A 135,169-nucleotide genomic window follows, 5' to 3' on the forward strand; every position below is an offset into this window, starting at 1 on the left:
TTCTCCTCCCCATTACCCAATCTAATTGTTTTTCGGATATGCCAATGTTAATTTGTATGTGGGTTTTCATGAAATTTGTTATAATTGTAGATATTTTTTTATTATTTAAAAATTATAAATATTTTTTTATATTTTTTGAATTAGATGGTTGTATGATAGATATCCCATCGAGCTAGTCCATTATTGAGGGTATTTATTAATTAGACATTCATTAATTCTAGAAAGACATTTGTGATTTTTCAAACAACGAGAGGTATTTGTAATTATGACTCAACAGCATGTGACTAATTACATTATTCAATATATTGAAATGCAAGAAAAATAATTTAGTACAACAATAATTCAAATCAATAAATACGTTTGAACGAGAAAAGAAAATAACAAACTACTGTAAAAATATATATACTTATATTTGTAGAATTCGAACTCACGTGGTTTTGACTGTGATGCCTCAACTTTAATTATTTCACTTAAGGATGTTTAGGACATTAGAATTTGACATGTTCTGAAAGAAAATTTTAACTCAATCCAATAAGTAGAGGTTGTTGGGGATCATATGGTTGTATTCAGGCAGAGGAACTCAAAGGAACTAAGCTGGAGATTTGCACAAGACACGAAAGTCTTGGCATTTGATGTAATAAATATAAGGGATAATTACATTTCAATTTCCTGAATTATGATGTAATTATATGTAAACACTCTGTGATTTAAAAAATTATATCTAATACCTTTGAGATTTATTTTTGTTTAACAACTAAGTTTCTCCATTAGTAAAAATTACTGAATTTATTGATATTAATAAAAAAATTAAATAAAAATTGGTATTTGCCCCAAATTGCCTTATTACTAATTTATTGCAGATCAAACAATTTTTTCTCAACTAAACTCATTATATCGACAAAGACATACCTTCATAACGTGCGAATATATATGAGGGTAATTCCATCATAAAAAGATTTATTTGACTTGTAATTAATCAGTAATAAGTCAATTGGGGGTAGATATAATTGTTTATTAATATCTGCAAATTCAGTGAATTTTAACTAGTAGAGGAATGTATTTGTTAGATGTTTATCCCAAACCATAAGAGGTCTATCTGTAATTAATCAAATCTTATGAAAAGGGAGTGTAATTATTCATAAATATAATAACAATAAAAAGTTAAAATAAACTAATCTTAATTAAAATTAAATTAACAATTTAAAAAAATAAAAAGTTGGAAAAGAAAGTTTGTATCATCAAGCGAAATCAAGTTTGTGGAGATTTTCACAACTTGGAATTGACAGTTCATTCCCAATACCCCATACTGAAAATCTTATCCGAGATCAAAAGAAAAAGAGAAAAGGAAACCTTATCGATTTCCGGTGTACCTAGACGCAATTCTTCACAAAATACCTCATCGCCTTCTGTCGTAAGTCAGAATCCCCTGTTTCTTGACTTCCAATTCTAGTGAGCAGTCTGTCATCATTCGATTTCGACCATTTTAACGATCCGCCAATAACACCTCGAGATTGCTTTAGATTCATCGGTTGATCCTCCACGCCACGTGTGCAGTTGGTAATTCCCCCACGCTTTGACTGTCACCGCCGCAACTCTTTTCACTCTTCATTCTTCACTATATAAGTAGGAAGGTACTGTACTCGGATTTTCACTGTAGTTAGAAATACAGAATAGGAAAATTCGTAGGAGCCCGGATGAGAAAAATGGGTTTCAAGAGGAACAATAACTCGAGAGATCTTGTTGGGTTTCTTACGTTATTGTGTTTGCTTTCTCTGATTTCGTGTCAGTCCCCAATCCCGCCGAAGCAGGACGGGTTCTGGTACCGACGGAAAACAGGCAAGGAAGAGCCCGTGTTGATCGAGGCGTTCTTTGACCCGGTTTGCCCCGACAGCCGGGATTCTTGGCCCCCTCTCAAGAAAGCAATTCAGCAATATGGCTCTCGTGTTTCAGTTGTCGTGCACACCTTTCCTTTGCCGTAAGTCTCTCAATCGCTGCTTTTCTTATTTCCTTGTGTTTGTTTGTCTTGTCTGTTCTCACTTGTCATCCAAATTTTGTGGATTTAAAATGGAACTTGAAGTTTATTTATGGCTCAAATTTGTCATCTTGGTACACTATGAAATTGTAGTACGTACAGAAAATTCTATCATCATATCTAGGAAACTTTCGAAATCTGGATATGGAAACTGTGGTAATCTTGACATGCGCATGAGGTTTCTTTTTTCCCTTAATCTTGTCCTCATTGTAGAGAACAAGGTTTTGATAATCAAAGGTTTAGATAAGACTGTAAGATGTTTGTTTGACTTTTGTTGTTTTGTGTTGTCTGCTTGAACATTGCAGGTACCATGATAATGCTTTCGCCACTTCGCGGGCTTTGCATATAATTAATAAGGTGAACAGTTCAATCACGTACCATCTGTTGGAGGCGTTTTTCGAGTACCAGGTGACGTGAGATTGAATTTCATACGTCTACATTGGTTTATGTCTCCCTTCAGTTTCGCTTGAATTCCTATTTATGCAGTTTCAGAAGCCGATCCAAGTGATTTTTCCGTCTATTGATGTCTTTTATTTTGATCATAAAATGTCATATTACCTGATTGTTTATTGATGTTGAGTTACTGTCAAGAATGTGGAAATACTAACCCCAATTCAGGTTTGGTTGGACCTGAACACTGCACTTACTTGCGGTATGATTGGGGCATAATTTAAGAAAAGTGGCTTGTACACACTTGTTTTGCGATTACTCGTTTTGTCAAATCTAATTTGAGCAAGAATTTTTCCTCGATACTGGATCATAAGACTCAGAAATTGGCATATTGTCGAACAGGAAAACTTCTATGGCAAAGCAACATTCAACTTGTCAAGAGCAGCCGTTCTAGACCAAATAGCAAAGTTCGTCACAAAGACACTTGGAAAATCGTACCGCGCTGCAATCAAATCCGGCTTCACAGACTCCAAAACAGATCGTGCAACAAGAGTTTCTTTCAAGGTAAGATAGCAATTCTTTTGAATCATTTGCGACTTGATCTCACGAGTTTCTAATGTTTGCAGTTGGGTTGCTTACGGGGCGTTTATGGGACGCCTTTCTTCTTCGTCAATGGGTTTCCCTTACCGGACGCAGGGTCGGCCTTGGACGTTAAAGGATGGAGGAAAGTTTTAGATCCTTTAGTCAGCGGAAAGGGCAAAAGGGTGGAGGAGTTTAGGCATATCTACTGATGATGATGAGTAGATGCACAGTGTAATATCTGCTTCTCTTTCTCATGTAATATGTATTGGTTCAAGTTATGAAGTCAATAATGAGTTGTTGATAGTTAAGTTGTGTAAGAGAGCAATGCTTCCAGAAATTACTGCAGTTAAAATCCTGTTATGGCTGGTGACTGTGCGTTGGTCTTTAGATCGTATACTATCAGCAGCTGCCTGTGGATGAATCTGCAGTCTTTAGAGGTTAATTATAATCCAACCTAAAGAGGTTACATTAATAATATGGTGGAACCTACTTGAGGCATTTATGATTTTTTATGCCTATTAGACTCCGAGGGATTGGGTTGGCTCAACTTAACCCACCCCTTGAGATGGGTTAGATGATCCTAGTATCTAAGGATTCGTTCGGTTAGAGTGAAAAGTAAAGTTTCTAAGAAAAGATTAAGTAAAAATGGTCGTATAAGAAAAAGTTTGGTATTTGGTTACGGAGAATAATTAGAGGAAAAATAAAACAGGTCGTATATAAAGCCCCATACAATTTTATTTTCGTTCAAGTTTGGGCGGAAAAATAAGAAGTATAAGACTAAAAGAATAAACAAGTACATAATTTTTTTTTTATTTTATTACCTATGTATATAATGTTCCTCCAATTTTTCTTTTTTCTTTCCGCTGATAGTTTTTGAGAAAAGATAATCGAATCGCTAGAAAAACCACTATGCCGTCGATGATTGATAGTAACTTTTATTTTATTTAGGCTGAATAGTTTAGATTAAATGCATGAATATTTTTGTTAATAAAAAAATATTTTATTTCTGTTTGATGAATATATTTTACTAATTAAGATTTTTACATTTTTATATCTAAAATTATTTTAGTATAATATTAATTTATTTATTTTTTAAACCAAACGAAAGTAAATATTCATTTAGTTGCAATGTGTTTTGCTTTGATGAGCGATTATGTTATATATCATTACATTATACAAAAATAGCTATGAAAATATAATAATTATTAATAGTGATTTATACTTAACCAATCATCATAATTGAAGTAGAGCAAAATAGAACTCATAATATTACAGTAATCATGGACTTAACTAGATACAGTAAAACCTTTATAAATTAATACTCTATAAATTAATAAACTCTCTAAAATAATAAAATCTTCCGGTCCCGACTTGGGCCTTTGTAAAAAATCATCAAATTCGATAAGATAATAAGATAATAATTTTTCAGAAAATTCCTTTATAAATACTAGGTCCCATTAAAACTCTAAATTAATAATTCATAAATATTACAATTATAAATATTATGGTAATTTGCTAAAATATGAAGTTTGTAATGATTTATGCATTTGATCATTCATGAATGATTTTACGATGCCTTTTAGATGATAAGACATGGTGGGTTGTTATGAATTATTTTATTTTCATATTGAGATTTATATAGTATATGTTTCATTCATCATGTATGAATATATTTAATTGGCTATAATAATTATTTAAGTGCAACGATTTATATAGTATATTTAAGTAATATCAATGAATTGATATATGCGTCTATAAATATAATAGTTAATTGTATACAATGAATTGATATTATACATAAATATATCTAATTAGTTACAAAGAATTGATTGATGCATGAATATAATCAATGAAACATATATGAATTCAATTATTTTTAGTACATATGTACTAAATTTGCTGAATTTAAAAAGTCTCTCTTTTAATTAATAAAATATTAATTTATCGATAAATTAATATCTCTCTAAATTAATAAAATTTCATGGTCCCAAAGTTATTAATTTATAGAGGTTTTACTGTAGTAAACAGACATTTTATTCAAAAAATAAATAAATAAATAGAAACGATACTTACATAATTACATAAATATTTCAGTAAATGAACGTAATTGAAAAAATGCATCAATAATAATAAATATGAATAAATAATTACAATAAACTTACATAAAGTCTGATATAATTTGAAATTATGACATCAAACTAATTCATGATTGGTTTGGCCTGATTAAACAAATCACAGATGATTGGTTATTACACATTGGTTGAGGTTGGACAGAAGCGGATGTTCTTTTAAAATTATCCAATTTTGACAGTTGATTACTCCTATTTACGACTTCCGGATGGGGTAAAAATAGGAATTACCGTGGGATGAATTTCCAAATTATTAGGGCAACACAAGTCACAAGTGGAATCTGAGATCTTCCTAAGAACCAAACAAAGATGTTGTAGCACGTTAAGATTTGGTAATATCTAAAACCCATTTTGTCGAAACGTGTGGCCAACCCAAACTAGTTGTTCGATCAGTTCGGTATCCAAATATTGGGCGCAGTCTTATCCCAACTCCAAATATTTATTTATTTTTTAGAAAAAGGAAAATATCAACTGATAGCCGGTTGGACCGGTGGATAGTAACTAGGGCACACACCCTGGACCGGCACAATAAATAGCTGAGGAGCACGCAGCAAAGCGGTCAGGGCTCTAACGAACAAACGAAGCCGGAGAAGAGGGCTGGAGCGTACTATCCTATCCTTTCTTACCACACACACAGCACCAAGGTTTAGTGAATTTTTTTATTTAATTAAGCTAATTTCTTTGGAACAATTCATTATTTGTAGATCTATGCCGTTCTTACCATCAGTAAAACCCTAGATTTTTTTTTTTTTATTTTAAATTTTTGTGGTATCTTTGTATTTATGTGTTAGATGTTTATCTTGTTGTTTTTAGGTTCCTTGTTGGATGATTTTCTTTTGTTTTGTTTTTGGGGTTTTGTAGAGCATGGATCGGTACCAGAAGGTGGAGAAGCCAAAGGTGGAAACACCGATAGATGAGAACGAGATCCGGATTACAAGCCAAGGCAGGATGCGGAGTTATATAACTTACGCCATGAGTCTGCTTCAGGTATATTTACACATTTGCTGATTTTGTATCTGTGTGCATGTGTTTGCAAATATAGTTTGTGCGGAGCTGAATTTGTCAGTTTGATGTGTTGTGCGTATTTTTAATTTGGTCAGTGCTTGTATGACAACTGCGGAGCGGTGGCTCTAAGACCTTGCTATTGTTCATATTTAGATGTTGAAATATGAGATGTTTGCTCGGGTTCTTGTGGCTGCTTCAATGAGCTTTATAGACATATCCTTGAAATAAGGTTTGTGTAATTAGACATAATTTCAAGGTTTCCCTAGTTTCAGTAGATTATAGAGTCAGCTTTGCCATTCTATGGCTCGGCAAGTTCTTGTTGTGATGTCTTTGAAATTTTGAATTTTTGATACTTTCTACATTTCTAGTGTTTATCTCATGGTTATGGCATGGATGATGTAGCAGACACTTATGTGATGCTTTGTGTAGTTTTAAGAAATCATTATTGGAGTCTGTACTTGGTGAGTCACGTGAGTGAATTCATTTACCAGAGCTGCAATACTTGTTTTCAATCTGTGGAGATTGTGCAAGTCCTACCTAATGTTTTTCAAGTTTTATCTATGCTTGATTATTCAAGTGCTTGGTCAGAGCATTTGACTTCAACAATTTTCCATGCAACTTGTTGTAGGAAAAGGGATCCGATGATATAGTATTTAAGGCAATGGGCAGAGCCATCAACAAGACTGTAACAATCGTGGAGTTAATCAAGGTTTTTTATTTTGATCTGGAGTCTGTTTTTTTCTTTTCGATTAATTGTTGATTTCAGGAGATCTCAAGACATCATGCTTTTCTGTAATTCAGAGGAGGATTGTTGGACTTCACCAAATTACTGCAATTCAATCCACCGACATAACGGACACATGGGAACCCCTGGAGGAAGGACTTCAAACGTAAGGACAAACGTATTAGGGAAAAGAAACAGTTTAAACTTCTGAGTTAAACAAGTTTTGGCTGCAGCAGGATCAAGTGATATGACTGCCTTTTGTGACATCTTTCTTCGTTTGTTTTCACAGTCTGGAAACCACAAGGAAAGTTTCAATGGTCACGATTACTCTCTCAAAAAAGGAGTTAGATAAGACAAATGTTGGGTAAGTTATTTTAGGTTTCTTCTGTTTGCTAAGCTTTCATGTTCGGATCTATTTGCAGTGTAGTGTAGATCAGGTGAAAGTTACAAATCTTCAAGCAATAATATAAATTCTGGCATGACTTTTCATGGTGTTTGTTGTAAAGGAAAAAGACCTTTTCCCTCTTCTTATCATGAACCACATTTGAAAACTGTTCGTAAACTGTAAATAATTCTTTTCTACTCCTAATGATTTATTTTAATGTGGGGTTATTGACATATGTGCTGTAGGTACCAACCTCCCATACCAGCTGACCAGGTCAAGGTGCCCACAGACCTTGACTTTGAGGGAGGTAGTGTCGTGTTTTCTGATTCCAGTACCTTTTTGTGATTCTGCAAGTCATATTTTGACATGTTTATTTTGTAGAGGGATCACCTCCTGCCCGAGGAAGAGGTCGATTTGGTAGAGGAAGGGGGAGGCCTAGAGCTCCATCTGGTATGAATTTGATTCATCATTTCATTAGATACAGGCTATCTTAACTCCCGCCTTTTGGAATTTCATTTCTCTTCAATTATTTGTCTCGCAGTACTTAGTGTATTCACGGAGTTTGAACTATTGTCTTTCGGTAGGGAATGGTTTTGCATCTTCAGAGTTTGAGGATGGAGGCTATGATAGGAATCGTGGGTATGCCAGAGGTAGGGCACGAGGTAGAGGTCGCAGTTTCCGTGGCCGTGGGAGGGGAGGGTACAATGGTCCTCAGGTGGATGCTCAGTATGATGCTGGAGGCTATAATCAAGAAGCACCACGAGGTACTGTTTCCCTTATTGTGGTGATTGTTTCCTTAGATAGTGTGAAATTTGCAGCTTGTTGTAAGGATTGCGCAGTACTTGTTTGCTTTGTGAGCTTAAAGTCAGAAAATACAACTCAGATATAGTTCTGTCATGCCTGACCTTATCATATCATGTATTTTGTTTGGGTATAGTAATTAGCATGTAGGCATTGATTGGCAACTCTCTTAAATACAATAAACAAGGTATCTGATGCTATTAATGTTCAAGAGTTAGAAGGCCTGCCCCCTGTGTGCATCTCTGTACTTGATAATCAAAGATCTGTACTTGATAATCCTTTGATTTCAGATGGGTTCCAACAAGGTGTTGGAGACATTAATTTATTTATATTCATTATCTTGCAAAGATCATCAGTCCTTTATACACTTGTTGCATTTTGCTGCTATATATCCATATGAACGTCGCTACTCTGTTGATATAGGTATGCTTAATTTATCTAACGTGGTGGATTCTTCAATTGCAGGTCGTGGCCGTGGGAGGGGGATTCGTGGGAGGGGTCGTGGATTCAGATCTAATGGGCTGATCCAAGCTGCTGCTTGAGTTGCTTAGGTGTTCAAACGTTGGGGGTTATTTTATGAGGACAGTATGTTGTCCTATGAGGTTGATGGATATCTTCCCAATTTCTATGTTTTTTTTCTGCAGCTGTTGCTAGTATTAACTTTAGGACGTCATCTGTAATCATTGTAGACTAACATGGGCCGCGCATGCGTGGTGAGCCTTTTTGTTTTCTTTGTCACCTTTAGCGTTTCGGCTTCCATAGTTGTTTAGTTGCTTTAATCAAGTGTAATCTGATTGTTGAGCAGCACATTCTTTTATTTGTATGTCTGGATAAGCTCTGTTGGTTGATATTTGATACTCTGCAGATGACTTCCTTTACACCCTTCCCATCCTTCAATGATTTCATCTGATTTCTAGTTTCATTTTGCAAAAGTTAACCTATCCTATCTTAGTATCGGCAAAGATATTTATAATTTGAGACTAAATGACACTATTCTGATTTTGATACGATTAGACGCAATACTGAGGTATTGGTTGAATCGTTGAACCATCTTAGTCTGGATATTTTGAGGGGAAAAGTGTTGTTACTCTTATCACTTGGAAGATGTCTGCCTTATGCTAGCTCTGGCTTTGTTATCGACTACAACTCTATGCCTTGTTTTGTTTTATTTTTCTTTATAACTGAAGCTATGTGAAGCTTTATTTAGTTAAAAGTTTCATTGATCGTCGGTCGGGTTAGATTTTCTTGTTTCGGCAGGCGAAATAGATACTTCCACTTATGTAAAGAATAAATATGGTTTGAGGGATACGAAAAGGGGAAAATTTCAAGTATCATTTGATCGTGTAAAACTCGAGAACAGAGACAACTGAGGAAGCAGGAGCGCAAGGTTAATCTTAATCGCCTCCTCTCTTTATCTATGATTCATATCCAATAAAACAAATAATCTCAACGTGTGTTGGATGCCGGCATGGTGTGACATAGGTTCGACACGGCCCTCCCCGTGCCCCCCCCCCCCCCCCCAATTGGGCCAGAGATTAATTAACACTTGTAGTTCGTGACTGTGCTGGCCATGTTGCACACAATAAGATTTGAATTCAAAATTTTATGCTAAATAGATCTACTTCACATACGTGTGTTTACGTTTTTTGACTCTTTTCCGCTAATTTACTTGAGCTCGATCATTCCAACTCCCGGGTAATCACGTTTTAAGTGTCAACCATACGGTTAGATGTCAAAAACTCTCTACGATTATTCTTTGAACAGCAACTATTGTACGATTTATCACTGTAGAATTTTCACAAAATAGGTCTGCGAAGCTACGATCAGCTACAATTCCCTTTTATAAGCTGATGATCTTTTCACTTAACTGAATCTTGATGATATTCCAATCATTGGTGTTATTACTCTGACAGATCAGGTGATGGTCGCTACCTTATCATGATTGACTTATAGCCCACTTGTTCTTAGTTTTCCCCAGTGAAGAATTCTTGATTACATGTGATAATAATGATGAAGACTTAGCTCATGGCCTTCGCTTGATTTCTGGCATCATCACATGGCTAAGATCATCAAACTGGGAGTACATGCACCGTACGCGTCGGTTGGTCCTATTTCCTCTTTGTCTACACGCCTCAAGAACTGATTGTCAACTTGGAAATCAATAAGAAATTCTCGGTTCAAATTTACCCTTAAAGTTGGTCAATCAAGCAATCGTATGTGTACGTAAGTGTACCTATATGTATCCGGTCGAGGTCAAAGGGTCGCTCTCGTTTCTCATTAATCCTCAAATTGGGAAGCAGGGTTGATTCGAAACTAGAACACACATTAGGAGCAGCTAACGGTCATAAAATCAATAAAGCGATCTTGATGTCGGATATAAAATATGAGTGATTATTGATCGATCTTAAAATAATATATGCCAGATACTAGGTAGAAGTTTGGATCAATGGTAAAACCTACATGGAGCTTGTCTAAATTATGGCATGTGTCCTGCTTTCAAGGGCCATGTTTCGGGTTGTTGGGGCTGGATGGTTGGATTGACTCGAACGGCATAAAAATATACTGAATCCTGTAAAGGTATTTCTCAATTTTGGAGGGGTGTCTCAAAAAATACTCCTAGAATTATGATCCATGTGGATTCTCTATAAAATTAAACTTACGTTAAAGACAAGGCCGCCTTCCGTGAGTGTTGATTGATGTCTTTCAATCAATTTGATACTAAAATAACAACAATAAAATGATTTCTAAAAATAAAACTTATATGAAGAGCGTGTTGGGGGTTGATCTATAGAACAACATATATCGCATTTATTGCAACTAGAAGGGGTTGTTACTTGTTAGGCAAAGAAAAGAACAGCAGCTCATGAATGAATGTCAAAGGCATGTGCATCACACATGAGAAATAATGGTGCCGTACCACTTATGGTCAAACCCAGCCACATGCATCCACACCTCTCAATCCCATATCCAAAACTCTTTTCATGTCTTTCTTCACATACATGTAAACATTTAAAAATGTGACCAATTGTCATTGCATGATTTCTTAGCCATTTACTTTGGCGTACGAGAGGATAACTCGTTATTAAATTTGTGAAAAATGGTCTTTTTCCTCCCTTATTTGATTGCTCTTTTTACTCCAAACATCTTATATTTAGGATTTTATAAGCTCTATTAGAAAAATAATTTATTAAGTAATTTATTATATTTTGAAAAGCTTATAAGCTCAACCAAAATGAGCTAATGGAGTTGTAACGATCAAGTCGGGTAATACCCTGATATATTTTGCAAAAGAAAATATGCTATTAATTTTAGATAATTGTAATGAAAATTTAATCTATCTAACTCTTTTATCATTTGAAAAAAAAAAATAGAGAGAGAGAGAGAAAGAAAGAATGTGAGAAATGAAAAATTTTGGTGTGCTAATTTGATTGATCCATTCACGCCTGGTCTATTGGGAGATCCATGTGGGGGTAGTGAGAGAACGTGGGAATAATTCTGCATTCTTCATACCCCAAAATATTATAATTGTTCAGATTTTCAGCTTCTTGCTGCTCTCTCACATCTCACCACTCTCCACCTGCTTCTTTACCTTAAATTCTCCCACCTATATAAACTCCTCCCACATCTTCTTTTAGTTCATCCACACTCATCTCTTCCCGCAATTTTCTCCTTTATCAAACATCTCAAATATGGCGATAAACGGCTTTTCCTTATTGGCACTTATGGTCGGAATCTACTACTTCGTCACCAATACCGATGCCTTCACAGCTTCCGGCTGGAGTCGGGCGTTCGCCACCTTCTATGGAGGCAGCGATGCTTCCGGAACCATGGGTACGTAATTTTTATTCGCAAAAAGGATAATTTACTCATTTATAATATTATAAGGGGAAAGTGTATTAAACCCCAATTAAAAACGATCAAGAGTTGAAGTTTAAATTATTGTGACATGCAGGGGGTGCTTGTGGGTACGGCAACTTGTATTCATCTGGCTACGGGACTAGAACTGCAGCATTGAGCACGGCACTGTTCAATAACGGGGCGTCGTGCGGGCAATGCTACAAGATCATATGCGACTTCAAAGCTAATCCGCAGTGGTGCAAGAGAGGCGTGTCAGTGACCGTCACTGCCACAAACTTCTGCCCACCAAATTATGATCTTCCTAGCAACAATGGTGGGTGGTGCAACCCTCCCCGCCAGCACTTCGACATGGCTCAGCCCGCTTGGGAAAAGATTGGCATCTATAGAGGCGGCATAGTGCCCGTTCTCTACCAAAGGTCCTTTCCCTTTTTACTCCCTTCTGTACTCTTTACTATCGTGTTACCTAATCAGTACCGAAAAGGATTATTTGTCCATTTAAATCATCCGGGCATTACGGGTTCATACTGGAATCAGTCGTCTACGATGAACTCAAACTGATCAAACCTAAGTTAATCTACTTGCGATATGATCGATTCAATCCAGATACACTATGTGAACACATACGCATTTAGCGAAAATAAAAAAAAAAAATCAAAATGTGGATGATCAATCTAAATTTGTAATGCAGGGTACCTTGCAAGAAGCATGGTGGAGTGAGATTCACCATGAACGGTAGAGACTACTTCGAGCTGGTGTTGATCAGCAACGTGGGCAACGCTGGATCCATTCGATCAGTCAGAATCAAGGGCTCAAAAACAGGGTGGATGAGCATGTCTAGGAACTGGGGTGCTAACTGGCAATCCTACTCTTACCTCAACGGCCAATCCTTGTCGTTCATGGTCACCACCACCGACGGCATTACCAAAACTTTCTCAAACGTTGTCCCCTCCAACTGGGCTTTCGGACAGACGTACTCTAGCCCAATCCAATTCTGAGCTCTAAATGGGCTGGCATCCCAGTTCTGGGCCGCGGCATGCTTTTTTATTTTTCTGAAAGCAGCCCGCCAAAAAGAAAAATTATAATTGTGAAATGTGTCGGGAGTGAGTCCATGGACTCGGGGGCTGTAAGAATTGGTTCAGACTGTATTTAGCGATTAGTTTCTTTGGTTTCAAATGTACACATCCATGGAAAGATACAAAAAGCATAATAAGAAGCGGGATGTAATGTCGCTTCACAATTTCTATTTTTCAGTTGTAATTGCAAACTTTTGTAATTATTATTACGAGAGAGAGAGAGAGAGAGAGGATGGTGTGTGATTGTTTAAGATTTTTGCATTTGGATTTCTAATTACAAATTGTTTTTGATCTTGTGTCTGGTGTTTCTGATTTTGTCAAAAGTAAGTTTCCAATATAATTTATGAGAGAAAAATAAAAAAAAAATTATGATGTCGTTTGATTTTTTTTACTTAATTAAAATATATTTATTTTTGTTTTTTAATTTAAATACAAAAAATACTTGATACTATTCGATATCAATAGGTTTGAATGATGGTGTGGGTATCCAAAAAAACAGTAAATTGCAAAAGAAAAAACGATTTATTTTGTAATGTTACCATCTAACTTTCTCATCATGTCATATTAAAAAAAATAAAAATTAAACTTGAAAACCTAATAACAAAAATATCATCCATATAGTAAGTAAAATAAAATTTCTACATTCTGAATGAACACAAAATTGAATTTCAATAAAATTTTATATATATCCAATTATACTTTCTTTCTATTTTATTCAAATATAAAACCTTTTTATACATTTTTTTTCACCCAACCAAACAAGATCTTAAAACTTGAGTGAACTGAAACACTAGGATAATAATATAGAGGCACTTGACTTTATTAGTTCAACCCAATCCACCAACTACATACTTTTCCTTTTTCTCTCAGAATAGGGTCCCTTGACTTCTCATAATTATCTTTTTAGTCCCCTTTCTTCCCCCCTCAGCTTCTTATGCTATACATTTGCTACCTAATCCACATATTCCACACTATCCATTCCCAAACAACTCTTAACGAACTCAAAGTGGTTCTAGCTCAACAAACTTACCAAAAATGTCCTCTCCACCCCCACCCCCACCCCCCTACAAATACCATATACAATACACCTCATGACTCAACAAGTCAAGCCACAGAAAATTTACAAGGTGTTGAACACATAATATTACTATGGCAGCAACACTACTTTCTCTACTTACTCTTACTATCTTTTCTTCTATTTTGCATTCTTCAAAAGCACTAAGTGTAAACTACTATCAACAAACATGCCCCAAGGCCGAATCGACCATCACGAACGTCGTTAAGAAGGGCATGATGAACGACAGAACTGTGCCAGCAGCTCTACTTAGGATGCACTTCCATGACTGCTTCATCAGAGTAATGATCAACCAACAATGCATGCACATTCTTTAATTTCAATATTACAACAGTTTCGGACTTTGATTCATCGATTGGTTTTATGGTTTCGTTATGTCTTGTAATGTATGGATGTTATTATTTTGGTTTTCTTCAAGGGCTGTGATGCTTCTGTGCTGCTGAATTCCAAGGGCAGCAACAAAGCAGAAAAAGACGGGCCTCCCAATATTTCACTGCACGCGTTTTACGTTATCGACAATGCTAAGAAGGAAGTGGAGAAAATGTGCCCTGGTGTAGTCTCTTGTGCTGACATTCTGGCTCTTGCTGCTAGGGATGCAGTTGTGCTTGTAAGTAGAGTCATTAACATTGGAGAGTTTGATTTCTTTTATGTTGTAATAAGTGGACATGCATGTATGTAATTTTATTATGAGTAATTGGGGTAAGACTTGATGCATATGTTAGTCTGGAGGTCCGAGGTGGGATGTGCCTAAAGGGAGGAAAGATGGAAGAATTTCAAGGGCTAATGATACGTTGCAATTGCCATTTCCTACCTTCAACATATCTCAATTGCAGCAAAGCTTCTCCCAAAGAGGCCTTTCTATAGAGGATTTAGTGGCACTCTCAGGTAACTAATTATAAGCCAATCTTGATTCAACACAAGCTATTTTGGATAATTACACTCACATTCTTGATATTTAAGTATAATTTTTTGAAATTTGAGAGAATTTTACAGAGTTAATTAAACTTAAATTCCATCTGTAAATACAAAATTACACTTTTCTCTCAAAAAAATTTAAAATTACACTTACACCCCTTCCAAAAATTCACTATTTATTTCTGACCTCTTTTTCTTATGGTTTGGATGCAAAAAAATGCCGATGTTTTACCCCTTTAATATTTCTATGCAATAATTTTGTACTTATAAAGTAAAAAAAATGTAATAACATTAATCTCTTTTCATATACATATTATATTTATCCTCTTATAAGTACAAAAATATATATATGAATGTCAAATAAGGGGCAAAATTAAAATTTTATGCATTTTTTTTATTGACGTCAACATACAAAGAATTTTTGAAGAGGTTGCAAGTGTATTTTGAAACTTTTTTAAATGAAGTATAATTTTGCACTTCTATAAGGAATCCAAGTGCAATTAATCCTTTTTCATAATATATTTTGAGTCAGGTGGTGTCGATGCAATTTTCCTAAAGGATTTATCAAGCATATATATCAATCTCGCACACAAAAACACTTGAAGAAAACACACAAACACCTTATAATTAGGCAAAAACTGCCCATCTAAACATCCGAAACACACACATACGAATGCAGGAGGACACACACTAGGCTTCTCCCATTGCTCATCCTTCCAGAACAGAATCCACAACTTCAACAACGCAACCGATGTCGACCCGTCGATGAACCCATCCTTGGCAGCCAGGCTGAGGCAGCTCTGCCCCATGCACAACAAGGTCAAAAACGCGGGAGCCAACTTAGACTCTTCCCCAACTGTCTTCGACAATGCATACTACAAGGCACTTCTTCAGGGGAAGAGCATTTTCTCCTCCGACCAGGCTTTGCTCACCACTTCCAGAACTAAGGCATTGGTGTCCAAATTTGCAGCCTCGCAGGAGGAGTTCTATGAGGCGTTTGTAAAGTCTATGATCAAAATGAGCAGTATTAGTGGGGGTGGAACTGAGATTAGGCGAAATTGTGGGGCTGTTAATTAATTTTTTTCTTAGTTGATGTTTGTGTATGCATATGCATATGCATGGCCAACCCAATCGGTTGCTTTATTCTGTGTTTTTCTTCTCTTCCTATGGGATTTGAGGAACAAAAGAGTGGAAAGAGGTTTGTCTAGGAATTAAAAGAGGTATTAAAGCTTACATATTATGTAGTGCAAATAATATTGTATTTGTAATTTTAATTTTAATTGTGATTATTGTTCTTGAAAACATGCTGCCCATTGTAATTAATGCAAGTTTGTGGTTTCATATTATAATATATGATTATCAATACCCCAAATGGAAACCCTCATGCATTCTCAGGGCAAATTGCACTTTTAGTCCTCCCACTACCTTTAATTTGGAAATTAACAAAAAAAAAATTACATACAAGTTATGTGATTGTTATCTTTTTATAATAAAGGTAATGGTCACGTGATTTGCACATAATTTTTTTCCCCTCAATTTTGTAATGAAAATATGGTAGGAGGACTAAGTGAGAATTTTTTAAAATTATAGGACTATTTTCAGAAATTTCATTGATAGTGGTACTAAAAATATATAGAACCTTATTAGTTATGAGACAAAAAAAATAATTTTTCTATTCTTCGATGACTTTCCAAAGTCAAATTTTTATCTTTAAAATAAATTTATTTTAAAATTATAATCTCAATTAAAATAATAGTTTTCGACTACTATTTTTAGGAAAGTGATATAAAGTACACAATACTTTTAACTTTTAATTCTCGTCTAAAACTCCAATTTGGACCAAATAATATTCTTGATATGGGATAATTTGATAAATTTATTTTTAAAATAAGAGCTAAAATTTTATATATAATTTTTTTTAAATAAAATTAACGAAGTACCGTCTTAAATCACCAATGGGCCATTAGACCTATTCTATATTTTGTCAAAAATGGGCCATATGGACCTGAATTCATTAATTTGCAACAAAAACATGAGTCCAATCCAATGCCCTTATGTGCACTGTTCTTATGTAAGGGAAATCTCAAACCTACGGTACGATTTTGGTACAAACCGAAGAAAAATTCCGCAGGAGAACTGCAAAGTGCAAACTACAAAGCCTGAGAGAGAAGAGCGATTGAACAACCAATGAAAGAGCTAAACCCCAACATCAACACCCAACAAAACCCTGAAATCCTGCATGAAAACTGCGACCCACTTCGTCAATCTTGTGCTTCAGCCCAAGATTTCAAGATTGAACATAAACAGCTGAAAGATGAAGAACCAGAACACGAGGAAGAAGAATTGAGAAGGCTTTTGTTGCCAAATGTGGAGGAATTGCCCGACATTCCTCCCTCTGCTGTGGAAGCCAATTTTTCAACTTCTTTTGCTCTTGGTAAAGTTTAAAAGTTTCTCATATATGGTTCTTCTTGCCGCAATACATGGAAAACTTGTTTCTTGATGATATCAAGAGTTCAAATGTATTTGTGGGGTTTATATGATTTTTGGATTTTGTTTTATTTTCAGATTTTATGAAGCCTGGTCATGATCAGTATGTTCATCGCCATGCCAATGGGTGTGTTAAGAACTCTGTTTAAACAAGGGTAGTTTGGATTATGAATGTTCTTTTCTTTTGTAGTATGTTTTGTGATTTTGTGATTGGTAGGTTGTGTGTGATTGGGTTGGCTCCGACTCATGTGGCATTTAAGGACAAAGGGGGAATAACTGCAGTTGATTTCAATGTTGGCAAGTCTGATCGCAGCGGAATTAAAGTGACTGGAAAGCGAAAAAAGGTCAATTTTTCTTTCTTTCTTTTTTTTTTTTTAAATTTTTGGTGATTTACTTTTGCAAATATTTTATGTACAGTAGAATAATTTGGAGTACTGCTTAAGTCCTTGCTCTGGTCTTAGGTTGTAAACAACACTAGGTAGACCTTTGTTATAGCCTTCCGATACTTAAGTTAACGCGGTGGGAGAATATATACATCTGGGGGGCTTTGTATTTGTAGAAATGACAAGTTGTGTAATTCTTCATGGATTGTTGATCAAGGCCTAATGGAACGGTCATGAAGATCGAGTGCAGTATTGTGTTTGGTCGCATTGGGGTCAGGTATGGTGGGACAGATCAACCCAGGGAAAACATGTGTGGATCCTGAGGTATTTGGTCATTCTGATGATGCCAGGGTAGTTTTATCATTTTGGGCAGCCTAAGCGTGGTCTCCATACAACATCTTTCAGTGATTATCATTTGTGTTATTAGAATTGATGATATTGCAAGATTTTGAAATGTGAATAGTTATTGGTAAAGGAGTTCATCTCAAATGTATAAGTTGAAGAGTTTGAGAATTGGTTGAATGGAAGTTCCAGTTTGAGCTCTTGTGACCTTTTTATGTTTTTAGTCGAATTTAGGACTATGTTAACAGTTTTTTTTTATTGTTCTTATGCATTTAACCCACCGTATAAGATACTGGAACTCTTTCCTGTTGCTGTCAAGTTCAATGCAATGGCTTAGTTCATCTGATTATACTGATGTTCTTATTAGCTTTATTTGGAAATTCTACATTCTCTAATTACAATGGACGCTAAAAAGTCAAAAGCAAATATGCTGTACTTGTTTCAGCGCTCTTCTATTATATTGTACCCGTACTAGTAAACATGCTGAAGTAACGAGAGAGGAACAAAGACTGTACATTGGTTTGAGAGTCCTGATGTACATCTTTTTACAAATTTTGGTATCTGCCTTCATCATTTGTTATTAGTTTCTTGATTCATGCTCTGAAGCTAGTTCCAGAGGGTACGGATCATACCTTTTTACCATTTCAAAATTGTTAGTTTGCAGTATTTGACGAGTTACAGAAAGTATTTTGCTATACTGTTAGTAAAAATGTGAAAGCTTACAATTGGAGTTGGTAATTCAGCTAAACGAGTCTGTCTCCTAATATTTTCTTATGCAGAATGCGCAACTTTTTGAGTCCAACACAGCATTGTGTAAAGTGTGCACCAGTGATTCTTCCTACATAGTGAGGTCAAGAACTTCTTGTTTTCCGTCTTTTCATACATGTGTCATTATTTCTTCAAAACTTATGAGGTGTTAATCGGCTCTTTCAGGTGCTGTGTGAAGGGCTCTCTATTGGAAGTCAATGATAGGCTAATAAAGCAGCCAGAATTGCTTAACACTATGGTAAGCGAATGACTTCATCTTCAATGTTCTTTAGCAGATTTCAGACCGTTGCTTAGTGGTTCCATGTTTGTCCTATTATTGAAGTTTGATGGTGGGATTCATTTGATCTAGGCCATAAGTCCGACACAAGTTCAAAGAGAATTTTGTACTCCTACTGTCTGAAATTTAGTTATATTGACCACCTTATGCAAATTCGACCTATTCTTTCAAAATCTTGACTGAACTTGTATCATCTATCGTTGTAGCCAGAGCGGGAGGGATACATTGCGATTATGATGCCAAAACCCGCGGACTGGCTAAAGGCAAAGGCTTCGTTGCTGAGCTTAGAAGAGTATAAAAAGTTGAGAGCGGAGCTCTGACTCGTTTCAGCTGGTGCCCGACGGATGCTTGCTGCTCTTCACAAGAACACATACATTATCCGATTAGCAGTAAGTCTTGAGCCTTGAGGGCTCTGTTGCCATAGTTTTGCATTTTAGTAGAATTTTTGAAAATCATGTGATGATTTTTACTTTGTCTGATGATTTAATAAAAGAGAAATAGATCAGTTTGGAGAAATTTCCTGTCATATATATACGTGTATATGCACCATGCAATATTTCGTTTTCCTTAATCATAAAAAGATCATTTTATATTTCCACTCTACCCAAAGTTGTTCACCAGTCAATTGTTATTCCTTTAATCATTATTATTATAAATAAGGATAAATTACAAAGGGCACCTTTAAAGTTTAACATTATTACAAATATTTCCTCATTATTTGAAAAATTATCAAGTCACCCTGATTTTATCGGTCGTCCAACAATTAGTTCAATCCATTAGTCTCTACTCTCTCCGTTAGACTTCCATTCATTTTTTTTATGGTAAATTGATCAAATTAAATGTCTTTGTGAGCTATGAACTTTAATTTACTTATTTTTATTTATTTTTTATATCTTTTACGAACTAAGTGGAATTTTTATCATCTTATAATTTTTTTATCACTTTTTATTATTTTTTTATTAAAAAGAGTACAATAATGTCAAAAGTTGACAATTACAAGCTCCCATTCAAAAATTATATAATTTCATAAAACATTTGGGATATTAATAATTTTCAAAGAATAAGGTGGTATTCGTAATTAACTAAACTTCAGGAGAGTTAATTGTGATTTAGTCGATAAATAATTTGATTAACTTTTTTATTTAATTTAGTTAAAGGATGCTACTTATTAAAAATTTAAAAATCATTTTCATTACAAGAAAAATTAATTTTAATCCCTTAGTTAAAAAAATCAATTAGTTAGGCTTGATCACAATAACTTTTCACTACAATTTCTTTCCATAGATATCAAAAGTACATGTAATGAAAACTGAAGAATACACGCCCTGATCGAAATCTCTGTCTTAATATACATTGATCAAAATTCAGGAATTTTATATTTACAAGGTGAATTAATTAAATTCCCTACAAAAACTTGCATGTTTCTATACTTAAATTTGATTTAATTACCATTAAAAATAATGTGGACTTAATCAACACTTAACCATTTGTTCCACAACCAGCCTTCTCGATCGATTTATGTCGAGAAAACACAAGTATATCTGCTTCTCCAGCTCCTCCAACTGTTCCATGAACCAACCCTCATGCATCTCGAATTCCTTCACCACTTCCTTCAACATCTCATTCTTCCCTTTCCTCACGCAGATATCCGCTACGAACTTCCTGTGCTCCATCTCGTCGTGCAGCCTCTGCACGAGCCGGCTTATCGTGTCAAAATCGTTCACTAGAATATACACCCCTCTTGCTGCAAGATCGAGCTGTGCTCCCACCCCGTCCAGCCAGGTTCTGCTTGACTGATCATGATCGGCTTGTTTCCTCAGTTTCTTGATCACGAACATGCCTAAAATTAGACACGGTGCAGCCAACAGGCCAACGATGCTGTGGATTGCTAGGACTAACACAGCAATGGCTAATCCACCACAACCCAAGAATACAAAAGTTGCCAATGCCCTTTTCATGTACCTAATGAACTTTGTTCTCCTCTTTGTTTTCCTGCATTTTGATGTCAATTGATGCAGCAAATCCACATGGCAATCGTGCAACTCGTGGAATTTCTCTGGAGTCATCGATGAAAAGGGGTTCCTGCTGGAGGCAAACGAAGCAAGATTTCTGTACACCGTGTGGTGCTGATTGTTTGTCCAGTTCTCACAGTCGGGTACTCGTTTAATCAACTTCAGCAAGTACTTTATCGCACGATGATTGGTGCGTACTTGGTGCACGTTCTGGAGGAGGAACTCGCAGATTCTGCCTGCTTCTAGGCTGATCTCAAAGTAGTTTTCAAGAAAGTGATCATGGAGAGTCTTCGTGGTTTCAAAGATGGCTGTTAGGGTTTCTTGGCGCGGCTCAAGCAAGTTGTCCGAGAGACGGACAGGATGCACCAAAGGAGAGGAAGACGAGGATGATGATGATGAAGATTGTCCTAATTGAACATCAAGACTTGTTCTTGTTTCCAGTTGGCCTTGAACTTTGTTGCATATGTCTATGTAAGACTTTGTCCTGAAGGCTTCTCTATACTCATCATTCACGTTTGGTTTACCCCTTGAGCTATCCACAATCTCTTCTTTTCCATGCCCACCTGAAACCATGATCAATTCATAACAATAATCAGGAACTCAACATCATCATCACATGCCAAACATTAAACCTAGAACAAACCAAATAATGATCACATGATGAACCAAAACCAAACCAACATATCAGATTCAACGTTCCATTCCAAATCATGTTGCATCTTCTATTCCAATCAACATATATACACAGACAAAAACTAAATAACTAGCTCGTCCGAAACAAACCTTCATTTAAACACAAGCCGAGCTTGGACAACAAATCTTTTCTCATCCGGGACATCGATCCAATCATGGTAAGCCAAGAATCTGGCAAAGAAAAACCTAGTATTCCCCAAACAACACCCCTATATATTGATTTCCATTAGGTTAATTTCACATGTACAATGACTTAAGCAGAAGGAAGAAGAGACACAAAATTAAAGTTAATTAGGTAGCTGCTATTAATGTATCTACATACACACCGCCTCATCAACCAATATACTTATATAATTGGCTTTTAATTCTCTCATTTCATCATCATCATCACACACAGATCAGTACGTTCCTTACACGTTAAAATTACTACTCATCTGTCTGTACGTACGTGTAAACCTGAGAGCAAAAAATGTTAAAACTTTTGTGCATGAAATTAGAGAGGTAATTAATACATGGAGATAAGGGTTTTAATTTCTGTGAGAGCATTAATTAAGCAATTGAAGAAACCTTAGCTAAATTCTCTGATCTTATCCGCCATCAGTTTCTTTCAACCATGTTTTTAGGTTTGTTTCTCTCTGCTGATTTCATTGCAAAAATTTAAAGGCTGGGAGTGGCTCTTCTTTCTTAGACTCTACGTTTGTTTTCGTAATTTCTCACGTTTTTCTGTTTTTGTTTAATTCTTGTATATCTGCCGCGTGCCTTGTTAATTTTGTGTAGCTGTGTTTCTTTTTCTTTTCTTCCTTTTGTTTGTATATAAATTAATGGAAAATTCTAATCCGAACCGACTTCGATTAAATCTAAATCAATTACATAATAAGTATAATTCATTTATTTTATGATTGGTATGTAATTTAAAAAAAGTGACTAATTATATGATTAGTTGGTTCGATTCGGCCAAACCAGATTTAGATAAGAACTTTTCATAAATTAATATATTTGGGATTTGTATTTAACTTGCATTACAAGAAATTTTAAAAAATTCGTGGCGAAGACTAATTATGCACAATCACAATTAATGTTATTTCTGCAAACAAAACTAAAATATTAGATACAGTTGAAAACTAGGACAAATATTGATTATTAATCATATGTAGTCAAAATATTTAAAAAAAAATAATATTAATTTATCATAATTTTTAAGCTGCATTAGTTATTTTGGCTTGTGTTGATCATTTTCTATTTTGGTTGGAAAGTATATTTATGTTTGTTTTCCAATTTTTAGTGTGATGAGGTGGAAATAAATAGTGCGGCGGAATTAGGTGGAAATAAAAGGCAGATGTAATGAGGCTGCTCTGTATTCCACCCACAGATTAATTATGGTCTCATTCAATATTCCAAACTTGTACACAACAATTATGAGGAAGAGAAAATTACGTGACAGTGCCCAAAATAAGCAAAAAATAATAATACGCCACTTAAATAGTTGGATGGCCTTCTCCTGAAAATCTTGTGTGTTGACTTTATTGTAAATCATAATGTGATCTTGGATTTTTTTGTTTTTATAAAAATATTAATTCTTTACGTTATTCATCCGTCTGTACTATGTATTAAGTCCGAGTAAGGTTTCCTGTTCGTAGGTATGACAAATGGATATTTTTCTATCATATGTTTATATGACACGGAAGTCACATCCACACGTGTATTGAATACTGCCCCACTTTAAATTATAATCTAATTATATTAACTTTTTTTAATTGAAAAAAGAACATACGTGTGAATTACTCATTAATATTACACGAATATGTCACATGAACGTGTGATAGAAGGTCCGCACCGACTTAGATTTAGGTTTAAAGAAAAAAGCTGATGATGCGAAATTTCTTATAGGTTTCCTATATATGGGAGATTTGATGAAACTGTGATTCATGCATGGTTGCAAATGGACGTACAAGATGATACAACAATTCATGTGTGCCAAACTTAAAAAATTCTTATCCAAATTAGACTTGGTCAAATCAAATCAATTATACAGTAAGCATAATATACTTGTTATGTGATTGATTATTTTTCTTGAATTGTACATCAATCACACGATAAGTGTATTATACTTGTCATAAAATTGATTCAAATTTGACCATACTCGATCTGAGTTACAACTTTGCCAGAAATTATGTCCAAGAATTCTAAAGGTTGGATGATTTGCCGGCAATGTCGATGACGAAGCGGTACTTAACGTCGTTCTTGGCTAGCCGATGGAGGGCTTCGTTGATTTCACTGGTGCTTACAACCTCAATGTCACAACTTATGTTGTGCTTCCCACACAGATCCATCATCTCCTGCGTCTCCTTTATGCTTCCTATCATGCTCCCCTTCACCACTCTCTTCCCTGTTCATTTTCATCATAAGTTGTTTTCTCAAAATAAATTTATGGATCAGTGATAGGGGAGGCTTACCAAAGATGAGTGGGAAAGATGGGAGGTCCACGGGCTTATCTGGTGCACCCACAACTACTAGAGTGCCATTCACCTTCAATAGTTCTAGAGTAGGTCCAAGAGAGTGGTGGGCTGCCACTGTGTCTAAGATAAAATCCAATGTCCTCTTCTTTGCCTGTTGCCACCATAGAAAGAAGTTAGGAACCAATCAGTTTCAAGAGATTATTTTCTTCTTTTTTTTTTTCTTTATAAAAAGAGTCAGAAAGATTTTGTTCGAATGATAAGATTCAGACATCATAACTAAAAAGTTGAAAAACTGAGTTTTATATATATGGGTGTATGTTTATTTTTTATTATTAGTTTCTTCATATTTAATTTTAAATTTAGAATTATTAATATATTTAAGTGACATTTAATATCTAAAAATTATCATACGCATAAAGCAAAATAATTAAATTAGGTCTAACTACACAAACATTTCTTGTCATTTTAAAAATCACAAGTACACTTCTTATTGAAGGCAAAATTTACAAATACATCTCCTTCAGAGGGTGTATTTGTAATGTTGCAAATATAAAAATATATATATATTTTTATAATTAAAATTGACCTCAGGGAGAGCTGATGTAATTTACCCTAGTTCTAATTGGTCAAAAAAGAAATAAAATGGTAGATCAAATCCAAAATTATCTCCAAAAAATTTAGAATTAATGTCGGGACGTAAGCACACAACGGGTCTGTATTTCTAAAACGTGCGTGTACATGTGAAATGAAATACGCCGTGGGGGCAAATTTCACTAACCTGCATTTGATCAGCATCAGTGCTCAAAATGAAATCGTCCGCACCCAATCGGTTCTTGGCTTCCTTCTCTTTGGACGGGGAGGTGCTGATCACAGTAACATGGTGACCAAATGCCTTGCCGAATTTCACTGCAATGTGGCCTAAACCACCTAGACCAACTACGCCTATCCTTTTCCCCGGCGACGAATCCAACAAGTTGTTATCTTTCAACGGAGAAAACACAGTAATTCCCGCACATAGAAGCGGTGCTGCTGCATCCATCGGCAGGCTCTCCGGTACACGCACAACGTACCTTCAGCATAGCATTTTCATCTCATCGTTCAGGGGTTAAATAATTATTTTTTATTTTCAGGTGTACTTATATAATTATATCAGATTTTTAAAAAAATCGTTATAATTTACCTAAACTATAATGTAATTAACGGGGTAGATTCTTTTCTTGATGTTGTAATAGTGGTTTGTAATTTACCTATGATCTGCGACGAGAAATTCAGAGTAGCCTCCATAGGTAATGCTGCCGTCCCAGAAAACGCCATTGTACACGAATTGAACCTGATCGCAGTAGTTCTCTTGGCTGTCTCTGCAGTACTCACAGTCCAAACACGTAGCCGCCAAGCATCCTACGCCGGCCCGGTCGCCCACTTTGAAGTTGGTTACCTTGCTGCCTACCTTGGTAATTATTCCAACAATTTCGTGCCTAATTAAGAAAAAATTCAAAAATTACAATTAACGAAATATTAAATTAAGGAAATTTTTTATGTTTAATTAGTGCCTCCATTAATTGAATTATAATTAAATTTAAGATAAATTACATTAGCATCTCCTAAAACTAGACTCAATTATACAAATACTTTATTTTTTTTTTTTAAATTTCAGATACATCCCCTGAGAGGGTATTTAGTACGAAACACTTTGCACTGAACATATGGTGTACTTGTAATTCAGCTATAACCTCAAAGAGTGAAATTTCTTACTCAGACCAAATTTGGCCGATCCCAAATCAATTATCTAGCAAGTGCGACACACTAGCAATGTGATTAATCATTTTTTCTGTACAGTACGTCAATCATGACAAGTGTATTATACTTACCATTTAATTAGTTCAAGTTCGACCAAACTCAATTAAATTATAATTTTCTATGTATCTATAATTCTACAAATAATACACAAGGTATTTGTACATCAAGAGTCTCAATATAATTTACCTTAATATTTACAAATGAATGAAATGGTAGTAACTATATTACCCGGGGACAACAGGGTACATAGTTATGCCCCAATCGTTCTTCACATGGTGGAGATCAGTGTGACAGATCCCGCAGTAGAGAATTTTGATGGTCACGTCGTTCTTCCCATTTTCTCTGCTCATTTTAAATATTCAACATATGTCATCCACCCGAAAAAGATTAAAAAAAAGAACAATCAAATTACAATCATAGTATAATTTAATTTCTTACAACCTCATATGTGCCGATTTTTTACCGAAAATGTACATAAAACTATGTTTTCGATTTTTTCCTAAATTGATCCAAATAATTTAAAATAGAAAACTGAATGGATTTGTGAGACAAACGAAAAGACAAGTATCAGAAACAAAAGAGGAGTGTGGTACCTGCGTTTGAAGGTGTAAGGAGTAATCTTGCCAGATGGGTCGTGAGCTGCCCAGCCGGAAACAGTCTGCGTGTGGTTTGGAGTTGTCTGAGCCATCTCCCTTACAGACACACACACACACACACACAATGAGGTTTAAGGATTGGAAAGGCTAAAGCTGTCGTGGACTAGTCAGTGCTAGAAATGGTGGAACACTAGGGGAGAACAAAGGTGTTTTTATAAAGACACAAGCCGCTGTGGGCCAGGGCAGCGTGAGAGAAAACCACAATTTCGATTTTTCAATGCCGTCCTAAGGTGTTTTATATCTGTTTTAGTTCAAAATCGTTGTTTCTATGTATATATAATAATAATTTTTTTATATTTTATAATATAACATAAAAATATAATATATTAATTGAACAATTAAGTTAATGTAAAATTTAGACAGTCGAACCAATTTGTTATCTTATCAACTGAATAGTATTTTTGAAATCACAAAATGTTAGTGAAATTGTGTCAAAATAGTCACTTTGTATGTATACAATCTTTGTAATAGTATATGTAATTTCTCGATGACATAATTGGAGTTGCTATGATATTCAGGTTTGATGTTACTATATTTCTTTTAATGATTGAAAAACTTACATTAAATTGAATTTATCGTCGCATAAAGGTATTTAATCATCACGAAATGCTCATTTTTACACAAGAATATTATTCAATTTGTTCACCAACGGCGCATAATATACCCAAATAACGTGACGAATTCATATTTTTCTACATCAATTAAAAAATCGGAGAATAAATAAATAAATGATTATAGAAAAAAGCAAAAAAAAAAATTGAATATTATTTATTTGGAGATGGTGGGTTGGTGGGTTTAAATTTAATTTGCCAACCGTTATTGATTACTATTCTTGTCTTCCAACCGTTCCTCACAAGGATATTTACTTCTCATGGGGCCATGGGCCCCAAAAATAATTATATTAATATTTTTAATAATCAAATAATTGAGTATTATAATTAATATATTCTTATAATTAAATATTTTAAAATAAGATAATCATTCAGACGTATAATAAAATTCAAAATTATGTGGAGATTTTTTGCATTAAATAACTATTAGCATTAATTTATTTCTATTTGTGTTAGATTTTCGTGACCCTGAAGCACTTATAGCATTGAATAAGAGTGAGGTGTCGGCCACTGAGAATTTATGTAAGGCCAACTAAATATTACAAGTAGAAGAAACAGCAGCTTTTTTTTTTAATATTATTACATGAAAAAATATTGTAATTTTTCTGTCATTCATAGAACCATCTGATGATACTGTTTTTAATTTCAAATAAATTTACATCAGAATATGCTTTTTTAAATGGATTAAATACGCCTAAATTCATCCAGAATGAAAATTTACTAGATACAAAATCGTCAGAATCACACCCATAAGACTTCGAGTATAATCTTTGAAAAATTAAATTAAACATGTCGTGAAGGAGAATTACTTAAGATTTTAAGAAATATTAGGATTGCAAAACGTCGTTCTTGCTGGTGGTATGGAAGACTGATGATATTCAGAGATTTTTTTAATTATACGATTTTACATGAACTACAAATTTGAAAATTATCGATCAGTCACAGTAAATTCATATATATTAAAGTTTTGATTAAGTTGGAGTTGGGGTCGGAACGATTTGAATAAAAAGACAAAGATATTTAGTTATATGTAATTTTAAATAAAGTTTGAGGTGTTATGTACCCCATGTCACCATCTAAGCCAACATGCCAAGTAAATACAAGAATATTATTTTATTTATTTATTTATTTATTTTTGTGTAGTTCATCATATTATTTAAGTATGGTTCGTACAATTAAATTTGGAAACGCTCTTTTCAAAGAAACGAGTTTAGTGGAAATTTCGTCTCTCTTAGTCAAGACGACTATGTATTGACATGACAAGAAGCTGAGGTTGATTTGTTTAGCAACTTCATCATCTTTTCCTAGAATAAGTCGTGCAAGTTGAAATTTAGTATGTCCACGCTTTCTATAGTTTGAATATCCCGCTTTATAATATACTACCCCTTGCTAATTTGCCTGTTTCTTTTTTCCTACAATAAATTTTTATTTGGAAAAAATGCAAGCAAACCCCTTGTGATATTACAAATGAGCAAATTATTTTCTTATGAAAAAATAAATAACAATTTACTTCCCTATATTTTTTAAAATACAACAATTTACCCCCTTATGATTTTTTAAAATGAGGTAATTTACTTCCCTATATAATGAGGTAAATTGCTTCACTTTATAAAGCAAAGAGGATAAATTGCTATGTTTTTTTCAAAGGGGAGTAATTTGTTCATTTTCAATATCACATGGGGATAAATTGCTATTCACCCTTTTTGGTAGTCTTAGTTACATTATTACATAGCTTTGTCTCCAAAATTTCCCTGAAAATCATACTTTCGGCTGAAAATATTTTTTTTATGACCACCTGAAAATGCTTAGGGAGATTTGGTCGAGTTCACTCGATGATCGAACTCTTGATCCGCGATCCGACCTCGGCTCCCGAAACACGATCCCTGAGAACAAAAGGAAAACGGTTAAGCCGGCCGGGTGCAGTCCCGGCTATGGCTCTCCGACGATCAAGTCAGTTCCCAGAACAGAGATATCCGATGATAGAAAAGTGTATACGTCTGATATCAAGTGAAAACTTACCCTTTCAAACCTTCATTAGCTGTTCTTATATGTTTCCAAAAGATAATTTTGGTGAGAGCCAATATCCGGGTCTGGGAGCTCCAGTTATGCCCAAAATCGTAGCTAACCACTGTTATGGCAGCCGCAAATCTCTCCATTTGAGCATTATGTGGGATTCTGGAATCTTCCCATAGTGGTTCCCCAATTTAATGCGAAGGGTATATTCGTCCAAAGATAAAAAACCCCCTCATCACCACCAAATATACTAAAATTTTAGGGATTGAATCTAGTCAAACTTGTGAATGCATATTTATTTTTAAGATAAATTACACGATGAATTTTCTAAAATTTGATATAATTATAAATACTTTTTTATTATAATTTTAATATTTGAAGTGTAATTCCTGGGTAATTAGTTATATGATTCTTTAATCATCTCTAATATAATACAATAACATGTCAGAGAAATTGCTCCTTGTAAAAAAAATATTAAAAAGTGTAAATGCTACTCCTAAATCATCACCGTAAATAGCGCTTTTGGAAAAGAGAAAAGAAACAGAAGAGAAATTGGCGCGCAAACATAGATAACTATTATATGTATCTATATATTATAAAAGTGTGAATAATTTGTCATATTTTATATTTCTTCCTTTTTTTTATACCAATTATGAAATTCTATTTTATACAAGTAAATAATTTTGTAATAATTATTAGTTACTTACATGGTTGAATTCAGATAGAATTTCAATAAGAATAAATTATAATAAATAGTTATAATCATAACTAATTAATTAATTAATTAAATGGATAATTACACTTTTCTCTCACATAAATTTTATGTGGTTTGCGAATTACATCCAATACCTATGAGGTTTGTTTATGTCTCCATTAGTCAAAATTCATTGAATTTGCTAATTATTAACCAAAAAAATTGAACGAAAATTGATATTTATCCTCAAGTAACTTATTACTCATTTATTGCAGTTCAAACAATTTATTTTTACTAAACTACCCTTATAAATGAATTAGGGGTAAATGGAGATTTATTTTTAATCTTTTTGTTGATATCAACAAATTCGAAGAATTTTGACTAATGGGGGAACATATTTGTTAAACCAAAGCAAATTTTTTAAACCACAAAGAGTTTATGTATAATTATCAAATTTGGGAGGAGGAAAGTGTAATTATCCTTAAATAAAAATAGTAAAAAATCTTAACACTGACTAGGAAAAATATATTAGTTATATAAATAAAAGGAGGTATAATTAATAGTATAACACAACAAGTTTAACGAAAATAAACTTCAATTAAAAATGATGACATTAAATAAGTTTATGTTAAAATTAATTATTTACGAAAACAAACTTAGAATAGGATCAATCAAAGTGGTTTCGTAATTATTTTTCTTTTTAATATTAATTATAAAATCATAATAATAATATTCAGAACTTAAAATTTATGAATTAAATTATATAAGTATATGATTTAATGCACTGATTGTTTGATCTATAAGAATTCTACTACATCATTTTCAATAACAAGTGTTATATATTTTGTGGCCCATCACCTTTATAAGAAGGCCTAAAGCCCATCACCCTCGACCCAGCCCACAACTCGAGCCGATGACCCATCATTGCGGGGATAAATTCCCAACAACAAGTAATTTATTTTTTGTATATTTATATTTTTCATTCGAATCTAAATTAATAAAATCAGTCAATGATTTTTATACTTATATTTCATTTTTTTTCCATAAAATAGTATTTGTTAATTTAGACTATTTTCGCAACATGAGGAATAAAGTTAAAAAAAGTAAAGAGATTATTAAAAATATATATATATTGTAAACAACTTTATTGATTTTACGTATAGGATTGAAAAAATAAAAATAAAAATTATTTTTTTGCTTGACATAAGAAAAAAAATTAAAATTTTATTTTATCCGTGAAGCAAATATAAAATATAAATTATATAGGAATGTAAAAGGTAAAGTAGTATTTTATAAGTGAAATAAATATAAGAATAAAAATTTAATAGTATATGTAGAGAGATATAATTATAAGATCTAAAATTTCAATAATTAAATGCAAAAGAATAAAAATATTAATTATCAATATTTTTAAAGTTTATTAGAGAGCAAAATCTAAAATGTAAAAATGGCTACCTCATAAAAAATTGAAGATCATAAATCCAATGAAATTTTTATGATAAAATTAATTATTTGATTTTTTTTAATGATTATCAAGTGGTGTTTGCTGAAATTTTAATTTAAAAGTCTTTTTAATCATCATTTGATTTAGATATTTTTTTTCTTTTTTTAAATATAAACACAATTTGAAAATACAAGATATTTATTTTGTATATTGATATCTATAACACAAGACTTGTGAAATATTTAAAAAGCTTCTTGAAACAAGTTTATTTCTAATACCTAATAATATAATATTTTATCATGTAATAAATAATAGAAAAGGAGGGACAGTTGGACATTTTCTTCATAATAACTAGCGGTTATCACACATCATCTCGCATGCATATAATAAATAAATTTTTATGCGTTAAAATATAGTATACTTAAAAATAAAATATATAACCAACATATCATATTTCAAAAATTAAATAAAAAAATTAACTTAAAGATATTATTTATATAAAAAAAATGGTGTCGTCGTATCATAAATTACCATTTGCGACTGAAAAAAGATCTTTCTCTTATATATAGTAAGAATTTAACATATCTTTGTTAATATAGTAAAAAAGATCTTTTAAGAATTTAACATATCTTTGTTTTATAGTGGTTATTCACATGTTGCTATGATTGAGAGAAAATTTTGAGGCAAGTGGTTACTTAGGACCACTTCTCCCTATTTCCCTACACTTTGTTTTCTTTTTTTACTTGCTGTGTCAACAATTTTTTCTTAAACAAACTTCCCCCACCACAAGCTTTTACCAGATCTCAGATCCACCAAACCCTCCAAATCTCAGCCGTCCATACTTACCCTTTAAACCTATTTATATCCCTCTCCTCCCCTTTCTACGCTTGCCCCTTAGTTTGTGAACTCTACTCACTCAACAAATAAGGAAGAGAGCTTGAGCTGCAAATCTTTATCTTATACACAAACATCCCTGATTTTTCCTATACTTGCCAACCCATGGCGCTTCTTGTCGAGAAGACTACCTCCGGCCGCGAGTACAAGGTCAAGGACATGTCCCAGGCGGATTTCGGCCGTCTTGAGATCGAGCTCGCTGAGGTCGAAATGCCGGGACTCATGTCCTGCAGGACCGAGTTCGGGGCCTCCCAACCCTTCAAAGGCGCCAAGATCACTGGCAGCCTTCACATGACCATTCAGACCGCTGTCTTGATCGAAACCTTAACCGCCTTGGGCGCTGAGGTAAGATGGTGTTCTTGCAACATTTTCTCCACACAAGACCATGCCGCTGCTGCTATTGCTCGCGACAGCGCCGCAGTTTTCGCGTGGAAGGGTGAGACATTGCAGGAGTATTGGTGGTGCACTGAGCGGGCCCTCGATTGGGGCCCCGACGGTGGGCCCGATTTGATTGTGGACGACGGTGGTGATGCTACTTTGTTGATCCATGAGGGTGTGAAAGCTGAGGAGGAGTACGCCAAGTCCGGCAAGATGCCCGACCCCACTTCCACGGACAATGCTGAATTCCAGATTGTACTGACTATAATTAGAGATGGGTTGAAGGTTGATCCTAAGAAGTACACAAAGATGAAGGAAAGATTGGTTGGTGTTTCTGAGGAAACTACCACTGGTGTCAAGAGGTTGTACCAGATGCAGGCTAATGGCTCCCTGCTTTTCCCTGCAATTAATGTCAACGATTCTGTCACCAAGAGCAAGGTATAATTACATTCTCGTTTGTTTCTTTCATAGACCTGATCTTTGCATGTGACATTTATGAGGGAGTATGTTGCTATAGGTAGAAATTAGTTTTCTTTAATCTGATACTGTTAATGTTTTATTGGATTTTGCTTTTTTCTTTTAGTGATTCCTAGGATCTAACTTTGATTTTGCCAAATCTTGAAGCTTTACATCTCATCTCAATCTTGATTAGATCTTAGTTGGTGTTAGATGTTTACTTGTATTTGATATAATTGGCACATTGCAATTGATGCTATGAATCTGTTCTCTAGTCTATTTCGGCTTTATTGTTGTATAACCCGTTGTGGTGGTTGTGATGTCCTTGCTAATTATCTGATCAGATTATATACAAAAGAAATCAATATCAACCGAATATCATGGAATTGTTTGTAAAGTTTCAACTTTCTCTGTTGTATTTCTCTTTTTTGATGCTGATAATCTTGTCACGTTGTGGTTTACCAGTTTGATAACTTGTATGGGTGCCGCCACTCTCTGCCCGACGGACTGATGAGGGCCACTGATGTGATGATTGCTGGAAAGGTTGGTGTTGTTTGCGGTTATGGTGATGTTGGGAAGGGCTGTGCCGCTGCCTTGAAACAAGCAGGTGCCCGTGTGATTGTGACTGAGATTGATCCTATCTGCGCCCTTCAAGCCCTCATGGAAGGCTACCAAGTCCTCACCCTCGAGGATGTCCTCTCCGAAGCTGATATCTTTGTCACCACCACTGGTAACAAGGACATCATCATGGTTGGCCACATGAGGAAGATGAAGAATAACGCCATCATCTGCAATATTGGTCACTTTGACAACGAAATCGACATGCACGGTCTTGAGACCTACCCCGGTGTGAAGAGAATCACCATCAAGCCTCAAACCGACAGATGGGTGTTCCCAGACACAAAAACCGGCATCATTGTCTTGGCCGAGGGTCGTTTGATGAACTTGGGCTGTGCCACTGGCCACCCCAGTTTCGTCATGTCGTGCTCATTCACCAACCAAGTTATTGCCCAACTTGAGCTCTGGAATGAGAGGAAGTCGGGAAAATATGAGAAGAAGGTCTATGTGTTGCCTAAGCACCTTGATGAGAAGGTTGCCGCCCTCCACCTCGGCAAACTTGGTGCTAGGCTCACTAAGCTCTCCAAGGACCAGGCGGACTACATTAGCGTCCCGATTGAGGGTCCTTACAAGCCTCCTCACTACAGGTACTAAGGAGAAGCCAACATAAAACTAGGAAAACAATTTACTTTTAACAGCATTATTGTTTCTTCTGAATTACCTTAGGTATTCTTTAGGGTTCAGCATTTTGATGAGGACTAAGAATAAATTGAAGAGGGGATTTGAGTAGTCATCACATTTTTATTTTTGTGTATCATATTTGAGAGTATATGAAAAAAGTGTAGTTGCTGCGGCAAATGTATTGCTTTGGGCTTCATTATATTCTATAAAGTGATATTGCATTCAATTACAATTCCAAACTGTTGCAATATCATCACTTTCACATACTTCACATATATCTTTTCCGTCACTCATAGGGATGGTGCCAAACCCTGTTAAGTCGACAGGATTTTCGACCAACTTGTTCTTTTTAGTTTTATAATGCCTTTTGTTTATTTGCTAATTTTGTTTTGTTTCTTCATATATTTTATTCACTTTGTTTTATTTTAACTTTACTTATTTTTCAAAAAATAATTTAAGTTATATTATTTTAACTTTACTTATTTTTCAAAAAAAATATTTTTTTCAAATTCAGATTGTTTTATAACTATATATATATATATTACAAAATTTATATAAAATAAGAAAAACAAAACAAAAAATGTCGTCTTCCCCATGCTAGCTCCGCTTCCGGCCAGCATCCGCCACCTTGCCATGAATCTGGAAGATGGAGGTCGTCGACTAGATTGAGTGGCAATGGTGGCCTCAATGTGCAGATGTTCATTCTAGTTGCAGGTGCGACAATGAAGTTCCCTAGATACCCAAAGATTGGGCGACGACGCTGGTCACTGCCCACAGAAGCGACAACAGCTGTCTTAATTATATATATAGATATATAAGTTTACATATATATATATATACATATTGAAGATTAATAATTATCATTATAAGGACATAACAATTAACTTTTTAAAAAATTTAACGTTGTTAATCCTAATTAATGAAAGGGGAGAGTCTATTATAGAAGGGTTGGATGCAGGATGGAGTATGAAAGAAACTTAGTGGGGCAAAAGGCTAACGGGAGCTCGGAAATATGTGGAAATGAGGGTGTTGCATTTTGTTGTGCCAGGGACTCGTATTGCAATCGAATAATCTATATTAATATATATATATATATGTATATATACAATTTACTTCTCACTCACAATCAATAATTTATGACATTATAGCACCAAATTTAAAAAAAGAATTATATCCTTGAATATTTGTACAAATTCAATCTTTTAACCATTAATATATTATTATATTTATATTTTACTTCTACTGATTCATTTTTAATTATATATTAAAATTTGTATCATGTTTATCTAATTATACGTACACAAGTACTGCACAATGTGGTGATTAGTATTAAAAAGAAGACGACGACCTTATAATTTCATTCTGATGGATCAAATTATTAATCATTACATTTTCTTTTTTTTTTTCCTGTGAGAAAAAGAGTACTAATACTTTTTAAAATAAAATGAAATTGTCCTACGATCAACAAGCATCCGTTGTCGTCCAGCGGTTAGGATGTCTGGCTTTCACCCAGGAGACCCGGGTTCGATTCCCGGCAACGGAATTTTAGTACCTTTTTTTCCAAAAATACGAATCAATTTTTTTCCCAATTATTTGATGGTTTTCACTTTCCGGCCCATAAAGTTTTGGTCCTTACAAATTCGACCCCTCATTTCTACAAAATTTGATTGAAACCCTCGCGAGTGAGAGAAGTCTCTTTCTCCTTCCTTCTTTCTCCACTCGCCGTTTTCACCCTCAGAACAGGTCAGTTTTTTTCATCTGTTCTTCCCATCTTTCATTTCTGTATTACTCCAAAGCTACATTTTCTGCTGAAGTTGCAATTTCGTATCTCATAGTTTAACCCTTTTTCTCGAAAACAGAAGGGGAAATAATCTGATTAAAATCAAAGCTCCGTTTCACCTTTTTTTTTCTTTTTTTGTTTCTTTGCGATGTAAAACCCAGGAATTGGAAAGAACTGTTTTGCAGCTCGGATATTTTGTTCTTTATGCTAAATGATGAGTATGTACAATTTAGTTTGAAATTTCTGTATGGGTTTAATTCGTCTGGTATTGCTTATATGTAAATCCATGTTATTGCATGACCACAAAGATACTTACTTATTACCGAAATACTCGATTGTGAGGTTTTTAGTTCGCCAAAATGTCTGCAACTGGAACAGAGTATTTCAGAGCGATTTAGCTTTTTGGGTGTTTATCAATCTATAATTTGGATGCAGTCCGGGGATTGATGATTGAAATGTAGTAAAAGCAGTATGTAGTGGCTGACAACGAGCTTTCCCATAGGTTATTTTCAAGTAAAAGAACTTAAAAAGTGTGGAATTCTCTTTTTTGCTATTCAGTATTTTGAATTACATATAAGAGAACTAAAGTTACTTCTATTATGTTACACAAATGTGTTGTGAAGATTTCCTTTGTTGTTTATCAAGAAAGGCTGACTCAAACTATTGGCAGAAGTAAAGTAGAGATATAAGTTGGAGAATAGTTGTATCCGGACAAGAAGCAAAAGATGGAAAACTAATGTGGATACACTCTTTCATTTTATCAATATCACCAAAAGATGAAACTGTTTTTTGAATTTTCTTATTTTGGGTATTTCATTTGCTGGTGGAGAAAGGGTTCGAGACATGTACAGACCCCAGCGACCTGTAGCAGTATTTCAAGTAAGTTTGAGGCTGAAGTTTATGAATGGGAACTGGAAAGTAAATAATTGTAAAATAGAAAAGGCGAAGATCTGGAAATTAAATCAAAGAAGGCTTTGTTTTGTATGTATTGAATATATTCGAAGTGGCTTCAAATTCATTTTGTTGCTGAATTTTGATGTTTGGCTTACGTGACCCCAAACTCGTTTGCCTGGTGCTGGTGGTCGTGCTGTTTTTAGGTGTGTGCTTATGCTAGTGGGTTATTTTGAAAATTTGTATTGGAAGGGGAGACTGAGGATGGGGTGGAAAAATGAAAACTTTCAGTGTTATTTAAACTTCTATTGCATGAGCTGTGCAGATGAATGGACAAGATAGAACGGATGCAGGCATGACTGTGTTTTATATATTTTTTTTAGCTGTCCTCTTGGACCTAAGCGGGGTGGGACTGTGATTCTGGATCACCATGTGTATCCTAGTATAAGGTATTTATGTGGTGGTCATCTAGATGAAAGATGACTAACTTGTTCCTAATGCTTAATATCTGCAGTTTTGTTTAATGTACATAAAGGTATTTCTTGGCTTAAACTTGTACCTTCATATTAGAATGAGAGGGTACCAGTTGATTGGAATCCTACAACTGATCTATAATTTGTAATTAGCTTTTGCATACTGTACTCTTCTTAAGACACTTTATGGTGCATTTTCTGGTATACTAACAAAATGCACAATTTGTCTGTTTTGAAGTGTAATGGCTGGAAAAGCAGTAAAATCGGTTGCAAAAGCAGTGGGAGAGTACCAGTATCCATGGCGAGAGAAGTTGGCAAACTACAAGGATGAGCTGTCAAAGGGGGTCTGGGGTTATTGGGAGCTTGGGGCATGGAAACCTCTTAGCATCAGTGCACGGCATCGAGCTCGCCTCCGCAAAGAAGTCCTCCTTGCTGGAGCAGACTGGCCATATGATCCAGAAAGAAAGGAAATGAGGACCAAGAGGAAAGGGCATAAGGTCGACAGATTAGCTGCAGAAAAGCGAGAACGTACTGCTGAACTAATGGAAGATATGCCTCAGATGTTGGCAGATTATAGGAAGAGAAGGTGGGAGAGAAAGATGAAAGCAGAAGATGATGCTGCCAAAAAAGCGCTGCAAGAGTAGTTTGTACTTATACTCAGGCGATGACATATTAATCGTTAATGGAGCCTTCGACCTGTTGAGGTCTTCCATCTCTTTCTTAATTTTAGAGCTTAGGCAGTACCTTCTATCACAGATGCTAATGATTAATGGCTTATAAGACATATGATCAATAATAATGTATTAATGGTACTCGGAAATGCTGAAGAAATCTGTGGATGGGCTGTCTAGGATATCCTATTATGCTTTAACTAATACGGATTCACATAAACTGAGATCTGGTATAAAGCTAATCTGTGATCCTGTTTATCATTCAGCAATATAGTTCTTCATTGTCATAAGAATGCATATTGTTTACTTAGATGGTCATTTCTAATCTTGCCGAACACTTTTCCAAACTCTGTACCATCGGTGCTTATTCAGAAACGAAGTTATCTATCTTGGGATACATGATTCTCAGGAACTGAATGGAAATTCTTGAAGATTTCATATGATTATAGGAATCGTCGTGCTTTCTACAGGAACATTATCTGAATTAGTGGTTCCTGCTAGAATGCTTGACCTGTGTTAGTCTAAGTGTAAAACACTCTTCTCCTTTCTATTGGCTGCTTATAATATTGGCATAATCAATCCCACTAAGCATGAGGAGGAGGAGCCAAATCTTGGTATATCGGAATTAGATATTCAAGAATGCGTTTTTATAGAATTAAGGATCACTATCTTGAGAAGCCCCTCTGATCCTATCAGACCAGCAATACAAAAATGGTGGAGTGAGGCCGGTGGCGCACTAGCTAGGTTGCTCTGATATGCAGAAAATGCTAAGTGGTTAACTTCTTCATCTTATTGCAAAAAGAAATAGTTGTTTCCTCAATTGTGGAATCCTTTCAAATGTCACTATGACTGAAAATGCCAATACAGAATTGCAGTCGATCTATGCCCATTTCTTTAAAGTAGAGTTGTGTCATCTGTGTTACACTTTTGGTGTAATATAATAGGCATTTAGGATGTCTAAGGAGTTGCACCTTTGAACATTTAAAATACAACAAATTTGCACGTGTAATACGAATGTGTATCCCTCGTACTCACGTACATATACGTAATACAAAACAATCTGTATATCCCATTTACTCGCTCTGTATTCTAACACTTTGTCAGGTGAGTCTAAAACATCCCTGTAAGAAGTGTGATTTTCATTTAAAGTCATGGCTCAAATGGCATCCTAATATTTTGCTACTCTTAAGAGTCGAAAAGCATAAAGAGGGTCCCGTCTAACTCCAAATAAAAGAGATAAAGAAAAGCCCAGTAACTGTAGATAAAAATGAAGTTCCTACTTCTTTCTTAACCAAAAGATTTGTGTACAATTGTGCATTAAATAGAGTGACGTTTTTCTACCAAAGAATTGAAAAATGCTGAAAAGTTTATACCAATCTCCACCATTTCACCACCATGACTGACAGCACCATTTCTGGAGTGGATCTAACGCACTTTGTGTGGACATTGGAAACACTAGAGTGATTGAACAAATATAAGCCCAGTGGGAATACGCATGAATCCATTAGCTTAGGACTAGACCGCCAACGTTTCATTGCCTACTGTCTGACCAAACCTACCATTTCTGACTGGTGATGAAACGCTATATAAAGGAGCTTCAAATGTGTGGATTCAGCAGAACTAGGGAATCATGAGAGGTCTTTACCTTTGTTTCACTCTCAATCTTCTGCTCATCTTGTTTCTAGGACAAAGTAATGCTACTCAAAAAAGAGTTTATATTGTGTACATGGGAGCCTTGGTTTCGCCAAATGGTACCCCAAGAACTGATCATACTCAGCTTCTGAGCTCCTTGATGAAAAGGTTTTGACCTTTATTATCCTGTTCTTTGTCAATCCCTGTAAACAAGCACACACTCGCCAGTTTCTGAAATCTCCTACTTCACGTACAGTATTTGCTTCTTGCTTCACCGTGTAAGCGACATGGACGTTGAGGCTTACAATAATGTTTCTTCATTAGTTTAGACGATATTTTGCAGTGGGGTTCATGTGGCATAGTTATTCATCCAAATTGGAGCTTTAAAGAGGAAAACTTAAGACTTTTGTGGCATATCATACCGCAATAAAATTTCTTGTGTTAAATGTTTCTTAGGAGTATGCTAACTGCTAAGTTTATGAATTCTTGAATAGTGGGCTTTTCGCAACTAGCTAACTTCACTTAAATGTTGAATCTCAGGAACAAGAATTCTGTGGTACAGAACTACAACAAAGGTTTTTCGGGCTTCGCTGCTCGTTTATCAGAGGAAGAAGCAAAATCAATAGCTCAAAGACCTGGAGTAGTGTCTGTCTTTCCTGATCCAGTTTTACAGCTTCACACTACTCGTTCTTGGGATTTCTTGAAGTATCAAACCGCTGTGAAAATTGATTCTACTCCAACCTCTCCATTCGACTCTTCTTCGGCAGGAGCAGACACTATTATTGGCATCTTAGATACAGGTGAAATCCTGTGGCTGTAGCAATCCAATGGTTAAATAGCAATCTTCTGAAAGAAAAATTCAGATAGCTGCAGCATGCTGCCAAATATCTCTCAATTCTCTCACTTTTTTTAATGGCCTGGCTCATGGTTGTAAATTTGAAACATTACTCAGGAATTTGGCCTGAAGCTGAGAGCTTCATTGATGATGATATGAATCCAATCCCATCACATTGGAAGGGAAAATGCATGGAGGGCCAAAATTTCACTTCCTCCAACTGCAACAGGTAAAGAATCTGCACATACAGATTACACTGTTCTAATGTTTTTCCATTGGAAAGTAACCTCAGAATATGGTAGAAACTTTGAAATTCTTCTATCAAAATATCTGTGATAGGAAAGTGATTGGAGCAAGGTATTACGATGATCCTGATTCCGGGACAGAATTGGGCACGCCCAGAGACGAAAGTGGCCACGGCACGCATGTTGCATCCACAGCAGCTGGGAGGCCGGTTTCCGGGGCATCATACTATGGCCTAGCTAAAGGGACAGCAGAAGGGGGCTCACCCGGTTCAAGAATCGCCATGTATCGTGTTTGTACCCCTGGTGGGGGATGCCTCGGATCAGCTATTCTCAAAGCATTTGACGATGCAATTGCTGATGGCGTCGATGTGTTATCACTATCATTAGGTTCATCGCCAGGAGAGCCGGATTTTTCCACCGATCCCATTGCTATTGGCGCGTTTCATGCTGTGGAAAAGGGCATCATTGTGGCATGCTCTGCCGGAAACAGTGGCCCTTCTCCTTTAACAGTTGTGAATGTTGCCCCTTGGATCCTAACCGTAGCTGCCACAACTATTGATCGCGATTTTCAGGCTGACATCGTGTTAGGCGGAAACAAGGTGATTAAGGTAATAAACAGACTCCGAGAAATCGGTAACTAGAAAAGAACCACGACATTAAACATGAATCAAGAATCAAGACGAAGACTATCTTTGAGATGCTCCATATGATTCATTTTCTGATGAGCAAGTATTTCAATATGGCATCTCAGGGTGGAGGCATAAACTTTTCTGGTCTCAACAAATCTGCAGTTTATCCATTAATAGACGGAACCTCAGCAAAGTCCTCCTCCAATCAGCATGATGACACTGATGCAAGGTACAACATCCCGATCGACATTCCTATGGTTATTCTTAATTCCTTACCAAGTGATACCAGAATACATGGCATCTTTTCAGAAATTGCATCCCAGGTTCATTAGATGACAGCAAAGTAAAGGGAAAGATTGTACTATGTGAAAACAAGGATGAAGACTATGGATCGAAATATAAGTATGATACGTTGAAGAGCCAAGGCGCGGTTGGGATGATACTGGTCGACAATGATGAGAGGCAAGTACCATCAAAATACGGAACATTTCCGATTGCTGCTGTCACTGAAGCGGATGGAGCTCAAATACTATCTTATATCAAGTCAAACAGGTAAATCGATTGCCTCGATCAGCAAAACAAAAGGCATAAACTCCGAATATTACTCTTCACAACGCAAAATTAGCTAATTGCATTATCTGATGTTGCATAGCAATCCAATGGCCACAATTCTACCAACAGTTATGATACCAAATTACAAGCCAGCTCCCGTTGTTGGCTACTTCTCTTCAAGAGGCCCTACATTTGGCATTAAAAACCTTCTCAAGGTAGAGAGTTTAGTCTTAACACACTTCTGTATGCATAAACATTGAAGTCGTGGGTATGCATCTTGACTGGAAAAACTAATATTTGTCATTCGTTTTGTTCTGTAGCCTGATATTGCAGCACCAGGAGTAGCTATTCTTGCAGCATGGCCCTCAAACGATAAACGAGAGGCTCTGCCTGAGAAGGAACCACCGGTTTTCGACATACTCTCAGGTACATCCATGGCCTGCCCACATGTTTCCGGGCTAGCAGCAATGGTAAAGTCTCAGCATCCCACTTGGAGTCCCTCTGCCACAAGATCAGCCATAATGACAACAGGTTGGATTGGATATAATCTTGACTAGAAACTTCCATTGTTCACAAATATAACCAACAAAATATTTTCTTTGTCCTTTTGCAGCAATCCAGATGAACAATTTACATGCCCCAATCACAACAAACACTGGATCACGAGCCACCGCTTATGATATTGGAGCAGGGGAAATAAGCCTGTCAGGCCCATTGCAGCCCGGACTGGTCTATGAGACAGAAACCATCGACTATATTCAGTTCCTCTGCAACATCGGCTACGACACAAGCAAAATTAAGAGCATAGCACCCGATGTTCCTAACAACTTTTCTTGCTCAAGCAACTCGAATTCTGATGCAATCTCCAACATGAACTATCCTTCAATAGCCATTTCCAACTTGAAAGATAACGAAAGCAAGACAGTGAACAGAACGGTGACTAACGTTGGTGAAGAAGATTTAACCTACACTGCCGTAGTCGAGGCTCCTGCTAGCATGCATGTTGAAGTGGTTCCGAATAAACTACAATTCACAAAGAATGTCAAGAAGCTAAGCTTTCAAGTGACATTTACACTTAGTACTAGTTCTGTGGAAGACTTGTTTGGCTCAATTACGTGGTCTAATGAGAAGTATAAGGTCCGGAGTCCATTTGTTGTAAGTGCTTAACAAAGTAAGCGGATAATAGAAATATCAAAACGCAGTTGCTTGACATGTTCATGTTACCAGGAAAGCTTCTACCAGAAAATATGTCAGCTAATACAACATATAACATTATGGTCAATTTTTTATAAACAAAATGAATGAATTAAAGGATAAATTTAAATTTTAAAAAATTAATATGGTCTTTTATAACAAGTATAGATTGAAAATCCTAGCATAAGAAACCGGATGCAATCTGTACACATGGAACTTTCTCCACGTGTCCTATGATCATCGAACAACTTTTCCTATTCAAACCTCCCATTATTATTTTCGCTACTATGCACACCACAATGTTAAATTGAAATAATATGAGACACGTAGCCAAGGCCTGACAATTAATTATGGAGCTGGTGTTTGTTCCATATCCACCAGCCAAAAATTAGTTGGCAATTATTTCTCATCACAGGGATATCTCATCCATCCACATTCAGGCCGATTGAGACTTTCAACAAGTCAGCAAACAGAAAACAATGGAGCCTACGAGGCACATTAATTTAGTACGGCATAAATGTCACATTAAAATGATAATCCTCCCAAAAATTGCGAGAAAAACCAGTGTATTGGACGTAATCTTCATATTACATGTAATAGAAAGATCCACAGAATTATCTGTTTGACAACAAGAACATTAAACTCACAACTACAGATAATTCATTTTGCAATTGTTCTATTCAAAAGCCCACTGGTTCTCTCGTCGGACTTCCTCTTCCTCTTCAGGTGTGAAGTCATTCTTGATATTGAATGTTTTCCTTATCTCCTCTGGAGTTTTTCCCTTAATCATGTCAGCAACAGTCTGGCAAGTCAGATCCAGAAGTGTCTTGATATTCAGGTAGTTAGCAGCCTGGAAATGAGAAAATGAAGGCCATAGCTGAAGTCAGTAGCAAATAAGAGAGAAAACTTCCAATCTGTTATGTGATTTGGCCATAATAACCAAATGTCTAGCCATATCCTAGATCTTTGCTTGAAATGAAGACAATTCTAAATATTTTCACTCCAATCAGGAAGTAGAGATTTAAATGAATCAGACGGGGGATAACCCAACTTAATCTGCATGCATATGCATGACTTATGTAGGGAGTCAATGTCATTATTTATCAACAGAACAAATTCTATTGAACTATAGTGCATCTTCCATTTCCAATTTCATTTATCATATTGTGTATGCTATTCATATAATTCAATGTCCCGTAAAATCATTGGCAGCTAAGTGGGAGGAAATAACTACTTATTCATGATTTGGTGTCACAGAAATATGTTGCCAAGAATCGCTTCAACTGAAATTCACCCAAGTACATAGGCTTATTTTATGAAAGCATAATGCCTGTGACAACAACTTTAGAGATTCTGAAAGTCTGTTTCGAATATATTACCAAACAACCATGCAGTACAATATCTTTGTTCTGCTTAAAGGCAACCAATACAATGGGTTAGCTTGACTGAGTAAGCATATGACTGATAGACATCACCAAAGGTAAACACTCTTAACTAATTCAAACTTCCAAATTTAGAAAGGGAAACACAGTTGATAACCACAAGTCCACAACCAAAGATTTAAAGAAAAATGAAAAGAGGAACGCAATAAAAGCAGCAGAGCAAGTAAAAACAGATAGCCACCATATCGATTACAATTGAGCAACATTCCAAGTGCTTAGTAATCATCCCAAAATTAGAAGCTGTATCATGTGGGAAAACTCAAATCAAAACCAGTAACAGCAAGAAAGCAGCAGTTTTGCCCAAGTCATCAGATAAAATAAACAACCTAGCTGATAAAAATCTAGACATGTCCCTTTACACAGAATCACGCCATCTTCAGCGACAACAAAAATATAAAGTAATAACACTGATAAACAAAGGTGCAAATAGAATAAAACCAGCCAAATGCTTATATTAATGAAGCTAACAGTTAAGGGAGTTACAAATAAAGCAAACAACACAAAAATAAACTCTAACCATCAGCATCTGATAAAAACCCTAAGACACATTTCGCGACCAAATCAAGGAGAAAAAATAACACCAAAACCTACAATCAATCAGGAATAACTACACTCATTTTCTAAATCATACCAAAATAAGATCGAAGAGCGTGGCCTGATCAACTTTGACAAAATCGGCGTCGAAAGCCTTGAGGTCGTCATCAGTAGCGGCGGTGGATGCGAGCTTATCGTCAGCCTTGGAGGCGGCAGCTGCAGCGTCAACGTGGCGCTTGCAGTACTCGATGACTTTAGAGAGGATTTTTCCGGTGACGTTGGGGAGAGGGATAACGTTGTCGGCACAATCGTCCTCGATCATGTGCTTGATCGTCTGGGACTCGACAGCCACCGCCTCATCCACCTCGAACACCTCACCATCGGAGCTTCGCAAGGTTATCTTCCTGCTCGAGTTCTCCGCCGCGGAAGTCGACATGATGTCGATTTGGAGGAGCGAATTTGTGTTAGGGAGGCGTTAAGAGAGAGAAATTGGGAATACCTCAGAGATTTTACGAAAAAGAGGTGAGTATTTTTTTCATTTTATTTTGGGTGCCCATATCGCCAGACCAAATTTATTTGCGCCACGGCCTAACTGCATTGTTTGACAATTTTACCCCTCACACCATTTTCGCAAATATACAGAAAATAATTGAATATATTAATAAAAAATAAAACAGAATAATTAAAACTTATTAACAATCCAAATCATTCCTATAAAAATAAAATTCTTACCCAATTAGGTTTTGTCAAATCAAATCAATCACTTATTTTTTTTGAACTGTACACTAATTAAATAAATGTATTATACTTATTATATACCATTGGTATCTGCATTAGAATATTCCAATTTGAATACAAAAATTTTCTTTTAAATGAATAATTAATTTAATTTATCATGTACCATTATAAATGACCTCGTCCTTAACTCTTTATTTGCAAATTTAATATTATATTTTTAAAAATAATGAATTTTGTAAATGTTATGAATCCCTGAAAAACTAGACATCAATTTATATAGAAACATTTCCAGATTAAAAATATATTTGATCTTTTAATCTTTTCTATAAATAATATACATAATTCTTAATAGATTAAATGCAATTTACTCTCTGTGAGCAAAATCCTTATTAAAAAAATTCCTAGTATTTGAAAAATAATGCAAAAAATCCTGTGAGCAAGAAGGTACTGTACATCATTTTTCAAATATAAGGGGTTTTTTACTAAGTTTTCGATTTTTTTATCATGTAAATTGTATTTGACCCTATTTTTAATTATTCTCTTTTATTTTATGGCAGAATTTTAGAAATCAAAGTAGAGTGAAATACAAAGAAAAATAGAACTATATATTATCACAAAATTTCACACACTCACAGTTTTTGTTTATGAAAAAAGCCAAGAACACATCAAATGGATGACAATCTCTTAATATAAGAGTTACAGAGTAGCTATATCACTGTACACAGTCTTGCCTGAAACTTCTTTCAGCATGTCAAGATTATAAGTTCATCTAAAGATATCTGAACATGTTAGTCTGCACAATCACACAAGCATCAGCTTTAGCTGAAACCTTCTCTTCAGTGCTCCATTTCTTGGTACGGCGGAGGCCTGGTGATCCAGCTCTTCTGTGGACCTGTCGATACAAATTGTGGAGACGATGTTATGATTTGTGTGAGATGACCATCAAGAATCATGATTCTTGTTGGTGTGATAAGAGATAAGTATGCTGTTTATTGAGGCGGTTAGGGTAATAGGAAAATACCACCACGTATTTCCACTTCCCTCCATTCTTGGACGAGCGCACAGCAACAACACATAAAATGCGACAAGAAGTCGTCAAACCAACCGCCCTGCACGATATCAGAATCAGTGCAGCTGTTGAAATGATTGTGTGCTAGAATGCAAGTTCTGAGGCTTAACAACCCATGATTTAGCTGAATATTTCGTGCATTGTAATAATCAGAGCTCATGCGAACAAAGGAGTTGGAAATGTTCATGACAGATTTTACACTTTCCCATTAAGTTTGGGTACTAAACTAACCATATAGCCGTTATTTGAAGACGACTTGCTAAACTACTTCAATCGTTTAGTGTCCTCAAAGTTCCCTTCTTGATGTAATTCTCACATAGAGAACTTAGGAAGAAATATAAGACATAGTTACCCTGATGTTCAGAGTCCTTCGGAGCTTTCTTCTGACACAACATGTATAGCAGCAGCATGCCATTATCAGGGAATAGGCCATTATTTCGTTACAAGCCTCTGCTGGAGCTGTCATAATATGGAACATTAATATACTACTTCCGTTTTGAAATTACAATTATCACACTAGTCTTAATAGAAAGTTCAGATGTACTAACATATTTCCTCGCCAGTTGCTGCCGATGCTATCTTTGAAAGTGTATCACAAGGACAAAAGAAGGTCTTAATACCTGCCATTAAGACCATAAACATCCATGCTCGACTGTTAACACAAAATAGACTTTCATAATCTCCATGAAAATTGAAATGCAGAATAGATATTCCAAGTCTGAAATACGAGATATTTTATCATAATGAAAACATGCGCGGGGAGAAGAACCCCAAAATTTGTTCATCAAATTCGCAAAAGATTCACCCGGAGTATGCCTAAGATAGGAAGCTTCAAAGGAAACATACACAAGTAGGGCTCCGAACAACAGCCGAGTAGATCTGCCTGCCAGTCCTCTTGCCAAGTTGCTTCCCCTTTTGATCCCGTGTTATGAACTGAGGAAAATGTTGCTTCTCTACATGCAGAAATACAGAAGAAATCCTTTAACTATCAACTCAGAGTAAATGAATTTGAAAATCTCCAGAATAGTAGGATATATTCCTCTCACACAAGAAACAAAGAACTAATTTTTGAGATGAACCTTGAAGTCATCAAAGCGTCAACTTTACTAGGATTCTTCTCGCTGGAAAAATGTCCCTTTTCTGGCTCCAACTTCTGGGAAACTTTGCAGGGAGATTCTTTCTCCCTCGCAGAACTCGCTGCGTTTTCAGTAACCTCCAGCAAACGCTCAATCACTTCACATTCACTCACATCCATATTAGCTTGTGAATGTTGAAGCTCTACCCTAAGCTTTTCATGCTCCTTTTGTAGTGCCTTCTCAAAAGGCAAATTTGGATAAGAACAAGATATACTTTTCTTCAAGATTATAGTGTCGTTTTGAGAAATTGCAGCTTGTGCTTTTCTGTCATCTTCATCCAACGTGTACTCCCGCTGATCCCTCTCAATTTCTTCAATCCTCTCCTGGATATTTACACAAAATTGTTAAAACGGCAACATGGAACAGCATCCTGTCCCTAAGATAGTTTCTTGATGCAAACATTAACAGCAGTTTAAGTGGTGTTCAGCAAGATTTAGATACTCTTTTGCAAAGGGCAGAAATAGAACAGAGGAACCAACGCAAAAGGAAAGTTGAAAATGAAGTATATTTACGCAACCGTAGATCGCCCAAATAAACACTGAGCACACTTGGGGCAAAACCTAAGAACCCAAAAGCTGCCATCTACAACAGATCCTTTTACACTAAAAATCAAGAGCAGAATTATAGGTATTCAACTGAACGTTCCACAAAATTACAGCATCCAACATGAAGATGACTTGCTCATTTCAAGAAATGTTAAGGTCCCATTCACCATTTGATTTCAAATATGTGGAGTTTGAGAGCAATAAACAAGAAATAAACCCATCAACAGGAAACCCCCCAAACACCATCAATCGCAATCTAAATAAAATCTTTGAAAAAGAAACAGAAAAATCAAATCTTGATTACCTTGACCCTGGCATTATCAAGAAGCGCAATGAGAGGTATAATCCTCAAGTACCGATCAATCTCTTCTTGAGCCCTCCTAAACTGATAAACAATATTCCACCCCATAGCCATCAAATACAAATAGCTCCGTTCTTGGCAACTGTTGACAAGAAGATAAGCCCTCCTCAATGCATCCTCAAGCTGCTCCAGTGGCTCCCTCGTTTCCGGGTACTTCTTCATCTCCGAAATCTTGAGCTGCTCCAGCAAATTGCCTATCATCTTAACATGCTGAGCAAACTGCCTGCAGTTCTTCCTGTGCATTCTTGCAGTGTTAGCCGCCTTCACTATCAAACCTATCAACGCCACTGCGTTTAGCCCAGTTAGCTGTATGACATTTGCAACTTCCCCGAAGTGCTCCCAAGATGCCATCTTGAGACTCTTTTTCCTTCACAATAGTTGACCTAAGAGGAAAAGGCTGTTCAAGATTTCTTGAAATTGAGGAGGAAAAGGGGGAGAAAAGACTGACTAACTGCCATGGGAGATGGGAACTGTTATTTTCACTGATTTTTAGTAACAAACTAAAGCATTGACAGAAATAGACCTGTTGGTGGAAAGGGAAAGCAGCATTGATTTCTGGAATTTGGCTTTAGGAGAAAGTGGCTTTCAAAGCGTGAAGGCTTTTTTGTTTGGATTTGGTGAAATTGATCACACTACTGATATGATAATGTTTCTTGATTGTTTCTTGATTGTACGAAGTGGAATTATTTTAAGGGGACAAGATGCATAAAAGTGCTTTTCTACCTTGGATGTATTCATGTGGCCACCGAGGATTTTAACTTCAAATGCGACATTGTGTATGTATAGTATAAATTGGCCCATAATGAAACAATTGGCCACTACACTCCCACCTGGTTGCCAACCTATGCTATTAATAAAAGCAATTCTTGCAAAGTATTATTGTTGTTGGTAATGTCCTTTCCATGTAATTATTGAATTTCAGGGAAGTTATCAACTTTGTCTTGGTTGCAAAAGTGTACTAATATAATGGATATCCATTTTCATGGAGTTGGTAATGCTTTACGATAGATTCCTTGCAATGATAATTCACCTGATGAGTTTTGATTAATAGCTAGGTAATTTGAGAAACATAACCACATAGGATTAAGTGTATGTGCTGAATTTGTGTTTCATCTTGTGTTCTTCTCACATTTCAGACGTAGAACACCTGCATTATGGCTATCAGAAAGGCTGTAACATCAGAGGGGATTATCAGTCTAGGAATGTCGATCATCGGTTGAGATGGATTGCAGGTTCTGGCATTAGTCATGACACAAGAAACTGAAAGAACCCTTATACAAGAACCCGAATGCATCTGAATTTCATTTCTTCAACCATGAATAAAAGTTTCCACAAGCTAGAACAAAGTCAATGAGGATCAAAGATACCCCATCTGGGTCAGCTCCATATAATAGAGATATTATTAAATGAAACAGCAGAAGGCAAAAGAATACCACAATTCACGAGGTCATTAAGAATTTAATTACTTAGGCCACGTTACATAATCTGCTCGCAGATTCTCATTTGGATTCTCCTCTACTGCCTATGCCGATTTAGGCGAGTTTATAAAGCCAGCGCACATGGAAGTACCAAATTTACGAAGTTACTGTTGCTTTTTGCTTCCATTTTACGTACATAGACTCAATGCCAAAGGCCCTCACTTGTCTATATGATACCAAAGTTCTGTAGAGAAATTAAAAGAATTCAGATTTTGCTTCCAGAGAGCCCTTTCGTGCATGCAAGAATATTTATCTTGCCCCACAGAACAACAAATTCTGACTGCAGTCATAAGTTCAGTGAAGCATGACAATTAAACTAATACGTTAGGAGAATTTCATGTAATTAAAACTCCACAGCATACTTGGCTGCAGTAATAAGAATTTGAGTTCTGAAGAGCAAAAGAAGAGTATAGATATGGCAATCCAATGTAAAATCAATCATAGGGACCAACTGGAACGGAGCATCAGGGCTGGAAATTGGGTAGCCCCATCCTTTACATACAGAATAGCAGGCTGCAATTTAAATCTTTTGCCAATGTTCAAGTTAAAAAATGTCTCAACCTGAAAATGCTCCAAAGTTTTTGGGCCTTGTGCCAATCCTCCCAAAGTCAGACCCCATCCAAATTCGTCTTCGGGGGTGTCACACACTGTAACTGCCCATTGAAAATCTCTGGGATTCGAGTTTTTTGTCTCTATCCAACCTCCTATTTTTGTGCTCTCGTCAAGTTCGGAATTAAACATCAGAGCAATGGATCCATCCAGTATGTGTCTTTCCCTACTTGTCGAGCTATCTTCCTCAACAGATGTCTCTGAATGTCTATTACGTTTAAATATGCTAACAGGAACTGCAAATGCTCCAAGACTAGTATTTTGACTTGATGGTCTAGACTCTTTGTGTAAACCCAAAAGTGAGAGCTTTGTGCTTTGGGACAGTTGCCAGACAACTTGTCCAAAAGTGCTCAACGAACATGTAGCAGAATTAACCTGGATTTCTAGACCAGAAACAAACTGAGCCAACGAGGCAACCACATTTGATTTTCTCACCATTATGCCAATGGCACCACCATTGTGTTCATTTAGGAGTGGTGGTCCAAATTCTGAATAATCAGTAAGGGCCCTTTCCTGCAAGAGAAATTAATATCTTGCATCAAGCCCTGATCCTGCACTGAGGCTAACAGTCACAAACAGAAAGCCACTGCTCTTTAGAACTTAGAAAGCATAGACATGTTTTGGGCATCATATACAATAGTGCAAGAAATGGCAATAGTTACCAGAGAAACTTTACCTGATGAGAACTTGTCACAACTCCAACATCTCGGCATTGCGCACCCATTGGAATTGCAACTGCAGAGAACCAATTGCTAATATGTGCTGCATAAAAGACTTTTGCGAGCGAAAGGGAGCTACCAAACATATCAATTTGACCTTTTTCACTGGCCATAAACTCTGCTACAAGTGTATCTTTCTCCCGAACACCAGTTTCAAATGTGAGTCTTGCATCAATACCAGTTCTAATACCTGATCTTTGGATTGCATCGTGTTTCTGCTCATCAACACCATCCATAATGAAGAATCCCCCACGGACATCCACTTTTCCCTTTACATGAGTGCTAGCTTCCTCGAATGGACTTCCCTTGGAAGATTTATAGAACGTTAGCACTCTTTCCACCTTGTCTTGCCTATCCCTCAGTTTCATGATATCTGAAAATGCTTCTCGTTGCAAACGCTTCAAGATTTCAATCTGCCAATCATATCATTCGAATAGTTGTAAAGCCCCATCACAAAGCCTGTTCTTCCTATGAAGCAACAAATTTGTCAAGCCCAAAAGTCCCATGTAAAGAAATGAGGAATACAAACTTCATCCCCAAGGCTGATAGGAACCTCCAAGCCAGTTAACATACATACTACTCAAGAAGCAACCAAGCTTAATTCTTGAAAAGGTAAAAAATACCATTCAATTTGAAATCTCCCCCCCCCCCCCCAATTTCAATAGTGCTAGAGTTTATGAATTGATCAGAAGGGATATCAACACCAACCACGTTAAAAAAAAGGATGGTGGTTTAGGTTACCCTTCTCCTGAGAGTGTATCACTAAAAGTTTCCCAGCTCGAAAAAACTCAAACAAGTTCTTTTACATTTAAAAAATATATATATATCTTAACTTGCAAGAAAATCTACTTCAATCTGAACGCCTTGTTAACTTGGTTCTGGAATTCACAAAAAGAATTAATCAAGTTCTATAACAATCCAAATATCACCAACAGCTAATGAGCAACACGAATTCATAACACAGCCAATAAATGGTCAACCCTTCATTTCTTGATGCAAATCCGAAAGCAAATAACTTACAATCCAAGATACTCCATAATCATAACCATACACAAGAACAGAGAAGCTATTGTACTAATGCATCTCATGATGCATGAAAATATCATTATGCACTATTTCCTCTCAAACAAATCAACTCAGAGGGAAGTCTCTCACACTCATCAAACACCTCCATAAACTGAATACAAAGTACAACATTACACCGATAGTGAATCAGGAAATCATAGTAGCACTACTTATCATCTACTTCAAAAAAAAAAAAAAACACGCTGAATTAGCAGGATTACCGGAGTGCGGCGGTTGGAGTTATGGCGCCAATTGAAGAGGTCACGAGCAAAGTCCTCCGAGGATTTTGCAAACCCCTTCAGCTTGTCAACCACTGAGATCACAGGCTCCATTTCTAAAATTCAAACCCTTGCCAAATACTATCCGTGTCCTCAAGAAGAAAAAGTGTTGCTTGCAGGGCTTTATGCTTCCTAGATTTTATTGAAAGCGTGGTGCACATATAGCGAGATTGATAATCGCGTTTCCTTTCTGCTGGAAATGCTGGACATTGTTTAATACGATATCAACTAATTTAGGCATAATTACAATGTATTCCCTGGTGTTTGTTTTAATTATATATGGACCCAATGAGGTTTAAAAAATTATATCTCATATATCTAAAATTTATTTTCATCTAACAAATTTATATTAGTCAAAATTCAACAAATTTTACTGATATTAGCAAAAAAATTGAATGCAAATTAATATTTACCCCGATTGACTTATGATCAAACAAATCTTTTCTTCACACATTGAAAGATATATTTCATTTTTATAAGGGTAGTTTAATCAGAAAAAAATTATTCGATATGCAATAAATCAATCAAGGTAAATATAAATTTACATTTAATTTTTTTGCTAATATCAACAGATTCAATGAATTTTGACTAATGGAGAAATCTATTTATTAAATAAAAATAAATGTCAATGGTACTAAATATCATACCACAGAAAGTCAATAAACCCACCATCGGAAGAAGCAAATGCGTCGAGTACTCTAATTAATAAGATTGATGAAATAACAATTAACACAAAAACAGCCAATTGGAAAGCAAAGTCATGATTTTTTCTTTCGCTTTCGGATAACTCTACTGAACAACATTAATTAAATGGAGTTATCCTTAAACTCTACCTTTAATTAAGTTTTACTAACTTTTTGGGAACTAAAAGAAAAAGAAGGTTCGCAACCATCGTATTCCGATAAAAGAGAGGAATATGAGCTCCGATCTAACGACCAGTACTATTCTGACGGCAAGGAAAAATAGAGTAAGTTGGTCTATATATTGTTCCTATAGTATTTTGAACTTATAGTTAGAAGTTACTTTACAAATTATAACAACCTTCAAAATAAAAATATGTAATTATTTTACTAATTTATTATTGAACGATGTATTATAAGAATTTTCTTTTTCTTATGCTATCATCGCAATTCATCCAGTGAATTAATATTTTAAAAAATTTGACCAATCAATTGCACCAACTTGATTTTTAAATTAAAATAATTATATCAAGCAATAACGTACTTTTGACCTATCAATACACGTCCATCCATCGTCACGCCGACCTTTTACATTGCTAAAAAAAAGAAATCAATTAAGAAAAATAGAGAAAAAAACATCCAAATCAATCAATTATTTTTTTTAAACTTATATACTAATTGCATGACAAATATATTTCACCATCCATTCAGCCAAATGTGGGCAAATTCTAACTCAGATAAGATTTGCCCGAATTTAAATTAATTATATAGCAAGTGCAATACACTTATCATGTAATATATTACTTATTTTGTGATCGATTTGGTTTGGCTAAAACTTATTTAAGTAAGAATTTATTTCCAAATTTATATCATGTAATAATTTCTCTTGCAATACATATTATACCTTTGATGTAAATTTTGTTTCACCTCCAAAGAGCCAACTTTCCAAGAACGAATTCATACCATGCTGTATGAATTCATAATACTTCTATCTTCTGTAATAGAAGAACAACAAAAGACTAAGATGGAGGGTATGATCCTCTACCCCTTACAATTTATAAGTATATCTCTATATTTGAAACTGAACTAGGATGAGAGAAGGGAGTATATGAATCTGCAGGAGCATAGTAGAAACGAAATCACATGATGAAGCTGTTGATGTATTGCTCCAGGATCTGATGTACGATGAGCCTGTATGTTCTTTCTGTCGGATGAAAACTGTCCCAAAATACGTAGTCGGATACGTCCGGACACGCATACTTGCAAAGAAATGCTACTTCCACCGTCCCTGTTCCGCAGCATCCCTTATCTGCAATCTTGAATCCTGTCATGGGAACATCAGATTTCTAACTCATAATGGATGTAAGAATCTGCATATGTTGCTAAGGTCTCAGCAGGACGGACAACGTTGTCGACTCTAGAGGTTAAGGACAAGAACGCGTACCATATTTTTGCGGGTTCTGAATGAGGTCGAGAAAATAATTGTAAATATCAATGTCCACGAGCCTTGCTTCTGGGAATTGTCGGTTGATGGAGTTCAGGGCAGCCGACAGTTTCTTGTTGAATAATTGTGCGACTTGATTGTACTCATCAACGCAGTTTCTTGCAGGTCCTCCTCTCAAAGTCCTTTGTGATGGCAGACATCCTATTGGCGGCAACCTAAGAAGGCCGATTCTGCGTGCCCCCAAACGGTACAAGTCCTTACGATGTAGTAAGATGAAACATATTAGTATCTTAGTCTGATGAACAACTGTTAGTTTCTATAGTTGTTTATTGTTTACCTGCACGAAGCTGGAAGCGTAGCTGACTAGAAGATCGGTGTAAGAAGGAACATCATAGTGAGACTGTCTCAAAGGCGTACCAAAGTAAGTGTTGGTAATGTCATTGCTGCCCGCGACCAGTATAACTAGACTTTCTTGCAAGATTTTGGACGATCTTTCCTCTCCAGCAATCTTCTTGAGCTTTGTTATGTAATCTTTGAACAATGCCAACTGATCGGTTAAGGACAAGACTGACTACATTTATCAAGTTTAGCATCAATTCAAAGAATCTAATAAATCACGATAAGAAAGAAGATTTTGAAAGAAATTACCGCGAGATCAGATGTTAAAGGGTCAAATCCTGCTGCTCCAGATGCAAAGTTGACACCTGTTAGGAGATCTTGAGGTTGCAGAGACGGATCGAGATATGCAGGCAAAAGAGGTTTGATTCCCAACTCTTCAGCTGTCAAGCAATTAGACATTTATGTTGAATTTAGTTCACCACCACATGTACACAGACACAAAACTAGAGGGTGTCAGACGAATACCAATAAGGTCTGATGGAACTTTCGCGTCAGAAAACCGTCCAGTCGGCTTTCCTCCCACAAAATCCTTGCCATAAGGAGGAAAGTTGGCTTTAGCTATTGTTTTGATGTAGTTATTGTTGCCAGTATCGACTATGGAGTCTCCGAACACGATGAGTGCTGGAATCGTAATGTTATGTGGTAGATGTATCACTGCGCCAGCAATGCATAACAAGGCGAAGAAATGAAATAGTTTCAGCCACAAGAACGGCATTTTCTATTAGCAAGTTTCGGTTAGAGTTGTCTCTGCAGGTCCATATTAATAGAAGACTTGTATTATTATCATGGCATGTTCTGAATGCTGAAGATTGGCCGAAATTTATTGCGTTCCCATTGCATATTTGACTTGATTTATGATTCTTGATCCTGTGGTCCTTCCAATCATTAGTGCATGACAGCTTAGGAGGAATGAACCTAGCGAAACTTTACTCTAGGTTGTTTCTCGTTTCTCTTCTGGGGTGATAGAGACTCATATTCGAGTAATTAGGCGCCATTATAGTAGGCAAGAAACACAGTAAAACAGTGGTCAAACTTGTATTCTTTTTCCTTGTACATTCGCACTGGAACATCATCAGTAAAAAAAATTGACATTCTATAAAAAAATATCATGTTTGATCAATCTAGTATAAGAATGTGAGAACAGATTAGGATGAGTAGGATGTTAACAATTTTGGTAGCTGGAGAAACTCGTGAAGCTATCAGCAGCGCGAGGTTTCACAGACGAAGCTCTCTGATGGACTTCTTGAGGATCTGATGTACAAGAAGCCTGTATGCCTTTTCGGTAAGATGAAAACTGTCCCAGAATACGTAATCAGAAACATCCGAACATGTGTACTTGCAAAGGAATGCTACTTCTATTGTCCCTGTTCCGCAGCAGCCCTTGTCCGAAATTTTAAATCCTGTCAAGACAGGTTTCATTTGGAATCAGAAGAACTAAGCCAGACAGTGAAATAAGCAACATTGGTTTAAGTGAAAAACTAGTTTAAGTCCAAAAGTTTAGCAGAATACCGTATTTTTGTGGGCTACGGATGAGATCAAGAGGGAGATTATAAATATCTATGTATACAACTCTTGCTTCTGGATATCGAGCGTTGATAGAATCGACTTCAGCTGAAAGCTTATTGTTGAACAGTTCTGCCACTTGGTTATATATATCTATACATTTCCTTTCTGCTCCTCCCTTCAAAGTTCTTTGTGATGGCAGACATCCTAGTGGTGGTAAACCAAAAACACCGATTCTACGTGCTCCCAATTTGTACAGCTCCTGCAACGTGGTACAACAGAGTATACTATGATCTTACTCTATTGTTACTTAAATTTATCTGCTGTGCCTAATGAAGGTGAAAGAAGACAAGTTCATGAACCAGATCTTACCTGCACGAAGTTGGAAGCATAGGCGACAAGTAAATCAGTGTAAGAAGAAACATCATAGTGAGATTTTCGTAGAGGCGTGCCAAAGTAGGTATTGGTAATGTCATTACTGCCAGCAACCACTACAAATAGACCTTCTTGTAATATTGTCATTGTTTTCTCGTGTCCAGCTATCAGCTCGAGCTTTGTTGTGTAATCTTTGAACATCCTTAACTGGTCGGACAACGACAGTACTGACTGCAAAAACAAGTGGGGACATTCGGAGTTTGAGGTTGCAAGCAAAATGAACGGACATTCATGACATACGAAAAATACGATTCTTGAATCAAGAAATGCACGTACTACAAGATGGGACGTTAGAGGGTCGTAGCCTGCGCCTCCAGAAGCAAAGTTGACTCCAGTCAGGAGATCTTGAGCATGCAGAGTTGGATCAAAATACGCTGGCAGAAGATCCTTAATCCCCAACTCTTCAACTGAAAAGCGATCGTAAGTTATACAAACAAAGTCGCTTGTTCTAACATGCAACAGACATAATGAGACTAAAGAGTTGTGCAATAATACCAATGAGGTCTGACGGAACTTTTCCATCGCAAAATCTCCCTGTCGGCCTTCCTCCAATGAAGTCCTTACCGTATGGAGGGTAATTCACTTTGACTACGGTTTCGATGTAATTGTTGTTGCCAGTGTCTACTACTGAATCTCCAAACATAATGACTGCTGGGATTGTGCTGTTTTGTGGCATAGTTGTGACTGCTTCAGCAATGCATACTAGGACAGGAAAGAGTAGTTTGAAGAGCAAGAACTGCATGGCTGTTGCAACTTTCCTTACAGATCCCTTTGATGTTTCCTAAAGTTGTAACTTAGTATGTCTGAATTTGAGTGGCATTTTGGGTTTTTATTGTTTGATTTCTTGGATTCGATAGTTGAGTTCATTTATTTTGGTGATATGGGCATCTTCAGAGCATGATGAGTTGCATTTTCTTATTGATAATGGGATTTTTGTATAAATATACATAAATAAATATAAGATGTAATTTCAATTTTCCCCATTAGGATGGTGACTGGTGAGAGAGTAAGTTGCAAGATTCAACCTGAGATAATTAATAAGCCCCATGCTTGTGACATTATTTCACCAATGAATAAAGTTGGAGGTGGTTTCCTAGTTTGCAATGCTCATAATTGACCCCACATCTATATATTCTTATTAGGAAAGTTGTAACTCAAATCAGTTTTAATAAAATTGAATCAATTACATAATAAATGTAATATACTTACCATATGATTGGCTTAAGTTTAAGAAAAGTAATCAATAGTTTTATCGCACTTAATATGTGATTGTTTTGATTTGATCAGATTTGATTTGAATGAAAAATTTTCTCTTCTTATACTTTTGAAATTTTTATTTAATAAAAAAATTCAAAAATATAAGTGATTTGATATTGATTTAGGTGGGGCCCTTTAGAGCTACAACGTGGTCATCAATATTTTAGTTGAATGAATGAGAGGTCCTGATTTTAACCCAAGTTCTCTATTTCACCCAAATTGTAATTAAAAAAAGAGAAAAAAGAATAGTTATGCCAGCCTCCTATGAGGTTTTGTGTAATTATTTATAAATTTTTTGTAGTTTGATAAATGAAATCTAGTGCACTTGACGTTTGTTTTCATCTATTAAATAATAAATTGATATATTAGTTAAAAATTTACAGATTTTACACCGCATTTACGTATAAGATATTATAATTTCATAGAAGGACGGGGTATTATCCAAAACGGAAAAGCCAAGGCATGGGCGAGTTATAGCATAAAATTGAAGTCATTTACCTAAAAAAATAACCTATCACCAAACAACCGCACACATTAAATGCGGAAATGTGTGGTCGCAGGAGGCAACCATGTGCAGTGATAATGCTCTTCTTATAATTGGAAAATGGGGAGCATTTGAATACCAAAAAATGATCAGCGTTAAGCACTCGGAAATTGGAAACCGTCCACCGAATTAATAAGTAGGCAATACTCAACCACTTGGGCCGACGTTATGCCAAAGTGCAATGCTGGTTGCCAACCTGGAATTGGACCATGTACCATTTTAATCACCCATCAACCTCCTTCCTTGCACTAAACACTTTTTCCAGATTTGGATTGTTATTTGGGTAATAATTATTCAAGTAATTATTGCATAATATTTAACCAGAAAATCCATCAGAAAGGCCGTTTGTGATATTTTGAATTTTTTACACTCTCCTGTAGAAGAAACACGCAAGCAAAAATGAATTGAAATGCCAGCGACACGACTCACAGGCGCATAAAATTACAGCTAAGCCAAACACAAGTTCTTTATTTTTCATTCCCATGTCTTTTTTTCTTTTCTTAATCTTTTATTTCATAAATTAAAAACATTACTTTTAACTTATCTTTTACAAATAAATAACCATTTAAACTATTGCAAACACCAATTAAGAAGGATTAAGCAACGATTTTTAATCCAATAGTTGACCATCTCCTATGTAATTTGATCGAGAATTGTATAATTAAGAAGAAAAGCATTTTAATATTTTTAAACAATTTTCCCGCTGATATATTAAACCAAGTGCAGAATCAACCAATGTTCTACCTTCCGACAACAATATGCAAGCCAAAAACAGCATGCCCTTCATCCTCACGGATTACAGATTTTCAGTTTCAGTGTTGTAATTTTTCCAATAATGCGCCGCCACATACAAATCAAACATTAATTTACATTTATAGGTCAATGAACTTGCTGTCCCAACACCTCAGTGCAATACACCAGAATTCTCATGTACATGTAAGAAATGCAAAACCAGCTCACCGTCTTTGATAATTTAAGACAGACCGGATCTAAGCCCAAGTTTTCAATATTTAACAACAAAAAAAGAGAAAAAACACAACCCCTTGAAATATTTTAACAAGTAGAACAAGAATGAAAGAAGAGAATTCGACATTTCATCTGGTGAGGGGTTCAATGGCTGGTAACAAGAAAAGGATGCTGACAAACCCCACACTCGATGGTCTCTGAACCAGAACTGGGAACTTGAACCTACACCAATTATGAACAGCACCACAATGAAAATCACGGATTATGCAACAAGCCATCATTATAAAATCAACACAGGTAAAGGAATTATATGAACCTGCAAGTGTACTGTACAAGTTGGGCAGGCAACCTCTTTCATCCGCCTTCCAGAACTGTCTGATCTGGAGCCTGCGAAGAGGTATAGATATACTAGTATGATAACTGATCATGCACTCCAATTATATTGTATATGAGCCAGATAGCATAGCAAACCAGAACAAAAGACCAAGTCATCCACAATCATTAAGACACAAATCCATAATTAACATAATCAATTTGGATATCTAATCAACTCTGTCAAGACCAGATGAGGCGATTATTAAGATGAGAACCACATATTAATTTTTATACTAACAGCAACTTTGAGCACCAGAACGGAAAAATAGCACAGCAGGACCATAATCTAGGAACATTACAACCTGGGGAACAATCACTGTACTGTTCAGTACCTACAGATTTCCAATACAAGTGAAAATAAAAAAGAAAGTAGGTGCACTGTCTCGAATTTAAAGTTTTGGCAGCTTACTTAGAAACTTCATAAACATTCCACTTTAAACTGTTGCGAAATGATACTCAGATGTAGTTAAATAGTACTAATTCTAATTGTCAATTTGTATTGCAAACATCCCCAAGCATTTGTCTTTCCATTCTTCTAAACTTATTAAGAGAGAAAACCATAAAAGATGTTTAGATCGAGGGGGAGAAAGAGATGGCGCATTAGGGACAGAAGATTTGGGGGGAAAGATGAGCTAAGAGCACTCTTCAATAGCGTCAGGAGATATGCAAACACAGCAAACCAACCAGAAACTGTTATAAGCATCTAGCAAAGTCCTCAAAAACAACAGGACAATCAACTGTTTTTACATTAAATGCATAAACAGATGCCACAAGGATAGGCAGCAAGCCAGTAACACAACCAGTTTTAAGTACTTCAGGATTAAAATTTACCTGATGACACCTTGCAGCTTCTCTCCATCTCCTCCTGTCACAATCAAATTCGATATGGAACTTATAAACTATAAAAGCATCCAAGAAGTGCGAAACAAACTAAAAAAATAAGATTCCAACAAACAAAAGCAAATTGTGTTACTGGTTCAGACTTAAAAAACAGCTGCTTTAATGAACACAAATGAAACAACAACGCATTAGTGCCCCAAGAGACAAAAATAAAATCAGCGTAAGACTTATTAGCCCACAAGTTACCAAAAGATAAAACCTAAAGTTGATTACCATACCATTACCTATAACAATACTAAGGCTAAAAAATATTCTTGACCAATAAACGAGTAGTGTTATTGGATATGTTCATGCAAGTGGTTCACCTAAAAGGTGAAAAATATTAAACCATACAAATGATAATTCAGAACCAGATCTTGGTAGTTCTTCTATCTAATGAAGCACAAGATAATTAATTTGCAATGCTGTGCGTCTGCGTGAATGATGTCTCATAGTATGCATCACCTGAAGTTTCTTGGCAAGATCCTCATGACTTTGAATGACAGTTGATCTGCTGGCAGCATCCTTAGCAGCACTTAGTCTACGAGAAACTTCAGCCTATAACAAATGGAATCTTTAAAAATTAATCTGCAGAATCTAATAAAAACCCAACTTGTTACAAGCATCAGAAATATGCAAACATATTTTGACGAAAACCAAGTTATATTCTGATTATAACCAGCATGAATAACTCCACCAAGCAATCTCTTTTAAACTGCTGTAAACTTAAGGCAAAGAGACATACTTAAAAAATGCTGAAAGACCAAATCTGGACCAGAACCATAAGAGATACATACCAAGCATCGATCACAAACTCTAACGACAGGAGCATTCTCATCAGCAGTAAGAGCAGTTCTACCCTGAGTGCACTTGTCACAAAAGATATCTCCACAATTCCTGCAATGGTGCTGAAATAGAGGCCAAGGGATAATAAATATATGCAACTGCTGATATACATACACGTGCGAACATTGTATGCACAAATGAATAGATTCCAAGATGAAGACGCAAGAAGACGAAAAGGAGGAAAATGAAAAGTGAATGAGACATGCCTTCCGCACAAAAGCACTAAAGTCTGTCCCACAAGCTGTGCATTTTGTTACTGCTTCATCCGGGACCTATAAAAGTTGAAAAGAAACAGAATAAGTACCTGGCCTTTCAACTTTATGACAGAGTATGCAGATTTTAAGAAACAAACAATAACTTAGAGGCACTTTTCAAATAATCTACAGTCAAGTTTCACCAGAAAATTTTCGTATACCATAGATACAGCTTAAGGAGCAGCAGTGGAAAACCACAGTACTTATAAGAGAATTTCAATTCCACCTACTTAACTCGACTAGAGAATAAGGAAAATACTTTACCCAGTGATCTTTCTCCTCATTGACAGGCTTTATCAAATTCAAGAAATCACCAAGACCTTTTTTCTTCTCTGTAGGCTGCTCAGCTGTCTTCGGATACTCAGGAGGACGGCTTCTTCCACTCATCTCCTTATACTGCAGTTTCAAAAAGGAACTAAACATCAAATTGAAACAACTTCCTCGCAAATCTACCTACTTATGTCACATGTCTGGATGTGAATGTGTGCATATGACCTTATGGGTGGAGAAGCAAACAGTAAGTATAGAGGTACACTAGGATGTGCTGGAATACCAGAACTACATAATTATCAGTTGATGGTAAACAGCAAAACCATTTTCATGAGACAAACAACTTCTTACCTGTACAATTGCAGCAGTAACTGTGTCCAAGAGAGTGTTGGTCGTGTAACTGTTAGACTTCAACCTAATACGCCTTGGTTCAATGTCCACAGGAGTTTTTGACCAGAAGGCAAATATTGATGACTCGATGGCCTAGATGAGGTAACCAGTAGTTCAGTGACAAGAGCAAAAAATAACAAGAAAATAGAGGTGCAGTAGCTGAGACCATTTATAGCTAAAGGTGCAATAGGTGAAAATAAAGGGCATTCGCCAAAATACAGTCTTAGGAAAGCCAGTAACTCATTGTAACAGCAACCATTGCGTAACATCATGCCAGCATTACTCATCTAGTTCAATGGACGTCTTAACTCGTCATTTACCCCAATATCAGCAGTCATAGTCTATATACTTTGTTCATATATCTTAACAAACATGCATGTTTTCTTTATATCACAACTTAGACTCACATATATTACATGAAAGCTGAAGTCTTGGCAAATGTTATGGACAGAAATATATTCCAGCATACACTAAAATTGAGCTTCTCAAGAGAAGTGTTGATCATCAAGGTGATAAATGTCCTTTAATATAATCCAAGCATACTTCATTAGTAACACTCTTTCCTCCCAACCCCAACACCATTGCTGAAAAGGAAAAAGAGTAAGCCAAATCATACTTCACATCTGGTTACTGAGTCAAGAAGATAAATTCTCAGTATCCGGTTGGTACTTGGGTCCAGCATCCTAATTCCATCCAAGCCAATCTGAAAAGCATTCCACCAGGAATATCTAAGGTTAATATATCATATACTGCTCATATCAAATAAGAATAAAAGTAATTCCTATGCTAACTCTTTATATAACAATGAAATATTCAAAGCTACCAGAAGAAGGGGGTTCATAAAGGTAACCAAAAAAATAGTGCATCTGCACGTAAAGGTAGAATATGTAATTATTAATACCAAAATAAAACATTTCCAGGGTAGTTTTCATAACGACCTGGCAAAGAACATCCATGGTGCTTTGTCCACCACTTTCTGCCAACAACTTCACTCTAAACTTCTGAACTCCGCTCTTGGCGTCCTGTTGTGTCTCTGCCTTAGGAACAGCCCTAACAACCTTCATCGCAGAGTTCGAGGATCGCTCTTTCCCCGAAGAAGATGAAGAATACCCGATTGGCCTGCCAAAATCATCGAACCCAGACCAAGTTGAGGACTTGGGAGCGGTTCCCCGTGCTCCATATGGCTCGGAACTCCCCCTGTAAGCATAAACCCCTTCATTGTTCCCGTAGACGCCATCATTTCCATACTCATTGTAGCCACTTTCCGCTCGTTTGCCATATAATTCGGACCCCATATCTGACCTGCTCCGACTGAAACTCACGTCGCGATTATCATATGGGGTTTCATAGAGAGGGGAACTTAACTGAGAGTACTGAGAAGAGGCGTGAATCGACGGGTAACCCGAATTGGCGGAACCGGGATTAGGGTTGAGGTTTGTGGTATAATTAGGCGCCGGCTGATCGTAAGACCGATGATAGGACGATGGTTGGGCTTGGGGCGGCGATTGGTACGTTCCATGGACTTCGAATTGGGGAAAGGAATACCCGGACTGAGGTTGCGTGAACGACGGCGCCGTGGGGAGAGGATCAGGAGTTTGGGGAATGGTAGGGTAGGAAGAGGAATTCTGGTGGTACGTGGCGGAGTAATCGGCCGAGGAAGGCGGGGGAGGCGTGTAACTGTTGGGGGAGAAGGGCGGGGCAGAGGCGTAAGACGGCGGGGCGTGGTAAAGCGGTTCGATCGGATTTTGGTTCGGGGTCGGATTCGAATTCTGGGTCTGCGGGTAGTGCTGCTGCTGGTAGTAGGGGACGGGGGTGTAATCGGGGTTGTGCATTGCGTTGAGGGAAGAGAGAGGAAACCTCCGGCGATCAATTGATTGACTTGTTCCACCACTCCGATTAGGAATGATTGCAGAGAGGGGTTTTGGTCTTTACTCTTTATAAAAAGAATCACAGCGATCAAATAGGGAGCAGGTAAGAGCGTTATTATTAAATCGAAAGCGGTATTTCTTTATGAATTCAGGAATCCCAATTCCCATCCATCTTCATAAGGTGTAAATCGTGTTCCACTTGGATTATAATTCATTCTAATTTTTAAATTTCAATATCGAATTCTAATAAACTACAATTATAAATTATAACATCTGGTCCAAGTTGTCAGGTGTCTTAAAATTGCTTTGAGTTTGTAAATTTGTAAATTTCTTTGAATTTTCCAATTTTGATGGAATCAGGTGTTTTAAAATTGCTTCTAATTTTGATACATTTTCTAATTTTTTATTTAGCCTTATAATAAATTTGTATTTCAGGTTCAATTATGATGTCGAACTCGCGAAATAGTGATTAGTCGGGAACTTCGAGCAACTGTCCCTGAACTTTGTTTCTATCTAATGCGGTTGTGACTAAGACGTTTTGGACCAATGCCAACCCCGAACGTCGTTTTCGAAATAACTCAACTGTGTAATCTCCAACCTGTTTTTTGTTTTCAATATGCTCGTTTAATAAGATGTGATTAGAAATAATTTGCTAACCACTTTATATTTTCTATCTAAAGGGTGGTTATTGTGACATTTTCGAATGCATAGACTTCCCAATATGTGATTGTAGTGTGATTATAATTCCTAGTTTATTGAAGAATGCCTCGTTACATGAACTTGGGCCTGAACTCGACTTTGTAAGTTATAAATAAGATTTCGTCTTGCTCTATTAACTGAGACCTCCAATATCGGTTCATTCGGAACAACCATAACATCTTTAATGTTTTGAAGCAAAATTCTCGGATTGCACAAAAAGCTTCCAACTTCTCTTGATACCGCATCATAACAGTTATACCACATCAACCAAAGAAATTTCACCATAAATACTTCACAAATAAATTATGAAAAAATAAGAATAAATTATCTTGAACTTGTTGGAATTATATTTCAGCTTAGGAACCCAGATCTGAGCAAAAAAAAGAAACGAACATATTTTATAGTGGTGCTAAAAAATATGAAAAAATGGGCGTCTAAAGAACATCAATGATGTGATCTTTTATTGTTAAGTTGTGAAGATTGATTTGAAGAAGAAAAGGATAACCTGATTCAACTTAAAAATCCCAAGTTGAGTTGGAGAAGGATAACCCGATTCAAAGTTGAGTTGGAGAAGGATAACCCGATTCAACTTAGAAATCCCAAGTTGAGTTGGAAAAAGGATAAGTCATGGCTATATATACTACTCTTATTAGCATTGTTTTGTAGAGCAAAGTAGAATAGAGTAGAGAGAAAAGAAAGAGTTGAGACGAGGGTGAGTGTTGTCTTTCACGTGTGGTGAAGACTTGCATACAAGTGTGTGTGTGTTGTACTCCTCAATTTTCCTCCTCTTTGAGTGTTTTCTCCTGGCTTGGTATCGCCCCCAGACGTAGGATTTATATCCAAACTGGGTTAACAAATTCGTGTGTCTTTTATCGCCTTCATATTCCACCTGTTATCCATCTTAACCCGATCCATTTCCTAACAACTGGTATCAGAGCCTGGTTCAAGGAGTTAAGATGGAGGGAAAGTTTCCAGTCGAACGGTTCAATGGTTCCGACTTTGGGTTTTGGCTTATGCAGATGGAGGCCTACCTGTACGGGAAGGACCTGTACGAACCACTTGCAGAGAAGTCCGAGAAGACGAGTGATGAAGAATGGAAGGTGCTCGATCGAAAGGCGATGAGCGCAATAATCCTGTCGCTCTCTCGGAATGTCGCCTATCATGTGAAGGGAGCAAAGAGCACGAAGGAAGTCCTACAGACTCTTGCCGATATATACGAGAAACTCTCAGCAATGAACAAGGTTATGCTGATGAAAAAACTATTCAGGTTGCAGATGGAGGAGAGGAAGTCGGTGGCCGATCACCTCAATGACTTCAACCAACTCACGACACAGCTGGCGTCTGTGGATATCGTGTTTGACGATGAGGTAAAAGCGTTAATTTTGCTTTCATCTTTACCTGACAGTTGGGATGTGGTTGTTACTTCGGTGAGCACTTCGTCTGGGAAGGAGAAGATGAAGTTCGACAACATCAGGGACATGATGTTGAACGAGGAAACCCGTAGAAAGCAAACGGGTGGATCATCTGGCTCTGCACTACATACAGAGTCCAGAGGGAGACCTGACACACGGGGTAAATACCGTGGAAGGTCAAGGTCAAGGTCCAGAGGGAAGAATAAAGGCAAGAAGGAGATGGTGTGCTGGAACTGCGAGAAGCCCGGACACATGAAAAGCGAATGTCGGGCACCAAAGAAGGAAAAGGAGGGCCGGACAGCGAATGCCGCGACGGAAGAGATCACGGATGCACTCTTGTTGAGCGTGAGCAGTTCTTCCGATGATTGGGTTGTGGATTCAGGGGCCTCATTCCACTCATGCAGCAACAAAGACATCATGGAGCCATACACCTCAGGTGATTTTGGCTTAGTTTATCTTGCAGATAACAAACCCCTCAAGATTGTAGGAAAGGGAGATGTGCGGATCAAATCAATGAATGGGTCATGTTGGACCCTACATGATGTGAGACACATACCAGGACTGAAGAGGAACTTGATCTCAGTCGGACAGCTGGATAGTGATGGATTCCACACGACGTTTGGAGACGCGAAGTGGAAGATCAGTCGGGGAGCAATGACTTTGGCACGAGGACTAAAGTCGGGAACGCTCTACATGGCGGGAGGATCCAGTTCAAACATCCCCTTTGCAGGAACTGTATCGCAGGCTAACCTATGGCACAATCGCTTGGGCCACATGAGCGAGAAAGGAATGAACGTGCTGAAGTCGAAAGGACGGTTGCCCGAGTTAAAATCGGTGGAGGTGGGTCATTGTGAACACTGCGTGTTCGGAAAGCAGAAGCGGGTGAGCTTCTTGACCACAGGAAGAACTCCGAGGAAAGAAAAGTTGGAGCTTGTTCACACCGATTTGTGGGGGCCAGCACCAGTGTCATCTCTTGGTGGATCAACGTACTACATGACATTCGTCGATGACTCCACTAGAAAGGTATGGGTGTATTTCTTAAAAAGAAAATCTGATGCCTTTGATACATTCAGGAGATGGAGGGCACTAGTGGAAAATGAGACAGGTCTACAAGTGAAATGTCTCAGATCGGATAACGGTGGCGAGTACAGCAGTGAAGGTATCAAAAATTACTGCGCCGACCATGGAATCCGAATGCAGAAAACAATCCCGGGGACACCTCAGCAAAATGGCGTTGCTGAGAGGATGAACAGAACACTGAATGAGCGTGCGAGATGCATGCGATTGAAGAGCGGACTACCAAAGATGTTTTGGGCAGATGCAGTCAACACGGCTGCTTTCTTGATCAATCGAGGGCCTTCTGTCCCGTTGAACAACATGATACCGGAAGAGGTATGGAGTGGTAAGAAAGTGGATCTTTCTTTCTTACGTACGTTTGGTTGTTCAGCCTATATTTTGAACGATGATCGAACTAAGCTGGATGCTAAGTCGATTAAATGTACATTCATTGGGTATGGGACTGACGAATTTGGGTATAGATTCTGGGATGATCAAAACCGGAAAATAATTCGTAGCAGGAATGTTATATTCAATGAGGATGTAATGTACAACGACAGGAAGGTAAGCCCGGACGATGACAAGAAGGAAAGGGAATTTGTTGATCTCGACATTTCAAATTCCGGGATCATGAGACCAGCAGATACGGATTCAGTGGGAGTTCAGACGGACGAAACCGAACAGACGGAGATAGAGCCAGAACCAGTATCGGAGGAACCAATTACTGAAAGCAGCACACCCTTGGCACTAGGTCGAGAACCGAGGCTGAGAAGGGCCCCAAATAGGTACTCCCCCTCTCTTTATTACTTGCTTTTGTCTGATTGTGGAGAACCCGAATGTTACGCAGAGGCAGTCAATGATGTCCACAAGAGCAAGTGGGAGCTTGCGATGAACGACGAGATGAACTCGTTGAAGAAAAACAACACATGGGAATTGTGTCAGCTCCCAAAAGGAAAGAAGACCCTACAGAACAGATGGGTCTATCGGGTTAAGGAAGAATCAGACGGGAAGAAGCGGTACAAGGCAAGACTCGTAGTAAAGGGATTCCAACAAAGATACGGTATTGACTTTACTGATGTTTTTACACCTGTTGTCAAGTTAACTACTATTCGTCTTGTGTTGAGCATGGTAGCGGCAGAGAACTTGGAGTTACAACAGATGGATGTGAAGACAGCCTTCCTACACGGGGATCTTGAGGAGGAGATATACATGGTACAACCAGAGGGGTATAATGGAGATGATCAGCAGGTGTGTCGCCTGAAGAAAAGCCTGTATGGATTGAAACAGGCTCCGCGGCAGTGGTACAGGAAGTTTGACAACTTCATGCTAGAGATAGGTTTCTCTAGATGCAATGCTGATCATTGCTGCTACGTGAAGAGGTTCGATGAGTTTTTTATCATTCTACTCCTGTATGTTGATGACATGTTGATAGCAGGATCAAATGTCAAGGAGATCAATAGGCTCAAGGATCAGTTATCGAAGAAGTTTGACATGAAAGATCTTGGCGAAGCAAGACAGATATTGGGCATGAAAATCACAAGGGACAAAGGTATTGGTAAATTATGGTTATCTCAATCTGATTATATTGAGAAGGTATTATGCAGATTCAAGATGGAAAATGCAAAACCGGTTGGAACGCCATTGGGAAATCAGTTCAAACTATCCAACAGTGATTCGCCCCAGACTGACTCCGAACGTGCAAAGATGAGAGTCACACCGTATGCCTCAGCAATTGGGAGCCTGATGTATGCTATGATTTGTACTCGACCGGATATAGCACATGCAGTGGGAGTAGTTAGCCGTTTTATGAGCAATCCAGGAGTGATGCACTGGGAAGCTGTGAAATGGATTCTTAGGTACCTAAGGGGTACTAAGGACCGAGCATTGGTGTTTGGTAAGGGCAAGCTTACCTTGTTTGGGTTTGTTGACGCTGATTTTGCAGGAAGTGACTATGACAAAAGGAGGAGCACTACAGGGTACGTGTTCACATATGGCGATACAGCCGTATCCTGGGTCTCAAAGTTGCAGAAAGTTGTCACACTGTCCATGACGGAAGCTGAGTACGTGGCAGTTACTGAGGCGGCTAAGGAGCTCATTTGGCTGCAACACTTCTTGGGTGAATTAGGGAAACCTCAGGCAGATGTGATTCTTCATAGCGATAGCCAGAGTGCGATCCATCTGGCAAAGAATCCCGCGTTCCATTCGCGGACAAAACACATCGAGATCAAGTACCATTTCATCCGACAACTTCTGGAGAAGAAGGCACTGCAGCTGGAGAAGATCCAAGGAGAAAAGAATCCTGCGGACATGTTGACCAAGGCGGTTGCGATGGAGAAGTTGAAGCTGTGTACGGCTTCGACTGGCCTTGAGACTAGAGTGGACAAACCCGGCGGTACCAAGAAAGAAGTGGAGAAAAGCTAATCAATCTTCAAGTGGGAGATTGTTAAGTTGTGAAGATTGATTTGAAGAAGAAAAGGATAACCTGATTCAACTTAGAAATCCCAAGTTGAGTTGGAGAAGGATAACCCGATTCAAAGTTGAGTTGGAGAAGGATAACCCGATTCAACTTAGAAATCCCAAGTTGAGTTGGAAAAAGGATAAGTCATGGCTATATATACTACTCTTATTAGCATTGTTTTGTAGAGCAAAGTAGAATAGAGTAGAGAGAAAAGAAAGAGTTGAGACGAGGGTGAGTGTTGTCTTTCACGTGTGGTGAAGACTTGCATACAAGTGTGTGTGTGTTGTACTCCTCAATTTTCCTCCTCTTTGAGTGTTTTCTCCTGGCTTGGTATCGCCCCCAGACGTAGGATTTATATCCAAACTGGGTTAACAAATTCGTGTGTCTTTTATCGCCTTCATATTCCACCTGTTATCCATCTTAACCCGATCCATTTCCTAACATTTATTTCTATAAATACAGGTAACGATTTTATTAAAAAAATAAATAAAGAGGGAGGAAACTTATGGTCGATTGTTTGCACATAAATGATTGTTTGTATTAATCACAAAATTTTATTTGGGCCATGACTTCTTCAATTAATCCTAGGCCCCTTGGGCCTGGACAGCAACCATCAAAAAGAGATAAATTTAAGTGTATTCTCTTCAAATTTTGTGTAATTACGTATAGACTCTCTGTTAATTAAAAGGTTATTTTAGTTATTCTCATTATTTTTCTTTAATAGTAGATTTTTTTATTAGTCAAAATTTATCGAATTTATTGATATTAAAACAAAATATTGAACAAGAATGCATATACACTCTCAATTGATTTAGTACTGACTTATTTAAGGTCAAATAAATATTATTTTATTATCAAACTACCCTTATAACGGTGAAAATATACCTCCTCATATGCATTAGCTTGTGAAAATATGTAAGGGTCCGAAAAAGATTTGTTTGATTTGCAATAAATGAGTAGTAAGTCAATTTGGGGTACATATAAATTTTCATTCAATTTTTTTTATACCAATATTAGCTAATTTAGTAAATTTTACTAACGGGAGATATATTTAGTACACAAAAATAATGTCGTGTGTACTAGATTTAATTTTTCAAATTATGAAGGGTTTACGCACAATTATATCGAATCCCAAGGGCAGACCAGTGTAATTGTTATCCCTAACAAAAATGAGAAGCATATAACAGAAAATAAAATTGAAATAGAAAAAATAAATGATACTCACACCTCCCCTGTTGAAGTTTGTGTAATTACACGTATACCCCCTAATGTGAAATACCCTTGACATAATTTTCGTCTAACAAATAAATGTATAAATTAGTCAAAATTTAATAAATTTGCTTGTATTAACCAAAAAACTAAAAACAAATCCATATTTACCTCATACTTGATTATTACTAATTTAATAAAAAAATTTAATTTAAATCAGTTTTAGTTAAATCTCGGCATCTGATTAATAAGAAACTTAATTCAATCAAATAAAATATTGTACTCGTCAGGTGACTAATAACATTTGTCATAAACTCGACTCAATCTAATCAAATCTAATTCGGATTTAAAAAAAAAAAAGATTTCTTAATCAGTGCTCTTTTTATTTTTTATCAAGAACAAGAAACGAAGTGGGTTGTATTAAGAGACATATTTGTCTGTATTGCAATTTATAGGGAGTGAGTGGGGTTGTGATGAATGAAAATAGGTTGGCTTTTCAGCAGTGAATCATCGTCTAGGCAGTGAGAGTGGCAGATGCAAGCAAAGTACTGTCTGCCGAGCTCCAGACGATGCAGCAGTGGAGGCAGGCAGAGTAGCTGGAGGCTGGAGGTGGGCTGTTTCATTGTTCAAAGTCATTTTTCTGCTTTCAAATCTTTTACTGTCAGTCTCACAAAACCCACAGCAAGAAGAATCCCCTTTGATAAATCAAATCATCTATCGGCTTCTGCACTCTCTAATCTAAATCAGGAAAAGAATTCATAAACCCCTTTCAGTAAAAAAAAGCAAGATTCTTCAGTGTTCATTTCACACTTTGGGGTCAATGCTATTGCTATTGCTATTGCTAGTTACTACCCACAAAAGACACTTTGATGATGAACAAAGACCCATCAAAGGAAACTACATCATTAGCCAAAAAGAAAAAGAAAACATAAGCATCAATCAAGAACAAGTTTCCTTCCATTTCAAGTTTCTCTGATGGTCAGAACTTTGCTGGTTGGTTTCTTAGACCAAGAAAACCTCTATACTTGCTTCTTTTGCTGTTTCACAGACAGGACAGTGACCCAAAAGTGCTTCACAGGAGTTGCAACAGCAGAGGTGCCTGCAAGGGAAGAAAACAACACACATGGTTCGGGCTTGGCACGATTTACAAGCCATTTTCTTGCTCGGCTCTTCACTTTTTTTGTCTCCTGTGCTGCTGCTGCTGCCGCTGCCGGAGGAAGAATCGCAAAACGACATGTTATCATATTCTTGATGAGCTGCTGCATGTGGGAACAAATAGTCTTTCTCTTTGGCTTGATTCAGCCTGTTGTTGAGATCAGAGACAATGGCTTCTTTCTCTGTGGCCGCCTTCTCCCATGTTCTGGCTTCGGTTTCTGCCATTTTCAAGAAATCATGGAGCTCCCTTGTTTTGTTTCTTGCAATGGCTAGTTCTTGGTCTTTTTGCAGCATCAGAGTTTTGATGCTGGATTCGTATCTCTGCATTAGAGCTGCTTGCTGCCGCGTTCCTTCTTGCAGGATTGATCTCCTCAGTCTCTTATTCTGCTGAAAACCAGTAGTTATAAATCATGATTTCTTCTTAAAACCTTCAGACCAAAATATCAACAAATTGTAACCACCAAGAAAATCTCCCACCTGAATAACTCAAATCATCAACAAACAATAACTTCTTGGTTTTGAACACGAAAAGAATCGCACTATGTCCACATGCAAGCATGAATGCGAATATCTTGGAATCATGGGCAAATTACCATAGGCATGCATTCACATAACTTGATTTTTCATCAAGGAAAACAGCTCAATGGAAAAGTTCAATTTTTACCTCCAACTGAAGAAACCAATCAAGTTCCACCCTTTGTTTCTCAAGGTCAGAAGACAAAGACTGCAGAATCTCCACAGGCAGAGAGCCGAAGCAAGAAAACGAAGAAGAGGCCAGATTACCATAACAATCCACAAATGGATGAACATCCCTCCTCTGCTGATCAAGATGCTCAAGTTCTTGCAGACAAAAACCATCTTCAACCCCCAACACAGTGCCCATATGGGAATAATCCTGCATGCTGCAAATGGCAAATGGACCAAAACCCATGCTCTCGAAACACATATTTTCTGCCTGAACTGCCATAATACTAGACTAGTATTACGTTACAACCACCGCAAAACGCCAAGAAAACCCAAGAAAGAGGAGAACCAAACGCAACCCCTTCTCAGAGAGCCTTTTCTGAACATATGAGTGCTAAAAATGGTACACATTCATCAAAGAAAAAAGAAGAGGGAGTAGGTTAAAAGCTAGAAAAATTCATGTTCTGGTTACATCACAACAGACGCATGACATGAATCTCTCTCTTGAAAACTTTCTCTTAAATGGGCTTAGACTTTGGCGGACTTGTTACTTTGGGTGGTTGTTTATCTTAAAAGAGAGAAGCAAGAAAGGAACCTTTTTGCAGGGTAAAGAACCAGTTATATATACATATAGTGATGACTACCCAAAGGAGAAAAATATCAATTGCATTGGGTTCTTGACTGATGGGGAATTATCCATAACGTGATTAAGTAACAATAAATGAGAGAAAGAAATATTGGGAGAAAAGAAACTTTATTGGGATTCTCTCAGCCTTCTTTCGTCAATGACTCAAAAAGGGTTTGTATGTGAGAGGGAGATGGAAAAAGGAGGCATAATAACGTGGAAACGTACATATGCAGGTGCAGATTAGGTGCAGAAAGAAATAAAAGAGGGGAACGTACACATGCAGATTTTGTGACAGCACTCTTCAGTCCACATACATCGTGGGCAAAAGGGCAATGGAAAGAGCATGGGATGGCGTTTGTAAGATTTTGCTTCTTTTTAACAAGAACAAAAGAGGGTAAATTTTACTATCATTCACATAGTAAATTTCTGGGATTACTTCAATTATTCTCGAGGCATTATGCACGTGCGTGGAGGTTTAGAGATAAGCTATTTGCAATAAGAATATGGAATCCTTTTATTTCTGAAGAAATCAGTTATACATGAATATCATCATATCCAGAGATTATAACAGTTGGGATAGAAGAGACGGGCAAGCCATATAGTGCCTCCTAGACTAAAATCCAAAGAGCGGTTCAATGGCCAGCAGCTGTGTTTCCACAATCATGTCAGCACGTGTAGCAGACACAGCGTAGGGGAAACCCCCTTGCCCCCAAGATATATGTGCAAAATACAGTTTTGCAAAGAATGAATCTAAGCCGGGACGCCTTTTGGTACTTGGGCAATCCCACCATGTCGAACTTTGACTCCAAATATACCAAAAACTTGCTCTACAATCTCTCTATGAAGGCTTATAGGAATGAAATGTCACTTAAACAGGGAGACATTTGGATTCTTTGAGTCCCAATGTGTAAGAAGAACTAATCAGATCGACCAATTATTTGAACTAAGCTTGCATTCTGGAAGACAGACCCACAGCAGCTTCCATCCGAGAGTACCAATCACCAATTCTTGTGTTCTCTACCATGTCTCTACCAGACTTGAGGTAGCGAATTGGTCGTAAAACACCATAGACCGCAAGGTCAGCTAAGTTAGGCTTCGTTCCACCTGGTGAAAGAAGGTCAGGTAAGAGAGGTAAGCTATTATTTTATAATGTTTGGCCTATACCTGACTAGTAGCATACAAACCTAGAAAATCTCGACCCTTAAGTGCATCCACCCATGTTTCTGCAGCTTCATATAATGCAGCCCGTTCATCAGTGATGTTATATTTTTTCTTCAATTTCCTGGAGACAAAATACATTGCAGCTGCTCCAGCATATTTTGCTGCTATTCTCTCAGTAAAGCTGAAGTTACCTGCACCGCACCCAAAAAAAGGAAAGGGAGACCTCAATGTCAAGACAATTCTTGAAATAATGCCGTATCTCAAAAGTTCATACTGGACAATCCAGAACCACTAAAATATGTAGTGGTCATATGGAACATTTTCAAGAGAACTTGATGCATAACATTCCATCTCCAGAGGGCAGAAAATCAACCCCAACATGACACACTACCCCAAGACATTCACTGAATAATAAGGTAAAAGAAGTCAGCTCAAATGATATGCAAATATTATAATTAGGATACCAATCTATACTATTACATAACTGGAGAGGGTCACTTTTTGGCATGTTTAGCCTATAACATAGTTTCTTCATATTTCTTCTCTTTCTCTCTCCAACTTCTACTGTCTTCACTTGTTCTCACTAATCTCTTATTTTTCTCTGTCCATTTTAATATAATATTTAAATTCTTCTGCATGCACATTTGAGTTTGTCACACACAGTAGTCTAGAAAAAATATCAGTATCAAGGATGGAAAGGGATTTCCTGCCAGATGAGTGCCAGACAACTCAAAGAGAAACATATCATAAATCTCCCACACTGAATACGATCTTAAACACCTATACAGTTAATGAATACCTTGTCTTGAATAATCCCACAAATAGATTTCATGAAATAACCAGTTGTCCAGAACATGCCCCCACATAACAGATCAAACAAAATAGTGAAAAGGAAAGAAAGAATATAAACACGCATAAATCAATTCACCTTTGTCGACTGAAGGACTCTTTAGGGTCCACATCTTCATTGCAGGACCCTGATTCTTTGGACTTATAAGTGACAAAATTATCCATAGTCATATTTTACTGGATGCACCAATTCTTATAGATGCCAATGATCATCATCTGCCGTAATTTACAGCCACCAACAATTTTAGAATAAGAATCTTATGATGAGTAACTTTATTGTTTTCCAGAAAAGCTCCTTGATTTAATTACATTGCAGAAAGGATGCATAATACGACCAATTCATGGTCTATACTTATACTGCTAAGCCTACAAAACCAAATGGGAAACAAGCACACTCACTGGACGGAGAGTGAGACAAACACACAAACAGAGATCAACAGTGACACCTAACCCAGGGTTAGCATATATTGCTAAATATGTTCAGTTTCAGTCACATAAAAATTAGCTACAGAATACTTTGGCACTAAACCTCCAGTTAAAACGGCAAAGACGTAGAAAAAGAAAACAATGTCCACTTTGACCTCACAGTAAAAAGATACACTGACCAAAGAATGAGTTTCAGTTTTATTTTTCATTTTACCTCTTTCAGTACCAGCAGTTTATTTTGTTGCAAAAGTGTATGAGTTTGTGTAGGCACACAGGAACCAATCAATAATTTTGCTATTCACTCTGAAATAATATACAAATAAGCTGCACTCTCGAATTCACAGATAATAACACAAATGAGAGTAACAAAACCTCACCGTTGCGGGTGATGTAGTCAAATGATTCAAGGGCTTCGGAAGTACTTCTGTAAATATTAGGTGATAATACATGCACCAAATGATTGTCCACCCAGCTGCAATAATAGAAAGTGGGATAACAATTTAATTGAGAGACTATATTCATTTGCCAAAATGAGAAAAGTAGTTTCATTGACGGTAAAAGAACTTAATTACTAAAATATTAAGGTTTGCAACAACTATGAAAAATAGATGTAAGAAAATGGAAAAGGCACAAGAAACCATTATGCTTGACAAATAAAATAATGGTAAGATTGCTAAAGCTTCATCAAACTATTGGCTCATTGCATCAAGATCATGTGGAAAATTGATCTTATAAAACAAGGTAAAGAGCAATTCAACAAAGAGAAGTCAAAGTGCTACAACACTGAGGTGTTAAGAGCCAGAAATACATACCCACGCCACTTCATCTCTTCGTCTTCTGCAACAGAATCAATGGCCCCAGACGGATGGATCTTTCGTGTCAATTTATCAATTATATCTATGAAGATAAGGGATGAATAGTGTTTCAAAGTTGATTCTATAACCTACAATCAAACAGCATATACCACCATATATCTATAAAGGAGATGTTGCCCAGGAAATTAGATGTAGTCCAGCATACACCACCATATTCTATAAATTAGATGTACTCTTATAACATGTTAAATACCTGATGAGTCAACCATCTGCTCGCCATCAACCATCAAAATAGGCACTTTCTTGTAATCAGACCACTTTATTTCCTTTTTGCTGATGGGGTTGACCTCCACAACCTTGTATGGAATATCATAGTAGTCCAGGAATGCTGGATAGATAAGAACCATGAATACAAAGAAATGCTAAAAACTTGCAATACTGGAAATTAGGCACAAAACCTTCTATCTGAGTGTTCTATTTCATCGCTCAGAATCATATGTTTAGTGAAGTTGGCTGGTCATATCTGACATGGAATTCACCTAATGTTCGTTTAGATTGAGTAGCAATATTTCTGGCACCAACTCTTGATCCTCAAAGTTCTTGCTAAAGTAAGCATGCAAATAGAGATGGATGCCACCAACTTCAGTGATGGCAGAAATAATGCTACCATTGGAACATTTTAACAATAATCTAGAATATCAAATTGTAATGAAAAGAAACATAGATCAGCGGTAGCTGACTAATTCCTATTTATCTAGTGCGGCAACATATTACGGAACAATTCATATGTATGTGAAAAGAGTCGTTTTACGCATCTGTTAATCCCAGACCCTGTATCCACTAATTAGATTCAATAATACCTTGCAAATGCACCCCAACGAATCATCAGACATACTCAAATAATAAGCAAACGTAATACCTTTGACCTTGTTACAAAAAGGGCAAGCTTCATACTGATAGAGAATCACGTCGTTGGGCCGGAATTTGGACTGCACGGGCTCTTTGGCGTGGACCTCTTCCACGAGCGCAGTGGCGGCTACCGAAAACAACACCGTCCCCGCAACGGCTTGTGCGGCGACACCGTTACACGAGAACCAATGAGATCTAGCCGAGGAGCCTTTATTGGTGGCGGTGCTGAAAAGACCCGCTTGAAAAAGGCGTTGGTGGGGGGCGGGGATTCCGGCAACTGAAGGAGCGGCGAGGACGCCCTCCACGGAGCGGCAAATGGTGGCGAGTCCGGCGACTCTCCTCATCTCTAACTCGATCTCAGGGAGGAACTTTTGGGAAGAGCCCAGAGAGCTGAAATGGTTAGCAGTCAGCACGCAGTGGCAGGCGTTTAAATTTGTGGTTTATGCGAGGGTTTTACAGTCTTTTCACAACGGCGAAAAATGTTGTCAAGGAAAATTGCACCTTTGTCCCCTATGATAGATATTGTTGCATCTTTGATCCCATAATTTATAAATTTAACATATTGTGCAAGGGCACTTTAATAGAGCGCGATGATCGACTCGACTCAAGCCATTATCTTTTGCATTTTACAATTTTACTTCCAAATATTGTCTAATTGCTCGTGTTCCCCCGGCTAGCTTAACAAAATGAATGTATTTTTCGATGACAAAATGCATAAAATTTCCTTGTGTTTTAGAAAATATGCAAAAAATACCCTCATGTTTTTATAATAGGCTAAAACCCCCCTTCTTTTTGTTTTAGTTAGCAAAAAACCTTCATTCTGTTAGCAACTAATGGAAAGTGGAGGAGATGGGCGTCTACTGCGTTTGGTAGTCATTTTCTGCGGTTTAAGTTCATATCTAATGATACTTTGGACTAAATTTACTATATTAATTTAAATTAAAATATTAAATTAAATTATATTTAAATTTAATAATTTTATAATTGTTTTATTAAATCTAACTATTATTTTTAATTAATTAAAATATGTATTTACTAACAATAATTATTATTATAATTATTAATATTTAATTATTATAATTATTTAAAATATATTTACTAACAATAATTATTATAATTATTAATATTTAATTATTATAATTATTTATAATATTCTTAATTGACTAAAATATATTTTAATTAATATAATTAAAAAAATTTAAAAAAAAGGAAAAATGGAGATGTTTGCCCCTTTTTCGTCGAAAACTTAGAAATAAGTTTCTGGCACCATCCGGACGAATTTTAAACGGACATGGTACCATTTGAATCCTCTCTTCAAGACGAACATTTTCATATTTGCCGTTGATTCATCTCCGTTCGGTCGAATCTCGATCTCAAACCACCACCATCGGAGTTGTCTCTTCAAGACGATTCTAACGAGACCAGCCTCACTCAATTTGGTAAAAAATTTACGAAGATACGACGATTGTAATAAATATTAGCCCGTCGGCAACAAGAAAGGAGGGGGGCTGGGGGTGTGGGGTTGGGAGGACTATGGGGATAGGGTGGGTAGTTAGTGTTTTTTTTAAAAAAAATATATAATAATAATATATTTTTAAAATTTTAAATTATTTATATATAATATAAGTTAAAGAATTTGTTGAATCTAGACCTTTTATTTTTTTAAAATCTAACGGTTGAGATTAATTGATTAGATCTAACGATCAATATGATCAAAAAAGATCCAACGATCATTAATATAAGAAATAATATATAATAAGTAAGGATATAACGGTTATGTCAAAACTGATCACCACCAACAACGGGAGCTGAATCACAGCAGCGGCCACTATGCAACATCTGTGGAAAAGACTCTGTCAATATTTGAAGATGAAGAACACTTCCTGCCCCTGTAACTTTGAGCAACCAGCTTGCTTAGCAAGTCGCATTTCTAGAAATGCGACTTCTTATATACGTTAGCAGCGGTTAATTACCTGTCCAGTTAGTTAGGTAGTTTTATTCGTTTCTCTGTCTTTGCTTGATGTATATATACATCTCCTAACAGTGATATGAAAGAATGAGTTTTCTTGAGAAGAAAATGAATATGAAGTTCTTGCTTCCCTGTGCACTTTTCTTGTTCTTTAACATGGCATCAGAGCAGTTAAGACTCTGATTCTGCCATTTCCCCTTCCAATCTTCTAATCTTGTTCCTTCCTTCATCTTGAAAAACACAGATATGGAACCTGCCCTGACAGTCACCGAGAATCTCAAAGATCAAACCAATGATAACCCTGGAATAGGTTTGGTTTCCGCCCCTCTCACCGGAAATAATTACCCCACCTGGGCACGATCAATTAGATTTGCATTAGGAGCCAAACGTAAATTGGGATTCATTGATGGTTCTTATGAGAAGCCTTCTGAGGACAAAGCTGCAATAGAACAATGGCAAACGAATGACTGTATGGTAGTATGTTGGATTGTAAATTCCATAGCCAAGGATATAGCTGAAGCCTTCCTATATGCAAAATCTGCTAGGGAGTTATGGCTGGAGATAGAATCAAGATTCGGAGAGAGCAACGGCCCTCTATTATACCAGATTCAGAGAGATATAGCCTCAAGCTCACAATGAAATATGTTTGTTGCTGTATATTTCACAAAATTGAAGAGACTTTGGGACGAGTTACAGAGCCTTGACCCACTGCCAACATGCGACTGTGGAGCCAGCAAGAAGATTGCTGAGAAAACTGCATCGAGCCAACTAATGCAGTTCCTTATGGGATTAAGTAACGTGTACGACCACGTTAGAAATCAGATACTCCTAATGGACCCTCTTCCCACTGTGGGAAAAGCCTACTCTATGGTGGCACGCGTTGAAAAGCAATGGGAGATACACTCAGGTGTAACAACAGTCCACAAAGAAGGGATTATGAATGTGCAAACTGAGATAAGGAGAGGCACCTTTAACAAAGGAACCCTCAAGAAAGGAAATCTTGATAAAAGAAGTCTATTCTATGAACACTGCAAGAAGAATGGTCATACAAAACAAGGCTGCTTCGAGATCAACGGCTTCCCAGATTCGTATAAACTCCTTGCAGAACAAAAAAAGAAAGGGAATAAACCACCAAACACAAGGGCCTTGAATGTCAATCTAGGGAATGGAGAAAGTAGCCTTCAGCACACTTTATCTGAAATTGTGAAAACAGAGATCAAGAAAGCTCTGCAAGGTGAGGAATCAAGTCAGTACTTCTCAAATTACGCAGAATCAGAGGAATTTGCAGGTATGAGCTTGAAACCCACTGCTTTTATGAATAAAATTGAAAATACATGGGTTATTGGTAGCGGAGCTTCTGCACATATGTGTGCAAATGCTGCCTTGTTTGATTTCTTGAAACCCCTTGATAATGAAACATCTATCAAACTTCCTAATGGCATAGTACAAAAGGTTAAACTTGCTGGAAACATACGATTAACCAAGAGCATCCTTCTGACAGAAGTTTTGTATGTTCCAGATTTTAAATACAACTTATTATCTGCAAATAGATTGTGTAGAGATAATCCCTTCAAGGTTATATTTACAAAGGATGATTGTACCATGCAAGACCTTCAGACTAACCATGTGATAGCAGTGGGTAGGCAAGAGAACAGACTCTACATCTTAGGCATGGACAAGATTAAAGACACCGACCTAACAAACAATGTTGAAGATATCACTAAGACAGGGGATAGGGAAACACATATGCTGAAGACTGTAGATATTAGAAATCTTTGGCATAGCAGACTAGGACATGCAGGAATGGATGTAGTAAAGAAATTACATTTGTATGATGACAATAAGACTGATCAAATAAAATGTATAGTGTGTCCTTTAGCAAAACAGCACAGGACTACTTTTCCCACTAGTGATTCTAAAACTGAGAATGCTTTTGATCTTGTACATGTTGATGTATGGGGGCCGTATAAAGAATATTCAATTTCCCATTGTCATTACATGTTAACTCTTGTTGATGATTATAGTAGGGCTACTTGGACATACATGATGATTCATAAATCACAAGCCCAAGAAAAACTGGAACAATTCTACAATCTCATACACACTCAATTTGATTGTAAGATTAAGCAAATTAAAACTGATAATGGCACTGAGTTCACCAATGAGAACTGTCAAATCTTCTTTAAGAACAAAGGCATTATACACCAAAAATCCTGTGCATACACCCCTCAACAAAACGGGAAAGTTGAAAGGAAACATAGACATCTTCTTGAAGTGGCTAGATCATTAATGTTCCAAGCTAGTATGCTTCAAAAGTTCTGGACTGAAGCTTTGTTGACAGCCACCTACATTATAAATAGGCTCCCATCACATGCCTTAAACTGAAAAACTCCTTATGAACTATTGTATAAGAAGGCTCTTAGTTATGTGCATATGAAAATATTTGGATGCTTATGTTTTGCCACTAATGTGCTTCCTTTTAAAAGGAAATTTGAACCGAGAGCTATAAAATGTGTCTTTTTGGGCTATGTACATAGCATGAAAGGTTACAAAATAATGGACTTAGAAAATGAAAAAATGTATATCACAAAGGATGTGACATTTCATGAAGTTGTCTTCCCTTTTTCTCAATTATCTAATACTGACAGCACTTGCCCTCTCCCTAACATCATTCCTGAAGGAGAGCATGAGGATACTGATACTATACAAGAGGAGCAGGATACTGAAATTAGTAACATAGATAGCCCTATTGCCCCTAGAAGATCCACTAGGATCTCCACCAAACCAACTTGGATGAAGGACTTCATATGCAATAGTTCTGAGGATGCAACCTCTGTTTCTGACTTGACACTAACACATAAACAAACCTACTTGGTAGAAAATTTGTGTTCTATGCAGGAGCCAAGGGACTACAAAGAGGCTCAAGGCAAACCAGAATGGGAAGAAGTAATGCAGCAGGAAATAGATGCCTTAGAAAGAAACAATACCTGGGAAGTTTCCACATTACCTCCAGGTAAAAATTGTGTGGGATGTAAGTGGATTTTCAAATTGAAACTCAAACCTGATGGAACTCTAGAGAGATGCAAGGCCAGACTTGTGGCCAAAGGCTATAGTCAAAAGGAAGGTGAGGACTATGGTGACTGCTTTGCCCCTGTGGCAAAGGCAGTTACTGTAAGAACTTTCCTAAGAGTTGCAGCTGCAAGAAAATGGCCTTTGCATCATCTAGATGTCAATAATGCTTTCTTACATGGGACATTAGATGAGGAAATCTACATGAAACCACCAAATGGTTATGAAATCCTTGCTGGTAAGGTGTGTAAACTCAATAAGTCTTTATATGGCTTGAAACAAGCCTCAAGACAATGGAACCAACAATTTATTGATAAAATTACTGAATTTGGTTTTATTCAATCTGCTCATGATCATTGTTTGTTTATCAAGCACACCAAATCTCATTTGATTGCGTTACTTGTATACGTTGATGATATATTTGTTACTGCGCCTAGTAATGATCTTATTATGGAGGTAAAGGGATATTTGAATGAACTTTCCACCATTAAAGACCTGGGAGTTGCCGCATATTTTCTGTTGCTTCTGCACAAGGAATTCTTATTTCACAAAACAAATATACGTTGGATATTATTAGAGATACAGGGCACTTAAAGAGCAAAGCCACCACTGCACCATTGCCAGCAGGCTGCAAGCTTTCCATGAGTACAGGAGCAGCTCTACAAGATCCATCCAGGTATAGGCGGCTCATTGGCAGACTTCTATACCTTGGGTTCACGCGACCTGATATCTGCTATGCAGCTCAGCAGCTAAGCCAGCATTTACAGTACCCATGCCAAAGCCATTGGGAAGCTGCAATGCACCTCATTAAGTATTTGAAGGGAAATCCTTCAGCAGGTTTGTTTTTTTTCTGCAGACTGTGAACTTGAACTAAAGGCCTTTTGTGATGCAGATTGGGCCTCTTGCTTAGATTCAAGAAGATCCCTAACAGGCTATTGCATATTCTTAGCAGGGAGCCCTATATCCTGGAGAACTAAGAAGCAAACCACGGTGGCTAGATCCTCAGCCGAAGCTGAATACAGGAGCATGGCTGCTACAACGTGTGAAATAAGCTGGGTTATGTACCTATTGGCAGATTTGAGGATTCCCATTCACACCCCCATTCCCTTTTATTGTGACAACAAATCTGTGTTGCACATCACTACGAACCCAGTGTTTCATGAGCGAACGAAACACCTCGAAATTGATTGCCACGTGGTTAGGAACAAGTATAAAGAAGGAATTATCCAGCCCTGCTACATTATGTCCAAGCAGCAAGTTGCAGATTCGTTTACAAAGGTCCTGACTGGAAATGTCTTTCTCCATTTAAGATCCAAGTTAGGCATGATCACAACTGACCCATGTCTAACTCGCGAGGGGAGTGTCAAAACTGATCCCACCAGCAACGGGAGCTGAATCACAGCAGCGGCTACTGTGTAACTTCTATGGAAAAGACTCTGTCAATATTTGAAGATGAACACTTCCTGCCCCTGTAACTTTGAGTAACCAGCTTGCTTAGCAAGTCGCATTTCTAGAAATGCGACTTCTTATATACGTTAGCAGCGGTTAATTACCTGTCCAGTTAGTTAGGTAGTTTTATTCGTTTCTTGTCTTTGCTTGATGTATATATACATCTCCTAACAGTGATATGCAAGAATGAGTTTTCTTGAGAAGAAAATGAATATGAAGTTCTTGCTTCCCTGTGCACTTTTCTTGTTCTTTAACATGTTATTTTTTAAAAAATTAACACCGTGAGTTGGATTTAACGGAGAGGGGGCGATTGAGCTGAGTTTTACAAAACATAGGGGGACTTTTAGCCTATTCTCATAACAAGAGGTTTATTTTACAGACTTTTTAAAATACAGCGAATTTATGCATTTTGTCCGAATTAATCTACATTGTTGAATACTTGAAAATTTCGATTTTAGCAATTTTTAATATTTTTTTAAGTAAATACTATAATTTATAATTGGCAATGCCAATTACACCTACAGACATGTGGTTCAATGAAATTATTCTTTGTCAATTGAACAGAAATTAAGCAACACTGTATCATTATAATTTAGGCCACTTGCACGGTGATTTTAATATTAAAAAGGGTTCAAGTCATTATCATTATGTTTGTTTTTGTTTTTGGCCCATCTTTAAAATGTGTTAAAATATTTATATATTTGGGTCAATTTATTTTGTAGTTTTTAGACTTGTTTTCAATTGTTTTAGTTAATTTTATGTTTTTAATAGCCCAACAAAAAATAGCTGCTATGAGATAGCATTTTTTCATTTCAGTATTTCTATTTGCAAAAGAACGCATCTCTCACCCTCTGTTTTCACCGCCACCGTCGTTGTTCCGATGACCAACCGGTCGAGATGTACACCGGTCAACTCCCCTCATCAAGGCGAACATTCCAGTAAGTTTGGATTCAATTTTCATCCACCTTTTCAATGTGTCGTATGTTGCATCACCTTCTCGATCCAAGCACCGGTTTGCCGCCGCTTGAACGCCTTACGCCGCCTAACCACCACCATTCGTCTGCCCATCCTCCATCGAGGCCAACAGACCCTCACCCATCGATTTTCGACAACTGTACGGCGAGATCAAGATTCTTCACCGAAGGCCCGATCGCCATTTGACTGTTCGTCATTGATGGTCATCTCACAAAAGTTGGCTGATTTTCTATGAATGGTTTCGATTTTTTTTTTTTTTTTGTGATTTATTGAAATGGCTTGAATTCAACTGTTTCACCAACATTATTGCTGCAACCGAGCATGTGCTCTTCCTGTTCATTTCTTACTTTTTACCAATATTTATCAGCTTTTGTTTTGTACATTTTTACGATATCGTCAGATGTTATGAGTACAACAGTGCTCGTATAGTGTACATTTATGATCGATTCAATACTTTTGAAATCTTTCACTATTTCGCCTGTGAAATAATAATGATGGAGAGTGTACTGCTTTCTCTATATATTTCTGTAACAGGTGGATCATTGTTCCTTTCTTTAAAGGATATCAAATAAAACCATCAATAAAAAAAGTCAAACATTGAAGAGTTTCATAATATTAAATGGTTGAAATATGTGTACACTTATATTATAAATGATTCTATTAAGTATTTAAAAAACACAAATAATTTATGCAAGGAAGTCTAAAGTGTTCATTTTTAATCATATTATTTTAAATAATATAAGGCTTTTTTTTTCTTTTTGGTCTTTACACATGCAGCAAAAGGTTTCAAAAATTTTGATGCAATAAATTATCAATAAATTGAAGACGATGGAGACTCGACTCTTCTATCTACACATAATGAGGGCGAAAGGCTGGAAATGAATTCCACAAGTTTTTAGAAGATTTATGTTTTTATTTTATTTTCCACTATTTATGATGAATTTCATATGTTTGTCTATTTTTTCTAAGTATATAAAAGAACATGTTTATCCAAAATATATGTATTTATTCAACAAATTAAATTTCCTTTGATTCAAAATATTATTAATATAAATTTAGTTATTGTTCATTATATCCAATAATACGAAATTATAATATATTTCGCTAAAAATTTTCTCCAACACAAATAGCGCTACACAGATAAAAATTCATTCTCTTCGAAATATCAATAACATAAACTCATTTATTATTTATTATATATAATAATATAAAATTATAATATATTTTGCTGAATTTCTCTAGCACAAATTACGTTATACTGATATGATAAATTTTCTTTCCACCTGCATATTTTTTTCTGTACTTAATGAAGAACTGCATTATAAAATAAATATCAATAAATGATATTGTCATGATATTTCAAAAATGATGAATCCCTCCCATTTGTCGTGTCTTTTTTTTTCTTCAATCATTTTATCTTTGAATTATTTATTATATACTAATTCTATTTTAAAATTTAAATTATCTATAAATTTTTTTATTTATTCTTAAAACACGTATAAATCATCATATTATAAAATTACGTTATACACGGGTTTTGTACTGATTATATATATAAAATAGAGGTTAACATCATCATATTCTCTCTTTTATAAATACAAAATTATTACATGGGAATGTTAAATTATGTGTAAAATTAAAACTAAAAACTTATGTAATTATTATATGTACAATATTTTTCGTCACCAAAACCTACTAAAAGTAGGTCAGGTATAAATAATAAATTTTGGGGGAGGGTGTAAGTGTAATTTGAAACTTTTAAATAGAATGCATTATTTCTCATTTTTGGAGGGAGTTTAAGTGTAATTAACTCTATAATTTATATTAATAGTCGGTGATCACTTTGTTTTGTTAAATTACAGTCTCTTGATGTAAAATTAAACAAAAATAAAAACATACTTGTATATGGAAATTATTTTTGATATTCTCACCAACAAAAGAAAAAAAAAGGGAGAGCAACAAATTATAATTATTTTATAGGATAATTACAATTTCATGTGGTTTGAAAAATTAAATCTAGCACTTCTAAAGTTTGCTTCGATCTAACAAATAAGTCAATCCATCGATTAAAATTCACTAAATTTGTTGATATTAATAAAAAAAAATCAGACGAAAAAAATCTATATTTACCCCGAATTGACTTAGTACTGATTTATTGCAGGTCATATAAATATTTCTATGATAAAATTATTCTCATACTTCTTCACGCGTTAATACATATGAGGAGGTATATCTTTACTATTATAAGGATAGTTTAGTCGAAAAAAAATTGTTTGATGCGCAGTAAATCAGTAATAAGCCAATTGATGGTAAAAATCATTTTTCATTCAGATTTTTTGTTAATATCAACAAATCCAGTGAATTTTTGACTAATGGTGAGACTTATTCATTAAACGGAAGTAAATCTTAGGCGTGTTATATATAATTTTTCAAACAACAAAAAATTTATTTGTAATTATATCAAATCTTATAAAATAAGAGTGTATTATCCCTAAATAGTAACATGTAATGTAAGCAATTGGACTAACTTGTGGATTCACAAGTTTTGTGCAATTCGCTTTGTTCCTTATGCTCAAAATATTATCTCCTTTGTTTTTCCTCACTATTATATTTCAAAATTTATATTAGTGAAAAATAAATCCAACGTAAATTAAGTACAAGTGTTTGAAGAAATTAGAAAGGAAAGTAAAATTTGAACTTATGGCTAAATTTAAATTATACATAAGTGTTTGGAATATTTGTTTCAGCTTCTCAAAAGCTGGAATTTAGCTTTTTTCTAGCAAAAGTCCAAAATACCAAAATAGATACTTCTTCTGGCTTTTGCTATTTTAACATTTATTTTTTTCTCTTTATGTTTATAATAATACGTAACACTACTACCAATATCACTGTTATACAATCATTACTATCATTTTTGCCACCACACTGTGTGTCTGTGTATACAATCATTACTATCATTTCTGCCACCACACTGTATACGTATATAGAGAGAAATGTATTATAAGAAATATATATATATATATATATATAATTACAAACAAAGTTAATATACACACATACATCTCTATATGTATATACATATATTTTACAATTTATATTTATAATAAAAATAAAAATTATTGCAAATTTCCTTTAAATTGGATCGGATATCCAATCAAATAAGGGTCGCGTATCGGGTCAAATCTGATTCAGCTAAGTAAATGGGGGCATTAATGCTCAAAAGATTTTCATTGGGCTCTACGCCTCTATCTTTTGCCGCGCATCTTATCCCGCTCCTCACGCTGTAAGGGCACAACAGGAAATCTAGATAAAGCAAAGGACAAAACTGTAAAAGCAGACCGCGTCCAGGTCGGTCACTACTTCGCCTATATATACAACGCGCAGCCCTTATTATTGTGAGATTGCTGTTAGCGTTTAAGGGCATCGATTTTTTCTTTCTGCGTCGCCTAAACCCTAACCCTAGCGCTAAAGCTTTCCGTCTCTTGTTCATCTAGATCTATTAAATCGCAAGATTTTTGTCAACTTAAGCCGAAAAATTTAGTATTGTTCGGTGATTACTGGATTTTTATTACAATTTTTTTGGGAAAAATCTTCGGTTCGATCTTGAAGATATGTCTCGGTGCTTTCCCTACCCACCACCTGGGTATACGCTGAGCCGAGCCAGTGAAGAGGCCTTGATCGAATCGATTAAGGTTTGTTGAACAGAGCACCTCAATTGATTTATACATGATCATGAGTCCTGATCGCTGTAAATTAATGGGCCTGTGGTGGAATTCTTTGTATGTAGATGCGACATGTAAATTTCAAAGAAAACGATACTGGACCGCTTATTGGAATCAGGGGTTTTCTTAATGTGATTTACTCGTTTAATTTCTATATAATGGTTTCTGGGATTTCTTGGTGTCATGGAATCGTATCTGGGGTTTAAGGGAGTTCCATAGCCAGTTATTTGTATGCTATGTGCTTCGTCGATCAATTCTGATGTTTTGTTATATGATTTGAAAAGTAAACCTAAATCAATTTAAATATTTTTTTTTGTACTAATGTCTTTTGGTGTGGAGTTTTCAAGCACATCCAGTTGGAGTTGTAAGCTGATTACTGAAAGCAAAGAGGGAACTTAAATGGAAGTTTGAAAAAGAAAACCTAGATACTTCAGTGCAGCATGTAGTCATCCTGGAACAACTATATTGATCCAAGAATTGGATGACAAATTGGGAGGAAGAAATCCTGTTGAGGAGGTTCTTGATTGATGGGTATATTGGAGGAGCATCGGGTCATAAGAAATTACATTTGTGGGTTGTAGATAAAGATATGGATGATTTACCAAACTTGTAAGCATAACTAAGTTTGGAGTTTCTGTTTGTGGGAGAGACTTGGTCAATTGGAGTAGGAAGCTAGTGAGTGATCTGTACTTGGGATATGTGAATTGGGCCAAGTAGTTGTTCTATATGTGTTTTTAGCACTAAAGAATCTAGATTTTCTCAGTAAAACTTCCACTAGTGGAAAGAAGCCTTGTGGTTATATTATTTTCAACGGTGAACTTGGGTTTTAGTCCTTAGATCTACACAAGGCTTGATCATGTGAGCGCATTGCACTTTTGAGAATGCTAGATGATTGTCTCAATTGAATGTTCATGGTACGTAGTGAAGAACTGGCCCACAGAAATATCTATGGTGTTAGTGACATGACATGTTCATGTGATCATTTGGAAGAATTGTCAGCCCAGCTTCCTTTTGGGTGTAAGCATTAATTCGCATCTTCCTTGTAAGCTTTGATGGTTTTGCTTTCAGTTGCTTTCGGTGCTCAAGGGTTTTGGTTGGATTAATGGGCATTATGTTTACCAAAAGGAAGTCGATGTGGTCGTTGATGTTCCTGAAAAGTTCAAGAGTATGGGGATGCTGGCTGTGTTCAGTTTTGAGGTGAATGTGGTAGAATGTTGAGGATTAGAACATAAATAACAAAATGATGTTAGTTAAATGTTCAAGAATGTGTATTATTTCAAAAGATTTTTTTGTTAAAAGAGTTTTACTTTATTGATTTTTTTCAACTTTTTTCTCCAACTTTCTTCAAGTGTTTTATTTTCTTTTTTTTTTTAAATTTGAAAATTGCAATAAGTTTTTATATTCTTGAAGTTAGGTTTATATGTCATCGATTAATTTATTATTTGAATGATTGCCCGAATACTTCAAATAAAAAATGGTTATATTTTTTAAATTTTATATGTAAGGGATGGAATTGCAAGGGTGATATGGGAAATTCACATGTGAAAGGGACTAATTTGAAGTGAATTGAAAAGACAAGGATTATTTTGATATTGAACACAAATGTTGTGAACGAAAATGAATTTTACCCTAGATTTTCTCATTCTTACAACTTTTCTGTCCTGTTTCTGAACACACCACCACTATATTCACTGCCCATCTCTTGAACATTTGCCCTTGTCAAGCATTCATTATCACATGTTTGAAGACTAGTAAATGTTACATTCTTTTTTTTGATACGTCAATTTATTCTATCAACTTAATTTCTCATACTTTGCAACTGCCATTCTAAGTGAATTTTTATTTTTCGCAAAAAATTTAAGGGAATATGGTTATCACATTTTCACAACTTTGTATATGCACATGCAAATCTTCAGATTTCATGTGAAATATTATTTCTTTCTCCCTGATTTGTAGAGGAATTTGGTAATGTTCAATATTTTCATTTTTGTTTAAAGAAATATGAACATAGTTCATAAGATCCTTGTGATCGCATGGAGATTGCTTTTTGGTGACATGTGCATAGAGGCCATTGCTCGTCTTAGATTTGGTGGCAATGTCGCTTGAGGTGCATGATTATCTTAGTGATACTTTTGGTATTGTATTCATTACAATATGAAGTGAAATCATGCTGAGGTCTCTGTTCATGTCTGGGCTATGTCTCATTTGCCCTTCCCTGGCATCAATTCTAAAATTGTTATTTTGGTGCTCTAAAGCTCCAAAAGGAAAGGGAGAAATCCAAGGAAGAAAGGAAGAAGGATAAGAAAAGGGAGAAGAAAGATAAAAAGGAGAAGAAAGAGAAGAAGAAAGAGAAGAAAGACAAGACGCACCAGAACCTCGACAAATCTGGTATTGTCCAGGGTCACATTGGCAAAAAGATTTGGCCAGACGCAAAAGTTGAACTTCTGTATAGGGGAAGTCAAGCTGAACCGGAGCAGTTAGAACGAAGCAGTCTGACTGAGGAGCATGGACAGCCTGTCTGTTTGTGTGCTCCCAGCACTTCCTCTGACAGTACAGAAAATAGCAACAAGAGGAAGAGGCAGTCCTCTCCTGCAGATGTTGCCCGCGGTCACAGTAAGATTGTTTTCCCCCGGCTGCCTCTTATCTTATAAGTGTTCTTTCCGTGAAATTTGTTTCATAATTGTCTTTGGAAACAGGTAAAATTATCCGTATACGACTGCCTGTAAAGAAGCCAAATGAATCTGGTGATACAGATCGGATATGCTCTACATCTGGAAGCACACCCTTCCCTTCCCAAAATAAAGATGATATTAGTCTCAAATACAACAGAGGAAATGTTTGCTGCACATTGCAGGAGACCAGCAATATCGCGCAAGGTTTGTCTCGAAGAACTGACAGGGAGCAGATATGTTCAACTTCTGGGCAGATAAACCCTGTTACTGCGGTGAAAACAGGAATTCCATCTGCTAGCAATACAGTTATGACTCCAATGCAGAGAATGGAGTTACAGTATAAAAATCTAATAGAGAATTGGATTCCGCCAAAGTGGCTGGATTCATCCCTTAATTCGGATGATGAGCAAGATTGGCTCTTCCTGGGGAAAAATGAAGGTCAACGGGCTGAGAAAAGACAGAAAGCTGGAAATGATAGCTTGCCATGTTCTAGCAGCTCAGCAATATGGCCCCATGCACAATACTTGCAAGATGTTGATGTCTATGCGTTGCCTTTCACTGTACCCTTTTGAGTTTGTACTGATGTAAATATAGTGCAGTGATGTTGCTGCTGCCTGAGGATTTTTGTAGTGGTATGTCCTTAGGCAGATGTAGGTGTTTCACATTGGCCGTGTACTGGTTATTTGTACCTATGAGTTGCTTTCTTTGTACCGATGAGAGCTTAAAACTACTTATCTGAGTAATATATACCTGTTTATTGGTTTCATTGTGAATGGCAGCTTTTTTCTGCAGGTGATGCATTTGTAGGGGTATGATTTAAAAAATCTTCTCAAAGCGGAATTATTGTGATGATGCGTTCATTTTTAAACCCTATGCATTGGCGCCGTCTGTACTTCTGAAGTCACTGCATGGGAGTTCTATTAATAGTTGTAAATAGAAGTAGAGATACACTTAATTCATGAACCGGGGGTTCATCTGTTCATATTTAGGTCTTTGGTCGTTACACAGTACATTTGAACAACTAAGTGAATTGATCGCAACAAGATAATTGTAGTTTGAGTGGTTTATAAGTATTAAAACATCCTCTCCCTAATAAAGTATCTTTCAAACATAAATCCATAAATCTCGTATGAAGTCAAATGAAGATAATACCTTATGATGTTTTCGAACAAGTAATTATATAACCACGTCGCTAGAACAAGTCACAAATGTGGTTTTCTGTCTACATTTGACTTGCCATGTTCTAGCGACGTGGTTATATAGTCCCAAAGCCACATTTTTGAACAAATTCCATGCTTAAAAGAAATTGGCCACATTTTTGAACAAATTCCATGCTTAAAAGAAATTGAGTCGTAAAGCCACATTTATGATAATATATGAACTTTGGGAACATGAAATTGTTCTAAAACATTAATTAATTTATTGAATTATTATATATATAGTTTAAAAAGTAATTATATATTTGGCGACCTGGTTTGATTTTTGGTGATTTTTTATGTTATAACTTAAAACCAAATTAATAGCATTTCGATTTTTTACTCTAAATTTAAAATTACGATTTGGAAAATAAATCATAAAAAAAGGTTTGATTCAATTTGGTTCGGGCGATTTTAAATTTTTTTTATCACTCATAATTTTAATTAATATGGGGGTTAAATTGTTTCTTTTTAATATAGGCATTAAATCCTTTACATTTGGGATAACAGAAATCTAAATAAGAAATTTGAGTATAAAATGTAATTTATTTAAAGAGGACAGTGTAGTTTTTAGTCAAAATTGATATCTATCAATTCCAATGAGTGTTGCTAATACTGAATAACTTATACAACAAAGGAATAAATATAACCCTGACAAAAAGTGATGTAAAAGCTGTGGAGTTGGGAGGAGAGAGAGACAGAGAGAAAGAAGGGAAAATGATGATATCAAACGGAATCGAAGATGAGGAGAAATGGCTAGCAGAAGGCATCGCCGGGATTCAACATAACGCCTTCTACTTGCATCGCGCTGTGGTATATTCCGATCCGCTTCTCTTTACTTCAACAATTTCTATTACCAATCAAATCGAAAAGAGATCACAGACCTAATTTCTGAAAATGAAGCCAGCTGAACCTGCATTTCTGTTTTATTTGGAAACTTCAGGACTCGAATAATCTCCGAGAAGCGCTCAAATACTCCGCGCAATTGCTGTCCGAGCTACGAACTTCGAAACTCTCGCCTCACAAATATTATGAGCTCTGTAAAGTTCTCGGATCCATTTTAGAGTTATTGGTTGATACATATTAACTGTTATTTATGAAGGATGAGTTCGTGTTGATAATTTCCGTTGATTATGGCTTTTTATGTTAGATATGCGTGCGTTTGATGAACTAAGGAGGTTGGAAATGTTTTTCAAGGATGAAGATCGGCATGGTTGTTCAATTGTTGACCTATATGAACTTGTTCAGCATGCTGGAAACGTCTTGCCTAGATTGTAAGATTTGTGGAATTCAGCTGTACATAAATTAGTTCAGTTCACTTTTTGTTTTTTGAGCCTTTATTCCCATAGTTAATCATACCACATTCGTGTTGTACTGCATAGCTTAAGGACTTTTACATGGAATCGTGGCAATATGATGGAACGATTCCTTCTGGCTTTTTATTAGAGACACGGTATAAGTAATAGCTGGAAACAATTTTTAACAGTTCGATGCTACCAAAGAGTTGTCTGCTTTGAGTAATACATTGAGAAGGCACAAAATATGATTTTGACCATCCACCTAGTTCTAATTAAAAATTGCTTTTCAGCAATGAGTTCATTTTAATCTTTTGCTTTAAATGGTTTTCCACCATGTAACATGTAGAGTGGTCTTGTAGGCCTTGTTATGAAAAGGGAACTTTAGTGTTAATTTTTGGAGGTATGAAATTAAGGTCTAAAGTTGGGATCTGAAGAAACAGGTATTCCTGCTATTTCACTTTGCTGTGCTCCTATTGTTAAGTATTGTCTTGAGAATACTGCAACTTTGTTGGATTTTAGAACGCTGAAAGAAATTATATTTACGCATGATTTCTCCGAAAGGCAATAAACATGTTTTTACTACAATCATATTTTCTGAATTTGATTGTATAATTAACTGTGTAATGGTTCTTTTTCCATATTGCATGGTCGTTTCTTTTGGTGTTAAGTTCGTGTCGTTACCAAATACCAAATATTAGAGGCTCACTTGGTGCATATTAATTTTGCTTTGTCAATATTCTAGGTATCTTCTGTGCACAGTTGGATCTGTCTATATAAAGTCAAAGGAGGCTCCTGCTAAGGATGTTCTCAAAGATCTTGTCGAAATGTGTCGAGCTGTCCAGAACCCCATACGTGGGCTGTTTTTGAGGAGTTATCTTGCTCAAGTTAGTCGAGATAAGTTACCAGATATTGGTTCAGAGTATGAAGGGTAGGCCAATATCCTCCTCCCTTTTATTCTATTATGCTATTAATCATTTAAAGTAACGTTATTTGTAAGAGTCTGGCTGTGTTCATCAGTCACATAGAGAGGCGCCCACTTACCCCTTTATCTTGGACACATAACAAATATTTCTATCACATAACAAATCTCCATATCATCGCTTAACCATTTCCCGATTGAAGTTTTACCTCAAGTCCATTTTCATATATCTCCTAGTAATGTTCCATTTTCTAAAATAGCAATTCCCCTAAGCACATATACAGTTACGTAACAGTGTCATGTTGCTAACTTCAAACTACTACTTCTCAGTGTAAAGTGCTAAAAATTCCCAAATACTCTTATAACTGTCATCTAAACTCTAATACAAGCTTGCAGGTTTACATGCAAGTTTGTCCATAAACTATGCTGGATTAAATATTCCACAGAATCTGCTATACGAGTTGAAATAATTTTGTACTCAGCTATTAGTTTTTAATGTGATAACTTAGCTGGTTAAACTTCTTTCTTAATTAATTTTGGTTTTGCTGGCAACTTATTCTGATTTATGTCTTTCTTTAATATGTGAAACAATGGCTCTGCTTATAGTGAAGGCGACACTGTCATGGATGCTGTAGAATTTGTGCTGCAGAATTTCACAGAGATGAATAAACTATGGGTCCGGATGCAGCACCAGGTCTGTGTAAACCTCACAGAATTCTTATTCTGCTCTTACATTTGACATAAATGGTATCGGAAACTTGCATGCCACAAAGTTGAAATAAATCATGAGGGCATATTTTGGGCATGCAGGAGTGATAATGCTTATGATGCACATATTTGCTTTGGTGATCCTGAGTTGAGGCCTTCTTTCCGGATTTCTGGTCTGCAGGGACCTGTCAGGGAGAAAGAGAAACTCGAAAAAGAACGGAGCGAACTGCGTGATCTTGTAATGCCAATGCCGCCAATCATTTAGCTTATCCTAATCGTATCTTAGTCCTTTTAGCTTCTGTGAGGGGGTTAGTCATCCATCTCTCTATTGTTTCAGGTGGGAAAAAATTTACATGTCCTCAGTCAGATTGAGGGTGTTGACCTTGAAATATACAGAGATGCTGTTCTTCCTAGAGTCTTGGAGCAGGTTAGTCATAGATTTGATCCGCCCTACATTTTGAAGATCTTAAGACATGTGATATGCTTTCTTCTAAGACGTGGATTCAAAATATTTGACAGATTGTCAATTGTAAGGATGAACTTGCGCAATATTATTTGATGGACTGCATAATTCAGGTCTTTCCAGATGAGTACCACTTGCAGACCCTTGAGACATTATTGGGTGCTTGCCCTCAACTTCAAGTGAGTGTCGAATTTTGCAATAAACGTCGCTTCCTAGTAAACTATATTCCTTGCTTCCTTTATTTCTGAATGTCATGATGGGTATTGGTAAAAAATGGTCTTTCTATTGTGATGCATGGATTTTCTTCAACATGACTTCCCAGTTACTGTGCAATAACAATCTGTCTGTGAAATACACATTTTCTTAAGGTACTTTATTAGTTTATTTGGGATCTCTTTCCATCCAAATTTTGTAATGAGATTTGTAACTGTGAGTTCTCTGGACATGGTATAGGATATAATGACTGAATGAAATGGCTTTGTTTTAGTGCAAAAATTTTCCAAAATCATAATCTTATTGACAAGTAATAGTATTACATGCATGGCGTAATAGTTTCTTAATGCAGATTTCTTTGCACTATCAATTTGAAGAATACGGTAAAATAGATAATTAATTTGTTTGGTGAAGTAAAAAAGTTGTATCTTGTGATTAGTGAATAATTTCTTGGTGTTGCTGTACTTTGATTTTCAGCCTACAGTTGACCTGAAAACAGTGTTGTCGCAACTCATGGAGAGGTTGTCTAACTATGCTGCTTCAAGTCCAGAAGTGAGTCATTTACATACTCCCCGACAAATCCTAAGCATTTCATACATTGACTGCTTGACATTGTTTTGACTATTTTCCCCCATATAGTTGTTACCAGAATTTTTACAAGTTGAAGCATTTTCCAAGCTGAGCAATGCAATTGGAAAGGTAACATATTCATGAACTAATATAGTTTTGGCAAACTGAATTTTGGTAAAACATTGTCTGCCTGTCAATGGTTGTGGATTTTATACTGATACAACATGTGTTTTGTTGTGTATTCACCTGTAACTTTTGGAGAATATTTATAATCGATATGGCTTATTACTTAAGTTACAGAATAGCAGATAAAATGACTTCGAAAGAACAACATTTTATGGGAGTATCAGGTGCCTGGTTTTACCTTTTCTGCCTATTTTACTAAATGTACCAGCTTTTAGATATGCACTTTGCATAGATGGATTAATACCTTGATTCCACAATCCCTTTTCTAGGAAACAAATAGCTGGGGTGCGGAGCATTTCAGATGGTAGAATGTAAAACTTAACTGGTATTCTGAACTACATAAAATATCAACTGTTGGTTGTCATTTTCACTTATGCATTGCATTAGGTTTTCAGCGATACCTCATCAGGTGTTGGTAACTTGGTAATATGTAGTGGGAAGAGGCAATATTCTAGTAAATGTTAGGGAAAACTTCAATAATGTTATACCGTTAAATGATAGCAAAAATTATCTTATGACTATATGGTTGAATATGATATCCCGTAATTCTCTTCATTATGCCCATTCTTCCCTGTATTCACTAGATGCAGAGCACTCTGAACTGATTTTCTGCACGATAATGTATTACATTCACCACCGCATAAATGATAAAACATATTATAATCTTCAAACTCATGATAATGATGGCATAATTTTCACAACTTCAAAAGTAGTAATTGAAATTCACTTGATGTTGTGCTTCATTTCCAAAAGTTGTCTAATTTTAGATACATCTTGTTTAATCTTTATACAAAAAATGTGCGAATTTACTAGTCTATTTGATTATAGTACTATATGCTGAGGAAAAAGTGACAGCATATTTTAAAAACTTAGGACTGTATTAATAAATGAAAAAGAAGAAAATTTCATTAGAAAATAAAAATGAATACCTAACATAATAGAGAGTAAGGTAACTACTTGAGGGGTCTTTTAAATGATACAATATAATAGATGCCCAAATATCCAGGGGTTTAAAGCTCAAAACAAATTATGGGCTAGGGAAAGATACCTGTTTGACCTGACCCTATGTTGTCCCTAATAGGAGGATATGTATTCATTATATGTTTAGCTAATGTAATTCTAACCTACCATGGCCAATATAGAATTTGCACGATTCTTCTTTTCAATGTCTGTGTGTTCATGTCACATGATGTAGTTATATCACCATGCAATTGAGGCTTTTAAATTTCAAAATCTTTCTGCTTGGTTGTTTCCTAATTTTTCATTTAATTGGGAGGCAAGAACTTTGGATGTTTTATGTATTATGATTTCAGGATTCAATCTCATCACATTTCAGAATACTTAAATGTTTTATTGCGCAGGTTATTGAAGCACAAGTTGATATGCCTATTGTCGGAGCAATTACTTTATATGTGTCTCTTCTGTCTTTCACTCTCCGCGTTCATCCTGATCGGCTGGATTATGTGGATCAAGTGCTGGTATGTTCTCAGCAGTTTAATAACAGCAACACCTGTAAATGCCTCTGCGCCATTGGGTTTGATCAAATTCTTGGATTTCCAGCATGCTTATGTTCATTAAGAAATTATTTTAGGTCTTTTTAGTATGTCTCACCAACAAAGATTACTATTTATTCGTACATGTTCGCATTAGTTGTGCTTACATGAACTCAAAGTTCATGATCTTTGACAGGGAGCATGTGTCAAAATATTATCTGGGAAAGCAAAGCTGGAAGATAGTAAAGCCACAAAACAAGTTGTTGCTCTTCTGAGTGCCCCACTAGATAAATACGATGATATTGTCACAGCTCTTACACTTTCTAATTATCCCCGCGTAATGGATCACCTTGATGCTGGAACTAACAAAATCATGGCAATGGTTATCATCCGGAGCATTATGAAAAACAAAACTTTTGTTTCAACTTCTGACAAGGTATAATCCACTTCACTCTTGTGGGGGTTCTTTGGTCTTTATCAGCTATTAATGTGTTATAAATTTGGTTTGCAGGTTGAGGTACTGTTTGAACTGATAAAAGGCCTCATAAAGGATCTGGAAGGGATTTCTACAGATGATGTATGTAGAAACATTTCTGCTATTGCACTGTTTGTGAAGGATCCCATTGGTTCAGAGAAATCTTTATTTTCTCTTTTCATAGCTTGTTTGTTGTTTTTATGTTTCTTTCAGTATGTGCTTATAGATGTATCTTTCTTTCTGTCATATGTTTTAACTGATAGCTTGATGAAGAGGATTTCAATGAGGAGCAAAATTCTGTTGCTTGCCTTATGCACATTTTGTATAATGATGACCCAGAGGAGATGCTAAAGGTAATGCATCTCTTACTATATGCTGGATTCTTGTGTCTTTTCCCTTTCATTTTCATGCTACTTAAGTTAACATTTCAATGTTCCTCTACCCCCCCCCCCCCACCCAACAAAAAAAAAAAAAAAAAGAAAAAAGTTAACACTTCAGACAAGCACATGCTAGAGGCTTGTGCTTACAAAATTTGACTACTAATATATACCAGTTCCTCTCTTGAGGTTGACATAGTGTGTTATGACAGGGAATGCTATGTATGGAAGAACTTACTTAAGGAAATTTTTGATTCATTTATTTTTTTATCTAATTCTTTTTCACCTTTACTTACCATACACAAGAAACCGTAGGTAGGGCTTTGAGCTATAGAATTATATATTTTCATTGTGGGTCCTATCTACGGTAGATTGGGTTTTGAGCTATAGAATCATGATGGTACTTCGAATGACTTAAGTGGGAGGTTCATCTTGTTGCATGATCAGGTATGCTAACTATACATTTAGTTGGTTGGTGAGTATGACGGACATGTTTTACAAATGACTTCATCCCTGATCGTTGTTCGGAAATTATGATTTGACGTATTTGTTCAACTGATGTAGGAGACATGGTCAGTATAGAGAAGTTTTGGCATAGATCTTAGGATATGATGAGTTTTGCTTCCTTGCACCGTCATATGGCTACTAGAGGGAAGGGCCAGGTGCTAGGGTCTCTCTTCTGGACATTCATCAAAGAAGTGACTAGGAATGTGAGACAAGGAGGTGGAGGGGAAGGGGGCGAAATGAACTGAGAATGCATGCTGAAGGGGCTGGAGAGCTAGCAGACTGTAAGAGGATAAAGGGAAGAGTATTGAAGGAGGACAATAAACTGTATTGTCCACCTTAAGTGGCCCCCAGTATAGCATTGACTGAATATGCCACATATGTAGAATGCACATGGGCTTCATGTAGTTCTAGTTCTATACTGGCGTTGCTTAAGAAAATATAAAAGCACTATAAATACTTCTGAATTTATGCTTTATTAGCTTTTATACTGTCATGGTGGAATTGTTTCATGCTGCATAGCTATTCATTAAATTTGTCACATTACTGCTCCTGTTCTCTTATGTGCTTGTGCTGGATTTGTGTATTTCCTTTCAACCTTATCAGATAATATGTACTGTGTGGAAACATATAATGGCTGGAGGTCCAAAACGCCTACCTTTCACAGTTCCTCCTCTTGTCTTTTCGGCACTCAAGGTATGGTCTTCTTGGCTTGGAAATGCATTATCCTTTCTTATTTCAGATTATTATAACCCATATGTTAATAGGGGCGAAGCAGCAGTAATACTGAGATATGATTTGTTTATTCAAATATAATGGAGACTTCCTGAACAGTTGTGGAGCCTCAAGCAAAGTAGCAATTGGTTTGTGCAAAAGCCAAATACAAATGCTTTGTATTGTCTGATACCAAAATTAAATTTGAAGACATGCTAAATATATGGACCACTTTTCTGTAACTGCTGATCAGCCTTAAGATGTCACAGCTCTGGAATGTATTATTGAAAATCGAGACATCCAGAACCGTACTAGCTTTTCACTGTATATGCCCTTGGTAGAATGATGTACTTGCATTACCCTGATTTTCTATTTTCAATTGTGCCCTGTTGATGCATCCAAGTAGTCAACTTTGAAGTGGGTTGGCTAAAATTTGAAGCATGAGGGCCTTCTTGTTTGTCTAGTTATCTATAATTTGCTTTCAGTTATTAGGCAAAGAGCTTCCTGACTAATCATTTTCTGCTTCAAACCTTTCAATTTGGTTCTTCTCCATCATTTCTGTGGGCAGTGATGATTAGGTCAATGTTATCTTGGGTTACTCATGAGGCTTGAGTCATTTTAGCATGTTCATGGTCTAGTTGCCACAGGTATTGTATTGTTTGAGTCATTTATTAATAGTCATCTTTTTGCATGAAAGTAATTAGGGGAACTCCAGGTAATTTTAGCATTGCATATGTTCAGTAAAATTCCCTCCCCGTTTTGTGGAAAGGAAGAGAAGAAATATCATACATTTGATGTCTTTTCCTAGTTTAGTTGGTTAGGAGATTGCAAGGCCAAGATGGAGATGTAGCTGGAGAAGAAGTTCCAGCCACCCCAAGGAAAATATTTCAGCTCCTGAATCAGGTATTAAAGGTTCAAACTTTAAAATTTCTGACCTGAGGGTATATCCGAGTTATTTTGGTTTATTGAAAAGAGCTATGGGCATATCTTGTATGAGAATGTTATAAGATTCACCATTTAGTTATTATTCCTGAAGGTTTTTGCTGCTTTGGCTGATACAGTACGATCAAGATGACTTCATAGGATCCTGAGAGAGAAAATGTTTTGCTTTGCCATGATTGCAGTTGTAATGCAAAGTTGGTTTTCTGATTGTCTATCTTCTCCATGTGCTTAGGCCATCAAATTAATTGCTTTGGTGTGGCATCCAAGTTTGACATTTCTATTTAGTGTGTACCTTTAAGTGAAAACCACACATTGACAATGCTTTACTCTATCTTTATGATATTCTAGAGCCCGTCTATTCAATTTTGCAACCACTGATGCTGAGCAGAAGGATATTTCTTTAATTTGTTCCAGATTATCGAGTCTCTTTCAGTTGTTCCAGCACCTGAACTTGCGTTGAGGCTGTACTTACAATGTGCAGAGGTAAACATTTTAACCTTGTTGAAACACTGGTAAAGTGAATATAGGATATTAGTTAGGTATGCTAGTACAAGTACCTTCTGAAAATGAAGAAAATCATCTGTCCACATGCTTGTATAAGACTGTTTGGGTTGTGCATAATTTCAAGTAAGTTTTGGAAAGATCAGCTGCTTAGTTTAGCTGTTATATTATACCCTTGAAACAGATGATCATGAAACCTTGTCAATCACATTCTGTACTAAAGCAGAGAAATCTGTTTTTAATTCATTTTGGAAAAAGCAGCATTCTTCATAAACATCTAGGAAAATTTTCGGGGAGAATTAAACATGGAAGGATAGAATAATTTGTTTGAGGATATATATCATGTCTATCAGAACCACCAAAGTTCTTGTTGTCAGGCAATGCTTGATTTTTTTTAAAAAAAACTGGAGTACTTTCATTCTAGAGTCTCAGGGTGCTTATCCTCGGAAATTCATTGGCATGGGTATTAAAGAGTACTTCACTGGTTTTACGGCTATATGCCCAAAATTGACTTTATGTTGTTACATTTGTTTGAAATTTTTATATATATGTATGTATGTATACATACAGGGTGCTAATGATTGTGATCTTGAACCGGTGGCTTACGATTTTTTTACACAAGCTTTTGTGCTCTATGAGGAAGAAATTGCGGTACATATCAAATATTGTTCTTGAACTGATACGATTTGTTTTACATATTTTTTCAGAGATTCCAGTGAGTAATTGTGTTTTAAGCTCTAACATTTTGGGATTTTATTCTATACTTTCTAGGATTCTAAAGCCCAGGTGACAGCAATACACCTAATAATTGGGACTCTGCAGAGAATGAATGTGTTTGGTGTTGAGAATAGAGATACATTGACCCATAAAGCCACGGGGGTAACTCTATCATCTTCTCTGTGTACCGAATTCCAAAAATCATCTTTCTACTGCATCATGACCTCGTTATCTTTTGTTTGCAGTATTCAGCTAAACTTTTAAAGAAGCCAGATCAGTGCAGAGCAGTTTATGCGTGTTCACATCTTTTCTGGGTTGATGATCAGGATGGCATCAAAGATGGAGAAAGGTGAACTTTGTATGGCATGCTTTGTTAAAATAATAAATTAATTTTTGCCATAATCTATTTGAGTTAAGAAACATGATGTTTGCTTTATCCTAATCGTATTTACTAATAATCATTGGATGATAGCCCATTCATAGGCTGCCATGTTCATATGTTCCCCAGTTTGAGCCGACAAGGCGTGACATACTGATCTTGTATTATAGGGTTCTACTCTGCTTAAAACGTTCATTAAGGATTGCCAATGCTGCTCAGCAGATGGCAAATGTTACCAGGGGTAGCAGTGGACCTGTAACGCTCTTTGTTGAGATACTTAACAAGTTAGTTTATCAATCTCTTACAATCTGCATCATAAATATTAAATTTGGTTTCTAATTTTGCATGACGGTGTTTTCTTATACTTCTGTCTGTTCTCTTGAATATGCTTTAGGTACCTTTATTACTTCGAGAAGGGAAATCCTCAGATAACAGCTTCTGTAATTCAGGGCCTCATAGATTTAATTAAAACTGAGATGCAGAGTGACAGTGCAACTGGCGGTCCTGCTTCAGATGCATTCTTCACAAGCACCTTGCGTTATATTCAATTCCAGAAGCAAAAGGGAGGCGCTATGGGTGAGAAATATGAGCCTATTAAGTTGTGACATGCATGTAGAGGCTTCTTCTGGCAAAATATGATGTTTCTCCCACCACCTCTTGTGGAGTTAGCTTTGGGAGAATGATGAAGTTAGTGCAAAATGACTGACTCCTTTGGAATCACTTGTATACGAAAATCGTGTTATCCATGTAAAACCCAATCCCTCTGAAACATTTCTCTCTTGTATTTCTTTGATTTACGACCATCAATTAATTGCTTGAGTTCATCCTGATTTGGTGACTGGGTAATGAATTGCCAATGGCGTGTAGCTCAGTGGGATCTCATTCGTGTAATTTATGTACCTCTTTAATACCTCTATGGAGGCAGCTGAGATTAGTGGGTACAAGGGGAGCGTTGCCTCTAATTGTGCATAAGATACTGTATAGTCATTCATGAATGCAGAAAGAATTTGTTCTTTTAAGATTACCGAATAGTATTTGGTGAAGTATTTATTCAATTTGCATGGGTTGGAGCTTTCTTGCAGTCTATTTCTTTCCATTCGAACAAAAAGACAACAATCCTACTATATTGGAGTTGCTTCATGATGAGCACCATCTATTCCCATTCATCTTTCAAGTTCTGCAGAATATTTAAAGTACTACTGATTATAGCACTATGAATATCACAAATCTTAAGGATTTGTATGATGGCAACGATCAAAATGGAACTGTTGATCTATGACTAAACCAGTATTAGTTTTAGCACTTTGCGCTTGTGACTGGTTTAATTTGATGGGACGACTCGTTTACCATTTCGACTACACTTGATATTTTTCAGCAGTTTTCTTTTGTGGAAACCGGCAATCTTTTTTTCCCTTCAAATGGCCTTCTAATTCTTGTATTCTAGTTTAGCAAGTGGGAGATGAAAAGAAAAAAGGTCAAACAGAACACTCAAAAGCATACCGCAGACCGTTAGATGCGTATTAGTAAGAAGGGTAATGAGTGATGTAGTATCATCATCTGAATAGAGGGCGAAACAAGACAGAAAAAGAAGATACAATGCCTCAGCAATACACCTACTTAGGGACTAGCTGCTCTTACAGGAGCATCGGCTTATCTCATTGTTGGACAAGCTTCTTGGTGGTGGCCCTCGGACCTGACAATTGTGCAACAGTCAGTGTATGGTGGGCCTATAAGGATTCAACCGCATTAACAGATACTATTTAACTGAGATTCGGAGTCCCAACCTCTAAGAATAATCCCTTTCTTGCTTACTTTACAAAATGGAGCACGCTTTGCGCCCTTTTTTCTTCTTTTGCTTTGGAGGTTGCAACACTATCTTAATAGCTGCATCGAACACTGCCTTCACATTCTGCATTGAAGCATGGAACGTATGTGCTACCATGAAAAGTTCATCCTACTTTTTTGAATCCAGAAGCACAAATGCTACTAACAAAAAGGCGTACCTGTTGTGTTTTTGAACTGCACTCGACATAAACAGGAGCTCCAATCAGTTTCTTGAGTTCCTCTCCCTATGAAAGGTAATAGCAAGATTGATCTCCGAGGCTCGAAATGAACAGGGTGAGAGGGATTAGATGTTGGTAAATATGCTTTTAATACCTGAGCTGTAGTAATTGGAACGGCTCCAGGATGATCGATAAAGTATTGCTTATCATCTCGAAGATCTGTGTATTAAAGAGAATTATTCAATCTAATTGAGCTCGTGAAAGAAAAACAAGCCTTATGCATGTTTCCTACTTATGCTGTACTAAAAAGATCTTCCACAAAAGGTAGGGGTTCCATAAGAGAGAAGTGATCTAGATTGAAGTAAGGTCAATCTTCCCAAGATTTTGAAAGCTCTGGTACTTACTGGTGCTCTTTGTAACTTTTACAAACTTGGTTTTGGAGGTATTTGCATGTTGGCACCAATCCATATGTTTCTACTAGTAGAAAAATAGCAAGTTCATTATTTTCAAAGACTCATATGGTACTTTCGGCATTATTAAACAGAGTCACAAACAATTCAGAGTAGTTACACAACGAGAGAACCAGACAAGCCAATCAGCTTTCCTCAAAATGGACCAAATAAAATGGATAATTGCTAACAAGGAACAGACAAAACAGAACTCATGGAATACTAACATGAAAGAAATGAGAATCTTACCAAGCTTAGTTCCAACGAGAATTATTGGAACACCGGGAGCATAATGCCTCAACTCCGGAATCCACTAAACAAAACCAAAAGGAAGCAAAAAATGCAGCATTAGATTACTGAATACATAATGTGTGCAAAATAAGATATGCATGTATGCTGATTCTGAGCCATCACAACAATTCTGACCTTCTTTGCAATGTTTTCATAGCTGGCCTTGCTAATGAGAGAAAATGCAAGAAGGAAAACATCTGCTCCACGATAGCTTAAGGGTCTTAATCTATTGTAATCCTCTTGACCTGATTCATGATGTAAAATGAAAAATTAAGAAATGCTTGAAGCACATAGGAAATGCTCCAGAAAACGACAAAAATGTCCAAAGAATTACCCGCTGTATCCCACAATCCTAGGTTGACAGTGCTCCCATCAACAACTACGTTTGCACTGAAGTTATCAAAAACAGTTGGAACATAATCCTGTAGTAAAAAGAGCAAACAAGGGATAAAAATCTTTAGTGCCGAACAAGAGATTTCGAGGTATAGATGGGACGTTGGAGACAAGTATCTTTATCAGCATACAGTACACCAAATGCAGTAGCGGAGACCAGAAGATGCTGCGAAAATCCAAACAAGACAACAACTTTGCAGTAACACTCTTCTTTTAAATAGACAAACAAGAATGCAAGAACCAGAACTCCAGGAAGAACTAGCCCGGAAAATTTCATTTCCCAATCATATAACTACGAGAAATGTAAACTTTATGTAATTCAAGTGTAAAGCAGAACTGTTTGATCATTAAAGATCACATTAAGAAAGAAACTAGCTCCACAATTAGTTAGCCAACCAGCTCATTTACTCGTCAAACAAAATCTACGTGCAACTGCATAAACTACGTTATACTTGTAAACATCGATGCCTCATCTATAGAGTATAGGATAACGTCCACACTAAACCAAACAAGAAATAAGGAACAAACAAATGAATCCTACCATAACCACCACCACTACAAAGAAACAAACTAGAAACTGTAAAACAAGAACAAAGAGGACAATGAAACAATTTGTCAACAAGAAGTCAAATGATCAAGAATTAGTACCAGAAGGCAATCATTTCAAGAGAACCCTCTAAATGAAATAGAGAAAAATTGTTAAAAAGCTTTCTTTTTGAAGGGGGTGAGGGGTTGGTTTGGAGGATAAACTGACCGTAGGAAAGGTGTTGCTGGTATAAGAAATCAACATGCAAGTTTTCCCAACAGCTCCATCACCCACAGTCACACACTTTATGAATCTTGTTGCACTCATTTGCAGCACTCTTCAAAGATCGCCAAATCTTCCCTTTTTCCTACTACAAGAAGTGGGGGGGAAAAAAAAAGAGTTCTTTCCTCAAATGCGATGCAACCCAAATCAAAATTCAAGCAACTAAAGCCTCCCACCACAGGAATTTCACAGCACAGAGCATCACAACTAAAATTAAAACTAAAGAACTCACCTGTGGCTGTGGCCCTCGAAGTTGGAACCAGGAGATGCAATGCCTGTACTTTGCTGGCAAAAAGACCAACTTTACGACAGCTTTTCTACTCTTTTTCTTGGGCTTGTAGGGGGTGGGGTGGGGTGGGGTGCACTTTTAGCTGAAAGTTGTTTTACTAAATTTGACTGGTTGTTAAAACTTACTTACCCAACTCTAAAATCAACCAATTACATACAGAAACGATGATCTAAGCCTAGAGTTCTCGAATTTCAACTCAAGAATTAAAAAAGAAAACTAGGTTGGAACTCAAATTAGAAGAAGCAACATTAAGGACAAAAATTAGATTCTTTTGCAGCGTTGGTAGAGTTTTCAGTAGAACTAATTCTCTTAAATAATGATGCAACCCACATGGAATGGAGCTCAAATTCGAAGCCCCATGTGCATTTGGTGACCAGCCTTCCTACCTACTTTTAATTCCTCTTTATCTTATCCACCCTCCAATTTGCAGCTCTGTACTATTATTATATATTTTGATGAGATTCTGCGGCCGGGCCGTTGTTGGGACAGCCTAGTCTTGTATTTTATCGGACGTAGTGTGTGTAATGATATGGTAGACCACTCAGTGGTCCATTTTTATCTCTTTACGACATAGATAACTACACGGGTATAAATGGATTTTCCTAGATATTGATATTGATATTGTATAGAATCCTCGTTTTGAGTCTTTTGGTTTAATGTCTCACACTTGTATATGCTGTCCAAATTTCGTGTTTATATGGTGTTTATATTTTTTTTATTTTCATTTGATGGACGAAGATAATAACAGACTCGGCATTATCAAGCCTACGTGATGAATTTGGAAAGTTATCTCGTTTAATTTTTATAAAAGATCAAAAGATATGACGTGTAATATTTCATTACAAAAATTGAAAGTTGTTGAGTAAGAATGATTTGTTCCAACGAAATTGCATGGTTTGTTTTCTTAGAATGCACCTTACTAGAAATATGGACTGCATGAGTTTCTTACTCATTTTCATCCTATGTGGAATAGTAGTGGCACATTTAACATCATAGAGATGAAAGAGTTGGTGTTTTTAATTGAAATCATATGCATCTGCAATTAATATATACTAATAATTTGTGGCACGTCTTAACTGTGTGCAGCTTTTATAAATATTATTTAAATTTAATATTAAGTTTATAAAAAAAATAGTGACAAGAAAATTGAACAAAATTAAAAAAAAAACATAACTATTGAAAGATTATGGAGGAGTGGAAAATTAATAAATAAATAAAATAAAATATTAAAATTAATATATCAAAATAATTAAGATACTAATTCACCCGTCTTCAATTATATATAGTATAGAATATAGTATATAATTTCAAACACTCCCTACCACATGTATAATTACAAATACATTCCGCTGTAAGGAATGTCAGCGCAATGTTTAATTTTATAAAATTATATGTGTATCCTTGGAGGGCTGTTTGTGTAAACCTTTATCATTAAATAAGGATGTATTTGTAACTATATAAAATATAGGGAATATTTGTGTAATTAGACATAATTTGAGGGAGGTTTAAATTGTCAACTTTATTTACATAGCTATTGCAAATAAAAATTTTCCCAAACACTCTAACTTCAAACCTTTGTTTATTTTTATTTTCAGACATATGTAACTTTCACAATCTAAATTAAAATCTTTATTTTTTTATTTTTATTTTCAAACACTCTAACTTTCACAATTTTAAATTTACAACCTCAAAAGAAGAAATCAATTGCAAATTATTTCACCAAATTTTGTCTTTATATCTTTTCTCAACCTTCAAATTTCTCTCTCTTTTCAACTTCCATTTATCTTTTTCTTCTCGTAATCTTTTCTCAATAACTTCTCATAAACTCCTAATGTTTTTTTTTATTTAATCAATTATCATATATTTAAAATTACAAAACTAGTTTTTAAAATTTTTAAATTAATTGTGGACACACAGTTTAAGGGTGGCACACACACTACTATAGCAGAAGCCACCTGAGTTTTGAGTAACTAGTGATATATCCCAGTCATGCCAAGTTCTGCACACCCTTATCATCACATTGTAGGTGCACCAACTGAAAATATATGCTTCCAGGTTTGTTTATAAGCTCCTCATGGCTGCCACTTTCGACCGCTCGGCCGTTCTGCAGCACGGTGATAGCATCGGCGTCCTGCACGGTGGATAGCCTATGTGCTATCAGAACTGTTGTCCTTCCTTGCATGAGTCTATTGAGAGCTTCTTGAACCTGCATTTCTGACTTAGTATCGAGAGCACTCGTTGCTTCATCCAGAAGAAGAATAGATGGATCCTTGAGTATCGCCCGGGCGATAGCTACCCGTTGCTTCTGTCCACCTGATAACTGAACTCCCTTTTCACCAACTTGAGTATGGAATCCTTCAGGCATCCTACTGATGAATCCATGCGCGCTTGCTGCTTTTGCAGCGTTGATGATCTCGATCTCTGATGCATTGCTGTTTCCATACTTGATGTTCTCATAAATAGTTGTGGAGAACAGTACTGGTTCTTGCTGCACTAGGCCTATTCTCAACCTTAGTGATTTGAGGTTCACTGTTTTGATATCAAGACCATCGATCAGGATTGTTCCTGATGTAGGGTCGTAGAATCTTAGCAGCAGAGAGATCACGGTGCTCTTTCCTGAACCGCTTTGGCCTACAATTGCCATACTCTTTCCTTTCGATATTTTCAAGTTCAAACCATTGAAAATGGTTATGTCAGGCCTAGTAGGGTACTTAAAACTAACATTCTTGAACTCAACGTCGCCTCCCACATCAGTTACCATTGTGGACGAGGGGCTGTTGGGGTCGATAGCTGATTTTCTTTGAAGAATGTCAAAAACTGACCCAAGAACTTGTGATCCCTTAACCAGGTTAGGAGCAAGTGCTAGAGTTTCTGCCACAGCCAATGCAGTAATGATCAGAACCATGAAGGATTTCATAACATCTCCAAATTCTGACTTCTTGTTTCTGATCAGAACAGATGCATACCAAAGTCCTATAGCATACGATGAATATGCAAAGAACAGCGATATACCGTAGCCAAAACCCAATATGTTGCCACGCAGAAGAGCTCTCTTTCTTGGTTTGTATAATTCAGAAGCAAATTTGGCTGTTACTCGCTCTTCAGCACCAAAGGCAGCAACGGTGCGTATATTAGCGATAGCTTCACGTGCAACTTCTGTTGCTCGATAATATGCCGTCACATAGTCGCCTCCAAACCCCTTAAGAAAAAGTTGCTGCAGACATGAACAGATAAGTGTCACGACACTTGTATCAAAAAGGCTTAACGGGTTCTATTTAGAAACTGGAGACATCATCTAAAAGACTTACCTCGGCTATGTTTGCACCAATGAGAAGAGGAAATGTGGCTACTACAACAGCCGCTATACGCCAACTTAGTACAAAAGCAATCACGAATGCTGTAACAGCCAGTGCTATGTTTTGGATGACTGTCGATATACGGTCAGCTAGTGCACTGCGTACTAATGTTGCGTCCGTTGCCAATTTAGATGCCAGTGAGCCAGTGCTATTCTCGTCCTTGTCAAACCAGGCGACTTCATTAGAGAGCATGGCTGTGAGAATTCAGAAAGCAATGGTGTCAAACAATTGTATAGTCAAGAAAAACAGCAAACAGAAACTGAGGCAACGGTTGTAGTAAAATAGAATGAAACTGAGACCTTTGAACATTAGCAGCCGAACTCGTGCAATGAGTCGCTCTCCCATTAAGGTATAGAAATAGTGTTGCAACAAATATACCAATACAGTAACCATTGCTGCCCCAATGAATATGAAGGACATCTGTCGGACCTCTTGCTTGATTCGAGAATCGTTATGAGAGTAAAATACAGTTAAAATATGTGTTATTGCAAGAGCGAAAAGAGGAGCTTCCATGCCAGCCAGAATTGCACCTAACGAGCCCAATAAGGCACAGGGCCACTCTGGTGCATTGAGTTTGATCAGTTCCCAAACTGGAGTTGACACGGTGGTTTGCTGTGACAGGTTTTGATCAGTTGTTTTCAGCTCGTCTTTGGTGATTGGCTTTAACTGTTGCTGTGACATTTCATTACAAGGGTAATCTTGAATGCTTCTTATTCCGGGAGCTCCGGTAATATTGTCAGAACGAGGCTTGGTTTTGTGTTCTGATACTTGAAGATTCACCAGAGATGCATATTCTCCAGCTTTAGACATCAGTTCCATGTGAGTCCCCGTCTCAACAACTCGACCATTCTTCAGAACGATAATCATATCAACATCTCGAATAGTTGATAACCTGTGCGCAACAACAATTGTTGTCCTACGCGACATGACTGAATTTAGCGCCTGCTGAACAATGAACTCTGATTCTGCATCAAGAGCACTGGTTGCCTCATCAAGAAGTAGAATCTTCGGGTCTCTCAGTATTGCTCTTGCAATAGCAATTCTCTGCTTCTGACCTCCTGAAAGCTGTGTTCCACCTTCTCCCACCTATAAAGTTGCCATGCAACAGGGATGTTGACAATGCTTTTCATTAACATGAACCGGTATACAAAATCAATCAAGAAAGACTATTTTTCCAGATAAAATTCAGTACATTCTATTTCGTATGATGCTCGAATACAAACATCCATAAGGGAAACTAAGGTTTATGCAAGAAACCGACCTGAGTGTGATAACCATCAGGTAAACCTTGGATAAAAGAATGAGCATTTGAAGCTTTTGCTGCCTCTATTATTTGATCCATGTCTGCTCCTTCTTTGCCGAAAAAAATATTGTCGGCTATACTGGTAGCAAACAGAGCAGGCTCTTGACTGACCAATCCCATCTGTGACCTCAACCATTTTAGTTGAAGATTTGTGAGATCATGCCCGTCCAACAAAATTTTTCCTGTCGGATTCCACATCATAATAGATCCTAAGACAACCTTATAACTGATTCACAAGTTCAAACATAAAAGTATCTTCAATACCTGAAGTTGGATCGTAGAATCGTTGTAACATGGAAATTATAGTGCTTTTCCCAGAGCCACTAGGACCAACAATTGCCAATGATTTACCAGCAAACACTGAGAAGCTGAGATCTTCAAACACCATTGTGGGTCGAGAAGGGTATGCAAAACAGACGTCAACAAAGTCAATTTTTCCATCAACTCTTTGCAACACAATCCCCTCATGTGAACCTTTAGAGGGACGATTAGCATCATCTTCAATCATGCTTATGATGCTTGCAACAGCAGCACGGCCTTTGGCAATGGCGGCAAGGTTGGGAGCAGCCTGACCAAGTGCACTACACGACAAGGAGTGCTGCTTTTTATTTCAGGAAAGATGAATAATAATAACAGACAATATAAAAGACAGATATTTTTGTTCTATACTCACAATCCACTGTAAACCACATTGATGATCGTCGTAAATGCCTTCCCTCCATTAGAGTGTCCATGCCGAACGAGGATACTCGCATACCAAAGAAGTAATGCCCAAGCACAGAATAAAAGTCCGTAAGTAAATCCAATGCCAATTCCCTTCGCAATGCCAGTCTTTTTTGCCAGTTTGAGAGCATTTTCAAGTGATCTTGAATATGTTTCAATGGCCTTCTCTTCCCCAACGAACGAGTATACTGTACGAACTTGTGAAATAACCTGATTAAAAAGTTTATAGTAAATACTTCAAAGGTGCAAAATTCTGAGACAAAAATTCAGATTGCATGTAAATTAATGAAGCTTGTGCAATTCTTGAACAGGAATGGGAGGGAAAGCCCGGCATTTTACCTCTTCTGTTAACTTCCCAGCTTCAGCATAAGCGTTCTCACCCCTTTTTGACAAAGTGGACATGATTATCGTGTATGCTCCTCCAGCTACAGCTATTAAAGGAACAATTGCCAAGGTGAGGAGTGTCAGTTGCCATACCATTGAGAATCCTAAGGAAAATCCAATGACGAACTGGGAAAGATAACATATTGCATGACATATCTGCATCAGAAAAGCAGAACAGGTTAAGCCTCAGACGTTAAAGTCAAGAATGAACTGATAAGTTCTTAATCTATGCTTCCTATGTCTACCTTGTCACCTATTGCATCCTGCACGAGTATGGCATCGCTCGAAATGTGAAAAAGTATATTATGTTGTCCTGCTTCTGTGTCAAAGAACTGAATGTTCTTTTTTAAGACAGACTCAAGGTACTTCTGTCGTAGCAGGGCCGTTTGCCTTTCCCCAGTCTGCGTCCAACATGCAACTCCTGAAATTTATATCAGTGATCAAGAACATGTCCCATACCGATAAAAACTTATATCAGCTCCAGAAAAGGGGGAAATGATACTAAAACATACCTGTCCATGCTGATAACCAAACTACTAATCCAAGATAGACTAAGTAGAGAGCGTACTGCGTGGAAGAGAAATGAATAAATATATTACTGCATTGAAGTAAGATTGAAATCGACTTAACAAAAATGCAGTGTCGAAATCTTTTAGCAAACTTATAAAATACAGAGATCCGTGTTTAATCATTTAGGTTCGCAAGATAATTGGAACAATTGAAACAAATAAAAAATGAGAATCAGTATGTAACCAAATTCTCTGATATTGAATTTGAACATTTGAACGTTTACCTTGGATACCTCTGAAGAAAATCTATGAGGGTCCAAAGACAAATTTCCAAGAGTGTTGATCATACGACCAAACAAAACAAAGAATACAGGAAGAGCAGCACCCTGCAAGCAAGCTCCAATGCTCCCAATGAACATCAAAACATAGTCAATCTTGTCAGCCACAGCAAACAGCCTAAAGAAAGAAACACTTTCCCCATTCTTAGCAGTTGAATCCCAACGTTGTTCTGTTCCTAGAACTTCATTCGGCTTGGATACTTGCTCTGTCGAAAGTTCAACCTCATCCATGATCTCAAATGGTGAAAGAAAGAACCTTTTACGCCTTTCTCACGAATTATACTTGCATAATTTTCGAAAAAACCGACAATTTAGCTTTCGTTTATCGCCTGGAGCTGTTGTATTGCATGAGAATGGTGTCACTAGTTAAAGTTTTCCTCTCTTCAAGAACCGGTTTTTCGTGGAATAATTGTGGCTGGTCCTACTCAGTTATTGCTGAGGGAAAAATTGTAGTCTTCACTACTGCCACATGAAGGGCTCTCGACGTAATGCAATTGAAGCCAAGTCTGAATCCAGTTGTCCTAATAAATACCTGAAGAATGTAACTCAGGACATAACTGTCTCCCCAGTTTAAACTGACAAAGGAACTATGTACAACTGCAAGATTACATACATAGTACTGTAATAATCTTGACTTGGATCATCGTCCCTTGTGATGCAAGCAAGCAAGATAAGTACAAAGCTAAAATTCACTCATAGAAACCATCAAAGCTAAGATCACACTCCCATGTGATGCATTCAATCTTCCAACTGCCCCTGTCAAAAAGCTGTGGCTAGTTTTTCAACATAGTTGCATGAAAATTCAACTGGAAATGTGTGGTGGGGTTGAAGTTTTGATCCAAGAACAAGACTTTTGTTCATGAGCATGAGAACAAGAGTAGGGTTCATTTGCATATAAGCCAAGAAAATTGCATGCAGCTGAGCTGATGAGTATTAATTGCTGCTGGTGGAGATTAATTGATGCCCAACAAACAATTGCTAGTGCATTAACTACTCATTTAACTTAAAATAGTCCCCCAGTATTTGGTGAACTGCCCAATCACTCTCTTTATCTTCATTGTCTTGTCAAAAGAGAGAAAATGGACAGACAAAAAAGGGAATTAAAATACCTCGAAAATTGGTCGATTGTAAACTGGTGTTTTGATTCACCACTACAATCTTATTCTATTAAAGTGGTCAGAGGAGATTTGGAATAATTAACAACACTTTTTCCTTGTTTTGAAAATTATTAATATTTAATAAAATTATGTCATTTTTAAATGAAAATTTGTATATTATCATTTTATCCTTATTGTAACTTTTTTCTTTTTTAGAAAAAAATTGAAAAATTGAAAATAAATCGAATGAGGTAGATAAAAAATTATAACAAAATTGTCTACTTAGTCCAAAAAAAATTCAGAAAAAAATTTAAAATACGTAAAATTATAATTTATAGTCTATACGTGCACATTAGCCAATTCAATAGAGGATTAATTATACTTAGACTTCCTTTATAAATGTAAATTATATTTTTCCGAAAAAAAATTGAAATGACACTTTCACTCCCTCCGAAAATTCTCCATTTACAGTTGTACCAATTCTATTTGGATTTGAACAAAAAAACTTGCATAAACTTGTAATTTTATTCCATATTTAGCATTTTGTATATATTATTGATAATATTGTTAGTATTTTCATTCGTCAACTTCTACTTTTTATCTGATGACAACTTTTTGGGAATTATATTTTTATTATAATTACACGCTTTTGACTTACTTATATATTACACTTACTCCGTTACACTCTCCTCTTTTGGTGTAATTACATATAAACTTTTTATAGTTTAGAAAATTACATCTATACATCTAAAGTTTGCTTCTGTATAACAAATAGGTCCCTTTATTAGTCAAGATTAATTGAATTTGATAATGTTAACAAAAAATATGAATAAAAGATTGATATTTACTCCGATTAACTTATTGCAAGTCAAATAATTTTTTTTCGATTAAACTAGCCTTATAACATGCATTAATTTGTGAAGACGTACAAGGATAATCTGATCATACAAAAATTTATTTGACCTATAATAAATTAGTAACTCGAGAAAATATAGATTTTTATCATATGTTTTTTGTTAATGTTAGAAAATTTGGTGAATTTTGACTAACGAATGGACTTATTTGTTAAATGAAAACAAATCTCATAAATATTAAATGTAATTTTTTGTTAAATTAAAAAGAATACATGTAATTACACCAAACTCGTTAAAAAGTGTGTAAAACTAAATAAAATTTAACATAAAAATCGAATCGATCTCGTGAGTTCACTAAGCCCAACAGCAACAGACGAACATTAATCGACATGAAATTGGGGAAATGGATGACCAATGAAACGTCACCTATTCTAATTGTTTCCTCTAGTGGGCTATATTACTTCTCATTACAGGCCCAAATTGATTTTCAAGTCCATGCCCTAACCCTAAAACCCTCTTCCCAATCAAAATTAGCTTAACATCCCTTTCAAACAGTCAGAAAATTACCAATCACGCCATATCTTTTACTGGTAGCTATTGTCAAAAATTCAAATTTAACAAATCTCCTTCAATTTTACACATATATTATATATAGTCCACCATCAACGATGCTAATATTTTTAATTATAAATTTTCACAACAAAAATAATCAAAATTTTATGTTCTCTGATCAATCAAATATTATAATTACATCAATAATTTCAATCGTCAAGATTAATCTATTAAAATAGATGAATACTTTACTACATATTTGATAGGACTCGAGAATACATTGCGCCTTTTGACTACGACTGACTGACTAAACTTAATATTCAAGAATCTTCCGATCTGAATGTATTCATCAACGTTAGTTAATGCAATCATCATCGTAATTTTGTCATAAAAAGAAATTAGCACACAAATGTGACAAAGTAACAACAGTTTTATTTCATGATTGTCGGAATCAGAAACTACTAAAATAGCTCCCATACATTCTTAAACATTACACAAACACTACATGATCAAGAAGCAATAACATTAATAATACATCAGACACTTTTTCACCTTAACTTACATTGATTATTCAACAAACGAAATCAAACACAGCTAAATTCATCATATCTTCAGGACCAGTTACTTAATTGTGTGTAATTAATTAAGAAGCCTGTCTCTACATGCAGAATCAATTGTGAAATAACCTCATTCCAAAAACACATGAGGCCATCACAGGTCACTCTTCTTGCATTACAAAAACACCACCAACATTCAAGAAAGGGCAGTAGACGGAGGAGAAGAGGATGGGAAGGCTAAAGCACCACCGCTACCAAATCCAACACACTTGCTTGTGCGTTTTATTTACAAACGGATCACTGGATCCGAAGGAGTCGCCGGAGATTATCAGTGGCGCCGGTGTCTATTCCGGCAGCCTCGGCCTTGCAGCTGAGCTTTGGCCTCAAAGAAAAAGTGGGCAAAGGCAAGCTGCTCGGCGGCGGCGAGATGGTGAACACGACGGAGCCCGAAAACATGTCATCTTCCACTCCTTTAGCAGAGTTTAAACTGTTAGCATTACTGATACAATTATTACCATTTTTGCTACTGCACACATTACCTGGTGGTGATGAGATCAAAGGCAAAACTTTCCTAACATCCTTCGCCAATTCCCGCGGATCGGGTCCCAAAGGCGTAGTAGTAGTAGAATTGAAAACATTAACACAGTTTGAGGATTTCTTAGGTGAATTCTTGTCTTCTTTCTTGGGACTTTTGGTCGGAGACTTTGATTTCTTGGGAGTGAGAGAAAGGTCTCTGGTTCTGTTACCGCTGTTGGGTTTTTTATTAGCCGGAGCGAAAGAGAGCCCACGACCGCCGGTGCTCCGGTGGTGAGCGGTGGTGGGAAGAGGAAGTAGAGGTGGTTGTTGGAGAGAGTAAGGTGGGTAGGAGCGGGATAGAAACGGCGGAGGAGGAGGAGCCTGCAGAAGGGCCACTCCGGCCTGGAAATCCGACACCAAGAAACTCCCCAACGGCCTTGACATCGACGGATACTGGATGTTCTTGGCGGTTCCGATGTGGGATTTGTATGGAGAGATTGATTGATCCAACGATCCATGCAATAAAACAGCCTCCATCACCATTTTTCTCTCAAGATATCAAGAAGAAAAACTATTTTCAGGCAATGATCTCAAATAAACACAAGATCAGCAGCCTTCGATTCTACGCTAATATCTAGAACAAAAGTATAACAAAAATATACATATAAATCTGCAAGACTCAAACAACCGTATGAATTCTTTCTTAGTCTTCGATTAATCAGAAGAAGAAAGAAAAGCTATATGTATAAATATATATAGCTACAAGAACATGTATCTATCTATTTATACGTGTATATAGAAAGTGAAACCCAGATGGGGTTTTCCGATTCAGTATCTAAAAAGCAACTCCATTGAAGTAGCCATAGATGGCCCTTTAAATAGGAGGAGAATCCCACAACGGCTACTTAATATTTATTGCATTATTAAATATTTTTTTTAAAAAAAAAAAAAGAGATGCATATTTTCATCCTAATTAACCGACAACAGTAGACGGTCGGCTGATGCAACCAGTCCTGCCTGATTGATTATGGAATACAGTAGTATATTAAACGGCGTAGGGCGGCAGCCGCCGATGCTCTGATGACCGTTGGATTGTGCCATTTTTAGAAATATCCGTTGTGGCGAGGATGGCCGTGGATCTGTGTGGGGAGATCCTAGCCATACACGTTGTTGGTGTAAAGTGGGTAGCCCTCCCTCACGTGAAAGGGATTAGGTCAGGCGACAATGAAACACAACAATAAAAGAGAAATTAGATTAGTTGATATTAATTTATTTATTTAATTTTTTCCTCATGATTTTAGTTTAAAGTCAATCTCCCAAGAAATATTAGGCTTGTTTAAATTAAATAAAATGGATTATTATTATTAAAATAAATTACATCCTTATCAATGGAATAGTTGATAAATTAATTAAATAATTATTATAGGTAGTACATTCGATGCATGAGCACAAAATAATTAAATATCATGTACTAAATTTTTCTGCAGGAAAAATGATTTATTAAAAAAAGACAAATTAATTTTGAAAAATATATTAGGAGCATGAAAAAGAGAAAAAAACCAATATATATTTGTTTTTTAATATTAATAATTTTACTTAATCTTTTGGTACAAAACATAAAAATAGCAATTGTAATTTTGGTCACACAACTTTAAAACCATTGACGTAGACTTCCATGCATGCAAAGACGTGACAACATAGAAGAGTGTGTGTGTGTGTGTGTGTGTGTGTGTGTGTTGGGTAATAAAGCAAAATAGTAATATGTGTCCAATTGAATGATGGGAAATTTTGTAGTCCCAAAATTAGTTTTTGGACTGAATTAAATTAATTATAAAATAAATATATTATATTTGTTATATAATAATTAATTGCTTTAAATTACATTATAAATATATTATATAATTAATTTAAATTAAATTGAAATAAAATTTTGCTTAGTTGACGTAGACTTGACAATGTCAATTGAGTTTTTCCCTGTTGAAGAGGGTGGTGGGCTGTATCCACGACCACCAAATCCCAAACTTGATGTTCTTTTGCCATATCTAGTACGTTATGCGAATTTGGTATTTGACGTAATTAATGGTGATATGACTTACCAATAATATTTCTTGTTTTTTATGCAATATCTTAGTTTCTATTTGATTTGGTCCCAATTATATAACAAATATAATATATTTGTCTTGTTATGTATTTATTTTATAATTAATTTGTTGGATTTGAATGTATTGAATGCTCAAGTGAATTGTATACTATAAAAAACAAGTACCAAACGTTTTCCTATCAGTTTTTCTCTACATATAACTATTGTGTCCAAACGCTCCCAACTTTTACTTTATAATCACTTATCCACTATTTTTGAAAAAACACATAAATTGTTACAAACACCTTTATTAGAAAAATATGGTCTTTCGCTACATTAGTTACTATAGCCAAAAAAAATAAAAAATCCTAGTAAATACAATTCAACCAGGGTCATTAGCCGGTATTTTTATAAGTGTGATCAAAATATTAAGTCATGACAAATATTTTGACCATGGCAGAAAATCCTAGTTAATATTGATCAATTTAAGGATTTTATATTTTGATTTTATTTAATCATAATTAATATTATTAATTTACCATTATTTTAAGCTATAATCATTTATAATGTATCAAAAACTCAATTTTTTTTAGTATTCATCGGTAAATATTGAAGATTTGTACTTGGAATGAATTAGTAAAATCAGAAACAAAACAAAATAAAGCATTAGTTAAAGAAATATTAATAATCCCCCAACTAATATATATTACATTCATCACCTCGAAATTCTGAAAACATGTACATTCTTAGGAAGCTGCTTCGATCATAGTCAGGCAATATTTAATAATGGTCGGTGCCAGTCGACATAATCGCCTTATTATTATATAAATTATTCAAATAATAATTAATTTAATAATAAAAATCCAAAATAAATAAATAAATAAAATCTGCAATTGGTCAACTCACAACTGATCATGATGATCATCTCCCATATTATTGTTATATATACGTATGTATGTATGTCGTTTTATCTTATAATTAATTGGTGTCGATCTCATGCTTGATCAGTAGCAGACATGACTAAATCATATATACTGAATTAATAATTTAATTAAAATTTGCATAATTAATTAGTATAGTACAAGTTGTTACATACATATAATTAACGTTGTGCTGGCAAGTGGCAATAATGTGAGTTGCCCCCCAACTTGACCTGAAGAACATCAACATGATAATTATTTTATGCAGTAATACTTGTCTATGTATTATTTTTATTAATTTTTGGAGTATTATAGTTAGTTGGTGTGTTTGCATGCATTTTATTTTTATTTTTTTTTATTTTTTCGGTGTGACAACGATGTTGATTTAACATATAAACATAAAAATAGAGTAGAAATATTTTTTAAAAATTGTTTTTGTTGGAAGCCATCTTTATCAATTTATGACAAGTCTAAATCCTGGGTACAATTGTTGTTCTAGGGAAATTGGACCGTGTTTGTTACTTGTTTTATGGCACAAATCACATCATTTAAATATATATATATATGTGTGTATTAATACGACTACATGTTAAAGGTGATTGCTCGCGGCCAAGAAAAATACTCCAAAGATCAAACTAAAAGGATGGGCTGGAGGGCCGTATGGTTTGAGCTAAGAATTATATTGCACTTATCATATAATTAATTTAAATTTGACCAGATTCGATTTAAGTTAGAATTTTCTTTGTAACTTTTATTCAATGTAAGGAAATTATTGGAAAGGGAATGGTCCTGCTATCAAACGTTGCTCAAAAGAAGGTAATTACAACAGTCTCTCATTAGATTTGCTATAATTATAAATACATTCTCATTATTTGTTAGGGTAATTATAATTTTTAAAAATAAATAAGTATTTTGCAATTAATGTAAATTCCGGACGAGCTCATTGTAATTTATCATATATATATATATATTGGCATTATTTGTGAAAGCAAAAGTTGTATATATGAGGAGAAAGGCATAGCCTTTTTCTCCCTGAAAAAGGGATAAAGGCAAAACAATAATTCGAATCTGAGGTGTAAATACTGAAATTAAACGTTAGAAAAAGTAGTACGTATCCCATCAATGCACACTTTTGTTAATGGCCAACACTTTTTATTTAAATGTCACTATTATTAATATTAAAAAATACGTAATCCTATTTTTATTTATTTATTTATTTTTGGGTAAAACCGATACAATTACATTACGAATTTCAATTATCACTCATCAATATATCAATTACATGATTACATCCAAATAATAAATCGAGCAACTAAACAATGTATCGATTCAATCAACACATTAATGTACCTGAATATGATGACAAAAATTACAATAATTAAATTCATATAAAGCGAGACAAACACGTACATAACATTAAATTTATTCATAGGACCTCAATTTCAATGGGTAAACTAAGAAATTGTTAGTCTGATTAATTAATTATTGATTAGCAGTAACTTTGTAATAAAGTATGTAGAATGCAAAGGTGATGAGTAGTTGTATCCACTTACGCTACGTTGGGCGCCGACCAAGCCATCGCAGCCCTTCACAGCACGTTCCATCCATTATTTAAAAAAAAAAAAAAAAATCAAGCAAGAGGGGTATTTATGGGGAAATTAGATTAATAAATAAATAAAATAATAATAGTACGTTCTTAACATGTGTCATGTGTGGTATATATGACTAATATTAAAGGATTTAGCCTTTTATTTAATTAATTAAGTATTTAAATATTAATTAAATTTGGTAATTGAGTTACATAAAAATGAATAAAGAAAAGTTTGTAAGATCTTGAAGAAAAATAAGCTTTGATCTCTCTACAATTTTGCTCTTCAGAGTTTTTAAATTAATTTTACTAATTATTTTAAATAAATGGGGTGTGATTGATAAGATATTTGAATATAGATTAATGGGTAGTGATTGTGATGTAGGTCGCTCAAAATTAGAATTTTCGGATCAGGTTGCTGGGTTGAGATCGTTGAATCCTTCTTTCAAGTTACCTGAAGTGGATCCTGAGAACACAGCAAACGTAAGACTAGCCGAGAAGCCCTCGGCGATGGCCATCCGATGCTTAAGTTAGAAAAGGTGGGGTCGAAAATAAAATAACGAGATCGAATGAGATCACAAATATGGCAGTAAAAGTAAGTGGTGAAAACGTGTTTGAATAATCATAAATGAGGCTATTTATACTTGTATGGTACCCTCTATATGTGCGACACGTGGCTCCAATGAAAGCGGGCCACGTCACCTCCTGTATAAACCTGCTACCGCCGCTGCTGTCCCTGTGCACTGGACCCCACCTGCGCAGTCATAGGGTGAAGTCATAGAGTGCATGTAGAGTGCTAAAAATAGAGGGGTATTTCTGTAATTATGTAATTTCCCTCATCAGATTGAAATTCATCGTGTAATCATAATCGATTCATTACGACACGAAAACTAATTTTACATTTTATAATTTGATCAATATTTAAAGGAAAAAAAAAAGGGCTTGTTTATGATTTTTGAAAATAATTCTTATATATTTGTAATGGAATCTTCTTTTTTCATTTTTATTTTTTGGTGATTGAAAATGAAATGAAATTAGTATGATAGAAAGTCCAAGAAAGGGTATATTGAGATAGGAGACAGAATCCAAGATAAGCTCTTGATTTTGTCCCAACTCCCCACCCTTGTGATTCGCCGTAGATCCAGGCTTTCACTTCATTCAATCTTTTTTACTCAAACAATCTATAAAAATTAAATTAAATTAAAAAATTGATATAAAAATAAACTCAAAATGGTTCTTTCACTAAGTATTGAAGAAATAACGGTAGATGCATTATAATTAAATAGATTATTTTATTTTGTTGTTCGAATCATTTTTTTTACTACAGAAAATATTTATCTATAAATTGCTTATAACTTTCTACAAGCGATTGTAAAATTACTGTTATACTATCGACATATTTAATTATACGTCATAAATTTATAAATATAAGATACGGGTTCGAACTCCACCAATATTAAAAGTATATATGGACTTTATTAGTTTTTTTTAATGATTTAGCAGTTATTAAGTGATATTAATATTTTTGTTCATGTAATGATAAAATTATGACTTGTGAAAAGAATATATTTTTTTATTATTAGTGAGTATAAATATTGTATTTGGATCAAATACTGGAATTATCAAGTGTTTTAAATCCATAAAATCATAATTTTAAATCAATCAATTTGAGAAAAAATAAAATTTATCAATATTTAAAAAAATTATTCAAAATTAGAATCCAATAATTAAAATTTTTAATTTAAAATTATTCAACCAAATCCAAAGATTTACCCAATTCCTAAAAACTTTAGGTCCCACCGAGATTTGAACTCGGGTTACTGGATTCAGAGTCCAATGTCCTAACCACTAGACCATGGGACCACCTTGTTTGGAACAGTGTAACGTCATCTTGTTCTTAACAAAACTGGACTATTTCACTTGAGTTGGGCCGTTCTTTCTTTGTTTGCCTGTTATTTTAGGCCCATAGTTTTTTACACGTGCCATATCCACACACAGACACTGACACATACACAAATAAATAATTGAATTAATTAAATTTTGCAATCTGAATTATAATTATTTTTATATTTGGCATTTGTATTTTTTTTAATATCAATTTACTATCTTAATCTTACAAAATTTTACACTTGTCATTTATAACTGTTTCTCAACTAAGTTTCTTGTCGGAAAAACATCATATGCAATGCACACGTGATGTTTAAGGGTTATGTTATGTGGTATTTTTTATATATGGACAGCATATAATGCTTTTTAAGCAAAAAAATTTATAAAAAGATGATCATATATAATAAAATGCAAATTTCGCAAAATTAAGATAGAAAATTGATAAAAAAAAAAAATCAATCACAAAATATAAAAATAGACATAATTCGAATAGCAAAATGCAAAATTACCCTATATAATTTTACATCGAGACATATGAAGGAAGTCCTCGTTTGGTTTCATTCTTATTTGCAATTTTTAATTTTTGAAATATTGATATGAAATATGTTTATTTATATGTATTTTCACTCAAAATGTTTGTTCAATAATTCTCATATCAATCACTATTATATATACACGTATATATATATATATAATTTTTTTAAATATCAACTTAATAAATTAATGATATATTTGTTTCATGATACATTATACATAGCAAATTAAATCAACAAAAAATAAAACTATTATTCTTTAAAACATAGAAAATATATAATAATTTGATACCTCTAACAAAATATAATACAATCTCATCAATTAATTCAAATATTTCTTCATTTTATTATGTAAATTAATTATTAATAAATATAATATACTTATTATGTAATTAGAATATAATTTTAAATTTGATCCGAATAAAAATTTTGTCCAGTGGAAAATAAATTTGAGTGTTGAAATTGATTGATCACTGTTGCTGTTTTTGTTCTTCTCCATTATTGGTAATTGCATAAACGTTCCAAATTGTGACGCAATTGGGTCCACTCTCCTCGCTATGATTCTCCGTTACATCATAATAGATCTGTCGATAAACAGATATTATTCAAATTGAGACTCATTATAATAATTAATTTTCAAGATCATACTTTTAAAATATTTTAAAAATTAAAAGTCTTATTCGAAAATATTTAAAAAAAAAAAAGGGGGATTGCTTCTATTTAATGAAAACTCTTGGTTTGACCAGATTTCGATATATTCAATTTTAATCGTTTGCACGAATTTAATATAATCTCTTATCAGTGTGTTGCTGGAAATTATATTTTTATTTTTGAACTGCTTAAATTAATTTTTTACCAACTTAGATAATTTATTGATAAAATTATAAATATTAAGCTTTTTCTTTTTTTTTTTTCAAACGCTTCAATTTTTATTTTTATTTTCAATTTTGACTACAACTCAACTTATAATCTTATACTCACCACAAAGTTAAAGCTACTGCAAACACTCATTAGATGGTCAATTCTTTCTAAACTATACAACAATTATATAATCGAACACAATTCAAATTAGAATACTCTCTCATTAATTAATCTTAATAAATATTTGGGATAATTACATCTAAACCCTTGATCTATGCCCAATTCACATAGACGAAGTAGTTCCTTTTGAGAAATTACACATACATCCATAAAAAACATCAACATCACTTACACAAACCATCGATCCTATTTGAACCTCCAAAATTTCAACAACAGTGCATAAAGTAACCCTATATTTTTTTTTACTGCAATATATTATTTATATAATTATATAAAATATATGAGTAATTTATATAAATAAATTATAAATGAGGAGTGTAAATGTAATAATTTAGATTTGAGGTGGGGGTGTCATAATCACACAAGCATACAAATCTTAAAAGTAGAGAGTGGAATTAGACACTTGACATTGCTTGAAAAATACTACTCATTCATTCCAATTCTGAACCATATGTGTGTGTGTGTATGTTGTTTGAGAAGACTCAGACTCCAACTCCAACTCCAACTCATGTCATGTGCAGTGTGGTGGGGATGATGATATGCTCCAATTCCATCATCCCATCCCCCACTCCTCTTTTACCTTTTGTCTTCATTTATGTCCTCATACCAACATAATTATTCAATGCTTCACCTTATTTTTTCCTACTATTTATGATTATCTCAAAATCAAATTTACGTTAAATGAGATAAATATTTTAATATAATAAAATTTTATAGTTAAGTGGGATAAATATTCATTACAATAAACACATTAATTGAGATAAATTCTCACATGATTGGTGGGACTCGAACTCATGATCTCCAACTTATTCAAGGTCCCTCAACGAGGTAAAGTATTTGTACCACTTTGAAGAGGAAAATAAGTGGGAAAAAAGACAACTCCGCAAATATTCCCTCTTAGTGCATTCACGCTTTGTAAACCGATTGAATCGAATCAAGATTGAAAATTCAATATGTATTAAAATCGAAGTGAGAAATTCGGTTAGTATTTGACTTTTAATTTTTGAAAAATTTCGGTACTTGAGATTTTTGTTTCGATTTTAGTGTCAGTTTACTTTTTATGTACGTATTTCTAATATATTACTTATTTTTATTCTAGTTTTTATGTTATAGATTAAAAGAAGTAAATAAAAATTTAATTATTTTTTTTATATTTTTAACGAGTAATTTTTCTATTATAAATTACTATCCCGTCTCATATTATATTTTATATAAGTATGATATATGATAAAATTTATGTTATTTTTATATTTATAGAAAAATATATTTTTTATTTAATAGGCTAAACTAACCCAATATGAAAAAAGAAACGACAAATGATTTTTTCATTTCTAAACTTTATATTGCTTGTTGTAAATAAATTGCCTTAAATTAATAATAACTATTATATTTATCTGTTTAATTTTAAAAAATATTATCCATATTAATAAAAAGAAAACTTTCACAAATAACGATTACTTACACCATAATATCAATTTTTTAAATTACCAAAAATATCCATTATGTATTTTTTCATCGGCTCCTACTCAAATTCTTCTCCTCATTTATAATGTCTACTTAACATTTAGTGTGACTCAACCACCGTCTGTATATAATGTTTATACGAAGAATGCAATACGAAATATATGACTAACTTTTAATACAAGTTTCCAACGAATATATGGAGCCTTCGGTTCATTTTTATTTCTTTTTTCTTTTCTACCATTAAAAGAAAAATAGAAAAATTTGCATTTCTTGTCTATACCAATATATATATATATATATACTAATATTAATATTAATATGAAAAAAGGCCGTCAACACTAATAAATAATGGATAATAATATCGTCGTACTAATTTTTTGTAAAGTCAAAAGTGCCCTTCAACTTATAACATAACTAACTTATTCAACTTTCAAAATTTATATTAATTGATAAAATTAATTTTTTATTTTATTGTTTTCTTTTTTAATATAACGTATTAGTTTATATTTTATTTTTATTTATAAAATATTTTAAAGTGTGAAAGATTATTTATTATATACATGCAGAAATAACGTGCCATAATTACTAGCATATATATATATATATGTGTGTGTGTATATTTATTTATAAAGCCCCTACATTCACAAACAATGGTTAGGACACCGCCATATCAATTTCTAGATATAATAATTATATTTCTAATTAGATAATGTTAAAAAATAATAGTATTTACTCCTTTTCTTTTTCATTAAAGTGACCACATGATTTTAATAGGGCAAATGCAATTTATTCTCCTATAACACGTGAAATGAGAAAAAAAATTATGTGAAAAAAGAATTAATAAATTATCCCTATATTTTAAAAAATAAAATAAATTATCACCCTATCAATTATTTAGATAGGGGTAGTTTTTTGTTTTTTTCAATGCACATGACAATAATTTGCTTTTTTTTTTTGTCAAAAAGGATTCTTTGATCATTTCTCATATCAATAGGGGGATAAATTGCATTTTTTCCGATTTTAGTACTGCTGTACTTTTTTTTTTAATTTTAAACTTTTTTAATTATACTTTTTAAATATAAATTATTGCTTATAATATACTTTAAATAAAAAATTATTTATTATGTAGCCAACGAGGCACGGACCAAAGCCGGCCTAGACAAGAATAGCTATTACATGGAGAAGAAAGGTGAATAAACTTATTGCTAATCTGCTACCAAACCAAAGTCTACTCCGAAATTTTTAACAGCAAGACAAGCTGGAAACGTTGTTGTTTGCCTACCCCAACTCCGCATTCTATCTTCGATTTTATTATATATTCATGAAATTACTGCAGACCTTTTTTTTGAAAAATTACTGAAGATTTGAAGGGGTTTTTAGTTCAAAGGTTCAGCATTTAATTACTTGCCATTCATGATCAAGATCAAATCTTTAAAATCTTAAACTGGTAACATCGTTTTGTTTTTGAATCCTCAAAGTGCTGATGAAGAAAGAATACTGATTCTTGAGGCAGCCCATATATGATATATCCAACAGGATCAAAGGGGATATTTTTTTCCCACCTGAGTTCTAAAACATGAGGACGTTATAGTACGTTACCCCGCTTTGCCGACAAGAAGAGAGCCATTGCACTCCACGCGCTTACATACTTTGAAAAAAGCCGTTACATGTGGATCCAAATGGGGTCGTTGCGTCCAAAGATTGGCTGTGCATTTATGTTTTCTTTTATTGCTCTCCTCAGAATGGTCGTTATATTATCTCATAGTCGTAGACTTGTGATTTTTCACTCACTTCTTTACTGTCTCTTTGTTGTTTGGTTGGGCTTTTGGTGTTCTTCTGTGAAAATATCTACTTCTTCTTCAGTAATGTTTGTTTTCAGGAAAAGATAGATCATTTTGCTTTATGGGGTTAGGTAGTTCTTGAATTTGAGTCCCTTCTTGATCAAGATTTCTTTAGACTGGTTTTCTTGATGTGGAAACTTGAGGGCCTTTTTCTTGATTATTTTTCTTCTTTCGTGGGGTTCATTTTCTGTTGAGTTCTTGGAGATTGTTGTGGTCGTTTGAGGGAAGAGTCACTGGAGATGGGCATCATAAGCACAGTTCTAGGGGTTTTCGGCTTTGGGATTGGGGTTGCCATTGGGTTTGTGATCGGATACTTTCTGTTTATCTACTATCAGCCAACTGATGTGAAGGTCTGGTTTCTCTTTTTTCTGCTCTGGTTATGTTTTGGACTGTTCTGTGTTTGTGGTCACATTTGTGTTTCTTGGAGAATTTTTGCATCTTGTGAATTGTTTCCTTTTTTCCTGCTTGTTGTTTGTCTTGTTTATGTGAATCTTTTCTCATTGCTACCAAATTTGACTTTTGATGTTTGCTTCTCTTGATAAGTGCTACTGATAGTATGATCCTAACATAACTGTTGATGACATTGCAATTTGGCCGCATTCTTTCAAGAAATTATTCATCCTAAATTTCGATTTTAGTCAGTGAGTGTTTTGTAGAACACTAATTCCATAGTGAATCTTGTGTTAACCAGGGCATATAAAGAGTCTCAGTAGATTTAGCAGCAGACTAGAATTGAAGAATTTTTGTTATCTATGCGGACAGCTTTCTCTGATGCAAATTGCTTAGATGATTATAAATTTCTTGTTGGGACCTAAATTTAAAGCTTTTTGCATTTACTAAATGCCCTTTTAAAAATCTCTAGCCCTACGAGTCGAATGATTATGAAGGGGTGATATAGGAAATATTTTTTGCTTTGTTCAAGAGCTTGAAGTTGACCAACATCAACTGGTACAAACAAGGCATTTTTTAGCTTTCGGATAGAGCGACTTGGTGTCTTCAGTTTCGAAATTCTATCATGCTGGAATTATATCTTGGTTTGGACGGTCATCCTATTATGTATTTAACCTCTCTACCCATAATCCTATTAACAGAGTTTCATTTTTTGAGAGAAGAGATTTAAATCTGGAAAGAGGGGAAATACTGGAAGGACCTTAGTGTGTTGCTTGAAGAATAACTAAGAATTTGAATGATATGCAAACAGTGCTAAGCTGTCAATACTTGGTGGCTTTTATGTTTTATAAGGCATATTTTCCTGTATTCTCATACAATGAAGATTATAGAAGAGTTCATTTTCATCTATTCCTGATGTGTCTCTCGGCAGGATCCTGAGATTCGTCCATTGGTTGAAAAAGATTCTAAAAGTCTGCAACAGCTACTCCCTGAAATACCTATTTGGATTAAGAATCCAGATTATGATCGGGTGAGTTCTATTTTCACGGCCTCAGGAAACATTTACGAAGGAAAAATGACATTTTATCTCGGTGCGCATAGTTCATAGTATTTAGCTACATCTTTCTGCAGGTTGATTGGCTGAACAAATTCATCGAGTATATGTGGCCTTATTTAGATAAGGTATGTTTGCATTATGCTTTGACTCTAATTTTGTATTTCTGATGGAATATTGACATTCTGAGATCCTCAGGCAATTTGCAAGATGGCAAAGAAAATAGCAGAACCCATCATTGCTGAGCAAATTCCAAAGTACAAAATTGATTCTGTAGAATTTGAAACTCTAACTTTGGGCTGCCTACCGCCTACTTTTGAAGGTTTTGCTACTAATTCTTTCTTGCACTTACATCCGCATGTAATTTTACCAGATGAATGTTTTGATTACAAATATGTTTAGTAAATTTTTATGCTTGTCACTTTCTCTCTCTCATACTCATCCACTCGAGACCATAGTTGTTGATCATTGCAATACTTAACTTGAGAAAATCTCCACAGTTCTACGGGAACACTTTATGTTTGAAGTGATCTCCTCCTATGAAAGTGATTTGTGTCTAAATAAAGAAAAACATTTCTTATTAGTCATTCTCCTGATATTTTTAACTTCTCTTCTCCCTGTATACTATTGCTTGCTGTTATACATAAATTCTATCATAACCATGCCAGGAATGAAAGTATACAACACTGAGGAAAAGGAATTGATAATGGAACTAGGCCTGAAGTGGGCAGCTAATCCTAACATCCTTGTTGCTGTCAAGGCATTTGGGTTGAGAGCTACCGTCCAGGTATCATTCTCTATATGATGATGCAGAATATTGAAACTTTCTGATTGTGTCTTTCTCTTTTAAAGCCTCTTTTTGCTTATAATTAGAGGCATGTGGAAATATCATGGAAACTAATCAGTTTGTGGAGAGTATTTCAGGTGCTTGACTTGCAAGTATTTGCTTGCCCACGCATCACTTTAAAACCGCTGGTTCCAAGCTTTCCTTGTTTTGCTAATATACACGTTTCTCTAATGGAGAAGGTGAGTTTTGACCCCTCTGCTAGTAATGTTTTATCACCAGTAGAAATAAGAATTCTTGATCAAGGCTGGGGCAAGGTTCATATATTATTTGACCATTAAAATCGTGCAAATTATCAAAAAAATATGGAGTACCAATTAGAGTTGCCATGGTTGGTTATGGTGGGAAGATGAGAATTATAGGCAATTGATCAAGTCAACGATCTACAGAATTAGGTGACCATTGCAGGTTTGTGTAATGCTTGTTCATTCATTCTCATTGTAGCCTCATGTCGACTTTGGAGTAAAGCTTCTAGGTGCTGATGCTATGTCCATTCCTGGGGCATACAGAATTGTTCAGGTATCGTTCCTTAGTTTGCTTTCATAAATTCATCTGAATGCTACTGTTCTTTGGCGAGCTTTTTCCCCAGAGCTTTGTCCTTCAGAGGTTTTGTGCTGCTTCAGGAAATCATCAAAGATCAGGTTGCAAATATGTATTTATGGCCGAAAAGACTTGAAGTTCAGATAATGGATCCTGCAAAGTAAGTTGAAAATGTGTTTTCTACCTCTTATGCCAAATGACAACCAACGATAGCAAGTTGGGATGCTTCGATTTCTCATCAGATTCTAACGCTCTGTTTGACAGAGCAATGAAGAAACCAGTTGGGATTCTACATGTTAATGTTGTCAGAGCGATGAAACTCAGGAAGAAAGATCTTTTAGGAGCATCTGACCCTTATGTGAAGCTAAAACTCAGTGAAGACAAACTTCCATCCAAGAAAACAACTGTAAAACATAAAAACTTGAATCCTGAATGGAACGAGGAATTCACTTTTGTTGTTAAGGATCCTGAAGCTCAAGCTTTGGAGCTCGTTGTTTATGACTGGGAACAGGTACATTCCTCCTTGTGAATAGAACCATGTTGCATCCTGTATTTAGCCTTTGCCCAGCTTCTTCCTTCGTCTTCTTCTTCTCGTGGCTAATTGCATTTGTCTAGGTTGGGTCACACGACAAAATGGGACTGAATGTAATCCCGCTAAAAGATCTAACTCCGGAGGAGCCAAAAACTATAACTCTTGAGCTTCTTAAAAATCTGAATCCAGACGATGTTCAGAACGAAAAGTCACGAGGGCAGCTTGTAGTTGAAGTCAATTATAAACCTTTCAAGGATAACGAGTTGCCAGCCGATGTTGAAGATGCAGATTCAGTACAGAAGGCTCCTGAAGGGACGCCTGAGGGTGGTGGTTTGCTTGTCATCATAGTCCATGAAGCTCAAGATTTGGAAGGAAAGAATCACACCAACCCATCTGCACGTATATTGTTTCGCGGGGAGGAAAGAAAAACAAAGGTAAAAGAAAAAGAGATATGTCTGAAGACTTGCAAGTTTTCCATGTAAATTTGTCATTAGAAATATGCTTGAATTGTAACTATGGATCCGTGTCCTGGCCATGATAGGTTTCGGTGCTCATACAAAGTGTTGATGTGCTAATATAATTTGTTGCACAATTGGCAGGTTGTGAAGAAAAACAGGGATCCAAGATGGGAAGAGGAGTTTCAGTTCATGCTGGACGAGCCGCCCACCAATGACAGAGTTCACGTCGAAGTACTTAGTACTTCTAAAAGAAGTCTATTACATGCCAAGGTACTACGTACATTCAGCTCATATGTTGTACATTTGCAACTGCAAGTAAATAAACCACAATCAACTCTCTTGTTCTAAATTCCTTTTTGTGTTGTGCTAGGAAACTCTTGGTTATGTAGATATATACCTGTCGGACGTGGTGAGCAACAAGAGGATCAACGAGAGGTACCACCTTATCGACTCTAAGAACGGTCGGATTCAGATAGAGATGCAATGGAGAACTGCATCTTGAGGAGAGCTTTGTGCAATGTGAATAATTTGATATGGTAAGCAGTCATCAAAGTCCAATTAGGATAGTATCTGTTTATATTTTGACAGTTTTTATTTTATGGTAGTAACTACCCTCCCTTAAAACTCCCCTCCTCAAAACAGAGCTCTCTGTTCCTGCAAAACTCTTTTGGAACGGATTCATCTGCTGGAATGATGGTTCAATTTTTTGCTGGAAAGACATGCTCTGCTCTACTCCTTTTTCAAGAAAATTGTGTGAAAATAAGTGCAAGTTCGACTTCACCTGAGTTAAGCTAATCCCAACCGAATAATCGCAGATAACTTAATTATGTGAATTGAGTTGCATGTGAAGTATAATAGCAAATAGGGAAAATTACTACTTTTGGTCCCATAACTTCCAAAAAATTAGCAAATAGGGAAAATTAATCACTTTTGGTCCTATGGGATTAGTACTTTTATAACTTACAAACATTAGCATTTTTAGTAATCATGCACTTTTTCATCTATACAGGCACGTTTCCATTAAGTACTTCTTATTGGAGGAAAAATT

The 135,169-nt window shown here is 35.8% G+C and overlaps 24 protein-coding genes and 2 non-coding genes across 36 annotated transcripts; 13 read left to right on the top strand and 13 right to left on the bottom strand.

Moving 5' to 3' along the window:
• The first annotated feature begins 1,391 nt into the window (after nucleotides 1-1,391).
• LOC105165976 (Thioredoxin superfamily protein) lies at nucleotides 1,392-3,312 on the top strand. Its single transcript, XM_011085139.3, has 4 exons — nucleotides 1,392-1,975; nucleotides 2,338-2,440; nucleotides 2,825-2,986; nucleotides 3,049-3,312. Exons 1-4 carry the CDS (start codon nucleotides 1,695-1,697, stop codon nucleotides 3,211-3,213), a joined length of 711 nt encoding a protein of 236 aa, XP_011083441.1. The 5' UTR covers nucleotides 1,392-1,694; the 3' UTR covers nucleotides 3,214-3,312.
• Nucleotides 3,313-5,616: 2,304 nt separating this feature from the next.
• On the top strand, nucleotides 5,617-8,926 carry LOC105165977 (uncharacterized). The gene is made up of 9 exons (XM_011085140.2): nucleotides 5,617-5,777; nucleotides 5,995-6,120; nucleotides 6,767-6,847; nucleotides 6,940-7,028; nucleotides 7,152-7,226; nucleotides 7,493-7,554; nucleotides 7,629-7,697; nucleotides 7,832-8,011; nucleotides 8,514-8,926. The coding sequence occupies exons 2-9, from the start codon at nucleotides 5,998-6,000 to the stop codon at nucleotides 8,588-8,590; spliced, it is 756 nt and encodes a 251-aa protein (XP_011083442.1). The 5' UTR covers nucleotides 5,617-5,777; nucleotides 5,995-5,997; the 3' UTR covers nucleotides 8,591-8,926.
• Nucleotides 8,927-11,630: 2,704 nt separating this feature from the next.
• On the top strand, nucleotides 11,631-13,275 carry LOC105165978 (expansin-A11). Its single transcript, XM_011085141.3, has 3 exons — nucleotides 11,631-11,879; nucleotides 12,001-12,322; nucleotides 12,595-13,275. Exons 1-3 carry the CDS (start codon nucleotides 11,738-11,740, stop codon nucleotides 12,899-12,901), a joined length of 771 nt encoding a protein of 256 aa, XP_011083443.1. The 5' UTR covers nucleotides 11,631-11,737; the 3' UTR covers nucleotides 12,902-13,275.
• An 809-nt stretch (nucleotides 13,276-14,084) lies between these two features.
• Nucleotides 14,085-16,341, top strand: LOC105166002 (peroxidase 64). The gene is made up of 4 exons (XM_011085175.3): nucleotides 14,085-14,335; nucleotides 14,473-14,661; nucleotides 14,777-14,939; nucleotides 15,649-16,341. The coding sequence occupies exons 1-4, from the start codon at nucleotides 14,129-14,131 to the stop codon at nucleotides 16,044-16,046; spliced, it is 957 nt and encodes a 318-aa protein (XP_011083477.1). The 5' UTR covers nucleotides 14,085-14,128; the 3' UTR covers nucleotides 16,047-16,341.
• Nucleotides 16,342-17,048: 707 nt separating this feature from the next.
• Nucleotides 17,049-19,742, top strand: LOC105165980 (Single hybrid motif superfamily protein). Of its 2 annotated transcripts, none has more exons than XM_011085143.3 (6): nucleotides 17,049-17,403; nucleotides 17,535-17,583; nucleotides 17,674-17,800; nucleotides 18,961-19,031; nucleotides 19,115-19,187; nucleotides 19,437-19,742. In XM_011085143.3, exons 1-6 carry the CDS (start codon nucleotides 17,157-17,159, stop codon nucleotides 19,461-19,463), a joined length of 594 nt encoding a protein of 197 aa, XP_011083445.1. In that variant the 5' UTR covers nucleotides 17,049-17,156; the 3' UTR covers nucleotides 19,464-19,742. The 2 variants fall into 2 exon arrangements, with proteins under 2 accessions (XP_011083445.1, XP_011083444.1); XM_011085142.3 differs by having other exon boundaries at nucleotides 17,050-17,403; nucleotides 19,433-19,742.
• A 753-nt stretch (nucleotides 19,743-20,495) lies between these two features.
• Nucleotides 20,496-22,461, bottom strand: LOC105165981 (UPF0496 protein At1g20180). The gene is made up of 2 exons (XM_011085144.3): nucleotides 22,022-22,461; nucleotides 20,496-21,801 (listed from the first exon to the last, which is right to left on the bottom strand). The coding sequence occupies exons 1-2, from the start codon at nucleotides 22,086-22,088 to the stop codon at nucleotides 20,699-20,701; spliced, it is 1,170 nt and encodes a 389-aa protein (XP_011083446.1). The 5' UTR covers nucleotides 22,089-22,461; the 3' UTR covers nucleotides 20,496-20,698.
• A 1,440-nt stretch (nucleotides 22,462-23,901) lies between these two features.
• LOC105165982 (putative cinnamyl alcohol dehydrogenase 6) lies at nucleotides 23,902-26,972 on the bottom strand. Its single transcript, XM_011085146.3, has 6 exons — nucleotides 26,778-26,972; nucleotides 26,413-26,526; nucleotides 25,635-25,862; nucleotides 25,166-25,457; nucleotides 24,385-24,538; nucleotides 23,902-24,317 (listed from the first exon to the last, which is right to left on the bottom strand). The coding sequence occupies exons 1-6, from the start codon at nucleotides 26,870-26,872 to the stop codon at nucleotides 24,115-24,117; spliced, it is 1,086 nt and encodes a 361-aa protein (XP_011083448.2). The 5' UTR covers nucleotides 26,873-26,972; the 3' UTR covers nucleotides 23,902-24,114.
• Nucleotides 26,973-32,476: 5,504 nt separating this feature from the next.
• LOC105165983 (adenosylhomocysteinase) lies at nucleotides 32,477-34,801 on the top strand. The gene is made up of 2 exons (XM_011085147.3): nucleotides 32,477-33,312; nucleotides 33,796-34,801. Exons 1-2 carry the CDS (start codon nucleotides 32,602-32,604, stop codon nucleotides 34,540-34,542), a joined length of 1,458 nt encoding a protein of 485 aa, XP_011083449.1. The 5' UTR covers nucleotides 32,477-32,601; the 3' UTR covers nucleotides 34,543-34,801.
• A 1,239-nt stretch (nucleotides 34,802-36,040) lies between these two features.
• Nucleotides 36,041-36,112, top strand: TRNAE-UUC (transfer RNA glutamic acid (anticodon UUC)). The gene has a single exon. It is a non-coding gene; the product is annotated as a tRNA-Glu (tRNA).
• A 63-nt stretch (nucleotides 36,113-36,175) lies between these two features.
• On the top strand, nucleotides 36,176-38,533 carry LOC105165984 (uncharacterized). 4 transcript variants are annotated; one of them, XM_011085149.3, is made up of 2 exons: nucleotides 36,176-36,312; nucleotides 37,952-38,533. In XM_011085149.3, the coding sequence occupies exon 2, from the start codon at nucleotides 37,956-37,958 to the stop codon at nucleotides 38,355-38,357; it is 402 nt and encodes a 133-aa protein (XP_011083451.1). In that variant the 5' UTR covers nucleotides 36,176-36,312; nucleotides 37,952-37,955; the 3' UTR covers nucleotides 38,358-38,533. The 4 variants fall into 4 exon arrangements, with proteins under 4 accessions (XP_011083451.1, XP_011083450.1, XP_011083452.1 ...); XM_011085148.3 differs by lacking the exon at nucleotides 36,176-36,312 and adding an exon at nucleotides 36,319-36,567; XM_011085150.3 differs by lacking the exon at nucleotides 36,176-36,312 and adding an exon at nucleotides 36,594-37,228.
• A 1,454-nt stretch (nucleotides 38,534-39,987) lies between these two features.
• Nucleotides 39,988-44,322, top strand: LOC105165985 (CO(2)-response secreted protease). Its single transcript, XM_011085152.3, has 9 exons — nucleotides 39,988-40,184; nucleotides 40,557-40,816; nucleotides 40,969-41,080; nucleotides 41,191-41,704; nucleotides 41,848-41,954; nucleotides 42,035-42,277; nucleotides 42,378-42,492; nucleotides 42,598-42,808; nucleotides 42,891-44,322. The coding sequence occupies exons 1-9, from the start codon at nucleotides 40,015-40,017 to the stop codon at nucleotides 43,442-43,444; spliced, it is 2,286 nt and encodes a 761-aa protein (XP_011083454.2). The 5' UTR covers nucleotides 39,988-40,014; the 3' UTR covers nucleotides 43,445-44,322.
• Nucleotides 43,974-45,975, bottom strand: LOC105165986 (SKP1-like protein 1A). The gene is made up of 2 exons (XM_011085153.3): nucleotides 45,545-45,975; nucleotides 43,974-44,321 (listed from the first exon to the last, which is right to left on the bottom strand). The coding sequence occupies exons 1-2, from the start codon at nucleotides 45,881-45,883 to the stop codon at nucleotides 44,148-44,150; spliced, it is 513 nt and encodes a 170-aa protein (XP_011083455.1). The 5' UTR covers nucleotides 45,884-45,975; the 3' UTR covers nucleotides 43,974-44,147.
• A 794-nt stretch (nucleotides 45,976-46,769) lies between these two features.
• Nucleotides 46,770-49,971, bottom strand: LOC105165988 (protein MID1-COMPLEMENTING ACTIVITY 1). The gene is made up of 7 exons (XM_011085154.3): nucleotides 49,240-49,971; nucleotides 48,334-48,713; nucleotides 48,101-48,207; nucleotides 47,803-47,874; nucleotides 47,607-47,713; nucleotides 47,207-47,294; nucleotides 46,770-47,077 (listed from the first exon to the last, which is right to left on the bottom strand). The coding sequence occupies exons 1-7, from the start codon at nucleotides 49,645-49,647 to the stop codon at nucleotides 47,022-47,024; spliced, it is 1,218 nt and encodes a 405-aa protein (XP_011083456.1). The 5' UTR covers nucleotides 49,648-49,971; the 3' UTR covers nucleotides 46,770-47,021.
• Nucleotides 49,972-51,085: 1,114 nt separating this feature from the next.
• Nucleotides 51,086-53,567, bottom strand: LOC105166003 (GDSL esterase/lipase). 3 transcript variants are annotated; one of them, XM_088882443.1, is made up of 3 exons: nucleotides 53,389-53,567; nucleotides 52,060-52,515; nucleotides 51,086-51,896 (listed from the first exon to the last, which is right to left on the bottom strand). In XM_088882443.1, the coding sequence occupies exons 1-3, from the start codon at nucleotides 53,497-53,499 to the stop codon at nucleotides 51,213-51,215; spliced, it is 1,251 nt and encodes a 416-aa protein (XP_088738569.1). In that variant the 5' UTR covers nucleotides 53,500-53,567; the 3' UTR covers nucleotides 51,086-51,212. The 3 variants fall into 3 exon arrangements, with proteins under 3 accessions (XP_088738569.1, XP_088738570.1, XP_088738571.1); XM_088882444.1 differs by having other exon boundaries at nucleotides 52,060-52,570; nucleotides 53,389-53,546; XM_088882445.1 differs by having other exon boundaries at nucleotides 52,060-52,561; nucleotides 53,389-53,533.
• Nucleotides 53,568-55,067: 1,500 nt separating this feature from the next.
• LOC110012311 (GDSL esterase/lipase EXL3) lies at nucleotides 55,068-56,737 on the bottom strand. Its single transcript, XM_020695331.2, has 5 exons — nucleotides 56,434-56,737; nucleotides 56,218-56,348; nucleotides 55,907-56,140; nucleotides 55,570-55,825; nucleotides 55,068-55,449 (listed from the first exon to the last, which is right to left on the bottom strand). The coding sequence occupies exons 1-5, from the start codon at nucleotides 56,681-56,683 to the stop codon at nucleotides 55,265-55,267; spliced, it is 1,056 nt and encodes a 351-aa protein (XP_020550990.1). The 5' UTR covers nucleotides 56,684-56,737; the 3' UTR covers nucleotides 55,068-55,264.
• Nucleotides 56,738-57,040: 303 nt separating this feature from the next.
• LOC105166004 (GDSL esterase/lipase EXL3) lies at nucleotides 57,041-58,811 on the bottom strand. The gene is made up of 5 exons (XM_020695518.2): nucleotides 58,402-58,811; nucleotides 58,183-58,313; nucleotides 57,844-58,077; nucleotides 57,478-57,733; nucleotides 57,041-57,368 (listed from the first exon to the last, which is right to left on the bottom strand). Exons 1-5 carry the CDS (start codon nucleotides 58,646-58,648, stop codon nucleotides 57,184-57,186), a joined length of 1,053 nt encoding a protein of 350 aa, XP_020551177.1. The 5' UTR covers nucleotides 58,649-58,811; the 3' UTR covers nucleotides 57,041-57,183.
• A 1,744-nt stretch (nucleotides 58,812-60,555) lies between these two features.
• On the bottom strand, nucleotides 60,556-65,678 carry LOC105165989 (RING/FYVE/PHD zinc finger superfamily protein). The gene is made up of 10 exons (XM_011085155.3): nucleotides 64,626-65,678; nucleotides 64,304-64,390; nucleotides 63,649-63,780; nucleotides 63,292-63,423; nucleotides 62,980-63,045; nucleotides 62,725-62,835; nucleotides 62,393-62,485; nucleotides 61,880-61,913; nucleotides 60,990-61,060; nucleotides 60,556-60,895 (listed from the first exon to the last, which is right to left on the bottom strand). The coding sequence occupies exons 1-10, from the start codon at nucleotides 65,517-65,519 to the stop codon at nucleotides 60,818-60,820; spliced, it is 1,698 nt and encodes a 565-aa protein (XP_011083457.2). The 5' UTR covers nucleotides 65,520-65,678; the 3' UTR covers nucleotides 60,556-60,817.
• A 7,056-nt stretch (nucleotides 65,679-72,734) lies between these two features.
• On the bottom strand, nucleotides 72,735-74,925 carry LOC105165990 (E3 ubiquitin-protein ligase BOI). Of its 2 annotated transcripts, none has more exons than XM_011085156.3 (2): nucleotides 74,209-74,925; nucleotides 72,735-73,931 (listed from the first exon to the last, which is right to left on the bottom strand). In XM_011085156.3, the coding sequence occupies exons 1-2, from the start codon at nucleotides 74,509-74,511 to the stop codon at nucleotides 73,392-73,394; spliced, it is 843 nt and encodes a 280-aa protein (XP_011083458.1). In that variant the 5' UTR covers nucleotides 74,512-74,925; the 3' UTR covers nucleotides 72,735-73,391. The 2 variants fall into 2 exon arrangements, with proteins under 2 accessions (XP_011083458.1, XP_011083460.1); XM_011085158.3 differs by having other exon boundaries at nucleotides 72,735-73,928; nucleotides 74,209-74,921.
• A 420-nt stretch (nucleotides 74,926-75,345) lies between these two features.
• Nucleotides 75,346-79,445, bottom strand: LOC105165991 (uncharacterized). Its single transcript, XM_011085159.3, has 6 exons — nucleotides 79,027-79,445; nucleotides 78,361-78,495; nucleotides 78,105-78,189; nucleotides 77,670-77,764; nucleotides 76,041-76,208; nucleotides 75,346-75,960 (listed from the first exon to the last, which is right to left on the bottom strand). Exons 1-6 carry the CDS (start codon nucleotides 79,358-79,360, stop codon nucleotides 75,800-75,802), a joined length of 978 nt encoding a protein of 325 aa, XP_011083461.1. The 5' UTR covers nucleotides 79,361-79,445; the 3' UTR covers nucleotides 75,346-75,799.
• A 1,786-nt stretch (nucleotides 79,446-81,231) lies between these two features.
• On the top strand, nucleotides 81,232-81,624 carry LOC148787501 (uncharacterized). The gene has a single exon (XM_088882387.1). It carries the CDS (start codon nucleotides 81,232-81,234, stop codon nucleotides 81,622-81,624), a length of 393 nt encoding a protein of 130 aa, XP_088738513.1.
• Nucleotides 81,625-89,857: 8,233 nt separating this feature from the next.
• On the top strand, nucleotides 89,858-93,638 carry LOC110012291 (uncharacterized). Its single transcript, XM_088882805.1, has 3 exons — nucleotides 89,858-90,170; nucleotides 92,456-92,813; nucleotides 92,897-93,638. The coding sequence occupies exons 1-3, from the start codon at nucleotides 90,090-90,092 to the stop codon at nucleotides 93,442-93,444; spliced, it is 987 nt and encodes a 328-aa protein (XP_088738931.1). The 5' UTR covers nucleotides 89,858-90,089; the 3' UTR covers nucleotides 93,445-93,638.
• Nucleotides 93,639-94,709: 1,071 nt separating this feature from the next.
• LOC105165992 (vacuolar protein sorting-associated protein 35B) lies at nucleotides 94,710-105,551 on the top strand. Of its 2 annotated transcripts, none has more exons than XM_011085161.3 (22): nucleotides 94,710-94,881; nucleotides 95,012-95,108; nucleotides 95,219-95,342; nucleotides 96,109-96,294; nucleotides 96,892-96,979; nucleotides 97,175-97,231; nucleotides 97,331-97,420; nucleotides 97,570-97,635; nucleotides 98,147-98,221; nucleotides 98,309-98,368; nucleotides 99,787-99,903; nucleotides 100,115-100,354; nucleotides 100,430-100,495; nucleotides 100,657-100,746; nucleotides 101,881-101,970; nucleotides 102,802-102,891; nucleotides 103,345-103,413; nucleotides 104,002-104,082; nucleotides 104,203-104,310; nucleotides 104,394-104,497; nucleotides 104,698-104,811; nucleotides 104,922-105,551. In XM_011085161.3, the coding sequence occupies exons 1-22, from the start codon at nucleotides 94,786-94,788 to the stop codon at nucleotides 105,130-105,132; spliced, it is 2,319 nt and encodes a 772-aa protein (XP_011083463.1). In that variant the 5' UTR covers nucleotides 94,710-94,785; the 3' UTR covers nucleotides 105,133-105,551. The 2 variants fall into 2 exon arrangements, with proteins under 2 accessions (XP_011083463.1, XP_011083462.1); XM_011085160.3 differs by having other exon boundaries at nucleotides 94,713-94,881; nucleotides 97,513-97,635.
• Nucleotides 105,552-105,987: 436 nt separating this feature from the next.
• LOC105165993 (rac-like GTP-binding protein RAC1) lies at nucleotides 105,988-109,172 on the bottom strand. Of its 3 annotated transcripts, none has more exons than XM_011085163.3 (9): nucleotides 108,704-109,172; nucleotides 108,418-108,556; nucleotides 107,605-107,692; nucleotides 107,406-107,515; nucleotides 107,229-107,292; nucleotides 106,685-106,749; nucleotides 106,531-106,596; nucleotides 106,312-106,436; nucleotides 105,988-106,220 (listed from the first exon to the last, which is right to left on the bottom strand). In XM_011085163.3, exons 2-8 carry the CDS (start codon nucleotides 108,514-108,516, stop codon nucleotides 106,341-106,343), a joined length of 588 nt encoding a protein of 195 aa, XP_011083465.1. In that variant the 5' UTR covers nucleotides 108,517-108,556; nucleotides 108,704-109,172; the 3' UTR covers nucleotides 105,988-106,220; nucleotides 106,312-106,340. The 3 variants fall into 3 exon arrangements, with proteins under 3 accessions (XP_011083465.1, XP_011083464.1, XP_088739121.1); XM_011085162.3 differs by having other exon boundaries at nucleotides 108,418-108,559; nucleotides 108,704-109,171; XM_088882995.1 differs by lacking the exon at nucleotides 108,704-109,172 and having other exon boundaries at nucleotides 108,418-108,675.
• A 1,467-nt stretch (nucleotides 109,173-110,639) lies between these two features.
• On the bottom strand, nucleotides 110,640-116,151 carry LOC105165994 (ABC transporter B family member 13). Its single transcript, XM_011085164.3, has 10 exons — nucleotides 115,320-116,151; nucleotides 115,039-115,093; nucleotides 114,772-114,947; nucleotides 114,482-114,682; nucleotides 114,093-114,352; nucleotides 113,684-114,000; nucleotides 113,378-113,601; nucleotides 112,416-113,202; nucleotides 112,069-112,310; nucleotides 110,640-111,974 (listed from the first exon to the last, which is right to left on the bottom strand). Exons 1-10 carry the CDS (start codon nucleotides 115,602-115,604, stop codon nucleotides 110,748-110,750), a joined length of 3,774 nt encoding a protein of 1,257 aa, XP_011083466.3. The 5' UTR covers nucleotides 115,605-116,151; the 3' UTR covers nucleotides 110,640-110,747.
• Nucleotides 116,152-125,328: 9,177 nt separating this feature from the next.
• Nucleotides 125,329-125,400, bottom strand: TRNAQ-CUG (transfer RNA glutamine (anticodon CUG)). Its single transcript has one exon. It is a non-coding gene; the product is annotated as a tRNA-Gln (tRNA).
• Nucleotides 125,401-129,821: 4,421 nt separating this feature from the next.
• SYTB (Calcium-dependent lipid-binding (CaLB domain) family protein) lies at nucleotides 129,822-134,837 on the top strand. Its single transcript, XM_088882827.1, has 12 exons — nucleotides 129,822-130,653; nucleotides 131,625-131,723; nucleotides 131,825-131,875; nucleotides 131,946-132,069; nucleotides 132,416-132,534; nucleotides 132,672-132,773; nucleotides 133,036-133,110; nucleotides 133,215-133,291; nucleotides 133,396-133,642; nucleotides 133,747-134,097; nucleotides 134,263-134,391; nucleotides 134,492-134,837. The coding sequence occupies exons 1-12, from the start codon at nucleotides 130,543-130,545 to the stop codon at nucleotides 134,621-134,623; spliced, it is 1,617 nt and encodes a 538-aa protein (XP_088738953.1). The 5' UTR covers nucleotides 129,822-130,542; the 3' UTR covers nucleotides 134,624-134,837.
• The last annotated feature ends 332 nt before the right edge of the window (nucleotides 134,838-135,169 follow it).

This window comes from Sesamum indicum, linkage group LG7, assembly GCF_026168435.1.
Source record: "Sesamum indicum cultivar Baizhima isolate 11 linkage group LG7, ASM2616843v1, whole genome shotgun sequence".
Taxonomy (NCBI): Eukaryota; Viridiplantae; Streptophyta; class Magnoliopsida; order Lamiales; family Pedaliaceae; genus Sesamum; species Sesamum indicum.

Bases quoted from the DNA above. Each gene is read 5' to 3' on its own strand.
- LOC105165978 (XM_011085141.3), top strand. From the start codon at position 11,738: ATGGCGATAAACGGCTTTTCCTTATTGGCACTTATGGTCGGAATCTAC. The intron at 11,880-12,000 runs GTACGTAATTTT...TGTGACATGCAG, and splicing joins CGATGCTTCCGGAACCATGG to GGGGTGCTTGTGGGTACGGC. The intron at 12,323-12,594 runs GTCCTTTCCCTT...TTTGTAATGCAG, and splicing joins GTGCCCGTTCTCTACCAAAG to GGTACCTTGCAAGAAGCATG.
- LOC110012291 (XM_088882805.1), top strand. From the start codon at position 90,090: ATGTCTCGGTGCTTTCCCTACCCACCACCTGGGTATACGCTGAGCCGA. The intron at 90,171-92,455 runs GTTTGTTGAACA...GGTGCTCTAAAG, and splicing joins CCTTGATCGAATCGATTAAG to CTCCAAAAGGAAAGGGAGAA. The intron at 92,814-92,896 runs GTAAGATTGTTT...CTTTGGAAACAG, and splicing joins AGATGTTGCCCGCGGTCACA to GTAAAATTATCCGTATACGA.
- LOC105165991 (XM_011085159.3), bottom strand. From the start codon at position 79,360: ATGAGGAGAGTCGCCGGACTCGCCACCATTTGCCGCTCCGTGGAGGGC. The intron at 78,496-79,026 runs GTATTACGTTTG...TTATCTATCCAG, and splicing joins TTTTTGTAACAAGGTCAAAG to CATTCCTGGACTACTATGAT. The intron at 78,190-78,360 runs GTATTTAACATG...TTATCTTCATAG, and splicing joins GCAGATGGTTGACTCATCAG to ATATAATTGATAAATTGACA.
- LOC105165977 (XM_011085140.2), top strand. From the start codon at position 5,998: ATGGATCGGTACCAGAAGGTGGAGAAGCCAAAGGTGGAAACACCGATA. The intron at 6,121-6,766 runs GTATATTTACAC...AACTTGTTGTAG, and splicing joins ACGCCATGAGTCTGCTTCAG to GAAAAGGGATCCGATGATAT. The intron at 7,555-7,628 runs GTAGTGTCGTGT...TTTATTTTGTAG, and splicing joins AGACCTTGACTTTGAGGGAG to AGGGATCACCTCCTGCCCGA.
- LOC105165980 (XM_011085142.3), top strand. From the start codon at position 17,157: ATGAAAGAGCTAAACCCCAACATCAACACCCAACAAAACCCTGAAATC. The intron at 17,404-17,534 runs GTAAAGTTTAAA...TTTTATTTTCAG, and splicing joins TTCAACTTCTTTTGCTCTTG to ATTTTATGAAGCCTGGTCAT. The intron at 19,032-19,114 runs GTCAAGAACTTC...CGGCTCTTTCAG, and splicing joins GATTCTTCCTACATAGTGAG to GTGCTGTGTGAAGGGCTCTC.
- LOC105165990 (XM_011085156.3), bottom strand. From the start codon at position 74,511: ATGGCAGTTCAGGCAGAAAATATGTGTTTCGAGAGCATGGGTTTTGGT. The intron at 73,932-74,208 runs GTAAAAATTGAA...ACTGGTTTTCAG, and splicing joins ATTGGTTTCTTCAGTTGGAG to CAGAATAAGAGACTGAGGAG.
- LOC105165976 (XM_011085139.3), top strand. From the start codon at position 1,695: ATGAGAAAAATGGGTTTCAAGAGGAACAATAACTCGAGAGATCTTGTT. The intron at 2,441-2,824 runs GTGACGTGAGAT...ATTGTCGAACAG, and splicing joins AGGCGTTTTTCGAGTACCAG to GAAAACTTCTATGGCAAAGC. The intron at 2,987-3,048 runs GTAAGATAGCAA...TAATGTTTGCAG, and splicing joins CAACAAGAGTTTCTTTCAAG to TTGGGTTGCTTACGGGGCGT.
- LOC105166004 (XM_020695518.2), bottom strand. From the start codon at position 58,648: ATGCAGTTCTTGCTCTTCAAACTACTCTTTCCTGTCCTAGTATGCATT. The intron at 58,078-58,182 runs GTACGTGCATTT...TTGTTTTTGCAG, and splicing joins CTCTAACGTCCCATCTTGTA to TCAGTACTGTCGTTGTCCGA. The intron at 57,369-57,477 runs GTATTCTGCTAA...CTGTCTTGACAG, and splicing joins CCGTAGCCCACAAAAATACG to GATTTAAAATTTCGGACAAG.
- LOC105165981 (XM_011085144.3), bottom strand. From the start codon at position 22,088: ATGATTGGATCGATGTCCCGGATGAGAAAAGATTTGTTGTCCAAGCTC. The intron at 21,802-22,021 runs GTTTGTTTCGGA...TCATGGTTTCAG, and splicing joins CGGCTTGTGTTTAAATGAAG to GTGGGCATGGAAAAGAAGAG.
- LOC105165992 (XM_011085160.3), top strand. From the start codon at position 94,786: ATGATGATATCAAACGGAATCGAAGATGAGGAGAAATGGCTAGCAGAA. The intron at 97,636-98,146 runs GTGAGTGTCGAA...TTTGATTTTCAG, and splicing joins GTGCTTGCCCTCAACTTCAA to CCTACAGTTGACCTGAAAAC. The intron at 104,311-104,393 runs GTAACTCTATCA...TTTTGTTTGCAG, and splicing joins TGACCCATAAAGCCACGGGG to TATTCAGCTAAACTTTTAAA.
- LOC105165989 (XM_011085155.3), bottom strand. From the start codon at position 65,519: ATGCACAACCCCGATTACACCCCCGTCCCCTACTACCAGCAGCAGCAC. The intron at 64,391-64,625 runs GTCGTTATGAAA...AATGCTTTTCAG, and splicing joins CCATGGATGTTCTTTGCCAG to ATTGGCTTGGATGGAATTAG. The intron at 61,061-61,879 runs GTAAATTTTAAT...ACCTCTTCGCAG, and splicing joins AAGCTGCAAGGTGTCATCAG to GCTCCAGATCAGACAGTTCT.
- LOC105166002 (XM_011085175.3), top strand. From the start codon at position 14,129: ATGGCAGCAACACTACTTTCTCTACTTACTCTTACTATCTTTTCTTCT. The intron at 14,336-14,472 runs GTAATGATCAAC...GTTTTCTTCAAG, and splicing joins TCCATGACTGCTTCATCAGA to GGCTGTGATGCTTCTGTGCT. The intron at 14,662-14,776 runs GTAAGTAGAGTC...TGCATATGTTAG, and splicing joins CTAGGGATGCAGTTGTGCTT to TCTGGAGGTCCGAGGTGGGA.
- LOC105165983 (XM_011085147.3), top strand. From the start codon at position 32,602: ATGGCGCTTCTTGTCGAGAAGACTACCTCCGGCCGCGAGTACAAGGTC. The intron at 33,313-33,795 runs GTATAATTACAT...GTGGTTTACCAG, and splicing joins ATTCTGTCACCAAGAGCAAG to TTTGATAACTTGTATGGGTG.
- LOC105166003 (XM_088882443.1), bottom strand. From the start codon at position 53,499: ATGGAGCCTGTGATCTCAGTGGTTGACAAGCTGAAGGGGTTTGCAAAA. The intron at 52,516-53,388 runs GTAATCCTGCTA...TATGATTGGCAG, and splicing joins ACTCCAACCGCCGCACTCCG to ATTGAAATCTTGAAGCGTTT. The intron at 51,897-52,059 runs GTAAAGTTTCTC...TTTCTCTTGCAG, and splicing joins TTGTGACAAGTTCTCATCAG to GAAAGGGCCCTTACTGATTA.
- LOC105165986 (XM_011085153.3), bottom strand. From the start codon at position 45,883: ATGTCGACTTCCGCGGCGGAGAACTCGAGCAGGAAGATAACCTTGCGA. The intron at 44,322-45,544 runs GTATGATTTAGA...TCTCATTTCCAG, and splicing joins CGCTCTTCGATCTTATTTTG to GCTGCTAACTACCTGAATAT.
- LOC148787501 (XM_088882387.1), top strand. From the start codon at position 81,232: ATGGAACCTGCCCTGACAGTCACCGAGAATCTCAAAGATCAAACCAAT.
- LOC110012311 (XM_020695331.2), bottom strand. From the start codon at position 56,683: ATGCCGTTCTTGTGGCTGAAACTATTTCATTTCTTCGCCTTGTTATGC. The intron at 56,141-56,217 runs GTAATTTCTTTC...TGATAAATGTAG, and splicing joins CTTTAACATCTGATCTCGCG to TCAGTCTTGTCCTTAACCGA. The intron at 55,450-55,569 runs GTACGCGTTCTT...TTCCCATGACAG, and splicing joins TCAGAACCCGCAAAAATATG to GATTCAAGATTGCAGATAAG.
- LOC105165994 (XM_011085164.3), bottom strand. From the start codon at position 115,604: ATGGATGAGGTTGAACTTTCGACAGAGCAAGTATCCAAGCCGAATGAA. The intron at 114,001-114,092 runs GTGAGTATAGAA...CTTGTCGTGTAG, and splicing joins AATGTGGTTTACAGTGGATT to TGCACTTGGTCAGGCTGCTC. The intron at 112,311-112,415 runs GTCTCAGTTTCA...GAATTCTCACAG, and splicing joins TCGGCTGCTAATGTTCAAAG to CCATGCTCTCTAATGAAGTC.
- LOC105165993 (XM_011085163.3), bottom strand. From the start codon at position 108,516: ATGAGTGCAACAAGATTCATAAAGTGTGTGACTGTGGGTGATGGAGCT. The intron at 106,750-107,228 runs GTAAGATTCTCA...TTTAATACACAG, and splicing joins TCTCGTTGGAACTAAGCTTG to ATCTTCGAGATGATAAGCAA. The intron at 106,437-106,530 runs GTACGCCTTTTT...GCTTCAATGCAG, and splicing joins GCAGTTCAAAAACACAACAG to AATGTGAAGGCAGTGTTCGA.
- LOC105165988 (XM_011085154.3), bottom strand. From the start codon at position 49,647: ATGGCATCTTGGGAGCACTTCGGGGAAGTTGCAAATGTCATACAGCTA. The intron at 48,208-48,333 runs GTTCATCTCAAA...TTCTGCATGTAG, and splicing joins GACGCTTTGATGACTTCAAG to AGAAGCAACATTTTCCTCAG. The intron at 47,714-47,802 runs GTTAGTACATCT...ATATTATGACAG, and splicing joins AGCAACTGGCGAGGAAATAT to CTCCAGCAGAGGCTTGTAAC.
- SYTB (XM_088882827.1), top strand. From the start codon at position 130,543: ATGGGCATCATAAGCACAGTTCTAGGGGTTTTCGGCTTTGGGATTGGG. The intron at 132,070-132,415 runs GTTTTGCTACTA...TAACCATGCCAG, and splicing joins CCTACCGCCTACTTTTGAAG to GAATGAAAGTATACAACACT. The intron at 133,111-133,214 runs GTATCGTTCCTT...GTGCTGCTTCAG, and splicing joins GGGCATACAGAATTGTTCAG to GAAATCATCAAAGATCAGGT.
- LOC105165985 (XM_011085152.3), top strand. From the start codon at position 40,015: ATGAGAGGTCTTTACCTTTGTTTCACTCTCAATCTTCTGCTCATCTTG. The intron at 40,185-40,556 runs GTTTTGACCTTT...GTTGAATCTCAG, and splicing joins CTGAGCTCCTTGATGAAAAG to GAACAAGAATTCTGTGGTAC. The intron at 41,955-42,034 runs GTACAACATCCC...GCATCTTTTCAG, and splicing joins CATGATGACACTGATGCAAG to AAATTGCATCCCAGGTTCAT.
- LOC105165982 (XM_011085146.3), bottom strand. From the start codon at position 26,872: ATGGCTCAGACAACTCCAAACCACACGCAGACTGTTTCCGGCTGGGCA. The intron at 24,539-25,165 runs GTTAGTGAAATT...TGGTGGCAACAG, and splicing joins CTGATGCTGATCAAATGCAG to GCAAAGAAGAGGACATTGGA. The intron at 24,318-24,384 runs GTAAGCCTCCCC...GAAAATGAACAG, and splicing joins ATCTTTCCCACTCATCTTTG to GGAAGAGAGTGGTGAAGGGG.